Source organism: Cydia splendana, chromosome 3, assembly GCF_910591565.1.
Source record: "Cydia splendana chromosome 3, ilCydSple1.2, whole genome shotgun sequence".
Classification (NCBI taxonomy): Eukaryota; Metazoa; Arthropoda; class Insecta; order Lepidoptera; family Tortricidae; genus Cydia; species Cydia splendana.
The window spans coordinates 18,585,500-18,729,678 of record NC_085962.1 but is presented as its reverse complement, the minus strand read 5'-3'; the positions used below and the strand labels follow the sequence as shown (position 1 = coordinate 18,729,678).

At 39.6% G+C, this 144,179-nt stretch overlaps 1 protein-coding gene, 1 long non-coding RNA gene and 1 other non-coding gene across 3 annotated transcripts; 1 reads left to right on the top strand and 2 right to left on the bottom strand.

Annotated features, from left to right (window-relative positions):
• Nucleotides 1–2,379: 2,379 nt before the first annotated feature.
• Nucleotides 2,380–3,797, bottom strand: LOC134806299 (uncharacterized). The gene is made up of 2 exons (XR_010146502.1): nt 3,585–3,797; nt 2,380–2,705 (listed from the first exon to the last, which is right to left on the bottom strand). It is a non-coding gene; the product is annotated as an uncharacterized LOC134806299 (long non-coding RNA).
• Nucleotides 3,798–52,990: 49,193 nt separating this feature from the next.
• Nucleotides 52,991–132,100, bottom strand: LOC134789376 (probable phospholipid-transporting ATPase IA). The gene is made up of 24 exons (XM_063760008.1): nt 131,851–132,100; nt 103,470–103,599; nt 96,657–96,840; nt 95,576–95,736; nt 94,738–94,935; nt 93,619–93,743; nt 88,432–88,584; nt 87,299–87,408; nt 86,050–86,223; nt 84,946–85,126; nt 84,350–84,523; nt 81,757–81,932; nt 79,615–79,746; nt 77,736–77,894; nt 73,938–74,135; nt 73,350–73,508; nt 71,599–71,735; nt 70,952–71,072; nt 70,158–70,349; nt 69,235–69,353; nt 68,528–68,662; nt 63,522–63,620; nt 54,827–54,915; nt 52,991–53,227 (listed from the first exon to the last, which is right to left on the bottom strand). Exons 1-24 carry the CDS (start codon nt 132,053–132,055, stop codon nt 53,130–53,132), a joined length of 3,609 nt encoding a protein of 1,202 aa, XP_063616078.1. The 5' UTR covers nt 132,056–132,100; the 3' UTR covers nt 52,991–53,129.
• Nucleotides 106,243–106,314, top strand: Trnae-cuc (transfer RNA glutamic acid (anticodon CUC)). The gene has a single exon. It is a non-coding gene; the product is annotated as a tRNA-Glu (tRNA).
• Nucleotides 132,101–144,179: the final 12,079 nt, after the last annotated feature.

Below are 144,179 nucleotides of genomic sequence, written 5' to 3'. Positions count from 1 at the left end.
ATTTTTGTCGATGATATTTTAGTATTTGGCTCAAGTCAAAAAGAACACAATGAAAGGTTAGAAAATGTTCTTAAGAGAGCTCGTGAAGTCAATTTAAAGTTTAACAAGTCTAAATGTATGTTTGACAAGTCTGAAGTCACTTATGTAGGTCATGTTTTCAATAGGAATGGTATTTCTGCAGATAAATCTAAAATAGAAGCAATAGTTGAGATGCCAAGACCAGAGAACATTAAAGACTTACAACGCTTTTTAGGAATGGTAAATTATTTAGGCTCATACATACCGAATTTAGCTAATGAAACTAATTTGCTTAGAAGTTTACTTAAAAAACAAAACATTTGGCAATGGACGGATAACCATGAAAAAGAATTCATCAAATTAAAAAGTCTTATTAGTCAATCTCCAGTCCTAGTGCACTATGATGTAAACAAACCAGTTAGAATGTCTGTAGACTCATCTAAGGATGCAGTAGGTGCAGTTATTTTTCATGGAAAAAATCCAATTGCTTATTCATCAAAATCTCTCACAAGCACACAGCAAAACTATGCTCAAATTGAACGTGAATTGTATGCTATTCTTTTCGGATGTAAAAAGTTTCATCAGTACATATATGGTAAAACCATACAAGTAGAGACAGATCATCAACCATTAGTCACTCTATTTAAGAAACCTCTGTCAGATGTGCCAGCTCGTCTACAGAGAATGATGATTACACTACAAGCTTATGACTTAAGAGTTGCATACACAAAGGGTACAGAAATGTATGTCTCTGACACTTTGTCAAGAGCATCAATTTCATCAGACAAAAATATAGATAAATTTGATGCTAAGGAATTAGAAAGTAACATTGTCTGTCAGGTAAAGTTATTGACATCTAATTTGGCTATTTCTCCAAGTAAATTACAAAAGATTAAAGATCATACAAAGTCGGATTTAATCTTGTTGAAATTACAGGAATATTATGTCAATGGATGGCCAAATAGTAAAACTCAGTGTGACCCAGTAACATTACCTTACTGGAATATTCGTGATGAAATTCATGCTATTGATGACATTTTATTCAAAAATCAGTCTGTAATCATTCCAAAGTCAATGCGTTCAGAAATATTAAATATTTTACATGAAGGTCACATGGGGGTTGAGAAAACAAAAAACTTAAGCCCCTGCTACACGGCAGCCGACAAGCCCCCAAACCACGTGGCCTTGGTCTGTCCCGGACCGTGTAGACAGTTGTTACCAACAAAATTTCGTTTGACCTCCGGACGCCCTTGGCATGCGAGCGCGCGCCAGCGACCGCGGTCTGAGCGGTCGGTCCGGAACCGTGTAGCCGCCCGACGCCGACCGCACTAGGCCATTTCGCTTGGAGGACGCGCCGTGTGCGCTCGTGTGGTTAATAGCCATGCCATGGGTACTCAGTAGCATTTCTAATAATTTATCAAATACTTTCCTCTTCATTCTCAGAAAGTTATGTATGTCCCCGTAGCGTAGTCCAGCGAATTCATTAAGTTGAAATGACTCAACAAATGCCGTTTTTTGAGCCAGTGTTTCATTCATATACCCTTTTCTTTTTTTAACAAACTTTTTATTAACTTGCAATATACCTAATCGTAAGTATATAAATATGTTTGTACGGGTCAAATCTTGCAAGTTAAATTAGACCCACTTTCTAGTTTCCGATGGAGCTGAAATTTGCATACATATATAAGTCGGGTGACAATGCATTATTATGGTACCATAGAGCTGATCTGATGATGGAGACAGGAGGTGGCCATAGGAACCCTGTGATAGAACAACGCGACCTAATTGTGTTTGGGGTTTTTAGAATTGTTTCGACGAGTATTAGTTGCCTCTGGAAAGAAAAGTACAGTCAGCGATAAAAGCTTGTACCAAAAATTATTTTTTTGCCAAAAATTTATTTTTTTGTGCAATGGCACTAGTATGAGTAGGTAGGTTATGAAATTTGGCGCCGCGGCCAATAAGTTTTGCCGCCCCAGAAGTGAAGGAAGAAAAACAAAATGCAATCCGCCAGGGGTGACATACGCCGCCCTTAGGGCCATACGCCACTGAGTAGGTACTAATGCCACGCCAACTTTCCGAAAGGTTAGGGGCCATTTTCTGTGCTTGCAATACGTGTTGTCCGTCCGCGAGTTCTGAACACACTGTGGTTTGCCACCGTCTAGCCAGACAACTCAGACGGACCCACACACCAAGGACAGACCAAGGTCAGACGGTTAGTAGGCTTGTCGGCTGCCGTGTAGCAGGGGCTTTAGCTAGAGGTTTAGTTTTTTGGCCTAACATATATATGTTATATGACATAGAAATGAAAGTTAGACAGTGTGAAACTTGTATGACATTTAGTCCAAATAAAACATAAGAAACTTTATTGTCACATGACCAGCCTTGCCTACCATGGCAAAAGTTGGCAACAGATTTATTTGACTACAATAGTAAAAAATATCTATTGGTAGTAGACTACTATTCAAATTACATAGAAATTGCACAGTTAAACACAGATCATAGAAGTCAAACTGTTATTCAACATTTAAAGTCAATGTTCTCCCGGGATGGTATCCCATTGCAACTGGTCAGCGATGGAGGTCCGCCTTATAATAGTCAGGAATTCCAGAAATTTCTTAGTGATTGGGATATTGAACACATCATGTCTAGTCCGCACTTCCCAAGGTCGAATGGTTTAGCCGAAGTATCTGTAAAAATAGTAAAAAATATATTAAGGAAATGTCAAGACTCAGGTACTGATTTTCACCTAGGTTTGTTACAGTATAGGACAACACCTAGAGGTAATTTAAAGTCGCCGTCAGAATTGCTCATGTCTAGGAAGCTTAGAACTAGGTTACCTACACATGTAGACAGTCTAAAGCCTAAAGTCATTACATTCGCAGACCATTCTAAAAATAAGTCAGAAATAATTTCAAAAAGAGAGGCATATTACAATAGAAATGCAATTCCTTCACAGGAATTTCAGGTAAATGATTCAGTCTTTTTCAAGAAAAATCCTAATGATTTGTCATGGACAAAAGGGATAATTCTGTCAAAAACTAATTTTCCTAGATCTTATTTTAGTCAAAAGTTCAGAAGGAACGGTATATAGGAGAAATACTCAACATATTAAGTTGTTTAAGTCATGTCTGTCAAAGTCAGTGTCTAGATCTAGTGATAATGTCATGTCTAAGTCTAATAATGTCAGTCAGTCGAACAGTCATAGTCTGAATCTGTCAACGCCTCAGTCAAGCAATTACAAATAAAAATTATCAGCCACAGTCAGTCTTTCATGGTCAGGGTTCCAGTCAAAACAAGTCTATGTCAAGATGGTGAAAGGGGAGATAACTGTCTATACTATTACATACCTGATTACCTAATGCAAAGTCAAGAGTCATGTCAGTCTAGTCCAATAAATAATTTAAATGTAAGTCATAGTTCAAATTCAAGTGATAACAATGAAAGTTTTATATCCAGTAACTCGCAGGAAAATGTGTCAAGTCCTAATTCTAGTTTAAGTGTTGACCCTATATGTACAATGTCTAGATATAATAATAATAGTGATAATGTAAACAATGTAGACTTACCATGCATGCAAACATTAAATGTTCAGGAGGAGGAACCTCGCTATAGCTCGAGAGGCAGATTGTTAAAGAAAACAAACAAATTAGATTTATAAGTTTATTGAATAATTCGACAACATAATGTATTAATGATAATTCTTATTCTTGACGAGGTTTCACTGAAATAATGCCTTAATTATGTATGTATTCATTTTCAGTCGTTTAATAATAATTGATGTAATTTTTTTTTCTGGCTTACTCCCTGCAATTTTGCACAGGGTGGATTTGCCAATGTCGGTGTTGACTTTCACACGTGAGGAGAATGTTCGGTATAATAATTTTGCATTTTTGGGAGGATGTAGTTGGGGAAACCTAAAAACAAATAATTGTTATGAACATCACAGACAAACACATGACGAATACAACGATTAGCAAAAAAGCGGGAAGCGGATGACAGAACGTTAGTAGTGCCAACATGAAGGAAGTGGAAGAGAAGAAAACGATATATATAATATAGAAATATAGAGTATAGAATAAAACGAGTATAGATTGACATGATGATGTAAAGTACCCTAATAGCATTTTCTTGTAGGGATTTTGTTGGGCCTTTGTTTACGTATTAGTTGGGCAACCGTTATATTTGGCCGTACGATTTGCTGGAGGGCCCTCGACAAAGGCCCTCCCGAAGATTCCCAACAGAGGGCCATAAGAGTAATTTTTTCGTTGGGCCTATTTAAATAAATCATACAATTATTCAACTTTGGTGGTTTTGGTTGGGCCGTGGTTGGGCCTATACACATTTGTTTGATGGTTGGTTAATTGTTACATTTGGCCGTACGATTTGCTGGAGGGCCCTCGACAAAGGCCCTCCCGAAGATTCCCAACAGAGGGCCATTAGAGTAATTTTTTCGTTGGGCCTATTTAAATAAATCATACAATTATTCAACGGTGGTGGTTTTGGTTGGGCCGTGGTTGGGCCTATACACATTTGTTTGATGGTTGGTTAATTGTTACATTTGGCCGTATGGCTTGCTGTAGGGCCAACTGCAAAAAAATAAAAAAGGGCAATTTTTTCGTTGTGCTTCTGTTTGCAAATTCAACAATTACCCAACGGCAAGTCAGGTAGGTCGGTAGGTAGTCGTGCACCAGGTTGAAGGCCCAACACAGCTTGTCCCACAAAGGGCCAACATTGTAACTTTAACGTTGGGCCTTGTGTAGGATTCTTACAATACTACCGTAGGTAAATAGTTGTGTAATTTATAGTGTGCCTACAGTCTAATTATGTAATGGGCTTTTGTTTACGAGTCCTACAGTTACCCTACGTTAAGTAAGTGGTTGTGTAATACGACGTTGGGCCTTTGCTGATAAATATTACAATTACACTACGGTAGGCATTGGTTGTATCCACATGAAGGCCCTAGGCTAGGCAGCAGTTGTTGTTAATCTTCTCTGTATCGTTCCAATTTTAGTATATGTACTGCCGAAGCAAGTACACTTACTATACACTCTAATTTGTATATATACTAACCGCACTTCGAAACTTCGTAAGCGAGATTTATGTTTTTTGAGATTTAAATTGAGAAAATGTTGGTAAAATACAATTTTTTAAATTTATGTATAAATTTTATAGTTATAGCTATTAGATTTATAAGTTACTTTAAAAAAATATTATGATTATATCCGGAATAATCGAGAAAATAACTATAACTTCGATGTTTGGAGACAGTAACGCCATCTAGTGACGCCACAAGCAAACTCAACTGGTATTGTTGGGCATCAGTACCACAGCCAATGTTGGTAAATGCGATATTTGTGCTCACTGGGCCAACGAATGTTATCGTTGTTTAGCCACCGGTACCAAAATACACAAAGGCCCATTGTTAGGCGTCAGTGCCACAGCCAATGTTGGTAAATACGATATTTGTCATCATTGGGCCATCGGATGATATCTTTGACTAGCCAACGTTACCAAAATACACAAAGGCCCATTGTTGGGCATCCGTGCCACAGCCAATGTTTGTAAATACGGTATTCGTCACCATTGGGCCAACGAATGTCATCGTTGTTTAGCGAACGGTAGCAAAATACACAAAGGCCCATTGTTGGGCATCAATGCTACAGTCAATGTTGGTAAATGCGATATTTGTCGTCATTGGGCCATCGGATGATATCGTTGATTAGCCAACGTTACCAAAATAAACAAAGGCCCATTGTTGGGCATCAGTGCCACAGCCAATGTTGGTAAATGCGATTTTTGTCATCATTGGGCCATCGGATGATATCGTTGATTAGCCAACGTTACCAAAATACACAAAGGCCCATTGTTGGGCATCAATGCTACAGCCAATGTTGGTAAATGCGATATTTGTCGTCATTGGGCCATCGGATGATATCGTCGATTAGCCAACGTTACCAAAATAAACAAAGGCCCATTGTTGGGTATCAGTGCCACAGCCAATGTTGGTAAATGTGATATTTGTCGTCATTGGGCCATCGGATGATATCGTTGATTAGCCAACGTTACCAAAATAAACAAAGGCCCATTGTTGGGCATCAGTGCCACAGCCAATGTTGGTAAATGCGATTTTTGTCATCATTGGGCCATCGGATGATATCGTTGATTAGCCAACGTTACCAAAATACACAAAGGCCCATTGTTGGGCATCAATGCTACAGCCAATGTTGGTAAATGCGATATTTGTCGTCATTGGGCCATCGGATGATATCGTTGATTAGCCAACGTTACCAAAATAAACAAAGGCCCATTGTTGGGCATCAGTGCCACAGCCAATGTTGGTAAATGCGATTTTTGTCATCATTGGGCCATCGGATGATATCGTTGATTAGCCAACGTTACCAAAATACACAAAGGCCCATTGTTGGGCATCAATGCTACAGCCAATGTTGGTAAATGCGATATTTGTCGTCATTGGGCCATCGGATGATATCGTCGATTAGCCAACGTTACCAAAATAAATAAAGGCCCATTGTTGGGTATCAGTGCCACAGCCAATGTTGGTAAATGCGATATTTGTCATCATTGGGCCATCGGATGATATCCTTGACTAGCCAACGTTACCAAAATACACAAAGGCCCATTGTTGGGCATCCGTGCCACAGCCAATGTTGGTAAATGCGGTATTCGTCACCAGTGGGCCAACGAATGTTATCGTTGTTTAGCGAACGGTAGCAAAATACACAAAGGCCCATTGTTGGGCATCACTGCCACTGCCAATGTTGGTAAATGCGATATATGTCATCATTGGGCCAACGAATATTATCGTTGTTTAGCCAACGGTACCAAAATACACAAAGGCCCATTGTTGGGCATCTGTGCCACAGCGAATGTTGGTAAATGCGATGGTGGGCCAATACAAAATTAATGTTGGCTACGGAACGAACCTCATCCCAACGTTTTCCCTACCGTTGGCACCGTAGGCCCCAACGAAAATGCTACTAGGGTAGGTTAGTACCACGGACCTAGAGAGTAAACCGGATAGTGTACATTAGCCAAAAAGTGTGTCCACATGAGAAGTCAAGGTGGGCCGTTGCATCTCTTTCTAATTAGGGTGACCATAAGTCTTATGTATGTGGGATATTAGGATAACATTGAATATATAGTTTGGCCAGGATCTTTTCTTATTCGTGCATAGTTATAAAGAATCATACTGTCTTTTCTCTGTACTAGTATTATGGCCTAAAACGGGGTAGATTTAGTTTTTTTTCTCTCCTGTACAACGCTTCACACTACCTTAGGTACTTAATTTAGTTGTTCTAAAAACTGTTATTAATAGGCGTAGATGCTGGACCACGAACATGGTCGATCCTCAGGAAGGTGGTCTGCCGTAACGTCTGTCAAGAATACAGGTATGAGTGAGAGAGATAGAGAGACAGATATGCTGACAGAACCAGAGGGTCTACCGCGAACCGCGTTCGACGTGTCGCCCCTCTGTCACACTTACGTACGAAAGTGCTACAAAGAGGCAACACGTCGAAAGCGGCTCGGGGTAGGCTCTCAGGACACCCCCACTGTCCTGAGAGCTTTTTACAGTCTTTGCCGCGTTAGGTCCCAGGCCCTTCATAGCAAGCACTAGCCGCCCCTTTCTCAGCATCCATCATATAGACTGCCGCTTAAAATATCTGGCCGCCTTAGGCCCGGGCCTACTCGGCCTTAGGGCAAATCCGCCACTGCCACAGGGTCGCGTGGGACCGCTACGCCCGTTTGCTATAGTTTTTAATTAAGACGACGCTTGTCACTGGAGCATAGATACCGAAGTTTGCATCGTTTGACGAGCATCTTTCTCTGTCTCTGTAATTACTCCTTTATATGAGTAAAAGAGAAAGATGCCCGCAATTTGCGAACCTCGGTGTTCACGGTGGTAGGCCATCTGTGCGAAAAGAGAAGAGTCGTGAAATGTAAAGAAACTAGTGATGTTCCGTTCCCAGTAAATTTTCCAAAGAGGGTAAATTCCCAGTAACGTTTCTGGTATCGTCCCAAAAGTCAGTAAATTACCATAAAGTTCTATTTTTCTTTTATTATCAATGTGTTTTTTATTATTATAACAATGTATAAATGTGTCTGTAATGTTTAAGGACTTTGGATTTCAATTTTGGCAATTATTGATTCTGTATTGGCTCTCATTTCACCAATTTAAACATGCCGAAATAAATACATACCTATTCATATAAACTTACTTTTAAGTACGTAATAAGAATTGTGTAACACTGATTCTCATCGTGCCGACATCATGGTCACCCTAATGAGTTTGACAATGTTGATTTGTATTTTTATCGCAAAATGTAATCATTGTGGCTTCCTTGTGAAACAATATTCCACAATTAGAAATTCTTTCACTCCTACAAGCTTTAACGCAACATTTATTCACCATTTTCAAGAAATTTTTCATTCACGTGTTTTGATAACATGTCATCACACGTTAGGGATACCAATTAATATTCAAAGTTACTACAATGTCTACCATATCAAAATTAATGTTTTTTTTGTTGTGCACATGCTTGGTTAAATCAGTTAATAATGTTGACATCATAATTATTTACAAATTTCTTAAATGATATCAGAACCTTACTCTAAATATAGCACTTAAATAATATAAGAAGGTATTTAATTTCAGTAGTATATTGATATAAATACTACCACAATGGTATATTTTTAACATTGGCAACATGTGCGAGTGAGACACCGCGACCCACCTTTGCTATCTCAAGTGGACCGTTTTCTCTAGTCTGGTAAGAACGTCTTTCTGGCTCGGTGATAAGGTTAAATTTAGTATGGCAAAAAAAGTGACAGTTCACTCCATCTTATAACTTCATGGTTAGTACAGAATAGTACATTCAAGTGACAGATGTCATCCATGTGACAGGTGTCACTCAAGTGACAGGAGTCAAATGTATTTTTGCGTTTACTAAAAAAGGGGCATGTAATGTTATGTTGTCTATGGTCGTCGTGCCATCTATGCATGAAGAAAAAATAAAAAAATTGTCTTTGATCTGAACATGGCGTTGGTCTTATTTCGCTCCTCGATTTAATCCTAAATTAATTATAATAAAACCTGCTGCACTCCCGCCGTCCTGAGCCTCCATCAATACAGACATAACCTACCCCTCCTACATTCCAATATTGGCTTGAGGCTGCATAGCCGGCTGATTCTATCCCTCTCCCATCCCAGAGCGTGTCACTCCTCACAAATTTCGTCCCCTGGTATGCCGGTTAGACCGGAGCGGGCATGTCCCCGGCTGGGTGTGGCGCAGTCTTGTCTTGTCTTGTCTTGTCTTGTGACGTTCATATGGTACTTTGTCACGTTGAATTTCCTCGCCCGCTATGGGCTTGCCCGGAGGAAAACCGCGCAACAATAATATTACTAAATCAACCAGATCTAAACCTAAAAAAACTTCAAACAGGTGCTAACTATGTAATTATTTCCATCAATTATTCAGGGGTTCTACAGGATATGAAATAAAATGTCTAGTACCTATTTGTGACACATAATTTATTGCTATTTGAAATACTGATGGAGTCTCACTGCAGGTAATCACCAAGCAAGCATAAACACCTTAATCTAACAGGGTCGGTCGGTATTCGGTCGGGTTCGTAGGGTATAATCTGGGGGCATTTTTAAGCCATATGTGATATAAGAAGGTTTTATATTTATTTAATTTTAAGGACTTTATGATGCTTTAATACCGACTAGCAAATATAATTTGGACAAGCCTATCGAGCTTAATTTGTCACTATTACACCGACACTTTGGTACGATTTAATGAAACAAAAGGTTAATATGCTGCCAAAACATGTTATCTAAGTGTCCTTTTCATGTTTGCTCAATCGAACATCCGCAGAATAAATGTGGCGAATTTTTATTTTTACATTAAAAACGACTCTTTACACAATATTTTGGATTCCCGTCAATTTCTGACGCAAGTGGAATGAGGGAGACAGCTATAAGAATCTACCGAAATCCTAGCCTAACGGACATTCATGGCGCTGAACCATGGCTAGAGCAGGTCGATAGAAACGCTCCATGATGGTTATATTGTACTTATACCAAAGTCAGAGTTGTCGTAAGTAACATGTCATATTATATTATTCTCTAAAAGGCCACCATGCACAGATCCAAAACTTTTTTTCCAACTAAAAGAAATTATTAGACTATGCCCAGATGTTTCGCTTTACGAATCATCTGTAATCGCTGTTTACATAGTACGATTTTTTTGTGTTATATCCTCTTGTTCGCAAACCGTAAATTTTCTTGTAGTAGGTATTTGTCCACAATCGTTATTGTTACTCGGGAGGATTGGGTAAACATTGTCCAAACCATCATGCTTTACGTCGATCTCCCAGGACGAAATGCGTACCTTATTATTAAAGCACTAATTAAACTATATGTGTAATGTTTTAATAAAAATATAATACTAAAAAAACGGCTAAGTAAAGTTGTTTCCATAATTGACGATACGGTCTTCATGTTACGATTAACAATTAGGTAGTTCATGGTTTTATGTTACATAGTTATGTTATTAGTTTCCTTTACCCTCAAAATAAATGTTTTGTATTATTAAAAACACATCAAAATACCATTTCTGAATCATAAATTAACTGAACGTGACCTTGATGTATCTATAACGTAGATATCGTGCCTATATAATATAAAAAGTAAATTAAAAGTGCATCAAAACTAATTTTATGAAGTACACTGAAATAAAATTTGTTTTTCACTATTTCATCCTCAATATTTGAACTGAGCCACTGACAGGTAAAGCTTTTGTATGCATAAAGTGCCCACATTTAATTATAATAACTCCCTTAAAAAATAGTATTGATTTAACGAAGGTGAATGATATAGATATTTAAGAGTAATGCTCTCGTTGTGTTTTGAAAATAAAAAATATTTCAGTAATTTATTTTGACATTTAAGATACCCTGAATTTAAAATACCTACCTAATTTACTTTGACAGATTTTATAATGCGTCTAATTAAGTAGCTATAGTTATTTAAGCAATAAATCTTTGGTGTATATATAGTAACTGATCGTCGTTGGACCGTATGTCTTCGCAATAAGATAAAGTTTAGGTACGAATTGTCTGGTAACAACTTAACACCGTGGACGATCGAACAATAGATTCCAAATTGTTTTCATATTGTCTTCCTCGATTATCTCCGGCTTGCATAACAGTGTTTCAGACAATTAACTGAACATTGTATTTGAACAGCTGTTTACATAGATGGAAATAACATGATACCTGTGAATTAGGGGTATCATTAAAAAAATGTTTTCTGATTTTATAGGTACAAAATGTCTGTAAAATTATTTCCTGTTATGAATATTTCCGCTCAAATATTATAATTACATTGTATAATTGAGTCGCTTAACTTCAAACTCGGGTAAATCCATCTGTCAGATTATGCGATTTTGGTATTAACAAATGGTAATAGGATAGATATTTGCTGAGAGGGTCGAATGGATTTACCCGAGTTTGAAGTTAAGCGACACAATTTATGTAGGTACTTTTTTAATGATATGCATTTCGGTTTCAAAGAGACTTGAGATTGGGGAGATAACCACATTTTGAAATGTATAAAAATAAAACTATAACAACAATAACCTCCAACTATTATATATAGAAATTAATCATAGGTATAATTAGTATTTATATTATTTGAACAGTAGTTTACATAGAGTCATAGATGGAAATACGTGACAGCAGAGGATTAGTGGTGTCATTGAGGAAATGTTTCCAGATTACATGATCTCATTATGATTAATATTATATATAGGTACCTACTTACAGCTATAATACAATTTTTATGATGACATGTCATTTCCGTTTCAAAGAGATTTGAGATACCTATATTCCAATCTTTTTCGCAATTGTGTGCCGACTGCCGACACAGTGATGATGCCATTGTGTGACGTCACAGGCACGTCACTACCAGAGTCAAGGATAACGGGGCAAGGTCGGGTCTGGATCGATCCATTTTTGCAATACGAGTAGTTGCGAACATGTACCTTTAGGCCAAACTGCTAGGTAGGTGTAAAAATAAGGAGTATCTAATGTAGTAAGAGTAGGGTATTTAGCCCAGTAGAACCACATTGTACCTGTTGAATTTAAGTAAGGGTGCCAGAATTCCTGAGGATACACGTATAATATAACAGATCTTTACTTTTTGCTTAAGCCAGCACTTATTTTCTCTTTTACCGACTTCAATATTTCCTTTAGTGTACCTACTAATTTTATGATACTGACTGATACTGACAACATATGTACCTATTAACAGTATAAGTGCCTTGGCTGGAGCTGTAAACTTATACATAGTGTTTACCTGAATAAAGAATAAAGAATAAAAGGTCCAGGTTTTCAATTCGGTTTTAAGTAGGTATGTCTTTCAATTATTATCAATGAATTGGCATCTCTTATACCTCCTTTCTCTCAAATATGATTGTACCCAAAATCCAATAGTCAAAATAATAGAAAATATATTAGTTGCCAAGAGCGGCACAAAAACATAATCGTTAGCGGAAACCGACAAGTATACCCAATTTGCCATACCGGATGGCCATTGGATGTTATTACCTAAACATGTAGTATGTAATCAATCCAGATGGCCACACAATGAGCGGATCTAATTTCACGCATGGGCGTTAGCGTTATGCGCGGTATCGGCAAATTTCAATGTGACCAGGCGGCGTAGCACGGTCGCGTTTTTATCCCTGGTCACCATGCCTGTCACGTTCTAACAAGTATGTAAGTGCGAAAGGGACGCGCATAGTGATAGACGATAAAAATGGAACCGTCACACATGTCACGTTTCAGTGGTGATTGATATTTATTTTGAGATTCAAATGTGTCAAATAAACCTCGGTACTCTCTAGTGTACAAGTACCATAAACGTCCAAAATCCGGAAATAAATCAGGCACGTGCATCGCGAGCTAAACGGCCCTTATATACAAATAGTGCGTGACTGCAACAAAATGTATGAAAGAAATAAAGTTTTTTCATGATGATCTAAGTTTATTGTTATTTTAGCCGTAAAAAATGCGCTTTAACTTTCAAAAGTATTACGGCGAAAATAAGTTGAAATTTGACGTTTTCAAACTGGAACATCTTTATAAAAATGTTAAAAAGCAATAACGGATATACCGGATATACACATCACATTACACAGGTTACATTAAATTGGTTTTTATTAAAAGTGTTTGTTGAATTTTCTCGATTGTACCTAGGTACTTTTAGATACTTATATAGAAGTTAATAGACTGTTGCAAAATCACACAGTAGGTACCTATAGGTACATAAAATATTGGTAGCTAATATTTATCAATATTTACGAGATACATATATATAACAAGTATAGCAACGAAGTCAGTCTGCATCTTATTTGTCGTTCGTGAAGTAGACAGTATAGTCGTATTATTTTTTTCAAAAGAAAAAGTGCCATCGTTTTGCTACCTGACGTGAACGACGTGAGGGCCTACCGCGAAACACGTTCGACGTGTTGCCTCCCAATAGTGTTGTCACACTTGCGTACGAATTTACAAGTGCGACAGAGAGGCAACACGTCGAACGTGGTTCGCGGTAGGCCCTCTGGAGTCTGGTAGATTCGTATTTAGCAGCTAAAGATGAGTAGCTAAATTTTAGCTACGCAGTTTAAATTTTAAATTTGAAGTGTATATTTCTTATAAAAAAATTCTATACATGCTTGGAGTACTTAGCTTAATCTATATTTATTTTAGATTCTATTAGAAGTATTAGAACAATTTAAATTATTTTCAGAAAATATTACTAAATATTACTGGAGGCCTTGGTCACTTTTTCCTAGTATATGACATTTATTTCAGTTTATTTTAGATTCTTAGCTAAGACGAGAAAAACTTCTTAAACAATGTTTAATTTAGTTTTGTTTTAACAGTAGGGTCATTTATCTTTGCGTTTAACTTTGTGTGTTGCCTTGGTTCGTTTCCGCATTTCAATGTAATGAGCATCTCTGCTTGTCAAACAAAGCAGCTAATATTTCGACACTATTTGTATTCATAAACCTCAGTGTCGTCCTGCAGGCTAAACAGTATATATTATTATATTCTGACCGCGACTTCGTCTGTGTAGAATCCTATGTCTTTCCCCAGGACTCAAAATCTCTATACTAAATTGCATCTGAATCAGATCAGAGGTACAGACAGACAAACAGAATAAGAATTATTTATTAGCGCAAAAAATAACATACTTAAAACTAAATTTCATTTAGACCAACAGAACATAAATATTTGTGATAAAAGGTCCTCCCTCAGCTTCTTGCTTCAGAGTTGCTTTAACATTAATAATACGAGGATTATTAGTAGGGTTTATAACTTATAACTCTAACCTTCTAGAATCTAGGTAATGGATAAGCTATAAGTAGTTTTTTGTACCTATTTAAGAAGAAACTAGAAAGTAGAGAAGAGAGGGTAGAGTATTGAATCTCACTAAAGGGGCCCACTGATTAACTGGGCCCCTTTAAGGTGACATTCCGATAACGAATGCAGCAACATTAATGTTACAATGTTTCTGCTGCCGCAGCCTGCGAGCGATGTCACTGTCAATATTATTGATAAATAAAAAACATACACACACAATTAAGATAGCACTCGATAGCGCAGAAAAGGAGTCGAATAACAAAAACAAATGTTTCGTAATTTTGGCGGTTACATTAATCATTGTTACCTGCATTATTATACCACTAGCGATAATGTGTGTGTGTACGGAATGTTTAGCGATAGCGCAGGCGCGGTAGGAAGCAGTCACGGCTGGCTGCGCGCGCGGCGGGCTTTGCTTCCATACGTAATCATACTTTATTATATTACTCTGGTCTTCTAAGTCTTGACCTCCTCGTAATTGGCACCGTCTCATTCTATGTCATAATGATGGAGGCAAATTCTGTTTCAATAATTTGATATATTTTAATAATTTTGATACGACATTGACCGTGAATACCAACCAGCGCTATAGCCACCCACGCTGATTGGTGCTGATTAAAATCAATCAATAATCGTCTCGTAAGGCATTTTGCTCGCACTTTTTGGTATGTGCGAGATGCCTGATAACACGTTACGACTCAAGGTAGTTATTAAAATGAGATGAAAATCATATCCAACTTTTAAAACTGGATCGGCCTCCAGCGTTGGTTATGATCATATGTAGGGTTTGCAATCCGGATCCGAAATGTATGAAATTATCCGGATCTGGATCCGGATCCGCGGATATTCCCATACATTTCGGATCCGTCGTGCAAACCCTAATCATATGATTGCAGCACAAGATTCTGAAAGTCATTTGATTCGCAATCTTGACACTAAGTACCTACTTACCACCAGGTAATCATCGACGACAACGTTCAGTAATTGACAGGAATGAAATGAAGGAATGACAATAAATGTTTCAATTATATTTAGGGGCGATTTAAGGAAAGCTTGGTACTACGATAATAATTTACGTGCCATTTTTAGTTGTGGCTTGAACGGTATATAATTTTATTACATTTCCAAATGCCAAGGTTGATTTTTTTTAGATAACCTCAATATAAGCCATCGCTATTATACAATACAATATAATCTAATCTTATTGCATAACTAAATGGAAGAAAATAAAATACAGCGACACAAGTACGAATGGGAAGGTAGTTCCGTAATCTCCTTAATGAACCAACTGTATCATACATTTTCCTGAAATATAAATTATTACTCTAACATCATTTTTGTTTTTCAATTATTGTATTTTACCCCTTTGTCTCATTGATATGTAGTTAACTATATTAATAAGAAAATAGGTAGGTAGTTATAGATTTCTAGTATAGTATGAATTATCTCAGGTGATTTTTTCGGGCTCGGACCCTAATCTGTTAAACAAAAGGTATTGTTTCCTTTGTGCAGTGGTTACACTACTTACTGCTAATAGCCCCGACATAAGTAACGGGAACAAGCCCGTTTAAAAAGCAAACTTACTATTCTATTTATATGGTTCAAATTCATGAAACAGCCCATAACGGAGATAACACGTTTTGTTATCTCCAAAAACAAGACCACTCTGATTGTTCTCTGAACGAGCTGTCACATGAATTTGAACCTTAATACTATAACGTTGTTGCTTGTTGTTTTTTAAACGACATGGTTGCTTTGGCGCGTGCTGAAGAGCGCTCTTAAAAGAAACAAAGGCTTTTGTTGAACGGATTAGCACTCAAAAGCCGAAAAAATCATCTGAGATAATATATACTATACCTATTGATAGGTCACTGTCAAGTAGACAAACTTGTACACGGAACCCGGTAACATAACATCACCCGTCCCAACAAATAAGGCTTGTCCCTGCTTAAAATACAGTTGTAGGTACCGTTAGTGATTATTAACATGTCCACACGCATGTTTTATAACAGCATAGTTCACACGTCGAAGAATGCACTAAGAATCGACGGTCGTCCGGCAGATTCGGGCCAAGGTGTGACAGCGCAAGCGCTCGCGCATTCACTTTCGCGCATTGTCGTTCTTGGGAACTAGAAATCTTTTAATAGTCTATTAACTAGGTATATAGTCTATATTAAAGATGATTGCATATTTCACATAAAATATGTAAATAATGGAAATCGTTTTATTACGAAAATGGATACTTGGATAGTAGGTAAGTACTAAACTATTTAAAAGGATTTATTTTATGTACGGTTGTGTAACTATGTACCTAATTTTGTTTTTGTTTTGTTACCGTGCAGTTTTATAATATCTCCAAAATCAGCATTGTGTTTCGTTCCGCCTAAAACAAACTTGTTTAATGACTGTTAAGTCACTGGTAGATCAACTGATCTTTTACCTACATACCTATCTCTTGTACTTTGCCCGACTTCGAGATACAATCGCGAGATGCACTGCAAACTGCAAGTTATTTTAATAAAATATTATATTAATTATTTAATCAAGGCTAGAGTTTTTTGAAGTTCAATTGTGGCTAATCTAGGCTGTAAACGTGAATTGATGCGGCGGGGTGAGCCATAAGTTAAGTAAAAGATAATTGGCAAAATGATTTAACCTTCAGCCGTTTTTGCTGTCTAGTGTCTCGTGAGGCAACTGTTTCAAGGATGACAGTGAACGAATACTATTTTTATAATAAATCTATACCAGGTACCTACAGATTGCAATATATCGAAAAAATAAATAGTCTCTATCACTGACTCTACAATCCTACTTCTATTCTGTTCCACCGCGCAAAACAGCCGTAACAGCCATTGGAAATCTCTTTCAACCGTTTACTGTATTCTCGCGCAATAAAAGTGACACCACTCGATAAAAATAACTTAAGTAAAGGTTTCTGAATTTTTTTTTGCCGAAGTGAAATATTAGGTCATTACCTATGAAATTGGCGTTTTGTTCGGAGAATTTCAACGAAACACGAATTTCCATACAATTAATTTTGCGGATATTTTTTTGATGGCTAATTCAAACCAAACAAAATTTTTCCAGTAATTTTTGACACCTTTAAGGTATGTTTCCAATATCTCCATTTCTTGAAAATTGGTACCATTAGAAAAATATAAGTAATTTTAATACTCGAACCGACAGCACATGAAAAGACCTATTTTCAAGGCTTAATTCTGAACACTTAACAATAAAAAATAACAATTAATTGCTGTCAAGCAGTTTGGCGAAATCATATTGTAGTTTTATTGTAATTGTGTATGTACTTTTGTAAAAAAAAAAAAAAACTAGGATCAGACTTATATCTATGAACAAAAACGCCAATTTCATAGGTAAGGACCTAATACTAAAAAGTTGTTTTGAAATTAATCGATTCGAAAATCCCAACCAAGATACCTACCTTACCTACCAAGATAACTGTTTTGAACAAGATCGCGAAGTTATGAAAATCTCCTTTATGTTAAAAGGACTTAATTAAGTGCTACGAAGCTATGCCCTTTTGCTTGTATCGTATTTATCGCTTGTATTGTTTTTTATAACGTATAAAGGTATATATCTCCATTATGCGTGGCGCGACACGCACTTGGCCAGCCCCGCCGATTAACGCAACACTATCACATATTATTTCTGAATTCAATACAATACAGTCTTCCAATGACACCTGATTTTGGTCACACTTTTGATAGGACAGGTAATCTTGTAGACTTGTACATTGATTTGCGCCTTTGATATGATAGGTAGGTACCTATCATATCAAAACCGCAAATCAATGTACAAGTCTACAAGATTACCGATGGTTGTTACGACTTTATGAGTGGGGTAATAATGACCATGTACCTACCTACCTACGTATTTATTGCGACGCCATAACTGTATAAATAACGATTAATAGACTATTCTACTGTATAAATATTTAACTTGGGAACAAATATTTCCTCTCTAGTGACGTAATATCGTAAATCCAAGTCGATACCATGCATAATTCAAATTAACGATATGCCTGAAATAGAGACAAACGATATTACAAGATAACAATCCAATGGTACGTTGAATAATTGACGACAGGTTCAAAATAATATCGTGTTTGTAAACATGTTGACAATCATTGCATTTTATAAACATGGACATTTAGCCTATCAAAAGACCGGGATTGGGACCCGTGAAATCCAAAAGGGACAAACATAATAATAATGCCTGCTGCGACCGGTTCATGGGTGTCTATTGTTGCGCCTGTGAACGGGTTCCAGCAGGCGTTCTACATGACATTAAAGCTCTCCAAGGGGCCTCTACGTGTTGGATCTATATCTCCACGCAAGCCCATCAAAAGACCGGGATTTATAGGCCCGTGAAACCCGAAATGGAGTACAAATAATAAGCGGGCCTAATTATATTTGTATTAAGGTGCAGGGGGACAATTCGACTGCGGGGTAATTTCAACTAATCGAAATATCTTCCATGTTTTACATTATTAACTAGAGTGCAATATATGTCCAGATAGCGAAAAAGATGTGTTGTGTGTGCTGTGTGTGACTCTAGTTAATAATGTAAAACATGGAAGATATTTCGATTAGTTGAAATTACCCCGCAGTCGAAATTGCCCCTCTGCACCTTACATCATTACTATCACGAGGGGAGTACGTACTGACATATTCATTCACGCAGTAGTAATTAATACGGACAACAAATTAACCGGGAATTGGGTTACTCGGCGAATGTGAAGGTAAACTCATTTGCAGTGTGGGCCGAGCGTTATTGAGGGTGATATTTTGTATGCCTATAACTAGAGTCTCGCTATAACTTAACATGGATAAAAAAAATCATCAGTACCAGCCAAGATTACAATCGAAAATTGAATTAGACAGATTTAAATAAATTTATTTTATATTATCTAGTATAGTCTGACAAGAAATTGTAGAAAATTATTGAGTGCGCCACTTCCTGCGTAACTGTCACATTTTTGACGTAAAGTACTTACACATGTCATCAATTTAGTATGGAATTTTTTTGTTCCATTTTATTGAATTTTTACTATTTTATGTCGAACTATACGGCGTTTACATAAAAGAGTTTTTTTTAAACTTGTATAAATAATGTAATAATTAAAAACGCAAGGTAAAGAATCTATTATACATAGATCAAAAACCAGAATATACCTAAGCTTGTAAAATAAATAACTATAAAATTAAATAATATTTTTTGCAGTTGCTTTCAGTGGTTATTATAAATTTGCCAGAAAGCATCCTCTGTTAATGAGAATCTCTGTAATTGAGACATATTTTACAACCTGAATATTTGGTATGACATGCTTAAATGGAATAACTGGTTACTTGACACAAAATAAAAAATTGTCGGTCTAGAGATTTCGATTATAGGTTTCATTGTAATACTAGTTAATGGCGACGCAGGTGGAGCCGGGCGTTGACTTATTGCGCCCAGTGTTACGGAACCCATAGAACATGGCTGACCTTCACCTTGACGTGCACGTGGACTGGACAAAACAAGGACGTCCATTACCGAACATTAAACTACCTAATTGCTACTACTACTAACTACTAAACAATTAAACACCGAGCATCGAATTCTACAGAATGGAACTAATTCCTGACGATCTTAAGAGGGGTAATAGGGGTATTTTGTACTTCTAGAAGGGGTTTTTACTTCTAAGGGATGTGCAAGATAGGTATGTAGGTATGTTACACGGTGGCCAAAACATAAGTGCATTCCCGTTGGGGAGGTTTTGGGATTATACTGATGAGCAACTTTTACTATGGGTCCAACCCCAAAACGCGAAAAAAAAATTTACCCTCCCATAAAAAATGGACCAGCCAAAATAAATGAAACAGCATTTTTTTTTAAATAAGCAGTCAACATCGTCGCCTCACCAAGTATCTTTCACTCTGAGTCTGACCGGCGGTGGTAACAGTATTTATTATGTTTCAGGTACCTAGTGCCTACGAGTACTATTTACCTACTCTTTTATTTTCCTTCTATAAAAACAGCAGCCTAATATTCAATCTGTAGGGCAGCAACACACAGACGACGGCGTCCCAAATGAAACTCTTAAGTATATCTTAGAAACCAAATTTTTTACCTACTCCCAATTAGTTGAACAGATCAGTCGAATCAGCGAATAAATACGGCCAATTCCATAACAATATTACTGAGAAAGAAATCAAATAATTTTATTAAAGTATTTTGATTTCTGTCAGGTATTTCAAGTCGAAACACTTCTATATAAATGGTACCATCCTGTAAGTAAATAGCTAAAGCTGTCTTTCAAGTGAGATTTGTGGGTGAGTGTGTGAGGCGATCTCGACAGCTTTACATAATTCACGTCAGTAAACTGGCGTAGGTCATCGGCCCGAGCTTTGTTTTCTTAAACCTAGTCTGCCACTAAAGTAGCTTGTATATTACCATGCTATAGTAGGTACACGAACCATTTATATACAACGAGCTGAGGTTGGCGGGCCAGATGTGCGTAATTTACTATGTAGTCAGGTTACTAATGAATTCTTATTAAAGAACATATAGGTAGCTCGAATAGTTTTCACATCTCACATAATCTCGTACCTACTTAGGTACAGTAAGCAGCAGAAGTTGCTAAGCGGGCCAGGTGCTCAAAATTATCTTGACGCGACTTTTTTGTTAAGAGAATAAGAGCGTGTCAAGGTAATTTTGAACTTCTCGCCCGCTTAGCAACTTCTGCTGCTGACTGTACCTAGTTATTATTTTTTCTACATTTCTGTGTTTCTGCTTCTTCCGTTAGGTATTTTTGCTTTGCTGTGTACCTACCTATTTTTAGCGACTCACCTATGTATTCATGTCGATATTATACCCTCCGTTTTCATCTCTGGCTAATAATACTGTGCGTAATTGAATGAAAGGTCAACCGTGGTACTGAAAAACTAAGAGAGCAAGGTATATTTACTCTAATGAAAAATTACCACAAATCCATTTGCGGAATTACTTTTTGATTTATTTATCAATCCATCAAGCCTTTTTAATCCAGCAAAATATTAAATATTCAGTCTGATAAAAACAAAAGGAAACCCTAGAAGCCAGTTTTTACCCGACTACGGGAAAGGTTATAATTTTAGCAGTGTGTATAGGTATTGAGTATCTAAGTTTCTGTTGTGTCTTCCACGATAGCGTAGAAACTACAGCCAATAGAGTTTGTGCGGAAAGAGAAGAGTCGTGGAATGTATGGGACCCAATACATTCCACGACTCTTCTCTTTCCGCACAGACTATACATGGTGCGTAGCGAACATGCCAATCGTTTACGGTCCGCAGCGAATGAAACGCAACTGTCACTGTCGCACTAGGTAAATATTGAAGAGTGATAGAGAGACACAAAGCGTTTCCTTATCGTAGCGTACCTATATCTTTTAAAAAGCTATGTGATGAAAGCTGTAAGTAAAATGTACCCAAACTGTACTTACTACAACTGTCTGTCTGTATTGTCCTTGGAAAAGACGCCCGTTTCCCAACCGTTTCCTAAACTATTTTGACCCAAATTGTCTAATATTTCGTTTAGGACAAGCCCACTTGACACTGACAAACGCTCCTCGTGCCGCCAATTACCACAATTATGTAATATTTCGTAGGTTATAATATCGAGGTGCGTCAGGCCGCGCCCTTGTTGCCCAAGTTATGGACTGTTCCCACGCGAACTGTCATATTCCACGGCTAATTAATGGCTACTTGACATTGAATAATACCTATCAAGTCAATTAGCTTAAGGTTACGAAAATTGTTAATTAGCGAAATGGCGGTCTACGTCAGCAGTCGAAATCTAAAAGTCCTTGTTCTCTGTCGTTTCGCTCTTGATAGAGCGTCTCAAAGTCCTACCACCTTATTTATAAAACTTAGCAACCCTCTTACAAATTTTGCTTACAAACGACGCAAATCACGTAGATATTTGGCAATCCCATTTACATGTCAAAAATTTCAAAAACTTTTGTAAACTCTTCCGCTTTGAATTATATTATAAATATCACATTTATATTTAGTTCAGTCTAACATCTGACATTTAATAAACGGAAACATAAATGCTATAAAGATACGTATAACAACATTAGTCCTGCAAATTGCTCGTTAACATGAAGAACGTAAACATAATCGTCGTAACGTAATTTGTACATATTCAAAAGCAGCAATGCAAACAAGTTTTACGACGTATTAATTGTTTAAACAAAACTTTATGAAAAATGTGTACTTACCTACACGATTATTTATGAAGCAGGTTCATTTTCAGAAACAGTTTTATTAAAATCCACGAGTCCAATCCAGAGTCCACGTAATCTGAAGGTAAGAAAACTGATGGAGCACGTACTATGCTTGCTTATTTCTCTTATGCACCACCTACTACCTACTACCCGGCCCGCAGTTCCCTTAATATTTAATGAATCGAAAACCCAAATAATGTTATAAAATTAGATCGCCCACCTCTCCGCCTCCTTCCACGCTTAATCCTTACCGACTTATACTAAAAATATAGTTTATTAATTGATAAGCTTTCACTTTTGCTGTCTGCGTAGGACACGCAAATCGCTTTTCTAAATATACTCCTATTTCATAATTTATATTCTGGTATAATTAGAATTCTTTTTGTTTTAGGGTTAGAAACTATACGTTTGAATTTCGGGCAAAATTAGAAGGAAAGTTACCGTCCGTCCACTACCGTCGGTGTCCGGTACCGATTTGATTTATTTTGATATATGTTAGATTAGAGAGTACGAGTAGGTAGTCTAAAATAATAGACACGTATCTTTTAGCTGCCAAATCTCAACCAATTGGAAGAAATTATCCTCCACAGAACTGAAAAGTGACTAAACTCTCTAAGTTCTGTAGAGTTTTGTTCAAGGACATTGCTAGTTCACTCTTGGTGCGATTACTTATAAGTCTTATAAGTATGTTAACCTATAAAAGTTTAAGAACATGAAAAAATAAAAAGCACCACAAAAAGGTAACCACATATTATATGTTAGCTCGTGAGGCAACGGTTTTTAGGGTTCCGTACCCAAAGGGTAAAACGGGACCCTATTACTAAGACTCCGCTGTCCGTCCGTCCGTCCGTCCGTCTGTCACCAGGCTGTATCTCACGAACCGTGATAGCTAGACAGTTGAAATTTTCACAGATGATGTATTTCTGTTGCCGCTATAACAAAAAATACTAAAAACAGAATAAAATAAAAAATAAAGATTTAAGTGGGGCTCCCATACAACAAAAGTGACTTTGAAGTTAAGCAACGTCGGGCGAGGTCAGTACTTGGATGGGTGACCGTTTTTTTTTTTGCCGTTTTTTGCATTATGGTACGGAGCCCTTCGTGCGCGAGTCCGACTCGCACTTGCCCGGTTTTTTATTGTCATCTCACAGGACGATGCGGTGTCATCTCAATCGACTCAATCGTCGTAAGGTAAGCGTACTAGTGCTCGATATGCTAATCCCCATTAGATGATACCTTGCTATCACCTCTATTGACAATGACTTAAGCTTCAATATGACATGTACTGGGACCGCGCCGAGAACCAGTACGTTTACCTTATCGTCAATGAACTCTGTTAACGATGGTATAATACAACTTACCAGCGGGCTCAGCACGGTTCCATTTTTATCGACTATCACTATGCGCGTCCCTTTCGCACTTACATACTTGTTAGAACGTGACAGGCATGGTGACAAGGGATAAAAACGCGACCGTGCTAAGCCACCAGGACTTGGCAAGCAAATAGAGTACACAAGGCTTGAGACACGTTTTAGCGCAAATATTTACTTGAAATGGCTCGCTAAATACATCGTTCCGCTGGTCCGTTTAAACCGAGATGTAAATAAAGCGTTTACGAATAGATTTCTAGACGGATAAATCTTTTCAAATGACAGATTTTAGTACACCCGGTCTTTACCGTTGTTTAGTTGAGTGCTGATGGTTGGTAGGTTTCGTTTTCTGCCTGTTTATTAAGTCAGCATCGACATAAAAAGAAGTGTCGGAAGCCTCGTCCTGGACCCGAACCGTTCTAGCGTGAGTCATCCTTAAGGGGGATTCAAAATCTGTTTGCTGATTTTAGTCCGAGTAGATCATTAATATGCATGTTACTAGGTATATTATTTGTGTCATATTATAAACCTATTCTTTATTATTATTTGTAATGCGTCGTAAGATTTCTGTTCGAAGCTTATTAACTTCAAAGGGATCGTGTTTACCCAAGCGGTTGATTGTTAAAGACTCCACCAGACCCCGTTACCAGAAGCGTTTATTTATTTATTTTGCATTTTATCAACAAGCATGAACATTTAAGTACGTTTTGCGTTCCTGTTCTCAGAAACTTGGCGCAGTCTGGGAAATAGGGGAGAAATTTTCTTGCTTTCAAACGACTCTTGTTTATTTATTTATTTATCTTTATTTACTTGTAGGTACATCTTTACTGAGTCCTACCTCGCCCTACAAATAGCATTTCATTTCAGCTGTGCTGGGTTCCTCTGGGTGGTTTCATAATGGCGTTTACAGCAATGACCTTTTATTTATGTAGACGTGTGACGTTCATAGTTGACAAAACTAAAATTTGGTCCAACGATTTTGACAACTTGACATGTTGCCGTCACCCATACGACTAACTAAATATAGGTTCCAGAACCTATATTTGATGGCTCACGATCGTGCGCCTGGTACCATATCTACCTCTTTTTACTTACATCCATGGTTTACAGTCATCTACGTGTAGGAATATTTAATTGAGTGATGTAATGTGTTGTTGTTTTAATAATAATTAGGTAGTCCCATACCAAACCAATTTAAATGAATATTGGGAGTTTCGATAGCCTATCGGACTCCCTAATCTCCCTATGCTCTCTACTTCTTTATGATGAAAGCATAAAATTTGAAGAAGTAGGTAGGTATTACTTACAGCATTAAATTAGTAGTAACTGGAGATGTCATCGCTGTCATTCTGTTTACGAAACAGTCTGCCGATTTTTGCGGGAGAGGGGACGTCAAATGTATTGCTATTTCGATTTGTACGTTAAGTACAAATAGTCATGTCAGTTCATACAAAAGTTTGCATTAAATGTTCTAATAGAATCTCGGAACCTAAACTTTTTCTAGTCTATAGTCTTTTTGGAGCGCTAAGGCTGTATTAATCGAATGCAATAATGCAATCATAATAGCTCCCGTCACCAATTATAATGGTGTTATCACTATTATCTGAATAGTAAGAAGTAGGTAAATGGTCGCATTTTTTAAACCATAAGGATAACTAGAAGCTAATGACATGAAATGTTGCAAATACTATGAGTTTCTATATCTTCAAATATGTATAATTATTTCAGATAATTTACAGATAGACAGTCTCATTTCCCTTTGCAATATTTGAAGAAATAACGCATACAGTCGCGGATAGGGATTGCAATCCGGTCCGGCGGATCCGGTAATCCGGCCGGATCCGGCACTTCTTAGGAGCTACCGGATCCGGTTAAAATCACCGGATCGGGACCGGATCCGGGAAAACAGAAAAAAAGACCGCACACAGCACCGACTGTGCGTTTTAGGTGAGATAAAGGCGACGGATCGAAGAAAGAAGTTAAACAGAATAATGAACGAATGAAAAAGTCAAGATTTAGTAAAATAAGAAGATATTTATTATTTAATATGACGATTATTGAGAACAGAGGAGAATTTCCTCTTCTTTCATGTTGGTGGCACAAATCGGCACGATGCGACAGTTACTATACGATACTTAGAAGTAAAAATTAAAGGAGGGATGTAGATGTTATGGAAGGCATTTGTAACGACCGGTCTGGCCTAGTGGGTAGTGACCATTCAGTGACACTGGTCCCGGGTTTGAATCCCGGTAAGGTCATTTATTTGTGTAATGAACACAGATATTTGTTCCTGAGTCATGGGTGTTTTCTAATTATATAAGCATGTATTTATCATTATACTATACGTATATATATCGTCGCCTAGTAGTACTACTTAGCTAGCTAGTATCCATAGTACAAGCTTTGCTTGGTTTGGGGCTACGAGTAGGTCGATCTGTATAAGATTGTCCCCAAATATTTATTCGTGAATTATTTACTTATTTGTGAAAGCAAGATAATATTGGAGCGCAATTCATATAATTTTGGTTTATTAGAATGGATGTCAGCGTTACAAATAATTCCATCAAAGAACAGTTACGAAAACTCGTCCTTTCAAGGAGTTCTCCAATTCCCATCCCATAGTTATCCCATTAACAGGCTTTGGAATCTAATCAAATTTATAATTTTATTGTAAATGTAAATGTGAGCAGAAATTAATAAATGACTTAGATTTCAAGTTTTATTTTTAAATTGAGATTGACATTGTGACAATTTATAATACATAGTTTTATTTTATTGTTAAAAAGTTGTTTCTTATTAACTTTAAATTGTTGTTTTATGAATACATTTGTAAAAATACCCTTTGCTTCTCATATAACGTATACAACTATTAAAATATGTCATATAATTAATTTTAATATCCTTATACCTAACCGGATCCGGTCCGGCCGGATTGGGGCCAGAATCCGGCCGGATTGAAAATCAATCCGGTTTGCAATCCCTAGTCGCGGATAGCCGGCAATCCCATTACGTGCGGGCGTGCCGGCGGTCAAGGCCGGTCTGATCGAGACAATGCCAAATGACATACGCCACCTTGTTAACTAAGGTCGCCTCCAGAATCTCGCGAACTAAATTGACACGAGTTTGACAAATAAAATGATATTACCAGGAATAGCAAAGAAAAAATAGTCACGAGTATATGTCGATAAAATGATATCGATAAGTAAGTTATTGCACTTACTACCCATGTGATAATTCTTTAGGGGTCACAAACGATTACGATTTATATGAATGTGACGAGAAAAGTGGTGGATTTGATTGTAAGATTATGACGTTACCAATCAAATCAGGATGTGCGAATGCGAAATTGACAAATTTCTATGTTAGTATGCAGGTTTGGTGGCAAGTTGTTTATTTCAAGATCTCGGTTGTCGCCATAAATCTAAAATTGGTGATTTAATTTTGTACATGTGGCCGGTAGATGAGATTGATTCATAATGAGATTGATTGTAAAATTCTGACCTAATTGTCAACTTGAATGTCCATTTTAGGGAATGGTCTTTACAATCGAAGCAATAGGGATCACCGAGACGATTTAATTTTCACCATACAAATAATGAGAAATTAATCACATTGTACGTAATATCTCCCCGTCTGGGCTGGCCTTATTTGTATTTTGAGCCAAAATCACTGTTCCTAATATGTTATCACCTAAATTGTTACTCTAGCTGTAAGTTTTCCTAACAAATAAAACAAAATAAATAAAATAAAATATTAATTTAATTACAAGATGTTTATCCCAATATCCTTGTCTCTATTACTATAAAATTGCACAATTTTCGAAATACCAAATAATATTTGTAAAATAACATAACAAAATTACTTAAAGATACATTTTAACTGACCGCGCAATAGTAGCGCCCCTAGCGGTGAATTTTGGCGATATTCTCAAACTTTTTTGAAAATATCGATATGAACAGCACTGGCCAAACTGTGGTATCATTTGTGCACATTGACCTGTCAATTTAGTTCGCGAGATTCTGGAGGCAACTGTAAGGAATCACTCTGGCTACTCTGGCTCGTACAGCGTTTCATGAGGTTACCTACTTTTCTCTAACACGTAACATTTTTCAGTCCACGTTTCATTTGCCATTTGACCGAAAGCGCTCTTGATAATTAATATATATCGTCGTAGATAGATAAACTAACCTTACCTAATGGGATCTACTAATCCCTTTCAAAAATGTAGGAAAATTTAGAAATGGTTTTGGAAAAAAGGAACGCTTCTGGTCAAATGAAAATTATACCGTTTAGCAACTTCGACCGCATAGAAATAGAAAGTTAATAGTCTTTAGGTTAGAGGATAAATTCCGGCATAAAAAGGGTTCTATGTCTTTTCCGCGATAATAAATAATGAGACATTTTAAGAAATAACCTTTTGCATTAATATATTTCAGTAATTGCTTAAGGGTTTTTAAATAGTAGATGTGTGAAATGGAGTGGCGTAATCACGGCGTAATATTTACACCTGGAGACTGCCGACGACGACGGTCGGCTGTCTGTCTGCACTTCCTTTTAATTTATATCGCAGATAAACACGGTATGTGCCCAAATAGATGAAATTGTTAAAATATTTCTCTATGGAATCGACTCGAGCTTCAACAGGTGAAGACGAGTAAATAAATCAGCGTAAGTATTTACCTATATTGAATATATAATGTGTAATAAATAGAGTCACCAATTGATTACCTAGTTAGTAGGTACTTCAAATATCGAAGTAAGGCACGGTATCGCTTTCAGAGGGCCTAATTATTTTCGATTTTGACGGTAGACCCTTTGTACAGACCAAACAAAGGCCAATGGAAGGTGTAGGCTGATCTGATGTAGATTCCTCGAAATAGGACGGAACATGTCGAACCATAACCAGCCCAAATTAAATTTTACGTAAATATAAGGCTAGATCGTAAATCAAAATATTGAAAGATACATCATCAAACCGACATCTGCTAAATATCTAACACTTATTTATGGCATCGACTCGAAGGTGTGTAATGTGAGTCATCCTGTGAGAGTTACGGAAATTGCGGCGGCCGGTATAGCATGCGATCTTACGGGGAAATATTATGTTCGCGAGTAACTGAATTTACTGATTAAATAATCTATTTCATCATATAGAAGATGAAACGATACTTTCCTGATACCGGGTTTTATAATTTCTCTTTGCGTTTTGAAATTCCATGAGAGAAGAAAATAGGTGGGATGGTTCAGTAGTTCCGTCAATTTCGAAAGGAAAGTGGATCGAATGATGAACAGATCAGTGGCGGCTGAGAAAGTGGGGCGGCTAGTAGTTCCTACTGGACCTGGGGCCGAGAGCGGCCAAGACCGCAGATCCAGAGCAGAGAAGTCACAGTAACTCAGTTGGTAGAGCGGCGGGATCTCGAATTTCACGAGTTCGATCCTCACTCGGTTTTTTCCTCACGTCTCTATTAATACTTAGCATTAGGCTTAGCAACGTTTGCACAGGTTTTTACAAAATTAAATACCTATTAGGTAGTGCCCGACGTACCTGCCTAATAGGTATTGACTAGGAAAAAGTAGTCAGATCCTAACATTCCTAACGTATCTCAAGCCAGCTTTACACTCGTGCGCGAATCCCGTCACGAAGCCGCGAACGCGAGTGTGGAGCGGGTTTCAGCTACCATTAGCACAACACGGGAGTACTACGATGTCTGCGATGTCGCAAGCCCATTGAGTCAAGACAATGTCAGGTTAGCGGGACAGGGCCGGGGCAGTTATTTACACCATTCAGCCGAGTCTTTATCTCCAAACAACCAATATTAGCGTGAACTCAAGATATGTAGGAACTACGAAATATTACAGATCACATTAACTCGAGTTGAATGAAATAAATGTAGGCGTTAGGAATAGGCCAGGACGAGACGCAGCTGGTGACAATGCACAGCCGGGATCATGGATCACAATCTTCTGGAGTGAATAATGTGTTAAATGTGGTCTGTTATTAAATCTCTATCACTACAGACACTGTCTGTCAAATGCACTTTTCAATGATTAGGCAGGGGCCGTATGTAACCACTACGTTTGTATTGTCCCATACTCATCGCTTTCCCTGAAGTTTATTTAATGAAAAGGTGTAAGGTTCCAAGGTGTAATTTATTTGCCTCAGCCGTTATATGTTATATATGATAAAGATAAGGTAGAGCAGATTATTTATGATGATGATGAGCATTATTTTTCGTATCTAAAGCTAAACATATTTATCGTAGGCACCTACTGAATTATCCTAGAAGATAGAGTTTAATTAACCAAACAAATGGTTACTTAATGTTTTCTGTTTAAGTTAACCGCGAAACCTACCTGTTAAATTGTAACCCTATTAATATTAGCTATTGATAAGTACCTAAATGTACCTGTCTACAACACTAATCGTTTCACATATCGAGTCAAATATCTTATTGTAAAGCTATTAGAACATGGGAGATAATTTTGACTTACTAAGGGGAAGGGGTAGAGGCGAGGCGATTCAACGACTAAAATACACGGACGAAATCGCGGGCAGAGCGCTACATGACTGATAAATTTTCCACCCGCTTCAATGGAGCTGCAGAGAGTTTAAACTGCATCATCCACTTGCACCGTCGGCTTACGAATATAAATAAATGTGTATTGTATACAACCACAACACAAAGCGTCATAAACAAACGCGCACGCGCGAATTACGGTTTCCCGATTTAATCGAGCTTGAGCGCACTATTGTTACACCGCTCAAGCTATTATGCAACTTAACTCGAAAACTTAAAGTCGAGATCCCTAAACATCTGGTTACGAGCTGAACGATTATGATTTAGATTGATTTTGTAATCAGAGCGTTCCAGAGTAAATATATGTAGAGTCTGTGCGGAAAGAGAAGACTCGTGGACAGAGCTCGGAAACCGTTTTATTTTTCAAACCGGTTTCGTTCACTCACCCGGGAACGAAAAGGATTTCGTTTCTGTTTGCGGTTACCGGTTAAAGAACTGTTCTATTAAGATACTGATTTATGCCTAATTCGTTCGCCTTCCGTTTTTGTGGAACGAAATGAACCGGTTAAATTGAAAATATCGAAGCGAGATAGAACAAGTAAGTATTGCTATCTCTTTCACGTATTACAACGAGTTTAACCGAAAGTCTCCGAAAGCCAAGAGTAACAGGTATGTCAGGTATTATATCGTTCCCTGCGAACCATAAAGTTCCGTCAGGCGTCCGTCACACGCTCAAGGCCACGCGCTATATGCCTACCGCTCGGCGTATCGTCGACGATACAACCGACAGAGGGCCGCCGAACGCCCGCCTCAGCGCTCGCACCGGACGTTTCCCGCGCTTACGCTTCGAAATGCCGAAACCACGTAATTATTGTGCAGTAAATGGGTGTAAAAGTCAAAAAACAAAGGAAAAAGCCTATAATAAAGATTCATCTTTTTATGGCGGGCTAAAGGTCCCACCTGAAACGTTTAAGAATTATATTGAAGGGTTAGAAAAAGTATTTTTAAATAATTTTGACGACGTAATAATTAATCGGCCTGGTAGCACCGTATTACAACTTTAAAAACCGTTGATTTTCCGTTGCTTTGCTCCTGAGTATTTATTAAAATTATTTACGCAATTTAGGATATTTACAACTATAAAATTTAATAACAGAGAATTCCGAGAAGGGAAAAAAATATAAATCATTATATAAAACTAAAACATATTTGATTGACTAATAAAAAATATGGTTGATCCGCAACATTCGTTTTATTACAATAATCATCATAGGTATAAACCTACAACCCTAGCGCATTCTTACGATGACGCGTTAGCACGTGACTCGCACGGCGGGCAACACAGTCTCGACTCTTTGTGCGCGTACTTATGGTACATTTCTTCTTGTCCTGAGCAGCAGGTATTATTATTAAGGTTTTGTAGGCTATTATAGCGTAGGTATTTTCGCTTTTGTTTGGGAATGAAGTATCTGTTACGTAGTAACTATTTATTAATCTGTGGTTCCGTTCCCTCTTCTTACCGCTTAGGAGAGAGAACGTAGTTTTTTAGTTCGCGTTCCATCAACCGGTTTTTTAATGAACGAAATAATATAACGGTTTTGGAACGATATTAACAGGTATTTCAATACCGGTTCCGAGCCCCGGTCGTGGAATGTATGGGGCCCAATACATTTCACGACTCTTCTCTTTCCGAACAGACTCTATAGAGCAAATAGTTTAGACTGAAGCCAGAGAGTAGATATCTATGGAATTTTCACTGTCTCAAACTCGGAGTAATTAACAATGGAGCCGCCATTAACAGGCGTTCCCCTCTGTCGAAAATAGGCGGCCAATGGTCAACCACATGTCAACCATATGTATGGACTGACGTTTATCTGACATGACGTACCTATACATTTGATGTGCCCCTCCCCCGCAAAAAACGGCAGACTATTTTGTACCGAAAATTTTAGACATGGCGTCTCCGTTGGTTATATCCTCTAAGGTCTCAAATGTAAATTTTAACAGCGAAAGGTCATGCAATGTTGTCCTCTCTAACGCATAACACGTTTTATTTTTCTACAGAATACCTATTCTAATGCAGGTGCCTTAGGCGCATATTAGGCCTAGGAGAATAAGTGCCTTAAGGCATATATATGGCACACTGCGTCCGATCGAGCGGGATGTCGCTATAATCTGCACATAGCGTTGTCTCGCTCAAACTTCGTAGTGACGTGCGAATCGGACGCAGTGTGCCATGCTCCTATATTATTGCTAAGTGGTATACCACTACTGAAGCAGATACGAAGAAACAGAACTAAAAAAATATTTCAAAGAAAAGTAATGATCAAGCTGCGCAAATACAAAAGATTGCTGTCGTATGTTCGATACCGCTTTGTTTAAGACAGCTACACTCAAGTGCAAAGGAAACGGGACACTTCGTATGGAAATTTTCATATCCGTGGCCCGTTTCAGTGGGCGTGAGTATAGAATAAGTCTGGGGAAATATTAAAGTAATGAATCACGCATTGACGGCAGGTGCTGAAAAGCTTAACGCAGTTTTAATCTGACAAAGATGGCCGTGAACCGAGGAGTAGGTTAATAACAGAGCTGGAAGCAAATTCTTAACATTTTATAACGGCTAAAATGTAGGTAATGAAACTTCCACAAGATTACACTGCTGGTGTGGAAACAAGAATATATTCTGCTAAAATAATATGTACGTGCAAAGCTATTTACGTGTGTGGGTAAGACATAGTACCTACACACATTATCTACACCTGCCTCCTTGAAGAAAAATGTTTAAAATATAAAACTAAACCAATTATTGTTTCATCTTTTTATATTGTGGCGGGTGGAGGTTGTGTCGATAAACATCACATACTTAACACACACACATTGCCGATGTCAACCCACATACTGTATGTAAATCATTCAAATCCGAAAGGAAGTTAATAAATAGAATAAGTATAATTTTACCATCCCTGATTAATAAAACTGGATCCGCCCTCGTCTGTGATGTGTGATAAATATAACGAGAAGACCAGATGGTAAATCGGCATGGTACTCATGGCAGGTAATGCTTTTAAAAGTCCAATAAATAATAGTTGGAAGCAGTAATTACAAATTGCACTCGTAAATCAGAACTGATAGGTATGCTACTAATTTTAGACGCGTTTAACCTGTACGTTTTAGTTAAAAGCAAGGAATCGACAAAGTTATAAAAGTCCGTTGCATTATACAAAAGGCCGGAAGGACCACGATGGACCCCGTTCTCTTTTCAAATTGTTCTCAAAATAAGTAATTCTTAATTATTTAGGAAAGAGAAATTAAAGACTGTTTAAAATTGGTCCCGTTCCAGTGGGAATTGAACATATAATACTTATAACATAACTAATGAGCCAAGACTTCTCCCACTGTTAACACTTATGTATTTCTATACTGTTTTTTTTTCTTAATTCAGTATTATTATTTCTCTTTTGTTCTTCTCGTTCACTGTGTAAATCTATTCTCCCTGTCAAGCATGATAAGCAAAATATAATTGTAAGTAATAAGTATTAATTTCTTAAATTTGTAAGTTCGCACGTTATGTACTTTACGCAGTTTCTACCTGTGGAAACTTGTAATTGGCTTACTGTTTCTATGTTATTACCTAACTTGTTACTCTAACTGTAAGTTTTCCTAACAAATAAAATAAAATAATAGGTATAGTCTGGTTTGCGAATAATATTAGTGTATTCAAGTTTTCAAATAGGTACCAATTTAGAAAAGTTCGGTTGACTGCTAACCGATATTCATAGTGGCATGTAAAAGCAATAAAATCAAAAATAACCACAATTAAGCTGTTATTTACGAAGTTAAAACAACGATTGCGTGTTACTTGGTAATGGCCGGCGTGCGTGTGTGGCGTGTATTGTTTTATATGCAATCAATCATTATTGATGGGATTTGTGAAATGGACGTGATTGGTTGGCGATGGTTGGCCGACTGAACTGGCTGAATGAGGTTGAATCAAAGCCTTAGCCCGTTGCGTAATATTTGAACAATGGTATGGGATCGCCTATGATGCTGTAGATATTATACGTTATTAATATTGTCACAGATTAATAAATAGTTACTACGTAACAGATACTTCATTCCCAAACAAAAGCGAAAATACCTACGCTATAATAGCCTACAAAACCTTAATAATAATACCTGCTGCTCAGGACAAGAAGAAATGTACCATAAGTACGCGCACAAAGAGTCGAGACTGTGTTGCCCGCCGTGCGAGTCACGTGCTAACGCGTCATCGTAAGAATGCGCTAGGGTTGTAGGTTTATACCTATGATGATTATTGTAATAAAACGAATGTTGCGGATCAACCATATTTTTTATTAGTCAATCAAATATGTTTTAGTTTTATATAATGATTTATATTTTTTTCCCTTCTCGGAATTCTCTGTTATTAAATTTTATAGTTGTAAATATCCTAAATTGCGTAAATAATTTTAATAAATACTCAGGAGCAAAGCAACGGAAAATCAACGGTTTTTAAAGTTGTAATACGGTGCTACCAGGCCGATTAATTATTACGTCGTCAAAATTATTTAAAAATACTTTTTCTAACCCTTCAATATAATTCTTAAACGTTTCAGGTGGGACCTTTAGCCCGCCATAAAAAGATGAATCTTTATTATAGGCTTTTTCCTTTGTTTTTTGACTTTTACACCCATTTACTGCACAATAATTACGTGGTTTCGGCATTTCGAAGCGTAAGCGCGGGAAACGTCCGGTGCGAGCGCTGAGGCGGGCGTTCGGCGGCCCTCTGTCGGTTGTATCGTCGACGATACGCCGAGCGGTAGGCATATAGCGCGTGGCCTTGAGCGTGTGACGGACGCCTGGTACCTATACGTTAGGTATACCTACTTACATAATATATAAAAAAATACATAAATAAGTACACTACAGAACAGAAGAGAATCGGTGAATTGCCAAAATCATTCTGTGAGTTCCGCGCCAACTCGACGGAGACGAATAAATAAAATTAGACCATTTAGACCCCAGAGAGCCAGTGAGCTAAAAACAGCTTCAAAAAAAATATCGGAACCGGTCACTGTGCCTACTCCAAGGCCACTCGGCCGTCAAATAAGTCTCTCAGTAAATCTTAATGTAAGTAGTGTAGGTAAGGTAAACACGTACTGGTGCTCGACGCGGTCCCAATACATGACATCTTGAAACTTAAGTCATTGTCAATAGAGGTGACAGCACGGTGACAGCAAGGGGTCATCTATTAGGCATTAGCATGTCGAGTACTAGTACGTTTACCTTAGTACATAGGTACAAGGTTGGTGAAACGAGTTACTTACATAAAATTTGGTGGCCCTAACGTTTAGGTACATTTTGAGGTCTATGATTCAGAATGTTAAGAAAAATATCCGGTTATGTCCGATCTTAAAAACCACACAACATATTTTAAAGTAACGTGTAATCACTCATGAGGGCGAAGCATAAACTAACCAAGACCTTTTAATGTATAAGACGGACCAAGAATGTCATCGAGGAGGCGTAAGTAATAACAAGCAAGTTGTCTTTTAAGGCAAGTAGAGATCTAGAGATGCTCATCCTGTGTAACTTTTTTTTCCATAAGTAGTGCATTCAACACATTTGTAAGGTGCTAGTTCATCTTTTTTTGCGATGTATATAATAGGCCTGTTGCAAGTAACAAAGAATCATGGAAATAATGGTTTCAACGAAACATATATGTTAATATGATTCTAAAAAATGGCCCAATCTCAGATTAAACTGAAGGATTATTAATATATTCAATAAAATAAAAGTGCAAAATTCTCCAATCGGCCATTTTTACTGAAACGCCAATCAGAAACGTTCCAAACAGTGACGTCATCAATCCGTAACATATTTCTTAGAGCAACATAGACAACCTCATTGACCGAAATCTATACGTGGGCACCAAAGAGTTCGAAAGGTGCAAAAAAAAATGTTATTTCGCCACTAAACATTGATTACGTCCAAAAAATATTATTACACGATATAAAGTAGATATCTATTTGTTATTATTTAAATAAAATGCTAAATAATACGATATTTCAACAACAAACTTTTTTAATTATTTGGCTGAATGGAACTATCATTGCCATGTTGGCTGTCGTAACTAGAAAAAATGAAAAATTAAAAGTAAAACCGGCGTTCGGTGATTTTCACTCAAAATTTACATGTATCTAAATAATTCATCTTAAACTGCAACCGTGTGAGAGTTTTTGTGTAAAATGAGTTATTGTGATAAATTTTTGTAATGTATTTATTATCCCTAATCGTAATATATGGTGCTGAATTAACAATATCATTCGGATTCAAGGGAAATTCGTAACTGTAAGTATGTAAACAATATCTACCACCCTACCACCAACTAAATGATGACGTCACAAATGGCATGCGAGGCGTTTTCGCGCGAAGTTTAAACTAGCTATAATAAAATGCAATTATCTATGTTAAATCTTATGAGTATAACTGAAATATAGTGTTTTTCGGAACTAATACAAGTGAACCGACGATATTAAAAGGGTTTTCAAAATTTGTCATCAGGCCTATTAGGGTATAAGTACATTAGTAGTTGCTTTATTTTGCAAGATTTATCGGTTAATAAACAAAAAAAGGAAATAAAAGAACCTACGGGGATTGTAAAACACTGAAAACAAAACTGCCCTAGAATGTCTGATACCTGACCTAAACCTAGGTTAGGCATATTACTTAGGTACAGTCTCGCCCATCGACCTAATTAAGTCTAGTTCAGACTAGACTTAATTAAAAATTAATATGTTACGCTAAAGCTAAACGATCTGCTCTATCACTCTTGCATATTTGAGCGATAGAGACACAGATAACGAAATTTAGATTTTCTATGAAAATACGGATCTCTATGTAGAGTTAGACCAAGAAAAGTCTGCAGCGATTTTTATAGCCCCCGCAGTGCATGTGTTATTTATACGTCATAATTTCATAGAAGTTCGACGTTTAAAATAACACTTGCACTGCGTGGGCTCTCAAAATCTCTGCAGATTTTTCTTGGTCTTTACCTACCTACATAGTTCGGTTCTCACTGTTAATTAACTAGTTATGGTAACGACTACATGTATACATTGTATATCTCTCTAATCTCTATAAATTATGTTGTCAAACAAAACAACGCGGCGACACGAGTTTATTTATCTTGATAAGCTAAAAGTAATTGTAAATAAAATTACTTCTGTTCGCAATGTAAAACTGAATTATATAACAGAGAATCGAAATCGAGATGTAATTACATATATGATTAAATGATCAATATTTGAAAGTAACTTGACTGGCACAAACTAGAAAAAAATCTTTGTAATTAAAAGATAGATAATTCAAGTTGTCGTTAAAATTAAATTAGTTACCTAGATACTTAAGGAAATATTTTTGTGAAAAGGACCTACGTTTTAGAGTTCCTTACCCAAAGGGTAAAAACGGGACTCTATTACTAAGACTCCACTGTCCGTCTGTCCGTCCGTCTGTCTGTCACCAGGCTGTATCTCATGAACCGTCATAGCATAGCTAGACAGTTGAAATATTCATAGATGATGTATTTCTGTTGCAGCTATAACAACAAATACTAAAATGTACGGAACCCTTGGTGGGCGAGTCCGACTCGCACTTGTCCGGTTTTTTATTTACCTGTTAGGTACTTTTATATGGTTTCTAACTTAGATAAACAAAAAAGAAGTCTGTGTAAGCAAGAGCCCTAAGCTACTACTACTTACTACTTTAGCTATGTAACAAAATTAGGTGTTATAATTTTTAATGCTCTACATTTTTACGAGACTGAAACTTCGATTACCGTAAAATGGGGTGAGTAGGCGCAAAACTGACATTCAAACCTCGATAACATTTTATTTTTACATATGCAAACTGAATGGTGTATATAATAAGTGTTCCGGACGTTTGTATTTTAGTTTTTATTTTATTTTGGGTAGTTCCATTCGGGGTCATCCATTAATTACGTCACACGTTTAGGGGGAGGGAGGGGGTCAAGAAAATGTGACATGTTGTGACATGGGGGAGGGGGGAGTCCAAACATTGTGATGTCACTTTAACTTCATCAGTAACCGAAAATTAATTTATATTTTTTTATTCGCTGTACAGTTAAATCATGAGATTTTGGATGTAACTTTCGTTGTGTTATAAAATTACTAATATTTATAAATATATCAAAAATATTTTTTTATTAAAAAAATAATGCCGAGTTAATATTGTCGATTTCGTTGAAAACAAAATTGCCTAAAATGTGACGTCACACCAGGGGGGGAGGGGTTTGCAAAATGTGACCAAGTGTGACAAGGAGGGGGGGAGGGGTAAAAAAACCTAGAAATTCGTGTGACGTAATTAATGGATGATCCCTTTCATAACTTTGACGATAACCAGGAAAACCCACCTCACCCCGTAGTCCCTCGTATTTGAGGTGAGTTGGGTTTTCATACAAAGGTGATTTTGGAAGATTGTTGGATCGATTTTTTTTTATTATGAGTATTACTATAGCTCCATTTTAAATTGGAATACATTATTTTTGTAGCAGTAACCCATCTCACCCCCGTTTCAATCCTTCTATCCCCATTCATAACCCAACTCTCCCCGCGAACCCTACTCACCCCAATTTACGGTACTGGGTAGGTACCTACAGGTGTCATACCTAGCTTGGAAGTACAAACCGGGACTCAAAGAGCCAAACATCGTACTTTGAAGTGAAGGTCGAGGACCAGGACTACCTAACTGACTTCTGAGGTAAATTATTTCCGAAAATGCCCCATTTGCACGAATATCAGTCGTCGCGCGAACCATGTCAAGGCGGGGCCAGTGGCCGCGCGGGCCTGCCCTGGCCTTCACCTGCCCATAACTGGGATGGTTCTTGTTGACCGACCTGCCATTTGGTCTGGCGGCTCTGTCCACTGTCCAAATATGGGATTTTGCACTTTCGTCAAGGCTTCAGATTTGTTTGTGTCACGACAAGCGCGAATGTTTAGAAGATGTTTCTAAATTGTATTTTTTTTTTCTGGGAATTTTCTTTAATTCAATTTATAGAGTGCTTTATTTTCTTTGACTAATAATTTTCAATGAAGTTTAAGACGGTTTTGGTTATGACGTGTTTAATATGAAACAGAATTTAAGATAATATTTTTATATTGGGCCAGAAGTTAACTTTAGGTGGCAAAAGTTTTTGCAATTACATAATATTAAATTCTAACCCCCTTATTCATAAAACTTTACGGGCCTGATTTAGTTAAATTATCTTATATCCCTTTCTTACAAATACATTAAATTAAAATGATAGATAAGGACAAACAATTATTAGCTATAAGTTATAAGAGGATAAGTATATAAGGTATGGGTACCAATATAACCATATGATTTAAGGATTCGTCAACATACCATCTAAGCGCTCGAGTTCATTTAAATACTCCTAACTGAAACTTATTAAACATCAGCTGACTTCGAAAAATGTAAGATAAAGCTAATATACCTGCACTACTTAATTATAAAAACATATATTATTAGGAACATATATGTATTATTTGTACCTACAAGTATTTTTAAGGATTCACAGCAGACACATAGGCTAATATCCTGGCATCAATATAATCTACTACCCATAGGTACCTAGAGTTAGGTATGTGAATAGGTATGTCACAAATCTGGAGCATTCATTCATTCATACATTTTCCTGTAACCGGTGTAACTAGCTCAATGAATGCATTTGCATGGAACGTGTAGGATGTTGAACACGAGGCAGCCACAGAGAACGTCTAAGAGTTCATCATGTAAACAACTAAAAACAAGTATTTACTTTTAATTTAATTTATTCTACTTTTTGGCATATCTGCTGATATTCAATATTAACTACATATTAATAAAGTTTGTAGTTTTATCTATTCTATTCTATCATTAAAAACTGTTACAACATATTTATGAATATTCAAAATATTTTTCGTAGAATTAAATATTAACACAAGTTAACTACTTCGTACTACGAGTACAACTACCTCGGGCGTTTATTTCAAGCTGAATAAATATTACTAATAGGTACTAGTATGTATGTAGGTAGGTATACCTAGAGTCGGTCCATAAAAAGTCTGCAGCGGATTTGATAGCCCACGCAGTGCAAGTGTCATTTATACGTCATAATTTCATAGAAGTTTGACGTTTAAAATAACACTTGCACTGCGTGGACTATCAAATCCGCTGCAGACTATTCTTGGTCTGACTCTAGTAAAAGGTAACCTGTTTTCGCGTAGGTACCTCCTTTTTTGCTTTGGAGGATTTCTACTGCTCTTTTCAACGTATTAAATTAACGGCCTCCTAGCCTATACTCGGTAGTGTAGTGATAGTGACCCTGCCTACGAAGCAGGAGGTCCCAGTTTCAAATCCTGGTGAGGGCATTTAATTTCTGTGTTGTCACAGGTATTTCTTCCTGAATTTCTCTCTTTTTGTTCTTCGAATTATAACAGCTCATTACTTAAAAAACTATTTTATTACCTTTAGTATTAAGCTGAGTCCTGATCCTAGTGAGTTCTCTGGAACGGCTGCGGCTGCGGCGATGCGCCGCGATCCTGCGCGGCGACCGCGCCATAGCACACACAATCACATAACATACAGGTCACAACACAACAACAAACTGCTTTTAAATATTCGAATTTGGAACGTAAACTGACACAGGAACGTTGCGAAGGCAGAGCGAGGCACGTCAGCAGCGCTGAATGCACGGCGTGAAACTGTTTAGTTTGTTGTGTTGTGCTCGGCTCACCTGCGGCGGCCGTGAGCGCGTGATAACTGATAACGTGACTGTTACCTTTCGCCGGCTACTTGGGTAATAGTGGGAATCGGGGAACTGGGTCAAGGGAGCTTTGGGACTTTGCTGTATGGGATAATATTTTGTTATATAGCATGTATACCGGGTGTGGCCTGTAACATGAGCAAAAAATTAAACTGTAGGCTGTACTCCTCATACTGACCAACATTTGTTCAGCGACTTTTAAAAATAACTTGTGGTTTGATTTTTATTACACTTTAAAGTTTATTCTAAGACGCAATGTATTGCGAATTTTGTTATGTTAAAGGCGGGACAAGCAACGTCAATCACACTAATATGGCGTGGCGATGGCGTCCATTGAAGATAATATTTATTTTGTATGAAAAATAGGGAGTCTAAATACTTCATAATTTTTAAAAGTTGTTGAACAAAAGTGTCACCGTTTGAGGAGTACAATCTATGTTTTAATTCTTTGCTCGTGTTACAGGCCACACCCTGTATAAGGAACATAACTTTCACCACACCATCTCATAAAGGCTCTTTTTATTCTTTAAAAACTGGTGAGAATTTGTATTTTATCCACGAGAGTGGTAAAGTAAATAGATGTAAATTTTGAGTTGGTTCATAGTGTTGGCTGGTAAAATTGACTATTAAGTGACGATAAATCGTTAGTAGGTACCTATATATATATCTTAATCCTCGTGCCTTGAAACCCTCGCACTTCGCAGCGCTCAAATTCCACTTCTCGAACAACCCGTGGTTAAATTTTGGAATCTTTCGCTTGCACACCTATAAATTTTAGCACGAGGGGTTAAACAACAACTTTGCCCCTTGTAAAACAATATGTAACTATTATAATAGGCTTACCTATGTGAATAGGTATAATAAATTGTACTACTTTAATAAATATTACATAGAATATGAGGCATAATAAACATTGAGGCCAATTCGAACGTGCACTTGACATCAAAACGATGTCATTTAGTTATCTATCATTAGCGTGAGCGAGACGCAAGGCCGATTTAGAACAAAATTACATCATTTAGATATATTGTCAAGTGTAAGTTTGAATTAGCCGCCTTTATTTTTGGTGAAGTCTATATTTATTTAGGTACCTAATGTACCTACTAACAAAGTTTCACGATAATCGGTTGAGAATTCTGTATGGAGTCCTCTCCATGGGGATTTTCTCCTGAACAGCCGTAACAAAAATAGTGGGAATCCGTTTAAGGGCAGATAATCAGAACACGATCCCGAATATGCCCTTAAACGGATCCTCACTATTTTTGTTACATCCTGTATAAAACCTTCTTCGCTTCTCACAATAGTAAAAGCCGTTGCGTGTCGAATAACATTAATGCGTTAAATTCTTAATGACAATATAATTGGCTAATATTACATACCAAAAGTTAGTTTTAGGTACAACATAATGGGCATAAGTTTAAAATAATACTTTTTTAAAGGATTAGCAACACAATCCTTAGGCTAGTTTGTTACATTAGCAGCTACATAGTAGGTAGGTACCTAGCTAATACAAGCTAGGTAGTTAGTAATGCAAATAATGCCAGTAAGGAGCATTATACCTACATAATAAATACCTCTGGAACTTCAAGCGGCCATAGGCCTCGGAGTTCGTTTACCCTCAGGTCCCGCTATGAGGCCGACTGTTTTTGTCTGAATATCATTATATCATACCCATTTATTGTGACACGTGAAGCGCCGCACCCACGTGGCGTAAATGGAATTATGTACCGTGAATTACGTTTAGGTACTGCTTGATTATAGGTATCAGGGATGTTGCGGATGCAGATTTTTTGACTTCCGCGGATGCGGATATTTAAAGCCTCACATCCGCGGATGCGGATGTCAAGATTTGGTACTTAAAAAACGTGAAATATTACATTTTTAGTAATTTTTAATAAAAAAAACGAAACATTTAGTATTTGAGCAAGAACATAAGGTGCGTTTTATTTAATAAACAGTAACTTGGCCGCCTTTTCGGGATCTAGACGATTTCGTTATATATAATGACGAAATTACCTAGCACTTACGCCGCCGCTAAGACGTTCCTGCTACCGACTTGGTCAACATCCGCATCCGCATGAGCTCCGCATCGATTTTATGCGGTTGCGGATGCAGATGCGGATGTTGAAAATAATGCGGATGTTCCGCGAATGCGGATGCGAATATTCGCAACATCCCTGATAGGTATGATACAATATGATGGTAGCGCTCTCATCGCCTATCGAGTTATGCAATCTCGTGACAGTCAGGGTGACTGATAATAACGGAGCGACCATTTTAGCTTCACTGTTAAACAGAATTAAATTATGTCACGCGAAGGCCAGCCATTCGCACATTTTTAGGGTTCCGTACCCAAAAGGTAAAACGGGACCCTATTATTAGGGTTCCGTACCCAAAAGGTAAAACGGGACCCTATTATTACTAAGACTTCGCTGTCCGTCCGTCCGTCCGTCCGTCTGTCTGTTGTAAGCAACGTCGGACGTGGTCAGTACTTGGATGGGTGACCGTTTTTTTTTGCATTTTTTTTCCGTTTTTTTTCATTATGGTACGGATCAAACCATTAACTAGTTGCAAACCACATTTTATTAGACTAGGAGTTTTAACCTTACCTTCAATTTCCATTTTAGAGTCAGCCACATTTGTTCGTAAAAATATCCATCTATTCAATTTTAATACAAACCCTCGCCGTAATTTAGATTTAATTCTGCCGGAACCAAAAATTTATATCTACAAAAAAGGCCCATACTACACGTCGATACAAATTTACAATCATATCCCCAGTTATATCAAATCAGAAGAAAACAACAATACATTTGAAAGAAAATTAAAGCAACTTTTATTAAAAAAAGCATATTATACAATAACCGAATTTATGGAAGAAAAGAAATTTTAGACATAGTACGTCCTACAATAAACCTATTGATTAATATAAAATATTCTAAATATCTATATAATGATAAGTTAGTTATACGTTTGTAAAAGCCACTAGAGTTATGTTAGAAATATATTAAGTACCTGTAACTTAAGTGAATTATGTATGTACTTATGTTTGCTACACCCTTTTCAGGGTCCATGTGATACCATAAGAAATGAAAATACCACCTAAAATGTACCATGGAAGCAAGAAATAAATGAATACTGAACCCTTTTCGTGCGCGAGTCCGACTCGCACTTGCCCGGTTTTTTAGGCAATTTAAAGACCGCGAGCCAGCAGAAGATCTTTATGACCAAGTTAAAATTAAATTAAGAGGCTAAATGAAATGTATCATGGCGATCGGGTAACGCTAGCTGCGGCTCCGTTGGTGTTCACGTTATAAATAGGTAAGCAGCAAGTTTTTAAAGAGTTTTTACCCTGGGATATCTTCTAGTGAATAACCGATTTCACAAGACGGTCTAGGTACGTGAAACTTGTTTTTTTTTACATTCTTGTGCTTTTCCCAAAAAACCGGCCAAGTGTGAGTCGGACTCGCGTTCCAAGGGTTCCGTACATTACACAATTTTTAGCAATGTATTTTTTTTGAAACGTGAGGGAAATGTCTTTAAAAAATTATTAGTTTTTTGATTGTGCATTTACCCCCCCAAAAGTGGCCCCTACGTTTAAAATTCATTTATTTACGTTACATGTCTGTCTTTGGGTCACAGTCACAGACTTAAATATGTGTACCATTCAACTTAATTGGTTCAGTAGTTTCGGAGAAAATCGGCTGTGACAGACGGACAGCCAGACGAGACGATGAGTGATCCTATTATAAGGGTTCCGTTTTTTCCTTTTGAGGTACGGAACCCTAAAAACGGGAAAAGATCGCTAATTTGACGGTAGATAGGTAGGTATACTTACCAAACAGAAGCCGAAGCCAAGATGAAAATCGAAAACGCTAATCGAAAAGTTAAAATGTTGATGACAGATGCGGCGTAAAATCACGTCATCATTTCCATTTATTTAAGTTTCCTGTAAAAGATTATCCCCGGTAGCTTTCACTTCTTGGAGCGGCTGCTCGCCAGTCGCCACCTGGCTCGGTTCCGTGGCAATCCCACCAGTTGCTTTTAAGTCGAGTTGTGTCCGACTTATACTTCATATGATATTAACTAACAATAAGTATATTGGCTATTCTAGTAGGTATCTACATATTTGTAGATACTGTGACTGGTAAAGAGAAGACTGTTAACCCCAACACAACGCCGCGAGTATTGGTCATAGTTATACCTACTTAGATCGCGCTATAATGTTACTTTTATTTGTAGTCAAGTTTTAAATTTCATCGAAATCATAGAGAAATAAGTAAGTATAGAATGCTTAATATTATTAAGTACTTACCTAAGAAAATTCATGTATGGAGTGAGCACTCCATGCTTACCTAATAGGTGTGAATAGAAGGACTCCAATCCTAGGTCTCATTTACCAAAATATTTTTTACCTCAGCAGCTCGAACAAGGGTGCTTTAAAAACAGTTGGTACTTCTAACCTTAGCAAAATTCAATTTTGCTTCGAGCGTGAGACAAAATGATCGCTAAATTAAATTGGCAATTTAAACTCTTATCCCAATTTGAATGGTTGTATTTTAGACATTATAAAGTCGGAACACGTTAACTTTTAATGCCAAGTGGTACGTCAAGCATGGAGCTTATAGGAGTTATAGGGATTGGGATAGGGGGGTTATAGGGAGTATTCATTCTTACTGCCACACACTCTCGCTCTCTACAAGCTCGCTAGCTAAATTATCTCACGGTAAGAAGATTACTAACTAACCTAACCTTCGTTAAATTCTAAATTAACGAGTGCACAATCATTACGTTGTCAGATATATTTTATTACCTAATAACTACATTATATATAGGGCTCAGGAAAATACCTAATAAATAAAAGTCATGTTAAGAACGAGAACAAATAATATATTCCTGTTACATTCACATGTCGCTTAAGTTAAAACCGGCGACGACGGGCCGGGGCGCTCCAAGATCTGAACCTTATCACCTTTACATAAGGTTTAAGTACCTACGTATCACATTATTGCAACAACTATACTCTGTATCTTAAGTTATTTAAATAAAAGTAAACAAACAATTTGTACATTTTCGGGTAGTTATAACATTTATTGGTTAACCAACCAAATACAAAAGCGCCTGGATCTGCCATTGAACGACCTGACTTTAACCTAATTATTTGGTCAAGTACCTAATGTTTTCATCTACCCTCAACTGGCTTAAGGAGCCATTTGAGGGTAGATTTTGTTTACTTTTATTTAAATACCTAAAGATACAGACTATAATAACAATTAATTTATTATTCACATGATTTCAACCAGGAATTGACGTTCACATTGGTCCCAAAACATTAAGTATTCATAAAAGTTACCGCCAGGACCAAAGGAAATACTTAAACGCGCTGTACCTACAGATTTTGTTAAAGCGTAGGTAGGTAGGTATTGGGTACATCAAACCTATTAATTAAGTAACAAGTCAAATGTAGAAGGGCGCATAGGAAAGGGATATAGGTGCTCAATATGTAATTATTTCAATTACCTATAAGTATCTGGGGGCGTAGCAAAGATAACAATCGTATAGGCGTGTCCAACCGGGGACAATTTTTCGCCAATCTGATTAAATTGTCTGATCAAATGAGGCCGTGCGGACGCAAACGCCAATTCGGCTCCCCGAAGCAACCGCCGATTATGACCGATATTACCGATAAAATGGGGTGCGGACGCAAGAATACCAATTTGTGTCGCTAGTATTCGCGTTTGGGGGCATTTCTTTAATTTTGAGCGCTCAAATATCACCGTAATTTAAAATTGGTGAAAGTGGCCAAATTGACGTTTGCGTCCGCACCTCCTGACTTGATCGGACAATTTAATCAGAAAGCGAAAAATTGTTCTCATCTGGACAGGCCTTATAACAACAAACGCCAATCAAAAAGTAAAAATGTTTTGGGATAGCAGATGCAAGGAAAAGTGACATTTCAATACATTATTTACGATTTGTTTCGATTGGTGTTTCCTATCAATGATTGTCACTTGGTCCCCGGGTCAGGAGGACCAGGATAAGGCAACATACCAACATCGGTATTTACTGGGGAAAGATGAACAGTTCTAATATAGGTATTAGTAACCTATAATGTTAATACTTGCTACGTCATTGCAAGGTTTGACTTATACTCATCAGTCACTCGATCATTACTCCTAGACACCTCGCATCTCAGGAAGTAATCGATAGGTACGGGATTAGAACTTTAAATACGAGGCCAGTTTTCGTTTAGAATTATAATCTCTTGAATCAATAACAAGTTAAAATTGATTTTTCTATTTCGAATCGGCCTCTAAGTCTCGAGTTTTGACCTAGAGAAAATGAGAAAGTAGCACCGCGCCCCGTCGCCTCGTTTCTTATCCAAGATAACAGTTAACAATAATAAACTGTTAGAGGTATGTATGTATAATATAGTATAATAATATGATAAATATTAGTATTGTAAGTCGTCCAAAAATCACTAGCAGTCGACTTTGTAAAGACTCTGAAAATTCGCTTCGCCATGTTTACATATCACAATAATTTCAGTAGTGTGATCCGGTCGCATTCTCGCTACGTCTCTCGACGCTACAGTAAAACGCAGTGCTCTAAAGTGCCAAAAAATTGTATCACTCTAATTTTCCATTAAGTACTTTATTTTAGTTATTATTTTAGATTTGAATTTGAAAAGCTAAATGAAATAATTTTATTTTTGGTAGGGAATATCTAATAGGTTAATATTTCAAGGCATCGATAGATTTCTAAAATTAGTGCTCGTAGGATTGAAAAAAGTGAATGATGCAATAGAAATAGACGGCAGAAGACACATGCCAGGCTCCCTATAATGTGTAACATCGTTGCAACTTTAACTTTGTAAGTATACTAAATATACACATATATATACATATATATGTACATTGGCAATTTCATAGAACCATTTTCGTTCGTTAACAGATGCTTGGCCACCGTGAACCGACCACCTTTCTGCCCTGGCTTTAAAATGGCAGTAACATACACCGATATAAGGTGGTCGATGTTATTAAATTGACTTAATAAACACTACGTTCACCTTCTTATACGAGAATAAATACTTTGAATTACATTAATAAAATCTGCGGCTTATAAATAACTACAGTACACCAAAAATATATATACTCATTGCAGATTTGTCGAAGTGAATCATAACAAAATAGGACACGCTCACATTAATTATCTATCTTGTACTAACCTACTCTATACAGTTAAAGCACTTCAATAAATTAGTAAATTAACAATTATTAAAGTAGATCAATCTTAAAACCCCTCCAGTAACATCGGTCCACTTTCCCAATCTGTCTACCAAACGGTCTACTTTCCCGATCTGCCTAATTGCTTTTCTCAATCCGTCTAATTACCTATCGGTCCACTTTCTCGATCCGTCTAATTACCGATCGGTCCACTTTCTTCATTGGTCTACTTGACCAAATGATCCACTTTCCCGATCCGTCTAATTACCGATCGGTCCACTTTCTTCATTGGTCTACTTGACCAAATGGTCCACTTTCCCGATTTGTCTACTTCTGTGTCAGTTTATTTGCCGTTTATCTGGGTCCAGGTGAAAAAGAATATAATTCAATTTACCCCTTAATAAAAAAGGGCATAAGTCGATTTAGTCGACTAAGGTCTATAAGGAAGAAATACTAAGTATAAAAATGTCTATTTTGTAAAAATAAAATAGTCGGAATGTTTTAATTAGGGCATGCTCCCGGGAATTCCCGGGAATATGAGAACCGAAATTTTATAGTGTCAAAAGAACCGGTACTGAAGACCCGGTACCGGTAATTCCCGGTTCTCATCATATGACTATTTATTCCCATTTCAATAGTAGTAATGTTTTAGTACTTTAGCTCGAGATATTATATAACATTTAATAATGGTGCTATGAAACGGGGGACCCAAATAACCCGAGAAACTAATAACCTAGTAAAGTAGGCATTCGTTCAGGCAGGCCGTGCCGTCATAGTGCTGAGTGCATCGACTATGCTACGGCCATGTGGCTCGGCCCAGGCGGAGGCAAAGTGTGCCGGTTAATTTCGTAAAATAGGTTGGAACGCCAATTAAGTGTACTTATGTTTATAATAAAATAAATCATTTATTAATTCTTATGCAATTAGTTATATGAAAAAAAGTATTTCATAAAGAATGTACGCTAACACAAACAATTTCTTAAAAGTAATCAAAAGATGCCTTGAGAACCGGGAAGAACCGGGAATCCCGGTTCCGGCCATGCCCAGAACCGGGAAATGAAATTCTTGGTACCGGGACCGGTACTGCATGCCCTAGTTTTAATGCCGTGATATAAAAATGCCGAGATATAAAAATGCCCATATATAATTTAGACGAAATTGTAATCAATTTTAAAGTATAACACATAATCTAAACATAAAACTAAGGTCAAGACGCGCACAGCGTTTATAAAGAGTTAGCCAAGCGCCTAATAGACGCAACGGGTGACCGGAAGGCTGGAGCTTATCTCGCCCAACGCTTGGCGTTGCCGTTCAGCGCGGTAACGCCGCCAGACTTCTGGGCACCCTACCGGAGGGCACAGACCTGGGGCCAATTTTTTATTTGTAGGTTTTTTACTTTTTAGGTAGTTTAAGTTTAATATGTTTAAAGTAATTAAAAAATAATGAATAGATTTCACCTTCCACCCATGCGACGGTAGCGAAACGGCCAAGCCACATATGTTGACTAAGGTGTAGAGTTTGTCATTTTAGGGCTTGCAGAGTTAGAAGCTTGGCTCTACAAGATATCTGATAACTTTTTGACAGTCCGAGCCTTGTAGTTTCGTCTTGGCAACTTTTTACATGAAATGTTTTTCATGGGATATTGTTTACTGGAATGATCCCAGACATTTTGTTCGTTGTAGTCACAAAACGGTAATTTGCTGCAACGCAATCAGTTATATTTAAATACTGTCAGAACAATGACGGTGTCTCACTCGCACCTGTTACAATACTGATATGTCGGTCCTCTGTGGTTGACACATATTGACTTGGCATTATGCTGGCACTGAGCGTTTTTGGTATTCTGAGAAACTGGTGGTTTTCGTGTTAAAAAAAATACATTTCGCGAATCGCCAAATGAAAGTTCGCGAAGTTGGTACTATGCTACGAAACGAGTGAACCAATGGCGAAAGTAGACAACGTGCTCAAGTAGACAGATCGGGAAAGTGGACCGTTTGGCAAAGTAGACAAATCGGGGAAGTGAACCGTTTGGTAAAATGGACACATCGCGAAAGTGGACCGTTTGATAAAGTACACAGATCGCGAAAGTGGACCCTTTGGTAAAGTATACAGATTGGGAAAGTGGACCGATGGTACTGGAGAGCTTAAAACAGTTATAAAAATAATTGTACAAAGCGATTGTACCTACTTATAACAATAAAACATTTATTATACACGATGAACATGCAAAACAGTAAAAAAATCTAACAGATCTATGAGAGAGAGCAATGCCCTCCAAAATATTGTTATTTTTGGCCTAAGATAAACTTGAAATGTTACTTAAACATATTAGGCAGCGTGAAAATCACTGGTACATATTCTGGGTCATACATAGATATAATATTAACTGGAGCATTTTCTGATGGTTTCTTTAATTGTCCAAAACCTATCCCGAAGTAGTGTTCGATAATATACTCGTAAAAATGTATGACATTGAGGTATATTACTAATGTACCTATTTAACTAAATAGTGAACAATTTTGGGGTATAAAAGACACATTTAGTACATTAAATCTCTGTATGACCCAACGAATCAACTCAAAAAACGATAAACCTAAGCCGACAAAACTGCATCATAGAATAAGCGTCATTATCTATAGACGACGAATTTAATATTATGCGTGCTTTTAATTTATTGTTTGAAAAGCATAGGTATTCATATAAGTGGTATACCTACATTCACTGGCGGGTGGCGCCTAACTCCGGGCGTCTTAAAGCGGCAATCAAACTAGCACTAGAGCCTCAAACAGAGCGATTCCAATGATGGACCATTATTACACTCTGCGAGGAAGATTCTCTTATTGAAAAGTTTCATATTTTCTGGATTATACATGTAAAGCTTCGATTGAAAGTATGTAAGTAATGGAGAAGATACTAAATTGAAATAATTGTATCTACACATTACATTATATATTTTTCATCGGGTTTTCTAGTTTTATAAGATTTGGAGCTAGGTGGTAAATAAGCCGGTTTTCATACTTATTATTCTTTAAGTTCCAATATTGTTAAGTAAAGTTTACAGTTAATTGAAGCAATGTTAGGCAATGCAGAATAATAATAAAAAGAACTTCCAATATGATTGATCTAAACTTATAGTTTTCCCTTCATTTTCATTTTATAATTGACTGCTATTCTATTGCTCACAGCTGTATGTTGGTGCAAGCGAGCAGCACTGAGACTAGTGTTAGGTACCTAAATCAATATCAAATTACATTCAAAATATAATGTTCGAATCCCGCTCCGAGCACACGCGGGCACTTACAACACCACCCTACATAAAATACATCTCTTATACAAATGCACCCTTAAGTACAGTGTAGGTACAGTTCCATAAATACATACATCCATAGTTATTAGTTAGCTACTGTGTAAAAACGATAATAGAGCTTGTGACACGTTTATAAATTTTCTTAATATCAATGAACTATCATTATCATGTCACAAATTAAAAAAAAACTTGTAAGGATTTTCATACGTCAGAAAGTATTTATCAGTCCAACAATGCTATGATGCTTAAAAATAGGGAATAAAATACGATTTTGCTGCGAGAGTGAGACAAAATGACCATGCATTTAGAATGGCAGTTCAGAGCACGGAGTCCAATTATACCAATTTCAACTACTTGGACTCATCCAATAATCGTTTGGTCTCGACTTTGACTGGACTCCGACTGGGACTGACACAGACACTGGGCAAGTTGGACTTTGACTGGGACTCAAGCTGGGTGTGGGAATTGGAGTAGGAATGTAAGGAAGGGAATGGGAGGGAAGGGATGGGATGGGGATGAGAACGGGAATGGTCAATGAGAACAGGAAAGGGAACGGTAAGGAGGATAGGGACGAAAACTGATATGGGAACTGGGCTGTAGTGGTATCGGGAGTTTAAGGAGGACTAAGCCAGGGTTGTTTTCTAATTCTGCGTAAATTATAAAAGTATTGAATTTAGGGGTACTTTAGTGTCATAGGTACTGTATTTTGTTTGAGCCTTGCAGCAAAAACTAACTTTGCTCTCTTGTTGCACAAATAACTGTTTTCTGAAATCGTTATTTTGTTAGGATTACAAAATAATTTCTAATGGGGTCAGGGTCCAGAGTTCGGCTCGGTTTAAAAATTGTAGAGGTGATTGAAAATAAACGATTTCAGAAAAATTCAATCCTTTCTAACCTACAACAACCGTAAAGTAGCTATAGAAAATTAAATTGGAAACATAGATAGGACGTTTGACCTGTGGAACGGAACGCAACAGTTTGTACGAGGTTGTGTCGCGGCGCGTGCCGCTCGGGGCGTCAGCTCTCGGCGTCGCAGTCGGTTGCCTCGCGCCAATGTAGCGGCGGCGCGACGTCTGCGTGGCAGTTTAGGAGCGGCGCGTCTGCCTCGCGGCAGTTTAGCGGCGCGTCGCCTGCCGCGCCGAGCTTCAGGAGCGGCGCGTCCTCGGCCGCCTGGTGTCGTACGCGCGGATGACGTCCGACTGCGACACGCTCCCGCCCTCCTCTTGAGAGAACGCGAACCCATCTGCCGGCCACTAAAGGTTACACTCCGCCCAGATAACCGTGGGAAGAAAAGCAAAGGGGCTAGCCAAGTAACTATCATTAAAGAAAATAAATAAGGTATGGGAAATGGGAATCACGTCACTTTATCGCCTGTCATCCCGATAGGTACACTTAAGTTTTATTGATGTTTGGGGCTATTCATAAATTACGTCATATCAAATTGGGGGGGGGGGGGGGGGTCTGGACATCGGATGATGGTAGCATGACGTAGGAGGAAACGGGGTCATTCGAGGCATGATTTTTGGATGACTTTAGGGGGGGGGGGGGGGGGGGGGGGGTCAAAATCGTCAAAAAACGATGACGTAATTTATGGACAGCCGCTTTGTCGTTATATGATTGTCATCTTGGCTACGGACCCTTATGGGGTAAGACAAATTATGCAGTTTAGTTAGGTCTGAATTTCCTGTAGAGATTTAGGTATCTCCGGAGGCGATAAATGAGCTTTAAATGGGGGCGTATAAAAATTTTAACGAAATTTTACTAAGGACAAAGAGAAATAAAAATTAAATTGGTTGCTTTAGTCTTTGTCTTACCCCACATCATCTGAGGATATTCACCTAAGATAACTATTTAGAGCTGAAAAAAATAGGTGAATTTCCTTACTTTCTTCCCACGGATATCTAAATAAACTCTTTATTCTTAACTAATGCGGCAACGCAAGTCAGACACAACGTTATGTACAATGTAAAGTAAATTATGAGGTTTGCTTTGGTGGTATCTCTTTGTGACGACTTTTCAAGAAAACGTGTTATAAATGTCATAATTTTGGAACCATACCTGATTTAGTCCAAGGTCAATACTATGTAACTTTTTAACAAGTTTTAATGTTAATTAAATTTTTGAACATGTTAAACCGATTGATAAAACATTGGTATATAAATTAAAACGGCTGATGGAATATCAAGCGATCTACTCGTGATCGCAGCTTCCGTGCCGAGCCCAAAGAGGGCGCTGTAAACAATCTATGTATTTTCAAACGTGTACTATGCGAGTGCGCACTATGTCGCGTTGCGTGCAGTGTTCACATATCTCTATAGGCTCTTCCATCTAATACATTAAGGCAATATGTATTATTTATTCGTACAAACGATCAAAACCTCAAGCCGTATTTGGTCGATCAGTAGGTAGGTACCTACCTATGGTTTATGGCTACTAATAGATAACTAGTTGACGACCGATGTCAGTAGTAAATAAAGGTCTAGTTTGCTAGTTTTATAAGTATTAAAATAGTAGCGTTCGTAATTGACATTGGTAAAATGCTTCTGATTACATCCATTTATTTGGAAATAAGGGGCTAGGTTTACAGTAGTGCCATCTAGTTAGATTTCAATCGAGTTCATAAACGGCCGACCAAATCGGCTGGTGTTTTGTGCGCGTACTAGGTACTTATAGAGTCGGAAGCTTACTCCGGCTACACCTTTCAATAACAACAAAACAAAGTGTCGTAGTGTCAGCATAAACGTATTTCTTCTCTTCTCTTTGTGACGTTATAGTCTGTGCAGAGTTAGCTTGGTTCGACTATAGTTGTACTAGGTGGGAGAGCCGTTCGAGCGGTACTCACGGGACAGCTCAAGCTCGAGGTTGACGCGCGTGGTGCGGCGGCTGAAGACACTGCGGACGTTCTGGAGCAGCCGCGCCGTTTCCGTGAGGCTGCCAAGTCGAGCCGAACGTCAGGGGTGCGAGAGCCTTGCGCGTGCGAGTTGAGCCGAGCCGATCGCACGCTCCGATCGTACACGCTCGCACGCATTGGGAGACGAAAGCGTAATACATGACTGCTTCTCCGTACAAACTTCGTCCCTTTTTCCTCTCTGGATATTAACCTTTTGAACGCCACAGACGGCATTGACGTCAACGCAAACTTGTGACAACGACGCCAAAGACGGCATTTGACGTCGATCGTTTTTTGATGAAAATCTACTGAAAAACACCCCACTTTTAGGTTGGCATTATTTATTCACAAAACTAAATTTTACCCCCGTGGCGTCAGTGGCACGGCAAATGGATGCGTCGTTTGGCGTTCAAAAGGTTAATGTTATAAGTAGAAAATATTTTTACGCCATGTGATGTATATCAACACTAGCTATGATCCTAAGTTTGATTTTTATATTTTATTTTATTTATTTATAAGAGATAGGAGCATTTAAAAATTCGTATGGAGTACATTTTGCGCTCCTAACCCTTATATAATCAAAAAATATAAAAAGTCAAACGAAAGGGCATAGCTATGGTAAATATAAAATCAAATGGTTAAAAATATATTCCATTATGTCAATATCCACAAAAGTTTTTCTTAAAGGTTGAGGTCTACGTTTGTATGAAGACGCGGTCGTCCACTATCCTCATAAAACTGCATGGCAGTCGGGGCGTCAGCGTCGAGCGTTCGTGTACGCTCAGAGCGTGCGTTCCGTGCCCCCCGGGTACGCACTTGCGGTGGTAAGTTCGACCGCCAACATACAAAATGGTTGGATCATCAGTAATCACGGGCATATCGAATGTGTAATCTCTTATCTTTAGATATTTTTGATTGTTTAGTAGTAGTAGTCCTCTACCAGACAATCAAAAATATTAAGTGAACTTCGTCAAAAATGTGTCCAAAGAAATTAGGGGCACAAAAACGCTCTGATATCGACCCGGACGGTTGCAACTGCGAGTTCGTACGTGGCCTTAAAAGAACCAGGGTAACTTGTCCTCCGGATCCGTAATCAGTTTTTTCTTTAATTGGTCAACTCGCCGGCGCTAGGCAAGCGCCTAGAATGACCCGGGCAGAGCCACAAAGTGGTTTAGGACGCTACTCGCTTACAGTTCGCGCACGAAATCTGAGGAACTTCGAGTAGGTTTCTCGATTCCTCGGACCTCGTGTGCAGACTGTACAGTTTGTAGATTCATATGTAACACTGATAACCTTTGATGGGACGATCATTAATTTACCGTAAATCGGTTCATTAAATGTGTTCAATCAATATTTTTAAGGTGCGTTAGTTTAGGTAGGTAGGTAATTAACTTCACGAAAATGTACCTACTTAGTAATGTCCAAATACACTAAAACATATAGGTACTTAGTTAATGTTTAATCGCGCTTTTTTACATTAACCATTACTTTTTTTATTAAACCATCACTAACTTGTGTTACATGAGAATCAAAACCAACTTTTCAATCTTATTTGGAGGTGACATTTCCATAAGGGACACGACCCATAACCTCCCAATACATATAAAAAAAAAGCGTGATGCATGGTAAAAAAGCAGCATGCGACAGGCCATGCAAGCAAACTCCCTAGTTGACGCCGACACCAACCAAAATGGACTATAATCGTGGGAGTACTGTCATTGTACTGCACGATGTACCAAAATGGCTCTTAATGGTTAGTTTTAGAGTCTATTTTGGGGTGAACGGCGGGTACTTAAGTACTTACACTGCGCCAGTCTGACCAAGGCGTGCCGCGTATCCGCCACGCTGTAACACCACAGTTAGTCCACTCCATGCCAAGAGAGCCCAGGGGCACTCCATGCCAAGAACAGTGCCCTGTGGCACTCCATGCCAAGAACAGTGCCCTGTGGCACTCCATTACTCACGCATGCCGAGCGTTCGTTAATACCTTTATCTTGCTTCTCACGAATGGAAGGAGGAAGATGACGATTTCAAGTAATTTTTGAGTTTTGATATGATAAGGGATATCTACACATTTTCTAATATTTAAGTAGCCGAATTTTGAAAATGTTGTAGGTATACCCAAGTAGGTAAACCTGCAAAGCAACATAAATTAAAGTAGCTAGGATTTGTATATCATTTTAAAATAAGCCTTTCAAGTTATTGAAAATAAAACTACTTATCTAAATTTTAACTGCACAAATTCTCATCCAATGCGGTTTTGCCCTTAATTCGTCATTTTTCTCCTTTCTAAAAACCAAATCTTTTAAAGATAGCTTCGTGAAAAGCCAGAGTAAATATCAGCATTACTATGAGAAATTATTAACTACCTAGCATTAATACTAACACCAATTATTGAAAAGAAACAGATGAATCATGAGTTTCGAATCAACAATCAGTATAAATGTACTACCAACTGTTGCACAACTTGGAATTTAAAATGAAATCGCATTAAATACATAATTATTGCAGAAAAACAAGTGTACGCCAGCTGGCTATATTTAAAACTTACATCTAAATACACAAGTCTGAATCAAGTTTGAAAACTTTATTTAAGTTAAAATAAATAGTCATCAATACAAACAATAGCAAAAACGCTTTCTTATATTTATTTACAATACTTATAGATGATCGGTATTTAAGACTAGAAACACCGAGATGGAATGTGGGGCGTCGGCCTGGCCTCGCGGACGACAAAAGGCTCTCTGTTCTCTATGTTGTAAAATTATTATTTTTTTCATTTTAATTATTTCCTAGCCTTAGAGGATACAACCAAACGGAGTAGCCATTAACAGGCGTTCCCCTCTGTCCAAACTCTCTGACCAATGGTCATACACATTGTATGGACTGAACTGACGTTTATCTGACATGGCTATTTTTATGTTACGTATACATTTGACGTGCACCTCGCCCGCAAAAAACGGCAGACTAAAAATAGGCGTTTCCATTTGGTTATATCCTCCAAGTTTCTAGCATAGTATCCTATCCTATGTCATTGTTATATCATTATACGTGTAGCTCTAGTTTTTCGTCTGGTTGCCCTGAAAAGTAGCGCCATGACAAGGTGTCAAGACTTAAGCTGGGTGGCATCCATTCTGGTTTGTTTTATATTATACATATTATAGTAATTCTTGGTGTTTACACCAAGTAAATATTTTTCATTTCTATGAAGTCCATGATATAATAGTGTTGATGACACCAAGGCTTTTAACTAGTAACTTGGAAGTGAAACCATCTTTGTAGCTCCTCCTATCGAAGAGAGACTTATGCTTGTATTAAAAACTTACTCCTGTACCTACATTTTTTTAAATAAAGTCTGTAATATGACTGTTGTCAGCTCTTAAGGTATTTCTGCCTATTATCGTTAGTCAGTGATATTACATAATTGCTGTAATTCACGATTTTTCTATTTACATAATTATTAATTAATAACAAATAGGTACCTGTTTAATTAACGGTTGTAGTAAATTTTAGACACGATGGTATATCTAAATTGTAATTAGAGTAGGTACCTACCTATTGGTAATGAATGGTGTAAGTTTTCGGTTTGAATAAATATTGCTTCAAAATTATATCCGTTAAAATGATTTAAACAAAAATATTATAAAAACTAAGATAATAAAATATGTATGAAACTATGGACTCTGACTTGCTAAGTTCATATTAATTTCATTGAATCACATAATTTGAGGGAGGCGGTACACACAACACACTCGATTTTATTAGATACATCACGGAGACACATAGAGTAATTTTATTCTCCACTTTTATCGAATGATCAATAAATCTATCACCTTTCCGTCCGTGAGGCCAGTGCCAAGATTTAAATGCAAATTTTGTACAATAATAGTGATAATCTAAAAGGCACGAACACGTAACACTCGTTCTATTCGAGCTTCAACAAGATTTTGGAGGAACATGAGATGAGCATTACAGGGGAATGTACAATGGATAGTGCCTGGGGTACGCCGATTACGCCTCTGTGTCAATGGTAATAAAGTCGACAACGACGCACCCCGACGGTGAACGTAACATGTGCAGAGTATACAAGCGAGATAGAGGAGACTACATTTACTCGTATTTGGATAAATAACAGTAAGACAAGGAAGAACTTTTAACAAAAGTTATCGCAAAATCCATTAAATTATATCAAATAGAGATTCATGTAAGTATTATTTAGAATTTTGAACTTAATCTAGTAATAATGCACAGTAAAAGCCTTTACTAGCGAACTATTAATAGGTACAGTTTGGCTTGGATTATCAATTCTCACAGCTCGACTTCTCAACTCACATAAAAACTAATTTATTTCTGACGTTATTCTGATAATGGAACCAATTTCACAATTGGTAAAAACTACAAAACCTAAGTGCTAGCATTCGTAAATCTTCATGAAGGAAGTATGTAAGGAAGCCTATCTAGAACTACATTTGAGCTGAAAACGCATATTTAATTTTAAAGGGAAGTTACTAAGACTATCCTATAACATTAGCCACGACCTTAGTGTTTTCAGTTAAAACTTTAAAATAAAATAATATTTTATAATTACGAAAATGTTCAATTAATTAAAATATTATATTTTATACAATACATCTACAAAAAATCATAAGGCTAATTCATAAAACTTCGAAATACCTATTTACATAAGAAAACTATAGACAAGTCGCCAGTGATGCGACAAAAATACTAACGTCAATTAAAATAACAATTTAAGTCAAACAAAAGCTCGATTAAAAGTATTAATTTTTGGATAAACGACGCATATATTATGTGAGATTCTTTAGTAGGCAAACTCCACATACACCATTGTTCGTTTTCGTAACTAAGCAACAATATTTAATTTTAAAGTTATAAAAGAAAAAAAGGTCAACAATTGGCCAAGGCTGCAGTAAAGGTGCCGTAGCCTACACACTCGTGTTCACACAATGTGTTTTCAAACACAATTATTTACCAGTTAATGGCGGCGCTCCCGATTATCATATAGCTCAGGTAACGCCATCTTATGCAATCAAATATATATATAATCACATTCCGAGAAGACTTTTATATCAATATACTTTATAAAAATATCGTTAGGCAAGACATTCTGATACAAAAATAATAGCCCATCGAGGAACTTATTTCCTTTAGGAAGTAAATCGAAGGAATGTCAATGAGGAATCAGTCATACTATACCGTGTTATACCTACACAATAGGCGCATCGAATCGGACAATAACAAAATACTTAGCGTTATATATTTACAACGGTCAATCGAATTACATTCGAAAAGTAGAAGCATTCATCCAATGACCACACGACGCAACATAACTTTGTATGTAAACATGTGTTTGTAGTTTTACTAGCTTTTAGGTATCCTTATTTATTCGCAATTTATAAAAACTAGGCAGGAATTTCAACTTTTATGAAGAAGATGGGGTTTTATGGTAATAAGAGTAGGTATAACCTACCTACTTGGAGTTATCACATTAAGATTGGATTATGTTTCTGTAAACTCATTAAATTATAGCTTGAATTTTTATAACTATATAGTAAGGTTTCTAACTAGTTATAAAAATTCAAGCTATAATTTAATGACTGCTATTGTGAGTTATCGAGTATTTGCGATAGCACATTTTTAACGCCGTTATGAATTTGGAAAAAAATACAATTCAATACAGTCTGCTGCGTTGTCTGGACTATTGGGCAGTGACAAGTCTAAGGCGTTCTTCACATTGAATGCGGATCCGCACGCCGCTCCGGTGTGCGAGCGGGACATCGCTTTACACGTGCATAGGGCTGTTTGTGCGAATCCGCATCAGTGTGATAACCACGTATGATGAACATGTGTCGCGCTCAGAGCAGTCTTAAGCGACAGTGAACTGTCAAATGATGTGCGAGTCTCGTACGCGCGCGGGTCGCGGGGCGCGCGCGATGCGAGCGCGCGCGCCGTCGCCGCCATTTTGCGCGAGGCGGCCATTTAGAACGTCGCGGCCATTCTGCAGCGTCGGCGAGTCCTCGGGCGCGACGGTGCGGCGCCACTTGAGCCCCAGCGGAGCGCCGCGCCGCTTGCTGGCGGCGCACACCAACAGAACGTCAGCGTCAGACCGAGCCCGCCGCGTACACCGTCCGCGCTCACAGATATCATAAGCCGCACACCAGTGACAATCTAACGCAAGCTATATCACGATACAGTATCTTAATAATAAGTTCCGATTAATTGTACTGAATCTCCGCTTTTCAAGTCCAAATTTTGCAAGGTAATATTACCTATTTTTGATTTCAAAATTTTCAGATTATGATATCTATGTCGCACACGCGTCTCGCCTTTAATGTGTAGCTTACATGTAGTCTACATAAGGTTGTGCTACGACGCGCGGCTACCGATATAGGGTGGTTTTGCGCAAGTATACGTTACTGTGTGGTGTACGACTACCACATGGAGCGGTTACTCTAGCTACAGTGGTTACCGAGGGCACTATACGACATGTAGGCCAGACATTGAAGGATTAGTCTGTGTGTGCCGCGGGCGATGCGAAGCGAACCAAACATAACATGAACGTAAAACTAATACTGCGTGCGCACTACACACTCAACAGGTACTAGCCCGACGATAATCCCAACCAGAAATAGCCTTTTAACCACTAAGTACTGTATATTTGGCACGTACCTACTGTCTTATAGTACGCGTTCATGCATTCCCAAAGTTGTGAGGTATTTTAGTTTTGAGCAGTTAAAAGGTTAAATCTGTGAGTGAAAGATGATAAATTGATAATCGTGGAACATTAAATGCAAAAATGACTTTCTAAATGCATTACTTATCACAGATCATTTGACGAAATTTGTGTATTATTTTGGGATAAAAGAAAGTTGGGATATATCGTCGAGCGATGGTGGATATTGTGCTAAGGGAATGGGACAATGATCGTTATGTATACTTAGGTACAGGTACAGATATTACAGATGTGGATATTTTATAATACGTATTTATACACCTGAAAAAATCCTAGTTTTTTATAATATGCTGTAAATGTAGTATTTGGAAGACTTGTATTAAATATATGGGTATTTACATGAAAATATTACATGAAAATATAATATATACAAAATATAGTCATATAAATAACTATTCACAGTCATACCTCTGATTGTAGTATAAAAGTACAAACAATGCATACAAACAGACATTCAAACATTCCGTTAGAGCCACACGTCATGTACGATGCCAACATATCTAAAAACTCTCAAATCGTTATTCAAAAGATTCTATATTAGTCTGCAGCTCGTGTGAGTTTCTCTTCCTTAAACCTAATAGTTACGGAGGAAAGACTAAACCATGTGATGTCGTGGGGTGAAACATCCTTGTCCATTGATTATAGTGCAAATGTGATAGGTATTATTATATAAGTAGGTACATTAAGGAGGAAGAATCTAGAGAACCTGACACGAGCTAAAACTATGAGCTAGAGAGAGTTGAATGTGTTTAAATGTCACCTATAACAATGAAACCAAACCCTGCCTCGGACTGAGTAGCACAGTCTAACCATTTTTTAATCAAAATAATATTTCACATCCAAATAACTTTGATAAGTAAGACTGGAATATCTGTAGACTCTGTAGGCAATGGACTCCAAATTATTTAAACAACCTCTTTTACGATAAAAACGGGTACATTGTAGATTGCTTTATGTATATTTCTGCTGTATATCAGATTATATGATTAAAATGTGGTTAAATTGTACAATGTTTCTCAAAATGCTTTGTAATCCCATAACTCAACATTGGCGAAGCGAAGTCATACGCATATTTGAAATAATTTGACTTGACCAGGTTAAAATCTTTAGAAATTATCTTCGCTAATGCACTGCACTGCAGCCAAACAAATTATGCATGTTGAATTTTTATAATACGTCTATCAACTCAAACATTAATAATACTTGATGTTTGGAACATTTAAACACCACTTAATATTAACACACGTGGTGCCGTGACCAGGATTATGTGATCGTTGTTTCACTCTTCTGCCAATGTTGGATTAAGAATTGAATCCCCTAGGAGAGCTGATTGAAAATTACTCGTCGTTATAATTATACAGACTATTCAAGAGTAAAGAAAAACCTTCCTAAAGTTAACTTTTTACTCTAATTTCGGATATCAGTAAAAATATGTACGCACCTCTTCTCTACAAAGTATGGTGTCCAATAAGCTCTCCCCTCCCCTACCCAAGGAAAGCCCCCTACACGGTTGGCAACCAGGCTCCGGATCACTGCGACCTTGGTAGTCCCCGCCCGTGTAGTGGTAGCTATGGTTTGGCATACATGTTTTGTCAGTAGCAGTAGACTAAAAAAACTATACTCAAAAAGTCATGCCTCTTTTTGAGGTTATATAACTAGCATAAGAAAAGGGCAGTATTCGTGCCTCTGTTCCACTGATAAATCTCTTGCCAAACTATAGCCACCAAATTATTATGCGTGTCACGATCCAAGGTCAGGATGAGCTCGTAAGCTTAGTTGCCAGCCGTGTAGTTCGGCCTTAAGGAGCAAATGGTGTAACACTCTTAAACGACCGTCGGTGAACCTTATATATTTGGTCGGTCAATAAGGTCGGTCAGTGTGGCTGTGTGTACTCACGAGTGTCGCGGCTGGTCGAGCAGGTCGGCGGGGTCGCGCTGCTTGATCTCGCTTTCTCGCACCGCCTCCGTCATAGACTTGAACGCGCTGTTGTGGATGCTGGAACGCACGGTCGATGGCTGGTCAGACTTTAAAATATCGATGCGGACAAAGCGACAGAAATATGTGGACACGACCCTAATGGCGAGACCTTAAGGCAGCGTATAGAAATAAATGGCCCTTTATCCGTATCGATGATATGTGTAGACGACCTTATTGCCGAGACATTAAGGTAGTGTAAATTTATGTAGATAATAAGGCCCTTTATCCGTATCGATAATTTAGATCTTGACTGCACTTTCAGAAAAACTTGTAGCAGAGTTATAAGAAATGTTAGGAAATTCCTATTCAGAATCATGAATAGTGTTGATTCTAGAGATGCACCGGATATTCGGTTACATTCCGGTATCCGGCCTATCCGGCCATGATTTTAATATTCGGCCGGATACCGGATAGTCACCTACTATCCGGCCGGATACCGGATTGTAACATTGCTTGATTTCGGAGTAAACTAATTGGATTTAAGAAACAAGTCTTGATCATAATCGTACTTGTTTATTATTTTAAAACAATTTAAACATTCCACTAACTTGCACGCGCACTCATTTCGAACCTAGAAATGTGTCCGCGCGAACGTTCGCTAGGAAATAGGTCAAACCTGCATAATGCGCACCTGAAAAACCGAAATGTAGGTCTAAGTTCCGCTGGCCGAATATTCGGCGGCCGGATACCGAATATTCGGCCGATGGTCAGGCCGAATATCCGGTATTCGGTATCCGGCCAAACAACTATCCGTTGCATCCCTAGTTGATTCTACTTAGAGGAAAAAGTGACGATTTATACACTATTTACGACCATTCGCTTCGTTATTTCTGAACAATTGTCTATAAGTAAAGTAACGTAAGTAGATTCCGAAAAATAAAAACACTTCCTCCCAGTAGAATAAATCAGTTGACTAATAGTAGTACTTACTAATAACCTAAAAAAAAATCCTACTTAAAAAAACTCGTAGGTAGTGTGAAAAATAGCGCAGGAATAAGGAGTGTCAAGGTTTAGGAGCTAAAAGGGATATTTTTGACTGAAATACAAATTACGATTTCAGTGATCAGAATCGCTGTGAATGTTTAACGGCTAGTTTGCAGAATTGGTAGCGCATTGTCCCGACAATCCAAAGATTTGAGTTCACATTTCCACGTTGAGTTGTTCACTGGTATTATTTTATGATAACTGTATATACATATGATGAAAGCGGACACCTGTATCACTATTAGGTCGCCTCATTTTGCCGTAGGACTCTTGTTCGCTCAACTCCCCGGCCGGCCGATTGTACAGAGGGTGGGTAAACGTCCTGAGCGTCGGTAGCTGGACCAAGAACGCTGGGACCGAGTCACGACGCGTCTCCGGCCGCGAGTAAGTGCTAAAAAGGCGTTGTCTTCTTTTAAAAAACGAGAATAATAGGGAATAATCTAGAATATTTATTACATCCAATGGATTTCTCGTTGTTCGGTCTCGAATTGAGGCGTGAATTGACTTCACACCCAGTTTGCATCTCTTTTTTATTCTCATGAAATTAGTTCAACTGCTGAAAGAGACGGAAACTCCAACATGTCGGGTTATCCCTACTAATATTACACGAAAGGAACTCTGTCTGTCTGTTACCGCTTCACGATTAAACCGCAGAACCGATTTAGATGACATTTGGTATAAAGACAGTTTGAGGCGTGGGGATAGATAAAGAGGGTAGTTTTTATCAATTATTATCAATATTCCACGCAGACAAAGTCGCGGGAAGAAGCCAGCATTTCGTATAATTTCATACAAAATTACAAATTATTCATGTTATATTTCGCGTCTTGACACGAGGCGAGACATCTATTAATTATAATAGATCGTTTAAACATTAAGGTTTGACAATTAATCAAATTACCGGAATAAACACTACGTTCAAAACTATATGCTTGCAATACTTATTACACACACTTATTCACTTTTTGGGTTTTTAATATTCTCTTGCCTATGGACTACTATCAAATCATGATTAAATACAACTACATAAATACTGTAACTTAGTAACTGATTACAGTGATTACAGGTTTAATAGGAAATCTGCGGAATCACAATTTCTAGTTCGTAGCTGTCTACACTATGCAAGTATTCAATCTAAAATAAATTCTACTGCAAAGTAAATAGAGTTGATATTAACTTGTCTGGGCCGGTCGTCTTCTTGTAGTAATAATACGGGTACCTGAAGGGCATCGCTTGTGGACAAACCCTGCCGCGCCCTTTGAGAGAAAGGGACACAATTAGATACTAATGTTCAACTCATTTCAAGATAAATAGGTGAATCAACTTATTTCATGCATCCACGCTTTTAACCCTTAAAGGTCTCTGCCCACTACACCGTATCATACCATGACCGTGCTATGAACGTGTCAGGCAAAAAAATATTCTTTGTATTAAAAAGTATGAGACTATGCCCACTAGCCCGTTCCGTCACCGACCATACCCGTCGCGTGCCATGCACGGACCGTCAAAAATAGTCGGCGAGGATATTTGCCGGTGCCGAAACGCTCCGTGCATGGCACGCAACGTTGCCAGTACGGTGCGTGCAGGCGGCGAAACGGTGGGCATAAGTTATAACCGCGTATGGTGATCGTTCTAAACCCGTTATAAACGCGTTGCTATATTTCTTGCTCACTCTTACCAGGCTGATAACTATTCGCTCGCTCTTTCTGATGAGTCTTGCTCTCGTGAATAAAACGCGGGTACTAAGGGGATGAAACGCGGATGCTACAGGGATTATAGGCGGATGCTATGGGGCTGATGCGCGGTTACTACGGGCACTAAACCCGTTTTGTACGGATATGAAACAATGTGGACACGGTGTAGTGGGCATAGTAGTCCGTATCGCGTTACATCCCGTGCCTGATACGTTCACAGCACGGTCATGGTATATGTTGTAGTGGGCAGACACCTTTAAACGCCACGCCTAACGTGCGCGGCGCGTTATCACCTCGTCGGAATGCACGAAGGTTGATATTGGACTGTAACCGCGCGCGTCATTTGACGTCTTTGACATATTTGGCGGTCAATGGGTCCCCATCTTTATACTTTTATACCTCCGGAAATAAAAGATCCTATTGCCAGGCGGGTCTCACTCCGCGATTTCGTCGCTTTGCTACAGGTCGTTAAAAGTACATCCGACCCACCCCAATTTTGGTGGCTAGCCATAAGCCGCGCGTGGCGCTGTCGCCACCTAGCGGCCATATCTGTCCTGATCGTAACAGACGCGTTTTGTTAGAGAGCGAGTCTTCTGTACCTAGTACTATTATTTATTCTGTGAGTATTTATATACGAGCCCCGATGCACATGTTTTCGTCTAGTGAGACCATTTTTTGAGGTTTTCGTGTTTGTTCAAAAATAATATTTTAGTTTTAAAATTACTAATATTTAATGCTTATACTAATGTAATTTAATTTTATATGGTAATACTCTCCAATAACTAAATCCAAATACAAGAAATACCGTTTGTACTGAAAGAAAAAAAAACGATATTTTATTTTTTTATTGACGGGTAGGATTGCAACATATGTGAAAAGGGCTATTACTAGGGAAAGCAACAGGGCTCTGCCAATGTACTGACAATTTTGTTTCGAGCCCATGCATGCAGCAGTGCTGTAGGAGAGGACAATACGATTTGGACAACGTTTTTGAAAAGTACGTTTTTTCTGCAATAAAAGTCTCATGCAATTTTATTATACGATCAAAATAAACTACATTAAACATTACTATTATGGTTCCCATTACTGGGTCATTTTATGTTCATGTGTAAAATTTATTAGAATAAGCAAAATTGTTGTGTGGAACTAGACGAAATAATTTGCATCGGGGCTCGTATTATATATATCGTTGTCTGAGTACCCACAACACAAGCCTTCTTGAGCTTATATTTCATATTCATATTTCTTTATTTCGTAAATGCACGGATACATACACTGGTGGCTGGTGGTTACTGTGGTACTTGGTCAATCTGTGTAAGAATGTCCTATAATATTTATTTATTTTATTTACATTGGGCTATAGCCGCACGCGTCATTTCATGATTATGATAATTTATGAGGAGTGTGTGATTTTTTGGATTAAAATGGACAAGGGATATAGGGATAAGTAGGGAGCGCTTTTTCACTTTTAGGTACATAATTATTTTTAAGAATACAAATAAGTTACAGTTTAAAAGTATAGATAAAAAAGTTGAGGTCACTTTTGCATGTGTATGAAGTGTTGGGGTAGACTGCATTTTTGAAATTTGTAATTTAAGGTTTGCGAAGTAAACTAAGAAGTTTGATGTATCCTGTCTTATTTTAACACATTCACTGCCAGTGCAAGCTAACCGCTACGAGCGTAGACGATAAAACCCGTATGTAGTCAAATGCGTCTACGAACAGTGAACCCACCTAGCGGGTCGCTAGCAGTAAATGTGTTAATAAAAAAAGATTAAGCAAGTAGGGTAATTCGCCAGTAGCTGGCCGCCCTAAACTAAAAATGAATTCTATTCACCTATAAATTATAGAATTCATTTTAGTATAAGGTGGCCAGTTATTGAAAGCTGGCCAGTTATTGAAACCTTAGATTATTGGTGAGTAGGCTTTAATAAAGGTATTGGTTTTTGGTGCAACACTGATGTGTGTGTGTGTGTGTGGGTGTGTGTGTGTGGGTGTGTGTGTGTGTGTGTGTGTGTGTGTGTGTGTGTGTGCGTGTGTGTGTGTGTGTGTGTGCGTGTGTGTGCGTGTGCGTAACTCAAACAGTGACGAGCAGGTCGGGAATGAGGGTAGCCACGGGTATGAGGACCAGCACCATCCGGTCCATGCCGCGCATCACGCTGCCGATCAGCACCACTGAGGTGTGTGTGTGTGTGTGTGTGTGTGTGTGTGTGTGCGTACGCGCGCGCGCGTGTGTGTGTGACTCACACAGTGACGAGCAGGTCGGGAGCGAGGGTAGCCACGGGGATGAGGACCAGCCCGAGCCAGAACACAGCGGAGGTGAACACCATCCGGTCCATCCCGCGCATCACGCTGCCGATCAGCACCACTGGGTAGATGTTACTGCACACACAAACATGATAATATATTATAACTACAATGAAAAATGGGATATTTATCAACATTTTTTAAGAATATTTTCTGTCCTTTATTAGGGGTCATCAAATGGTGGACCGCGGTTACATACACAATTGCTTAATTTAATAAACTCAAGTAGAAACGGACCGCGATGGTAATTTAATTTTATACACCGGGCCCCTGAAGAAACTAATTGGTGACCCCTGTCCTGTAAATGTACGACAACACGACCTTGGGTTGAACCCACGATTTAAACTATTTCAAGGTGTATTTTTCCATTCCTCCCGACCTGTAGATGAGGATGAACAGGAACCATATGGCCAGCGAGCCCCAGACGCCAACGTGAGTGACCCACGTCCACGAATGATTCAGATACGTTAGCGCGTACTAAACAACGGCTCGTGCCTACATTACCGACCTGTAGATGAGGATGAACAGGAACCACATGGCGAGCGAGCCCCAGATGAAGACGTGAGTGACCCGCGACCACGCGTGCGTAGACGGCCTTCAGATACGTTAGCACGTACTAACCAACGGCTCTTGCCGACATTACCGACCTGTAGATGAGGATGAACAGGAACCACATGGCCAGCGAGCCCCAGATGCCGACGTGAGTGACCCACGTCCACGAGTGCGTGGCCAGCCCGGCCTTTAGGCACACCGTTAGTACCACGTACTGAAACGAACAGCAGCTTGTAAGGCATAATTTAAAAAATAAATACAGGAAAAATTCAAAAGATAAGGGAAATTATCGCTATCATTTTCGGCGCTATAGTTCCTCTTTGGGCATTTTTGTCATCTAGCTAGAATGTGGAGTAAAGAGTAAAATTTATACATTTATTTCATAAGTATGACTCACGCTTGACCATTTTTAAGGGACCATTAGTCAAAATGGCAAAAACGAAACACTTATTATTATTTCATATAATATATATTTTAATATATATTTTTTGTATTATCACACCGAGTTTGAGATTTATACGTATATCCCTTAGTGTGGTATGATACCGGGAAATGGTCGATTAATAAAAGAAAGTAATCATTCCAACACGGAGCAGCAGACCACACCGTACAGTCAGCGCCGGAATATATATAGACGAAGTCCTCGTCCCTTTCCTCCTTATCCCTTCTCCATAAATAAACCGCGAGAGCAGCTTTGAATTTTACCCAATAGACAATTTCCTGTTATTTAAAAAACTAGTGATTGGTCAATAATAGTTTTCATTGGCTAAAATAAAATTTAGACGTCATGCGCGGCTTACAATATTTGGCATTGTCAAACTGCGCGCTGTACAGTTGAGTCGCTCGCGGCACAATACACGGGGTTATTTTTTAGCTCTAGCAAAGACATTAAAATAAGTAACTAAAGGTACCGGCGACATTAGTTTTTAAGTGAGGTTAAAAACTGACTATGAAGAGAGCACTCTATGTCTACTAAATTCTCTTTGGCTCTAGTCAAGTATTCTAGTTGGTTGCGTACCGTGTAGACGATGTTGCCGAGCACCAGGTACCCGCCGTCCTTCCCGTGGGGCCACAGGACGTGCTGTTCGGTCATGAGCACCGGCAGCCAGAACAGCAGAACGGAGTGGATTAGCGAGTTGATCATCCACACCCAGAAGACTCGTACGTTGAACAGCAGGCCTTGCTGCGATGGCAGGTATAGCACGGGATGCTGAGGACATAAATAAATAAATAGGGTATTTGCCTGACTAGTTAAGTCAGTTCATTTTCGAACTGTCAAAACGATTTGCCACTATGGAATTTATATGAAAATCAGAAGTGAAGTCACGGTCAAATTACTAACTCTTTATAGTTACATATATAATAATAAAATTCTTTATTGTGCACTACTAAAGAAAAGTACATAATACAAGAAAAAAGACAGGTAACAACAGGCGGTCTTATCTGTTTTTTTTTTAATAGCCTGTTATAGTGTCCCACTGCTGGGCAAAGCAAATCTGATTTAATAAATATAAATTATGTCATAAAATAACTGCTGTCTACTTTTTTCTAACAATTTTCTGGAGCTTTTCCAACAATTTCGTACATGGTGTGAAATAATTTATTTTAAATACAGGCAACATACCTACTGAACATTAATGCAGAGGCCGCAAAACGGTATTTCGTGGATGAGTGATTTTGTCGGACGAAGCGAAGCTGAGCCCAACAAAATTAGTCGAATCCACGAATTCTTATTCCCACTGAAGCATATACATGATGTAGCGTTAATTATGGAACAAACGAAGGTCAATGATAGAGGGCTGATTAACTCACCCTGATCATGATTTCTGGTGAACACAGCTTGTCGAAGAGGCCGATGGCGAACGGCGGCCACGCCGTGAAGATCACGTTGTAGAAACCTATCGACCACCGCTCGAACAGGATCTGGCCCGACCTGAATATACGACACATGAAGCTTAATGAATTTTAATAATTTCTATGTTATTTAATTTATACTGATTACGTTTTTGGTTATTCGATTTTGGATATTTGGTTCGTGCGATTTAGTTATGTTTCCATTACGTCAAACTACATATATAATCACATCATAAACATACACTATACATAAACTATACACATCTTACTGCACATATGTATAACAGAACTATGGATTAGCGTTTTTTGTAATTCACCAAAAATATTTTTTTTCCCCTTTCTTGTGCATATAATACATCGCTTCTATCAACTTGCAATGCACTAGGAAGCATTCTATACATTTCGTAATCCCCTGTGATGTGAGTGTACACTTGATCACCATACGGCAAAATTCGGTTTCTTACATTTAAAAAAAAAATGAATAAATTAACAACTTATTCTAAGTCCTAAGTGAAACGTCGAAACGGTAGACGTTTTGATGTTCCCACACCCACATAACATAGTATAGTTGCTTTTAGAGTAGTATAAAATGTAGTGCGTCTTACCAGGCCGAGTACATGGCGAACCAGAGCTCGATGACGTAGAGGCAGATGTTCTTGTAGAAGGAGTACAGGATCAGCTTGCTGATGCGCGAGTAGTTCCACGCGCCGTGCACCAGCAGCAGCCGCAGCAGGAAACGGAACTGCACACAAATAGTTATTTGTTTCACTCGGGGGCAAAGTTGTTGTTTAACCGCTCGTGCCAATATTGATACCCGAGCAAGCGAAAATTCCAAAATTGAACCACGAGCGTAGCGAGTGGTTCGAAAAATGGAATCTTAAGCCTTGCGAGGGTTTCAAAGCACGAGGGTTAAACAAAATTTGCCCCCGAGTGAAACACAAAATTTTTCACCATACCAACCCGAAGCAAGTATTAAATGTCAAACAAAATCAAACCAAATCAAATTCAAATGAATGTTATTAAATATTTATCATCCAAAATCATCATTTAACACATTCGACACCGCGTACCCGACTCTCGGGCACTCGTAAACTTTACTCAGATGCCGGACAACCCGCCCAGCGGGTTGTTTTGTTCGCAGATATAGACGACCGGTTTCTGGGGTAGTGCGCCGTTTTTTGCCCGGTTGCGAAAGTGTTAAAAGTCAATTCTACCAGCAAACATAAGAAAACAACTCAAAATTTGCATTTGATTACTTTACCTCACATGTGAATTACTCATAGCAAAGTGCAACTTTGCTATCCGTTTTTGAAGTGCAAAGTAAGCCTTTCCGAGCTGGTGTGGTGAAAAAGTTTTTGGCAATAATGTCATTTTTGGTACAAGCTTTTATCACTGACTGTACTTTTCTTTCCACATGCAACTAATAATCATCGAGACAATTCTAAAAACCCCAAACACAAAATTAGGTAGTGTTATTTTATCACAGAGTTCCCATGGCCATCTCCTGTCTCCATCATCAGATCAGCTTGATGGTACCATAATATTGCATTGTCACCCGACTAACATTATATGTATGCAAATTTTCAGCTTCATTGGAAGTCGGGAAGTGGGTCAAATTTAACATGCAAGATTTCACCCGTACAAACTATGTTGATAAGTACATATGTACTTACTTACATAGGTACATTGCAAGTTAAATAAAAGCTTGTAAAATACATTTAAGGTCAGTCCAAGAGGAAAACGAGAACAGCCCAATTTAGCTCCGAGCATGCACGCTTGAGGCCGATGCAGAAAGCAATACATGCAGCGGTGCAACTGACGTTTCCAGCAATGATACACAAAAAGGTAAACTTGTACAGCGGGAAGTAGTGTCAATTATTTGATGCCGCCGCCGAGCTGGCCGCTGTGTCACGGTGGCGTGCAGTACCTGCGCGATGCTGTAGTCGGAGGCGCAGACGGCCTGCAGCCCCTCGACGCCGGAGATGCCGACGCCGACGCTGGCGCGCTGGATCATGGCCACGTCGTTGGCGCCGTCGCCGAGCTGGCCGCTGTGTCACGGTGGCGGGCAGTACCTGCGCGATGCTGTAGTCGGAGGCGCAGACGGCCGGCAGCCCCTCCACGCCGGAGATGCCGACGCCGACGCTGGCGCGCTGGATCATGGCCACGTCGTTGGCGCCGTCGCCGAGCTGGCCGCTGTGTCACGGTGGCGTGCAGTACCTGCGCGATGCTGTAGTCGGAGGCGCAGACGGCCTGCAGCCCCTCGACGCCGGAGATGCCGACGCTGGCGCGCTGGATCATGGCCACGTCGTTGGCGCCGTCGCCGAGCTGGCCGCTGTGTCACGGTGGCGTGCAGTACCTGCGCGATGCTGTAGTCGGATGCGCAGACGGCCTGCAGCCCCTCGACGCCGGAGATGCCGACGCCGACGCTGGCGCGCTGGATCATGGCCACGTCGTTGGCGCCGTCGCCGATGGCCAGCGTCACCGCGCCTGTCGCCGCCGACACCATCTCCACCACCTTTACCAAACCACGCATGTATCAAGAACTTATTCATTGAATAATTTTACGGTTTAGACTCACTTGTTTTTAGTCACTCGCGCGACATGTTTTAGGAGAGCTTGAATCTCCTTTCTCAAGCACTAACAGTGCGAGCACTTATTCATTGTAATACAGAGGTCAATTCTAAAAGAAAAACATGCCCCCTAATTTGATAACCGAAACGGATGCCGTCGTACCGTGTACAGTCACCATCAAAAGTGTCTACCTTTTCTAATAGCTTAACAACATCTTTATATGTAGATTCTGAGTGATATTTTTGACCTGCGAACTGTAGAGATATATCTCTATTTGGAAAAGTATTCTACTTTTGAAAGATATTCAAGATAATTTTGGAGACTACATTTGGGTGGTTTGCGGTGCCTACACGAATAGATAGTGGTGACTGACCTCGGCTTTCTGTATAGGAGAGACGCGGCAGCAAACGACCACCTTGCAGGAGATGCAGAGGTCCAGGAAGTCCTTTTTGAGGTCGCAGCCCATGGCGTAGGTGAGCGTCTTGCCGTCCACGATGAGGGCTACTTCGTTCTGCTTGCGCAGGTTCTCGCCGAAGTCGGCTGAATGACGAGCGATAATCTCTCGTGTGGCCTGAGAAGTAATAGTACAGAATAAGTAGTATAGCCGGTGAAACAAGTTCTCTAGTAGAAAAAGGCGCGAAATTCAAATTTTCTATAGGACGATAATCCTCAGCGCCTACATTTTTTTAATTTGCCGCTTTTTCCTACTGACGGAAATGGCTTGACAGATTATAGTACTTCATACAGAATGGACAGACTCCATCCTGCCCCAAATGGAATAACCTTGACTTGGTGATAGTAGACTAGAGTCTACTATTTAGGTATTTGAATACCTAAAGGATTTTTTTCGAGCCACTCTCTATTTTACAATGACTAAATGACAATGAATAAATAATTTACAATGACTGTGAATTGACAGTATATTTATATCACATCGGTGGAAAACAAGTATACAGCCCGCCTGATGGTAAGCAGTCACCGTAGCCTATCCATCCATCCAGGGGTAGTAGTTTGGCACGCGCATATGTACGGTGCCTATACTCTGTATCTTTAGGTACTTAAATAAAAGTAAACAAATAATTTGTACATTTTAGGGTAGTTATTACATTTATTGATTAAGAGCGCTCTTACAAGAAAAGTCGAAATAATGCAAAATTGATGATACTAGTCGACGAAATTCAGGACTTTGCGCTCATTATTAGAAACAATGAGTACTTGTTCCAGTAAAAGCGTCTTCTTATCTTTATAAATATCGTTGTAAATATTAGAAAAAGGACTTATTAAATTAGTAATGATTTTTTTTCTGATGGTCGTTTCCGAAAAACCCCGTGAAGCACTGAATGGCGAGCTCTTATTTGGAAATGTTGAGAATTTTACTCTGCTAAACCTGGCTATTTTGTATTACTAATACCCTGTACTTTAGGCATATCAAACTATATTTTTCCTACATACCTTTGAGAAAGAGAAAATCAAAATAAAACGAACTCGATTTTCTCTCCGAAACAAGTGTCAATTCCTACGAAAATCTACTTAATATCGAAGTCATTTTCATACTCAAGCAATCTGCAACGTTTGCTTATACTGTTGGTATACATTAGTGTTTATGAAATTCTACTATAATTTTTTGGCAATTTTTTGAAAACTACTCTATATTACCGATGACGCGCGCTGCGCCAGCTCAGTGCCGCGGCAGAGCCTGTAGAGGCAGGACTTGTGTCGGTCGGCTCCGCACATTTTCAACGGCGACGACGAGGTTTTTTATCATTGTGTGCGGCGGGCGCCGTGTAAAACGCTATACTGTGTGCGTGTAAACCGCAACGAGAGACTTTGATCCTAGCACTGTTTTTATAGTATTATAATTTATAATGGTACAGTTTAATAAACTACCGGACAGGATTAAAAATATTTGAAACGACCTGACATTCTATATGTATTTATTTGACTCAAGATAGTACTCAGGGTCTGATGATGGAGCCGGAAGGTGGTCACCGGTACCAATCAACCATGCAACTAAACCACTTCGTGTTTAGGCTCGTTTTATTCATCTCAACAAGATAGTACTCAGGGTCTGATGATGGAGCCGGAAGGTGGTCACCGGTACCAATCAACCATGCAACTAAACCACTTCGTGTTTGGGCTCGTTTGATTCGGCTCAACAAGATCTTTGACTTAAGATAGTACTCAGGGTCTGATGATGGAGCCGGAAGGTGGTCACCGGTACCAATCAACAATGCAACTAAACCACTTCGTGTTTAGGCTCGTTTTATTCGTCTCAACAAGATCTTTGACTTAAGATAGTACTCAGGGTCTGATGATGGAGCCGGAAGGTGGTCACCGGTACCAATCAACCATGCAACTAAACCACTTCGTGTTTGGGCTCGTTTGATTCGTCTCAACAAGATCTTTGGCACAAGATAATACTCAGGGTCTGATGATGGAGCCGGAAGGTGGTCACCGGTACCAATCAACCATGCAACTAAACCACTTCGTGTTTAGGCTCGTTTGATTCGTCTCAACAAGATCTTTGACACAAGTTAGTACTCAGGGTCTGATGATGGAGCTGGACTGTGGCCACGGGTACCAGTCTACCATGTAACTGAACCACTTCGTGTTTGGGCTCGTTTGATTCCTCGCAATAAGATGTTTGAGACAAGATACTACTCAGGGTCTGATGATGGAGCTGATGATGATTGACAGGTACCCGTCGCCACCTTCGCGCTCCATCATCAGACCCTGAGTACTACCTTGTGTCAAAGATCTTGTTGAGATGAATAAAACGAGCCTAAACACGAAGTGGTTTAGTTGCATGGTTGATTGGTACCGGCGACCACCTTCCAGCTCCATCATCAGACTCTGAGTATCACCTAGTGTCAAAGATCTTGTTGAGACGAATCAAACGATCCTAAACACGATGTGGTTTAGTTGCATGGTTGATTGGTAATGGTACCTTCCAGCTCCATCATCAGACCCTGAGTACTGTCTTGTCTCAAAGATCTTGTTGAGACGAATCAAACGAGCCCAAACACGAAGTTGTTTAGTTACATGATAGACTGGTACCCGTGGCCACCTTCCAGCTCCATCATCAGACCCTGTGTATCTTCAGTGTCAAAGATCTTGTTGAGACGAATCAAACGAGCCTAATCATGTTACTACATGGTTGATTGGTATCCGTGACCACCTTAATCATCATCAGATCCTCAGTACCAGTTCGTTTTTAAACCCTCGTTGATACAAACTTTACAACCTATAGCTACCAAATGCAATGACGAAACATGTAAATAAGCGAGTAGGTACCTATAATTTCTTTCGAGTAATATACCTTCATAAGTACGAGTATGGGGCTATTCATAAATTACGTCGTTTCAAATGGGAGGAGTGGGGGGGGGGGTCTGGACATCGGATGATGGTAACATGACGTAGGAGGAAACAGATTCATCCGAAGCTTGATTTTTGGATGATTTGAGGGGTGGGGGGGGGTCAAAAATCGTCAAAAATAGATGACGTAATTTATGAACAGCCCCTATGTACATTTGCACTGCATTTAGTATTTTCGTACTTACCAAATAACAGTTTTAGAACTTTAAAAGTTAAGTACAGTTAGTGTTGTTATGGTTGATTTCAATATGCTTCGCGAAGGATCAAGAATGTTTAATCCATCATTGTAGTGCGAGTGTGGTAGAAGGGATCGGCGTACTGAGCTCGCACGGCCTGCCGCAGCGCGTAAAATATCTAAACTCGCTCAACGCCGAAATGTAATAGCGCTCTTAACCAACCAAATACAAAACCACCTGGATCTGTCACTGAACGACCTGACTTTAACCTACATTATTTGATCATGTAATGTTTTCATCTACCCTCAACTGGCTTAAGAACCCTTTTGAGGGTAGATTTTGTTTACTCTTTTTTAAATACCTAAAGATACAGAGTATAGGCAGGCGTGGCTCACTCCGCGATTTCGTCGCTTTGCTACAGGTAGCTAAAAGTACATCCGTTCCACACCAATTTTGGGGAAAGCCATAAGCCGCGCGTGGCGCTGTCGCCACCTAGCCGCCATATCTGTGCTGATCGTAACAGACGCATTTTGTTAGAGAGTGAGTCTTCTGTACCTAGTACTATTATTTATTCTGTGGTATAGGAGTGGAATCCGCCTGCCACTTAAAAATAATCTTACATCCAGGCTGTCCTCGTTGAGGATCATGAGCGGCATGTTGGTGTTGATGAGCTGCGCCGAGTGCGCGATGTTGATGGCGGTCTCCTGCTTGTCCCCCGTCAACACCCACACGTTTATATTGGCTTTCAGCAACGCCGCTATCGTCTCTGGCACGCCGTCCTGCCGATTGATATAGAATTTATTAAGGATTAAACTCATATTATAGATAAACTCATGTCTGCGAAACGACAGCGCAATATTCTCAACTGGTTAAATATCTCTTTGCGCGCCTAACGAACAACCGGTACTCAACACTGCACCGATACGAAAAAGTGCCGTATAGAACCTTCGCGATGGGAGCAGCAGGCAGCCATACGAACGGAATGGCGGGCAGCAATAAATGCCAACGTAACTGATTTTGAATTGCGACGGCGCTTAGAGCTGGATGCCAAGCGCGATGAAGTAAAAGCCAGACCACCTGCGGCAATACATTATAATTACTTAAATGGTGTGCTCACATGCCCGCAATGTTCGCGAACTTTTAGTAACAAGATGGCTACGTCAGCCACTTGCGAGCACACCAGAGACAGCAACGGAGTTGATAGCAGTTGCCGTGGCCCCACCGCCGGGGGAGTTATTATTATTATTATGAGCCCGAGCTCATGTGCCGACATTTAAATACCATGATGATGATGATGAGTACGGGAGTTGAAAGTCTTATTCAATCTACTAAATTTTGTCGCTAAGGGCCGGGCCACATGTCAGCGGTGCGACGCCGCCGCCGCCGCAAACCGCTCTGCGGCGTCGCCCGCCGCACCGCAAACGCCGCCAAGCGTTGCGCGGCGCCACCCGCGGTGCCGTCATGCGGCGTGCGGCGCCGCATGCGATGCCGCGCTGCATAGTAATAGTAGATTGTTAACCAAGGGATGAAAGGCACTCTTTCTGCCGAGGTAGTTTCGAACGTAGTGAGAGCGCCAATAGTCCGAGGCTGAAATGATGCCTTTCACCCGAGTTAAACACTCTACTTTTCATTTCGAATACGAGAAATGTAAAATGCATGTGTTTTTTTAAAGACATGACTAAGTATACATTTTTATACTATTTTTTAAGGGTACTTTCAATTAACAATTTAGGCAAAAGTATCGTTATTTATGGAATGGGGAGTCAAATATCAGAATTGAAATTGTATAACAAATACTCTCTCTCTCTCTGGTCGGTCCCTCATTACTGAGGATCGTGGTCACTGGAACCCCTCAAATAAACAATCTGTCTCCATCGGTTGCGGTCCAAAGTAGCCCTCACTACTTGATGTAGCTTGGAAGAGGCGGTGGCTTCCTTTATTTGGTCAGACCAACGTGTTGGCGATCGGCCTCGAACAAATACATTTATACCCAAATTTCAATTGCTTATCGTAAAAGATTTTGCTTTTTGCTTTTTATTTCTGCGCCTTCTTAATAACAGCAAGAGCAGAACACGTGTGAAGGGATCCATGTCTAATCAAACCCTGGTAGTCGAATTTTATTCTTTACTATGCAGCGCGACATCGCACGCGGCGCCACATGCCGCTCAGCGGCACCGCGGGCGGCGCCGCGCACCGCTTGTCGCTAAATTTTGCGGTGAGGCGGGCGACGCCGCAGAGCGGTTTACGGCGCCGCAGATTCCTGCGGTGCCGCGCCGCCCGGCGGCGGCGGCGTCGCACCGCTGACATGTGGCCGGTCCCTAAGCTAAATGGCGGCGTGATCCATTACACGAAAAAAAAAATTACACAATTCGGACCACGGGTCTCGGAGTAATCGGTGAATATATATAATTGCTACAACCGAATACAGAACCTCCTTCTGGGTAAAGAAGTCGGTTAAAAAGTAACAAAGAGCCCAGCTAGATGGCGCTGCAAAAGTACCTGCAGCTTGTCTTCGATGGCGGTGGCGCCGAGCAGGCGCAGGTTGGTCTCGATGAGGTTGGCCGCCTCCTCGATCTTCTCCTCGCGGTTCTGGATGGCCACGCTCGCCTTGTGGTACGTGTTCGCCCATTCCTGTAACACAGTTTCATACTAAACAGGTGAACGAGTATTAACAGTTTATTACTCGAGTGTGTCCGTTGTTAATACTAGAGATGGGCCGTATATGGACTTTGCCGAATACGAATATTCGGTTGGGCTAAAACTGCCTAAAACGCTGAAAACAAGTTCATTCAGGTCCGCGGTCTGTACTCATAACGTGTTTTTGATCCTTCTCCTCCCGACCGACCGGACCGGGAATGTTTATATACTAGAGAATATTATGTATGTTCGGAAAAACATCCACGAATTCAAGGTTAACAGTGATATCCATAACTATAACACTAGAAACAAACATAAGCTTGCTGTGCCCGCCCACCGCCTCCGTAAGGTTAGTACGTCTTTCGTCGGGAACTGTACACGTTTTTATAACAAAGTCCCCACTGATGTAGTGAAATTACCACTTCACAAATTTAAGTCGCACATTAAGCGCTCCTTGTTAAGTTAGGCGTACTACACTGTAAATAATTTTCTAAACGATAGAGATGCCTTTAAGCCGGTAGCTTGATTTCATTAGTATAATAAGAATTAAATAAATATTGTTTTTTTTTTACATTGTGAATTAAATATGCTAGTGTCCAGTAGAATTGACACATGAGACAATGATGTTCTCGCTTGATTAAATTGTTTGATTTAATTTTAGTTTTGGACACTTGGAGACCTTATACATCTCTAAGTATTTATTTATTTTATTTTTGATTGTACATACCTATATTTTTAATGTTTTTGACACTTAGAGACCTTTACATCTCTAAGTCAACTTAGGCTAGTAATTATGTGAAACTATACTGTCTTTTTATGTAACATACGAGCACAAAATGCCGTGTCTTACAGCTACATGTTATTACTATTTTAATATTAATATAGGCCGGTAGCTTGAACATGTTATGCTCGCTTAAAAGTCTTTGCTTACGGTGGCGTCGTTGATCGGGTCGCCACTTTCCCGAATGAAGGTTGAGGGAGGCGATGGCTGAGATACGCGTCATACTCGTGAACGGGTGCTGTTTGTGGAGACTGGTCTGTATAAGCTAACACAAGCTATTATACTTAGTAACTTAATTTTTATTAATTAATTACAGTGAGACGCCTGATTCTGCTCTCGTATGTTTCTTTTCTCTTAATGAATGTATTAATTATACAGGATATTGACTCTTGGAGACCCTATACATCTCTAAGGATAACTTGATAAACTATATAATCTTATAGTTCTGACACCTAGAGACATCTACACCTCTAAATATTATAGATTTTTTTTTGTGTTTTGTATCTGTATTTTGTATGTAATTCGACATTAAGAGACCATATACATCTCTTAGTAATTGTAATACATTAGATTGAATTGTTAGTTTTATTTTATAAAATTGTTGATGTTATTATTTTTGCTTGTATGTAAATTCAATGTTGACGTGTAAAAGTGCCCTTGTGGCCTATTTGCTGAATAAATGTTGATGTTTAATGTTCGATGTTTATGAAAAGAAACGGAAACGTCTCATACTTGCTCGCGAAGTGCATCCGCGTTAACTAGCGGACGTCCTTAAAAAAAATTGTTTATTCGGTAAATATTCGGCAGTTCGAATCGAACTATTCGGCCGAATACGAACATTAAAAATATGGCGAATATGCAAAATACCGAATAATTACCGAATATTCGGCCCATCTCTAGTTAATACTGAAAGGGGCCTTTGGCCGCGACGGCCTCGAGATGGGCCAACGTGGCGGCGCCGAACACGCGCGAACGGCGCGCGAGTAATCCACGGTACCATGGTTTGTACACACAATACGAGTACATTATACATCTCACACACCTCGTACACAGCTGGAGATATGTCGGCCACGGCGAACACGAGGGTCCGCAGCCCCTCGGCCGCGAAGGCCTCGAGGTACGCCAACGTGGCGGCGCCGAACACGGCCTGCTCTGGCCGCGCGACTAATCCACGGTACCATGGTTTGTACACACAATACGACTACATTATACATCTCACATACCTCGTACACAGATGGAGATATGTCGGCCACGGCGAACACGAGTGTCCGCAGCCCCTCGGCCGCGAAGGCCTCGAGATGGGCTAACGTGGCGGCGCCGAACACGGCCTGCTCCGGACCGCGCGCTAAGCGTGTGTAGATCACGGAGTCCGCTCCCTTGCAGTACAGCTTTATATCGCCTGAAAACATTACACAAAGTATTACGGTATTCTCGGGGCTGTGGTGTAGGGTAATTGGTAGTCGTTTTTGACATTCGTCAGTGTATTGTAATATGCCTAAAATTATACTACTCTACCACACCTCGGACACTGGCGATCAAATGTATGAAACAAACTCGTTCCTACGCACACAGTCTAAGCTCAAGTAGGTGAACGCGTACCATGCTTGTGTGAGTGAGATAAGACGTGCTAGGGTTCCCGCCATTTTGTTGCCAAGTTCGATGACCTCAATGACTCAAAACTCATTGCGCGTATTAGGAAGAAATAAGAATCGTATTATGCTGTAAGGTATCTAAGCTCCTATTTTGAATCAGTATAAACGAAGTAACAAATTTTTTGTAAGGAAATTCAGGCCACCAAAATATTACGTAAGTTGAAAACATGTTTTTTTGTTCATATAGATATTGTGTTGTTTTCAGTGTGATCTGATAGGTTTTGTAAATATTTGTTTAATATTTGAATATTTACAACAAATACTAATTTAAAACTGTACCAAGCAAGTCCAAACATGATGGCTATTAAGATATATAACAAGCTCCCAGATAAATTAAAGAACGAAACATCTAAAAATAATTTTATACACGAACTTAAACAATTTCTATTAAATAATAACTACTATAGCCTTCAACAATTTATTGATGATACCGAAGAAAAATGACAAAATATCGTCGGTCTGCCTCTATTCACAGCATTGTAATGCCCCTCCGGCCCTTCGCATAATAATTTCCATTTATTCATTATATTAATATTTTACATTGACATTGAATGTTTATTACAACCTATACAATAAGAAACGACATCAATGAATTAAAATAATTGCTATTAATAATAAATTGACAAATTATATCAAATAACCATTTATCAATATATTGTTGACGTTGTATACTTAGAGTTAGTTTTAAGCTTTGACGTCATTTATTTTTTATTTAAATTATTACTAATAAGTAAATGTTATTATGTTGCCTTATAGATTGGCCTAGAATAGAATAGAATAATAATACTATTGTGTGCCCTAACAGGGTGTCATGATCTGACTATCGGCGCGATTCGGGAAATTAATTAGAGATTAACTAGATACGATATAGTAAAGATATGTGACGTCCCACGGCAAAAGGTACCTTAAGGCGGTTAGCGCTTACGCTATTATTAACGCCGCTCCAATATTATTGCGGCGCTATGCGACGTAAGCGCCAGCCGCCATAAGGTACCTTTTGCCGTGGGACGTCACATATCTTTACTATATCGTATCTAGTTAATCTCTATGTTAAATTGTATATTTAACAGCGCCATCTATCTCACCTCTTACATACTTTTTAATAATGATCTACATAAACGTAAGTACCTACCTACTTAGTTCCCTACAAAGTGCATAGGTGGTGCTGTTATTAGTTTTAATTATTTTAGGCTAGTTAATTTGTGATGTACTCTGACACTTTCCAAATAGACACGATAAGAAGCACACGCTGTTTTCTCTCCGATTCCCTCAAGATCCTCCGACCTCCGCCCACGTGCCATCACTCTAATTAATTTCCCGAATCGCGCCGATAGTCAGATCATGACACCCTGTTAGGGCACACAATAGTATTATTATTCTATTCTATTCTAGGCTAATCTATAAGGCAAGGAACGTCACATATCTTTACTATATCGTATATAGTTAATCTCTAATTCATTTCCCGAAACGAGCCGTATATATAATGTAACATCTAATGTACATGACAATACAATATGAAATAAATGAAATGAAATGAAATTTTACGTGGCCTCCGCTCTGCGCACCGCGTCGTCGCGTCCTTGCCAGCCGGTAAAGATCGGTTTTCCTAGGATAGCGGTGCCGTCATATAGCGGCCGTCTCCATACTAAATAATACGGCTAAATATGGATGTCGTAGTATTTGTATGGAGACGGCCGCTATATGACGGCACCGCTATCCTAGGAAACTAGAGCATAACTGTAAGGTAACCGAGAGCGGGTGGGCGGCACTTTCAACGGGAGGCAGGGAGTGTCCATACTGTACGTTAGTACTCTTTATTATACTGTGACTGTACTGTGTAGCTCTTGCAAACCAGAGCATGCCAAAGAAAACACTAGTTATACGAGAGTTTAGTTCCGTACGATAATGTGCATGAGTGTGTTACCTGCGGGCGTTACAGGAGATGTGCGCAGATAACACCCTCGAACGTGAGTGACTCGAGTATTGGAACGTGAGTGACTCGAGTATGTGTGAGTTACCTGTGGGCGTGCGCACGATGACCGACATTCGTTTCCTCGCTGATGTAAGCTCAATGACGATGAGCACATAAACACGAGTGAGTGACCCGACTCGGGAGTGCGTGAGTGACACGTATATAAGAATGACCCGTGTATGTGTGGGTTACCTGTGGGCGTGCGCACGATGAGCGACATGCGCTTCCTCGCGGACGTGAAGTCGATGACGTTGAGCACCTGGAACGTGAGTGACTCGCCGCCCGCATCGATGGTGACTGTCTTCGGTGTCCGCGTTGTGAACACGTAACCGTACATCGCCGCGCCTAGCACTAGCGCGCGTTCATCTGCCAACAACACAATTAAAATAAATAAAATAAATAAATATTAGGGGACATCTTACACAGATCAAACCTAGCCCCAAACTAAGCAAAGCTTGTACTATGGGTACTAGGCGACGATATACATACTTGTATAGATAAATACATACTTATATACATAGAAAACAACCATGACTCAGGAACAAATATTAGTGTTCATCACACAAATAAATGCCCTTACTGGGATTCGAACCCAGGACCATCGGCTTAGCAGACAGGGTCACTATCCACTAGACCAGACCGGTCGTAAAATAAAGCATTAATAATACTTAGTTTACTTTTTTTATATAATTGTCCATCCCGTAAGTTTGTCTATCTGACCTGACTAGAGTTTTCCACTCATCTACTCGAAGGTTAGCTGGAAGAGATCCCTTATTTATTTACATTACCTGGTGAAGCGGCATGATAGTTGATCTTGCCGCCCTCTTGCTCGGGTATGACGGTGTGGCAGATGGCCAGCATGGTCAGGAACTCGCGGATGACGGGACTGGTGGGGTGGTTCAGCAACAGGTTTTGGTATAGTTGCGTCTGCTCCAGCGGCTCGTTGGGGCCTGGGCGATTGTACATTATCTGTGGACAAATAAAACACATCAACCTTGTGATTTGAAAGTTTGCGCTAAGTGAGTAAGACTAATAAGTGTGGTTCTCAGTTAGACGACAGCTTATTAGTTTAAGCCGAGCAGAGCTCCCCGTTGAGGTTGGTCACTCACCTCAGCGATGGAGCACTTGTGGAACTCCATGATGTTGGCGGTGAGGTGCCGGTCTTGTCGCTGAAGATGTACTTGACCATGCCGAGCTCTTCGTTGAGGTTGGTCACTCACCTCAGCGATGGAACACTTGTGGATCTCCATGATGTTGGCGGTGAGGGTGCCGGTCTTGTCGCTGAAGATGTACTTGACCATGCCGAGCTCCTCGTTGAGGTCGGTCACTCACCTCAGCGATGGAACACTTGTGGAACTCCATGATGTTGGTGGTGAGGGTGCCGGTCTTGTAGCTGAAGATGTACTTGACCATGCCGAGCTCCTCGTTGAGGTCGGTCACTCATCTCGGCGATGGAACACTTGTGGAACTCCATGATGTTGGCGGTGAGGGTGCCGGTCTTGTCGCTGAAGATGTACTTGACCATGCCGAGCTCCCCGTTGAGTTCGGTCACTCACCTCAGCGATGGAACACTTGTGGAACTCCATGATGTTGGCGGTGAGGGTGCCGGTCTTGTCGCTGAAGATGTACTTGACCATGCCGAGCTCCCCGTTGAGTTCGGTCACTCACCTCGGCGATGGAACACTTGTGGAACTCCATGATGTTGGCGGTGAGGGTGCCGGTCTTGTCGCTGAAGATGTACTTGACCATGCCGAGCTCCCCGTTAAGTTCGGTCACTCACCTCAGCGATGGAACACTTGTGGAACTCCATGATGTTGGCGGTGAGGGTGCCGGTCTTGTCGCTGAAGATGTACTTGACCATGCCGAGCTCCCCGTTGAGTTCGGTCACTCACCTCGGCGATGGAACACTTGTGGAACTCCATGATGTTGGCGGTGAGGGTGCCGGTCTTGTCGCTGAAGATGTACTTGACCATGCCGAGCTCCTCATTCAGGTTGGAGGTGCGCGCCTGCGCCGGTGTGTCCGTGGGTGCGTGGTACATCTCGCTGTCCAACGCTATGAACTTCGCCTGGACAATACGTAATTTTTTTTTAATTTTAATTTTTATCATGGTTTGAGAGAATTTGAAAAAACAGTGAGCCACAAAATCTTCAATTTTAGGAACCATTTGTTTTTAATGTCAATAGATTTCATTTCTATCCAGAATCAAAGGTTCTTAGAGACCATGCAACCTAGGACACTAGAAACGCTACAAATATAGCAATGTCTTGATTGTTTGTGGAAGCAATAAAATATACCTAAAGCATTTTTATGCCAAAAAAGTTGTTTAACTAAAATTTACCATTATTTTAAGAAGTTTAAAAGTTTTTTTCTACTAGTCGACTGTAATTCTTGAATTAAGATTTCATATACCAAACTACAATTGGGTATTTTTAATGTATGGGCTCTCAACTCAACTATAATATTCATATTGATACAGTTTAGTCAACTATAATGAAATTGACCAATCACAGCTCGCCGCGATCAAGAGGACGAAACAAAACCATAGCTCAAATTAATTATTTTAGGTTGTATAGTAGAAACAATTGGTTCATAAGTCAGAAACGCGCATGTGACACCCTTAATATAGCAACATCCATAGACTACGAAAACCACTTAGTGTTGCTTGTTAGTCTCCATAGGCTACGGTGGCCAAAATCGTTAAAAATTGAATTTAGCGCGGAGCAAGTACCAGGGCCTCATGAGTTACGAGAAGGTGTCGTTAACCAGCCCGCCGTAGGGCGCGGGGCGCGGCGGCCGGGTCGCGTACCAGTATGAAGGTATCGCGGCAGCTCGCGAATCTTAGCTGTATACTTTTGGTTTGGTTTGTTTGTATGATTCTACTAGTTTAAAGTATTATTTTTGTTGACTAGTAGAAAAAGTATTGTATACAATAGTGATATAATCAAGCTTTTCAATCTCGTACCTTACTTAGGCAACTCAGCAAGCTTCGTTGCCTAAACACGGTACTCGACTGAAAAACTCTCTATTATATCACGATTGTATAAAATACTATTATATAAAATTATAAATGTACAGGTTCCAGTACCTACAAACAATGATTGTATTGAAATTTATTTACTATTTAGTAAAATAATACTCACTTGGAAAAACCTAACTATTTCAGCAGTGACTTGTAACGATATGGGTATAAGATTGTTGTACAATATTAAAAATGTCAAAAAGTTAAAACCGAAGTTTAGGTTCACCGCGTCTGAAACAAAAAAAATGACAAACTTTAATTGTGTAATTGTATCTACTCATAAAATGCACGTAAATTTAAAAAAATGTACTGGTGATGTTTCGAAGTATAAAAGCTAATTGTAGATGGCCCTTTTCTGGATTCCTATTATTCCTTAGGCTTTAATCTACAATTTTTTATAGTCTTATAGCTCTTGCTAACTTATAATTTCCTGAACGATTTCTAGTCTTTTTAAATGAAGTATGCTAGACAGTTATTACTGGTGCACCTTTAAGTAGCTCGCGTACCCGATCTTACTGTTATAGTACATTATTGTCGAGGCTCGGAAGTAGCTACTTGCAGGCTGAGGATTCGTTTTAAACGGACGACCTTGGGAGTCCGTTTAATTGAATCCGAAGCCATCAAGTAGCCTTCCAGCCGAGTCATATATAGTGCTTTTCTCAAAAATGGTGCAAGAAATATAAATATCATAGAAATATTTTACAAAAGCAACGTTCTTACGTATATATTTTCACAGAAAAAAGTAGAAACAATTGAAAAAATTAGCTTTGCCGCCTTTTTATTTTTTAAATAAAAAATAGAAGTGTATTTTTCTGCCGAAAATACGCCAACCTATTTGAGACAGCTAAATAGTCGCGGTACTAATCATCTGTTTGGCTGTTTAATGGGCCTGTGCCTTCATTTGACATGGCCATTTCAACTTTTAAAAAGTTTGGAACTCGACAAATAATGGAATTTGTATGCAACATTGCAGTCCCAAAATCGAGACTGCAATGTATTTAACTTTTTAATTTTTGACTGACCATAAACTACGCGCTTCGCGACCTATTTTTTAAACGGCAAAGTCGACTTTGCCGTCCATTTTTGAGAAAAAGATATTTTCGTTGTAGAAAAGTTATCTTCTACTTCTTCAACCCTTTTTCACTCACTGTTATGTAGGTTTTCTACGGTCTTGGTCTCTTTGTATCCAGCCCCATGTCGTTAACTGCCCTCCAGCATCCCGAAAAGAAGAAAAAAATAGAAACATGGACTTACCCTTGAGCGATATGTACCAGTCCTTGTTCCCGCGGCGGTGCAGCCAGAGCTCGTTGAAGGCCGCGCTCACCACGGACAGCACCAACAGCAAGATGAAAAGCATCAGGATCTGTGTGTTCGTCTGCTTGTCTATCGATGATCGCTTCAAGGGTGCTGTTGAAAACATCATAGACTAGACATAAAAATTCAAAATCGCTCTCCTTCTTGATTCGACTGGCAAATCATATTACTTTTTGGCAACCGGGTTTTTTAACCTAATTAGACCCCGCTGAATCCGAATTTGCCGGTTGCTTAATCGAAATCTTGACCGGAAGTGAGATATTTGACATTAAAGGTCCCTTTTTTTAGTTTTTCGTAAATAACTCTTAAACGGTGGCGCATTACAAAAAACATCTATTACATAAGTAATCTGCATAAAATTGCCTACAAGAAAGATTCAGTACAATTTTTCACTAGGATCAATATTCAAAGAGATATTAACGCGGGAAATTTAATTATAATCACTTCTAAGGTCCCTTTTTTTAGTTTTTCGTTAATAACTCATAAACGGTGGCCAATATCAAAAAATGTTGTTAAACGATAATAATCTACACAAAATTTTGAACAAAAAAGATTCAGTACACTTTTCGCAGGGATCAATATTTAAAAAGATAATAAAGAGGGAAAGTTCTAGTATAATAAATTCTAAGTTTCCTTGTTTTTATTTATTCGTTAATAATTTGAAAAGTTTGACTCATAGCAAAAAATTTCTTATACATAAATAATAAACATAAAATTTCCTACAAGAAACATGTAGAACACTTTTCGCTAGGATCAATATTTAAAAAGACAGAGCAGCGGGTAAGTTATAAATAATCAATTTTAAAGTCCCTTTTTAGTTTTTTTTGTAAATAACTCGTAAACGGTGTCCCATAGCAAAATAGGTTTTTAAGAATAAATTATCTACATAAAATTTCCTCCAAAAATATCTTAAATACTTTTCTCTAGGATCAATATTTAAAGCGATATTAAAGGAAGAAAGTTGATTACAATCAGTTCACAGGTCACTTTTTATTAGTTTTTCGTAAATAACTCGTAAACGGTGGCCCGTTGCAAAACAATATTATATATAAACATTAAACATAAAATTGTCCACAAAATAGGTTCTGACAACTTTTTTCGTTACGATCAATATTTAAAGAGGTATTAAAGGGGGTAAGTTAATTGTAATCAATTTCCAGGTCCCTATTTTTAGGTTTTCGTAAATGACTAATACATTGTTAAAAATTGGGTAATGTACAGTCGCCATCAGATATATCGGAGCGGCCAAGGTGTTCATAATATCTGAACACGCGCTCTAACGCCTTGACAATAGAGGCGTGTTCAGATATTTGTGAGCGCCTTGGCCGTTCTGATATATCTGATGGCGACTGTACATTACCCCATTTTTTAGCAATGTATTTTTTATATGTGATACGCGAGTGAATTGCCTTTAAAAATCCTGTAGCCAAAAAATTACCATTCCCCCCCCCCCCCTTTATCTCCGAAACTACTGGGTCTACAATTTTGAAAAAAAAAAACATACAAAATAGTTCTTTACCTATAGATGATAGGAAAACCTATTAGAAGTATGCAGTCAAGCGTGAGTCAGACCAATTACTTAGTTTTTGAACCGACCCCTACAGGATTTTTAAAGGCAATTCACTCGCGTTTCACATATAAAAGATACATTGTTAAATATTGGGTAATGTACAGTCGCCATCAGATACATCAGAACGGCCAAGGCGCTCACAAATATATGAACACGCCTCTATTGTCAAGGCGTTAGGGCGCGTGTTCAGATATTATGAACACCTTGGCCGCTCCGATATATCTGATGGCGACTGTACATTACCCAATTTTTAACAATGTATTAGTCATTTACCAAAACCTAAAAATAGGGACCTGGAAATTGATTACAATTAACTTACCCCCTTTAATACCTCTTTAAATATTGATCGTAACGAAAAAGTGTACAGAACCTTTTTTGTGGACAATTTTATGTTTAATGTTTATGTATAATATTGTTTTGCAACGGGCCACCGTTTACGAGTTATTTACGAAAAACTAAAAAAAAGTGACCTGTGAACTGATTGTAATTAACTTTCTTCCTTTAATATCGCTTTAAATATTGATTCTAGAGAAAAGTATTCCATATATTTTTTGGAGGAAATTTTATGTAGATAATTTATTCTTAAAAACCTATTTTGCTATGGGACACCGTTTACGAGTTATTTACAAAAAACTAAAAAGGGACTTTAAAATTGATTATTTATAACTTACCCGCTGCTCTGTCTTTTTAAATATTGATCCTTGCGATAAGTGTTCTACATGTTTCTTGTAGGAAATTTTATGTTTATTATTTATGTATAAGATATTTTTTGCTATGAGTCACACTTTTCAAATTATTAACGAATAAATAAAAACAAGGAAACTAAGAATTTATTATACTAGAACTTTCCCCCTTTATTATCTTTTTAAATATTGATCCCTGCGAAAAATGTACTGAATCTTTTTTGTTCAAAATTTTGTGTAGAATATTATCGTTTAACAACATTTTTTGAAATTGGCCACCGTTTATGAGTTATTTACGAAAAACTAAAAAAAGGGACCTTAGAAGTGATTATAATTAAATTTCCCGCGTTAATATCTCTTTGAATATTGATCCTAGCGAAAAATTGTACTGAATCTTTCTTGTAGGCAATTTTATGCAGATTACTTATGTAATAGAACATTTTTTGCTATGCGCCACCTGTTTAAGAGTTATTTACGAAAAACTAAAGAAAGGGACCTTTAATGTCAAATATCTCACTTCCGGTCAAGATTTCGATTAAGCAACCGGCAAATTCGGATTCAGCGGGGTCTAATTAGGTTAAAAAACCCGGTTGCCAAAAAGTAATATGATTTGCCAGTCGAAATCGATTTTATGAAAAATAAAACCAGTCTATCATGAGTAAGAGTCAATATCACAGCGTTTATGTTCCGAATCGTTTTTTGGGCATATTTTTGAATAAGTTTTTCTACATTTTGATGATATTTTTGGTTAGTCTGGTAGAAGTCCATGGCTACTACCAAACAACCAGAAATATCGTCAAAATATAAAGGCACTTCATCATAAATGAGGCTAAAGAAATTACGAACGTGACGCTCGTGATATTGAATTATTGACTCTTGACTGTATGTTATAATGGCTTATAGTTAAATGTATGTCAGGGCATGATGGTGTAACTCAAAGAGATATAGCAATTAGCTGAACATGTGTTATATACTAGTAGACAGTTTTGAGCATGTAGTATAGCCTCCTGACGACCCGCGTCCTACATAATATAGTACATAAGCTCCAATGAATTTTTGACAAAGTTAAAATTAAACTGGTAAAATTTTGAAACCGAGTCGTCCGGAGGAAATCATAAGACTATTCCTGGCAGCAGTTCGTGGTAGTTACGACCAGCCAGTGGCGAGTTAGACTACTGGCTGTCGTTCAGGATGGTGTAATGTGGTATTCCAAAACTACATTTCTGGAATGAAGGATTGGAGGGTCTATACAGGATGGTGTAATGTGGCAGTTCTAACCTAACCTACTTATCTGGAAACCATTCGGATTGGTGGAGGGTCTGTCTGTACTAATATGTCAGTTGAATCATGGCACAGAGGTATACACCCACTTGCCAGAATTTCATTTGCCATAATTTCATTTGCCATAATAGTCAACAGCCATTATATTGTTTCCCATAATATACATATGCAATACTTATTGTTTACTATATTAGTCACGTGCCAGAAACATTGTTTCCCATAAAATCAATTTCAATAATATCATTTGTCATCATCATTGTAAGCCATAATTATCACTAGCCATAATATAATTTGCCATTCAAATTGCTTCCCAGAAAGTAGGTTAGGTTAGGTTAGAACTGTGACCTCCTACAAAATAAAACGGCTACCAGAAAGTAGGTTAGGTTAGGTTAGAACTGCGAACAAGCGAGCGAGCGAAGCGAGCGAGCAAGACTTTCCGGGGCACTCCGACTCGGATAGGTTAGGTTCAGAAGTCTAAGGCGGGAGCGAAGCGAAGCGGAGCTCCCGCCTTAGACTTCGATGTTAGGTCTTTTTTTTTGCGCGCCTTGCTCCGGCTCTTTTTACAAAATAAAACGGCTACCAGAAAGTAGGTTAGGTTAGGTTAGAACTGCGAACAAGCGAGCGAGCGAAGCGAGCGAGCAAGACTTTCCGGGGCACTCCGACTCGGATAGGTTAGGTTCAGAAGTCTAAGGCGGGAGCGAAGCGAAGCGGAGCTCCCGCCTTAGACTTCGATGTTAGGTCTTTTTTTTTGCGCGCCTTGCTCCGGCTCTTTTTACAAAATAAAACGGCTACCAGAAAGTAGGTTAGGTTAGGTTAGAACTGCGAACAAGCGAGCGAGCGAAGCGAGCAAGCAAGACTTTCCGGGGCACACCGACTCGGATAGGTTAGGTTCAGAAGTCTAAGGCGGGAGCGAAGCGAAGCGGAGCGGAGACTCAACAGCGAACTATTGCACCAAGCACATATCAATGTCAATTAATATCGCCTACGAAATGTAATGCATACCCACCACATGTTTAATAATTACAAGTTTATAAATATTTTTAGAGCGCCTACAGGAATATAGTGAGTAAATGCATTGTTTGCATGCATGGATTCGGGGAAAAACCATATTTAGTATGGCGTTTAAATATTCTATTAAATAATATTATTACAATTAATAATATGGACAACAACACGTATGGCACTCGTACGTTCTGGAATCGAATAATCGGGTAAACAAAGAGTATGTCACATAATTTTTATGGTAAACAAACAATTCGGGCAAATGAAATTCGGGCAAGTAAAATTCGGGCATATGAGTATTATTTTATATAATTTTCGGACAAACAATAGACAACCTGGCACAGACTACTGGCTGTCGTTCAGGATGGTATAATGTGGCAGTTCTAACCTAACCTACTTATCTGGAAACCATTCGGATTGGTGGAGGGTCTGTGTCTGTGCTAATAAGTCTGTTGAATCATAAGCACAGACTACTGGCTGTCGTTTTGGATAGTATAATGTGGCAGTTCTAACCTAACCTACTTTTCTGGAAGCCAGGATTGGTGGAGGGTCTGTGTCTGTACTAAATGTCTGTTGAATGATGGCACTGACCTTTGGTGGAGTTCTTCATGAGCTTGGTCTCGTGGCCCGTGTACACCACGACGCCGTACAGCCACGCCGTGTTGCGCTGCATGGAGCCTCGCAGCATCATTTGCTCCAGCCCCAGTGAAATCGTTCTGGAGTAATATCAACAAAGTTTACTCAGGGACTCAATTTTTAGTTAAAACCGCCCTAATACATGAATATCAGAAGGTTAGCAGAAGGTTAGTAGGGGTTGGCAGAGGAACGGACGAGTTGGAGATTGCTCCACCGACAAGACCACAACTCTTAAATAAAACCGGGCAAGTGCGAGTCGGACTCGCGCACGAAGGGTTCCGTACCATAATGCAAAAAAACGGAAAAAAAATGCAAAAAAAAAAAAACGGTCACCCATCCAAGTACTGACCACGCCCGACGTTGCTTAACTTTGGTCAAAAATCACGTTTGTTGTATGGGAGCCCCACTTAAATCTTTATTTTATTCTGTTTTTAGTATTTGTTGTTATAGCGGCAACAGAAATACATCATCTGTGAAAATTTCAACTGTATCACTATAGCTAGTATCACGGTTCGTGAGATACAGCCTGGTGACAGACAGACGGACGGACGGACGGACGGACGGACGGACGGACGGACGGACAGCGAAGTCTTAGTAATAGGGTCCCGTTTTACCCTTTGGGTACGGAACCCTAATAAAGAAGAAGAATACATGAACATCACAGGTTCAATCTTTATTATAATCAGACCAACCATTGCAGCAATGGGTCAAAGTTGGTTCGATACCTTTCTCCTTAATAAATGATCGCTCCCAGTTTTGTTTGCCTTTGGTACCGTAACATACTAACGTCTGTAACGTCAGAGGTCGCACACGCGCCTTGCTGATATTTTAAAAGTTGTTGCTTATTTTTGAAGAACCCTCTGTTCTATTGTAGTTTCTCGAGATATTTTCCGTAGGTGGAAATCCCCCTGAAACCGAACATTTAGGTTCCAGGGTGTGAGGATGAACGCTCCGCAGACGGCGATAGAAAGCGGAAAATCGGATTTAAAAATAATGCAAATACGTAACTGAAAAATGTTGTCAGAATCCTAAACAAGCACAGAAATGTGTGGTTTTTCAAGTCGCATCACCCACTTGGAATTGGCCTCCTTAAGCAGCCCGTTGAACTCGTAGAGATGCCTGTTGGGGGGCTCGCACTGTATGGTGGCCGCAAACGAGGCCAGCAAGTCGGCATCCTCAAGCCGGACTGTCTCCGGCGACGCCTGCCTGATCTTCAGGTTGGTCTCGCCGTCCAGGTTCGATGTCTCGATGAAAACAATCCCTTGAGGTTCGCTGCGGAGCAAACACAATAAATCCTACAGCGTATTCATAAGAGCTGCCGCGTTATATTATATCCACGCCAATAATTGTTTATAAATCAATCAATCAATTTATAAATAGTCCCATGATAGATGTCACTAGGGGGCTGTCCATAAATTACGTCATCGATTTTTGACGATTTTGGACCCCCCCCCCCTATAATCATCCAAAAATCATGCTTCAAATGACCCCATTTCCTCCTACTTCATGCTACCGTCATCCGATGTCCAGACCCCCCCCCCCCTAATTTGAAATGACGTAATTTATGAATAGCCCCTAGGCGGTTGTGGTTCGCTGCGGAACAAATCCAAAACAATAGCAGTGTTTTAACGGTAATGTCTGTCCGCTGCAGACGGATACCTACATCTCGCTAGCTTTGTTGGGAGATCGGCGGGTAGGTATCCTAGAGTTGAGAGTTCGAGTTGAAAGACAGAGAGTTTCTCTATTTTTCTTTTATTTCGAGAATTACAAACCCAGGTATTTCATTTGCGATAAATTGATATAACCATATAGTTATAGTCGATTAAAATCAGCAGTACAAAAGTCGTCCGAGCGAGACATTGCCAAGGTCGCACCAGCATCCAGCGACTCTGGCGGTTGGAGCAGTCCTCACCTGGTGGACAGCAGCACCAGGTCAGCGGGGTAGAACTGGTTGTTGAGCACTTTGACGATGTCTCCGACGAGCAGCTCGGACCAGCGTAGCGACATCCAGCGTCCTTGACGAAGCACGTCGCAGCGCCGGTTGTTCGTCTCGTCATCGGCACGGTGTCGTTTCTAGAAAATACCACAGGACGTTAGAAAAAGATTCCGCCAAAACTCAATCTGAGCGTCACAAGCTTATATTATAATTATATTAGAACGGTTACGGGCAACACTCACAAAGTCCTCGATGATCTCTTTCACGGCAGATAGAAAGACTACAAAGAGGATGAAGAAGAGCGTAGTGAGGGTCGTCCACCGGCCCGTGGGGGATCTGATCAGACACAACACTCACAAAGTCCTCGAGGATCTCCTTGACGGCGGATACAAAGAGAATGAAGAAGAGTAGATTGAGTCGTCCACCGGCCCGTGGGGGACACGTCGGGGATCTGATCAGACACAACACTCAAAAAGTCCTCTGGGATCTCCTTAACGGCGGACCCGAAGGGAATAAAGAAGAGTAGATTAAGGATCGTCCAGCGGCCCGTGGGGGACACGTCGGGGATCTGATCAGACACAACACTCACAAAGTCCTCGAGGATCTCCTTAACGGCGGACACGAAGGGAATAAAGAAGAGTAGATTAAGGATCGTCCAGCGGCCCGTGGGGGACACGTCGGGGATCTGATCAGACACAATACTCACAAAGTCCTCGAGGATCTCCTTAACGGCGGACACGAAGAGAATGAAGAAAAGCGGTGTTAACGTCGTCCACCGGCCCGTGGGGGACACGTCGGAAATCTGATCAGACATAACACTCACAAAGTCCTCGAGGATCTCCTTGACGGCGGCCACGAAGAGAATGAAGAAGAGCTGTGTTAACGTCGTCCACCGGCCCGTGGGGGACACGTCGGGGATCTGATCAGACACAACACTCACAAAGTCCTCGAGGATCTCCTTGACGGCGGACACGAAGAGAATGAAGAAGAGCGGTGTTAACGTCGTCCACCGGCCCGTGCTCCCAAGATCGGGGATCCGATCAGACACAACACTCACAAAGTCCTCGAGGATCTCCTTGACGGCGGACACGAAGAGAATGAAGAAGAGCGGTGTTAATGTGGTCCACCGGCCCGTGGGGGACACGTCGGGGATCTGCTGCAGCAGCGCTATCAGCAGGAAGAAGCAGTTGGAGTAGCGCCGGAACTGCTCAAACAGGAACAGGGGCAAGAACGACGCCACGCTGGAAAAGAAATTACATTGTAAGTGGAATTTTAGACGTGCAAATTTACATAAGTACAAGACCTTAAGAAACTTCACACTTAGCGCAATCTTAATTATACGAAAACTATAATTTAAGTTGAAATGCCGTTAAGTAGGTTGTCAGTTTTGCAAAAGGACTTGTTTCTTTCTGACCAAAAAAAATTACACGGTGACATATAAGGACAAATGAATTTTTAATTAAAAAACTTAATACTTTCATAACGCCCGTGATATAGCGAAGAGTCTCGACCAACACCTTGAGAGACTCTCGCTAGGTGGTTGGATCAAGGGTCAGATGCAGAAGGCGGTGATCTTGGACACGGCGCGGATAGTCCGCCGGTTCCTCTCTCTGCAGCCCTGACCACCGGTAGCTTGGGCCTTGCCCCGCTGCTGGCGGCACCCTAGGTTAGGTTTTTAATAATGTGTTTATATTATTTTTTATTGTTTTGTAAGTGTTTTTATATTTTACTTTTATATTCATATTATAAATAACCTAACTTAAGATGAGAAATGAATAAAGAGAATAATAATAATAATGCACGTGCATCCCTTGCTTTTAGATTAAAGTGTCTTAAAGGGCCTCTGCGCTGTTGGCTTCGGCCCCACGTACGCCTCCCAAAGGTCCGGGACCCCATGGTCCCGAGATATGGAACAGACATACAAATAATAATAATAAAGGCATTTATTCATAACTAACAACTAGCAAGTAATATTTTATATTATTTTAGTTTTGAAATTCTTCTTAGGTATGAATCCCTCTTTGGGTGAAGGCCTCCTCCAGTTCAGTCCAGTTAGTAGAAGAGCCGGCCGCAAATTTTCTAACCGACTTGATACCATGATGAAATGCACAATGGTTTCCCATAAAAGTGATGCCAAGTCCGAATTCGATAGTCTGCCACGGCGGAACTTGCCGAAAGTACGAAAAAGAAGGCCACTTCCGGTGCGAAAAAGGGGGCTGATTTAACCCATCTGATACCGAAATAATAGTTATGGCAGCAGTTAGAGATTTACATGTAGACACAGAAAAGCGAAGTCTGCCAGTATTTTTTGCCGGAAGTGCTTGGCAGACGCTCTCAAAGGTGGCCACGGTGTTTGCCAAGGTGTTTCGGCAGGAAAAACCTTGGGAGACTTATATATTCCTAAAATGAGGGTTCATACCTATCGACTGGAATTGGTTTCATGGTGGTATCAGATGGGTTAGTGTAGTTAAAAAAAAAAAAACTTGACGCCGTCAACGTCAGACGCGTGTTTTTACTAAATTTTCCTTTTATATGTGATCAAATATGTTTTTACTGGCTTTTATTACATTTTTGTTGAATTTTTTTTATGGATATGTTACCTACACATTAATGCGACACTTCGCAAAGGGATTCATGACCGCGAAAATGTAACTATGTACAAAGCTAGCCAACAAAGAATGGTCGAATGACAGAAGGAAATGATCACACGGAGTAAAACGCGCTCACAAGCGTCTATCACAACTAACGCACGCCCACCACCCTCGCCCGTCTCGTCCGTCTCCTCACAAGCGTCATCGGGCGATGAATTTGCCACTGCGCCCGATACCAGCGAGTCGAGCGACGAGTGCGGGCCGCCGCCGCCGCCGCCACGACCACCAGCGCGACGCGGGCGGCCACCGCTGCCGGCACGCTTGGGGCCTGCGGGACATCTTGCTCCGCCCACGGTTCCCGCTGCCGGTGGTGTAGTGCGACGCATGAGATGGACTCGAAACATGAACGAGAATGTCATGCGCGCCTATTATGGGGCTACAGAGGGGGGAACACAGCTATCCGCCTATCGTTCGAGAATACTGCCTCTGTTTCAGGCTCTTGAACCTACCATCAACGTGTCGGAGCAGCGATTATCGGATCAGGTGCGCGTTATTCAGCGGCTAAAACGCTTGGATGACGCGACACTTGATCGGCTTCGCCAGGAGGCTCTCTCTGCTCGCGCGGACTCCACCTCGGTGCGAGATCTGCCCGCCACGTCGCCGGATCCGGTGCCCGCACCCGACCTGGCACCAGAGGCGCCGCGGGTTGATTTCTATACCGACGAGGGGGACTTCGCGAGTCAGAATGTGAGTACAACTGCTAATGAGCAACTGAGGAGGACTTTGGAAGAGGCGATTACCCAGTATCGCATCACAACCAACTCTAGGCCCCGATTACCACGTCTGCCTATGAATAGACGCAATCTAGCGCTAATGGGAGCCCTAAACGCTTTACTAGAACCACATTTGCGGACTAGTAAAGATTTAGATGATACGCACTCGATCATGTACTGCGGAGCCATCGCGGCGTGCCGTGTTGCTCGCGTCAAGTTCCCGGACACTGAACGTGCACCTAGGACCGTCGGAGGTGTCCCTGCATGGCAAGCGCGGATCGAGCGACGTATCGGCTCGTTTAGGACTCTCATCGCAAAACTGATCTGCTTCAGGGGGGGCAACAATCGCCCCCGAGTAATGCGCTTTGTGAACCAGGCGTTCGCGGGGACGTTCAAAGTGACCAAAGGAAGGTGTACCGAAAGTGGGAGGAAGCCAATCTTCGTGCGCCCGACACGCAGCCGCCGGATGCTACTGCCATGACCGACTTCTGGCGTAGCATCTGGTCGGTGCCTGTCGGACACACCGAGGGGGGTTGGATGAGTGTTGTCGAGCGTGAGTGCGAGTCCATCGCACCTATGGGGGCAGTCACCATCAGCCCCGATGACGTCAGTTGTGCCATCCGCACGGCCCAGAACTGGAAAAGTCCTGGGCCGGATGGATTGCACAACTTCTGGCTAAAGTGGTTCCGATGCTCTCACTCGCGCTTGGCAGTACAATTTCAACAAGCCCTCGAGCTTGGTTCTCTCCCACCTTCCTTAACAACTGGTGTCACCTTTGAGAGCGTCTGCCAAGCACTTCCGGCAAAAATAATACTGGCAGACTTCGCTTTTCTGTGTCTACATGTAAATTTCTAACTGCTGCCATAACTATTATTTCTGTATCAGATGGGTTAAATCAGCCCCCTTTTTTCGCACCGGAAGTGGCCTTCTTTTTCGTACTTTCGGCAAGTTCCGCCGTGGCAGACTATCGAATTCGGACTTAGCATCACTTTTATGGGAAACCATTGTGCATTTCATCGTGGTATCAAGTCGGTTAGAAAATTTGCGGCCGGCTCTTCTACTAAGTGCTCTCTACTTTTGGCCACTGTCATCCATTGTTTTCCTGCTACTTTTGCTAGGTCATCAGCCCATCGTATCATCGGTCGGCCAGGCCGTCTCGTTCCAGGTGGTATTGACCCAAAACTTCTTAAAATTGGAACCCAATAGCCAAGTCCATTGACCTATTTTCACGTCTCATAGCGACACCCGATATGGCGCCGCGCCAGGTGCCTGTCCCTCGCGTAAACAAAATATTCCAGGGACGGCATACGAGTAGGTAAACAATGAGTAGGCATTGTTTACCGTTATAAAAACGCTATATTTTACAGCTCACTCATTCTACTTTTTGATACTTGGTCTTTCACAAATCGTTGGATTCAAGAGTTTTTCGGATTCCGAGATATTTTAGATTATCCTTGTACAGCTGCAATAATATGTTACACAACGAAAGCGGCAAATATATCTGAAAATTCTGACAAGATCTTATTTGTAGAGCCATAACAGCGTGTCACATATTTTTGCGGCCTTTGAAGAGTAACATATTATTGCCGGTGACTGTACAAAAGTTAATTAAAAAGTTAGGGAAGGTCTCCTGAAACCATTTTCGTGTAGCATGGTATCTATAAGTTGGCGTCGCTGACTCATTTAAAAAATCCATCCTGTATATGGTTAATTACATGACCACAGTTACGTCAAACGCCATCAAATGCCCCATGAAATGCGTAAATCAACAATGAGCAGTTTGACTGGGTCGTTACTGTCGTTAGGTCGTTACTTAAAGGTTATGTGGGGCAGCGGCCTGTCGCAAGGGCGGCGAGGGTTACCTGGCGTCAGAATTATTCCTAACTTAAGGTTTTCTGACCGAGCGAGCAGAGCGCAAGCAGAGTGTCTTCGTTTGAGCGTGGACAAAAATGCTTTCGCATCGCATGTCTGTCCAGCTATAATGTCTACAGGTCGTATTATATTATTTGTAGAATTAGTTTTAAATTTTTAATTAAATAGATATACATTTATGACGATTGGTGACGATGATTTAGAGTATTTAGACGAAAAAAAAAGAAATCGCCAGCAAAATAAAACATCGGCCCATATCTTTATAAGTTGTCATATATGGTGTGCGAAAAAGAGTTATTGAGGTCGATTTTATTTTAATAATCTAAATGAGGTTTTAATCTTATTTAGATTTTAGTCATGTCATCAGGCATCGCACGCGCACCAATAAGTGCGAGCGATATACACGTTATGAGAAGACATATGAAAACCATATCAAATTAAAACAAAATCATCATATTGTATTGCCGTGAACTTTCACGTTAATATCAGGTAACCCTCGACTTCGGTTTTCAGGCATCTCTGCCAATATGCTAATGCTTTTTGTTGACAGTTTCAATGCCTTTAGAAACGACGCGATGAGACGCTCTCTACTTATTTACATATTTACGTGTGGCATTCGCTTGCGACTTCTTTGAAGCAGTTGTTGTGCCATACAACGATATATTCCACTTAGTGGGTGATGTTCGAGGGGAGAAAGCTTTGAATAGTTCTGCATGCCAATAAGGTTTCATTATTCTCGGACTATTTCCGTTCTCGAAAACCCGATAATTTTTCTTGCGTTCTCGGGAACCCGCAATGGTGGGGGAATGACAAAACGTGCAATAAAATTGACGTATCTTGGTTACATGATCACCAATGACCTTTAAGGATGATCAGGATCTTTGACGGCGCAAATCCCCAGGAATTCCAGGCCCAGGTATCCGGGAACAAACACCATATAATAAAGCAGTTCAATATTGAGGAAGTCAACATCCAAACAGCTAGAAATCCAAACATACAAACATTCACTTTTATTATGTTGTATTTTACTAGGTTATTGTTGTGTACTTATTTTAATAATACATGGTTTACTATTATCTACTGCTAGAAATGAGCTCTCCCACGAGACTTGTTCAAACTTCTACAGTAGGTACTTATGCAAATCAAATAAAATGCCCACGCTACGGTCTCAGATTCGAGACCGCGAATATCTTCATCTTACTGCGAATTTCATAATGTAAAATGGACCAAGGTCGCTGAAACTGTATCTGAAAGTCAGAGGGACGCAAATGAATTAATCGTGCAGGCCATTTTAATGCTAATTGCCATGCTAAGTTAAGGAAAAAGTCGCATGGATTTGATTCACCTTGATAGTCTGCTACGTAAATTTCTGGATGCTCCCATTATACGCTTTTGACAAATGATATTATCCACTTGGCAGGGCAGATGAGACACGTGTGCTACGGCGACGGTATTGTGTTCTGTTACAGTTTATGCGTCGTGAGTTGGACAAGTTAGATTATAACAGTGAGTAATAGGCAATAAACTGTAATAGATACCGTATAGTAAATAAAAAATTGCCACGATAGTTGAAGACGCCGCCGCCGGTTCGAATACGGCCTCCGTCACTGAAGGGCTTTATCAGTTTTTATTTAGTATATAACATATATTTCAGTTTACAATTTTTTATATACATAATTGAAAAATTTAATTGAAAAATTTGTTTTTAGTTATATTTTGCATTGTTTTCTTATTTTATTTGCGTGTAGTATACACAACTATACCTTCGGGTAATTTATAATTAAGTAACCTACTACCTTTATTGTAATAGTCAACCTAGTAATATATGAAACTTTAGGCCTATTTTTAATAATTTTTGTAAGACTTATTTGTAAAAGGCTGTTTGTTTTCTAAATAAATTATAAAATAATAATAATAATAATGTAGTGTGACTACATACTTAAAACGCAAATCAAAATATTTTTAGTTGTTCCCAAAAACTTGTATAGTGTAGGTAGTTTTAATAGCCTAAATTGGAGCAAGGACTTTCGGCCCATTAACATTTTATGGGCACATTGATGTTATCAGCACTTTATAAATAACAAAATTTAGAACTTTGTGTTTGTCAACCAACGAAAGGTAACTCCGATGACTGATACTCCTTGAGTTTACCTAAGTAATAGAACCAACTGTGATACCTTGTTGGACATGAGCTTCTTCGGCTGCGGGCGGTTGACGAAGACCACGCAGTTCTGTAGCCCATCCGGCGCCGTCCAGCAACCGGACACGTCCGTACCTGTATTTGGCGGTGGAGACTTTGTTGGAGAGAAACTTTTGCGGCTGCGAGCGGTTGGTGAAATGACGCGGTTCTGTAGCTCATCCGGCGCCGTCCGGCAACCGGACACGTCCATACCAGTATTTAGCGATGGAGACTTTGTTGGAGAGAAACTTTTGATGCGGCTGCGAGCGGTTGGTGAAGTCACGCGGTTCTGTAGCCCAACCGGCGCCGTCAAGCAGCCGGACAGGACACGTCCGTACCTGTATTTGGCGGTGGAGCCTTTGTTGGAGACAAACTTTTGCGGCTGCGAGCGCTTGGTGAAACCACGCGGTTCTGTAGCACATACGGCGCCGTCCAGCAGCCGGACACGTCCGTACCTGTATTTGGCGGTGGACACTTTGTTGGAGAGAAACTTCTGCGGCTGCGGTCGGTTGACGAAGATGACGCGGTTCTGCACGTCGCCCTGCGCGCCGTCCGTCAGGCCGGATGTCGTCGCTTCGTCCTCATCTGTAAACAAAGAAATATATGTTTAAATAAAAATATTTAATTTGTAGAGCAATATGGGGAGTTTCCCTTTGCGGTTCCATGATATCTTGTTCTATAAGAGGAAAACAAAAAAATCTTCGGAGTAATACCCGATCAAAAACACCACTGTCAATAATATGGATCGTTTCATTGACAGTGGCCTTTTTGACGTGCATGTATGCATTCATGGTGGAAATACGTGTGGGTATTAAACCTTTATACTTCTTTCCTATTTATTAAATAAAAAACAGGCTCTAAAAATAACTGCGGTCTACGTTTTTCCAATAACTTTCTAGTGGTTTATTTCGTGCATGGTCTGAATTAATTTATTTTAAATGCAGCTAACATTCTCACTGAAGCGAGGATGCGAGAGGATTAAGTAAAAGAAAAAAGACAACACAACCTAAAAAACAAGCGTAGTCTCAATGAAGCAGACGAGCGAAAGGATGATAATACAATTACCAACGGAAAACCCTTTTACTTCAATCCGAATGGGTTTTAATCGGGTTTCAGCATTGCATACGACAGAAAGAGACTAAATAGTGTTTTATTTGAAACATGAAGACTGCATTAAGGTCTTTTATACCATGTGCTTCTTTTTGTGTAGAAGATTTTGAATACCTACTTCATCCGCTTAACAACATCTGCCGCTGATAATTTTCTCTTCGCCGGTTCAATCCCCATTATCATGCCAGCTGGATCATATCATATCATATCACGAGTTTTTTTTTTACATTTTGAGAGATAAAATATAAGTCATACTTTGAAACTTTTACAATGGGGCCAACGGCCAACCCCAAATTGGCGAAATAAAAATTTGTGTCTCCGATATCAGAATTGTCTGAACTGGCAATACATTTTTTTTGTTGGTAAGTAGAAAAAAAAATGGCTGAAAAACGGGTTGAAAGAACACCCTGTAAGCATGTAAACACCGAAAAAGGCAAGTAAAAAGTAGGTGCAGTAATCAGGAGCGGGCCATTCATCGAGTGTTGAAAATGGTCACCTGGGGTCCAATAATTATAGAAAACGTCAAACGTTACTTAAATAATGTATGGCAATGATCTCGTAAATAGTTCACTGGCTGGCTACGCCCCGCCCTTGATCTTGGCTAGGCTAGCTAATCCGCTTAGCCATCTTAGCTGCTATAGTGCTGCTACTATTGATCGTAATGAAAGCACGTGATGGACATCGCGGCAGTGGCTTTGATTGGTGTTTCTATTATTCAGCCATGTAAGACCAAACATGACATTACTCGGACTATGCTAAAGAACTTTACAAGGCACAAATGGATGTTATTGCCTTTGCTTATAGCAATATATGGTAATTATTAACCTTTTAGGAACAGTCTTGCTATGTATTTTCCTGTAACTTGATCGAGAAAAAGCCTTTCTTGTTTTGGTCGACTTGGAGGGGTCACGTACGTTGGAAAAATATCTTTTATATTCCTGCTGAATTTTCTTAATCAGTAACTCATATGGTCACTCTGTAGAAGATAAAGATAATTTTATAACATCTTTATAATCATACCTATTGTCGTAACAAGTATAAATATTAGTTTGGCCAATTTCCAACGGTTTACTAGACGTTCAACATTTTTACAGAGAAACGATAATGGCTCAGAAGCATAATAAACCTTATGTGATTATAATAGGATCGATTACGGCATATTATGGTGGTCGTATTGTATATTTACAAAGAACAGAAGTAAAACAAACATGTCTGGTTGTTAAATATAATTAGCATCTTCATTTTAGACAACGCGACAAGCAATTATTCAGATGGCGCGTGATGATTAACTAAAGTAGGGATGGGCGATTTCGGCTTGATTGATCGTTTTTTTGACCAGAAAATGTTAGTTAATTAATCAGACATGATAAAATCGATAATCAATCAACCAAAAATACGGGAAAAGTAGTACAAAACCCGGCCAAGACCATGCTCAGTGTCGGATTCCCCAAGAGTTTCCCGTCCATCACAATAAATTTATCTTAAAAGGGGACTTTTATTTTCTAAGTAACTATGTAAATAAAATAAAATATTAACAAAGTTTAATGACATTCTACTTTTAGTAAATTGAATTGAATTGATTGCTGTAAAAGAATTCATAAATTGTTGTAACATTATTCATTGTCAATTTACCTAATAGTACATATTTCAAAGTCATTTTATTTTAACCATACAACGTTGACCAATCAATAACAATCGTCGATGAAATGACGTCAGTTAAAAGGTCGAACACGTAATAAAACAGTAAGGTAATAACTAGTACAAACACCTACACATCAAATGTAAATAAACATCCATAATTTAAGATTATGGTGACAGAAGGGGCCATAGGGGCATTTGAACTTCACATTAATCTGATATTTGATCATGATCCCATTTCGACATCATTGAGATATAATATTGATGATATTGTACAGTCACATGCAATAATATGTTACACAACGAAGGCAGCAAAAATATCTGACACGATCTTATTTGTAAAGCCATAAGAGCGTGTCACATATTTTTGCAGCCTTCGAAGAGTAACATATTATTGCAGGTGACTGTACACAATCGGTCGTTATTATACTGCGGTAAGTAGGTATATAAAGATTGCTTATTTGAACACCTCACTCAACATCCGATATGGTCTAGTGGCTAGGATACCTGGCTCTCACCCAGGAGGCTCGGGTTCGATTCCCGGTATCGGAATCACTTTTTGCTCTTTGTTTGTAGAATCAGTTTTTGATTTTGCTTGTATTGTAAGATCTTTGCCAATAAAAAACAAGATGAGTAAGTATCCAAAACAACATATTATAATTTATTTTACATTCATGAACAATAAACATTGGTTGTTTTATTTGAAAGAGTCTGTAAAACAATGTAGTCTCTATTTTCGCGAAAATGGGTCAAATGAATGCATCCATAATAAATCCCGTGGAAACAGACGGTTCTAAAATACGTGAATCATGATTAATAAAATTCACGGCGGACTGTGCGAATACTGTTCGTCAGGAAAATGCATCAAAATGAAATCGGGCGATAGCGGGGATTTTTAAAATTCTTTTGATAAATAGAGTTGCTGTAGTTACGCCATTGCTATCGCGACTATAACATTATGTATATAGTCACACAATTTAAGTAAGGAAATTGTCAGCGATATCGCTTATTTCTCGAATTCTCGCTACAGCAAGGATGCAGCAAACGCAGCAGTATCCGTGTTGCAGTTGCCATCCGTGTTTATGACTTTAGGCGTTCTTGGAGTCCAAATTGTTGAGAGATATATGGATATTGGATAGCCTATGTGGTACAGGCAGATCGATTCGGTTCAGTCCAGTTTTCATAATAAACAGGCAGTGGCAAATTTCCAGCGCTACCATATAGTGCCATGTCATGATAATTTAGTGTTATGGTTATTGCCACCGGTTTGCACTATACCTCTGATAGTATAGATGATAGTAGTAGGTAGTATAATGTTTACGTCCAATGCATACATGGACAATTTACTAACAGCAACACTCTTTAATTTTATTATCAGTGGAATTTACGTTTTTGAAATTAGGCTTATCACTCTTAACAGTGTGGACAATGGGACACTTTTAATTTTTATCCAAGAAAATAGGGGTGAAAGCCGATTTCATGATATTGTGCAGTGTGCACGTACTGCACGGCCTGTGCACTGTTTGTGCATTAAGCTGTCAGCCTAAAGTCTAACCCTACGATTCGTTGAACTCAAGGCCGCTGCATAACGACTAGATAGGGATCTTAGGTACGCGGTGTATGTAGCTTGCAAATACCGACCTTGGCCAAACATGGTAATCTTTACTTCTGCTTAGACCGAGCCTTAAAACCTCTTTCACGTAATACTTATATACTTAAGAGTACTTCTCAACAACTTTTCTGTAACATTTTGGAACGTCGTTTATGCCCTAGTTCTTAAGCTACCGAACGACACTTCTTTTATATACACATGTGCGACCGATAATTGGACAGATAATGGTTAATTTACCAAGTGCGCCAGTGTACTTATGGTGTCATAAAACTTTACAGGGTGCAATTTTAACGTAGTTGAGTAAAAAAATAAGTACCTATGGGGTGATTTGTCGACAAAATTCATTGTAAGTTACTATACGTGGTCCGTGGTTACCAGCTCCACCATAGCTGTCCAAACACATTGTATATTAAATATAAGTAGTATACGTTATACTTTCTAATTTCGGGGAGCATTGTATTAACGTCAAATAGTGGAAAAGTAAAGCCGTTGATTGTAATCAAGTAGGTCGTCTAGAATAGAAACCTAGGTCGCGGCCACTAAAGGCGCCTGTCAAGGTTACACAATACTAACCATTGGTGGACTTTATGTCCTCGCCATAAGGTTTACGAATTGTCAACTTGAAAAATCGAATGGTTTTAATTAGGTACGTTGGTAGCTTAAGCTGGGCGCTTGCGACTTTTCGAAAGCCATAGACTAGTCGCGACAGATTATCCGGAGGATTTGACTAGTCATGACTTGGTCAAATTAGAATAGAATAGAATATTTTTTTAATGTATAGGTACCTAACTATAATAAGATCTGGAAGGATCGCGAAAGAGGCAAAAGAGGATTGCTTGTGCGTTCCTTGGTTAGGTATTTTCAATCCCTACTAACAATAATGTCTCATGAGTGTCTTTACTCTATGAGCTGTAGACATCACGAACTCTATGGCTCCACCATTTAAAAAAATAAGTGTTCCGTGAACAAAGTTTTGTACGGTACACTAAAAAACTAAAATAATCATCGATAAAATCTACATCAAATATCAAATATCAAATATCTTTATTTTGCATAAAATATGGTGGTCATTTCGAACCTGCTAGGGAATGCTCCCGGGAATTCCCGGTACCGAAAGTACCGGTAAATCCCGGGAAATTTCAACTTTTCGGGTACCGGTTTTGGTAATGTAAATCCCGTTTCCTCGGTACTTTTCGGTACTGGAAAGTTAGTATAGAAAACCGCATTAAATCAGTTTAAAATTTAGCGCGTAATCTCCGTAGCATCCGTGTAACAGCAACACTCTTAACTGTCCATCAGTGGACCTTATGCCTATTGTAATAAGGTACACGAACTGTCAGTTAACAGTGTAGGCAATGGTACCCTCGGCAGTCACGGCTGCCCGGCGCTACGATTGGGGCGTTGTATTGGCGACCCGACATCGGGAGTGATAACTACCCAAATTCCTGACAGTCAGGCTAAAGTAGTCAGATATTATTATATACTTATTACTTATAAGTATTGTAGCTGTATATGTATTAGGGTGGTTCACGTTTGTATGGGAAAAATTCAAACTCTAGTTAGAAGAAGCGGCACCCCCTCATTTTGTTACACTTGTTATGTTGACAAAATACGCCAAGTTTTGTAATCTTATCTCAACTACAAGGGGGTGCTACAACACTTTGAAATTTTTCAAAGTTGTATGATATCCAAAAAAAAAAGTATTTATTATTCAGAATTTTATTTAAGTATCTGGTTTCACACTATTTGCACATGTGATTTATAAGTTTTTAAGTAGAAAAACATTTTTATTTCTATTTTATATAATTTTTCAAAAGTAAGATTTTTATTTTTTTTTAGATTTTTATGTAAGTAGTGGTTTTCACATTATTTGAAAGTGTGATTTAAAAGTTATTAAGTAAAAAAAAATTTTTATTTCTAGTTTTTATGACTTTTTTAGGCGAAATTCAAAAAATCTTACTTTTGAAAAATTATAAAAAATAGAAATAAAAATGTTTTTCTACTTTAAAAACTTATAAATCACATGTGCAAATAGTGTGAAACCAGATACTTAAATAAAATTCTGAATAATAAAAACTTTTTTTTTTGGATTTCATACAACTTTGAAAAATTTCAAAGTGTTGTAGCACCCCCTTGTAGTTGAGATAAAATTACGAAACTTGGTGTATTTTATCAACATAATAAGTGTAACAAAATAAGGGGGTGCCCCGTAGGAAAATAAAAAAAAATGTTTTTTGAACCACCCTAATATATATATACAGGGTGAAATTTAAATCACTGGCCATATTCATTCCCGGCACTAGGTTACACTTAAGGAATCTATTTAGCGAAAAAAAAGAGTACATTTTTTTTTAATTTTCATTTTTCAATTTTTAAATATTTTCCACGAGTCGTGGTCACCCTATTACCACAAATGTAAACAAACCTAATAGTAGGTTTTAACAACAACATCAGCAAAACCCTTATCTGACCTTCACTAAACCTTATAATCGTTGCAATAGGGTCCACCTAGTTAGTGTTGGCGATGGTAGGCAGGTTTATCAATTTCGAGGGTAGTCTAAACTAAACCATTCCGCGCTAGCGGTAAACATAACGGTAAGCATAAATGATTAGTCACTCGTCACTCGCCAACCTTAAAATAATAATCGCGCGCGTACTAAGGTTAAAAAAAATGTTTTCGAACCGCGAATATTACGAAGTGGTACGGTGTTATTTATTAAGTGGTGAGTGTTTACGTGGTGCACAAAGATTATACGTAATGGAATCCGTTCCACGCCTTCGCAGACAAGGATTGAATCCAAGAGTACCATCTCGTGGGACTTTCGTTAATTGCGTCGATTTTTAATGAAATGTACGTAAGTTGATTCAATTTTTTAAATACGCCTGAATGCAAAGATTCCTGACCAAGTTTTTAAGCCACGGACGTTTTGTTAATAATCATTAGTCAGAAATAACATTTTAGATTAAAAATGGGTTGCCTTTGCATTTTGACGGTTCTAAGCCCGTTAAAGTATGAAAGGAAAAATTAGCAACTTATGTAGGTAATCTCGCTGCAATAGGGTTCATAATTGGTGACGCGATTGCAAACCGCGGGAGGGGCGGGGTGTCAATGACCTTAACTGATAAGAGAGAAGCGGGTGTAGTGGGTAGTTGTCGGTTCACCATAACGTACGAGGTTTTTAGGACAACTTGATGATGAGTTATTTCGAAAAAAATGTACTGAGCGGTATTAAAAGAAAAAACACGTGTTTAATATTTTTTCGAGTTCTTTCGGTTGTTTCAATTTGGCCAGTGAATTAAATTTCACCCTGTATATATATATATATATATATATATATATATATATATATATACGATAAATCTACAACAGCTACAATACTTATAGTGAAAATAAAGAAATAAGGACTAGGGGGCCAATCCGAATCCGAACGTACTTTTTGATATCTAAATGATTTTATTTAGTTCTAAAAAGTAAAAGACAAAAAACACACAGTATGAGTATGGTATAGTTTAAAAACGTCAGATGGATCAACTATTCACCTAGTGGATTACGCAAGCATTTATAAAAAGGTTTATTTAATTGTCCTTGACGTGCAGACTGCAGGACCCACAACCAGTACCCAGTATAAGAAATTATAGTTTGCACATAAATATTGTTATATACTTTGAATCTGATGGTAAACCCAAAAATAACATAAATGCAATTTATCGCATTGCACTCGTCGGAGTTCCTTTTAAACTGTTTATCACATCTCTCGATTTGACACAGCTGTTTGAAGAAGCTGGTCAACCCCTGCCTAAATATCTAAGCACAATCAGGGAAATTTCACTTAACATTAGCTCGACGAGCTTACGAGCTGTGTCCAAGACACGAGACGAGCCTCGAGCCGAGCCATGAGGCGAGAATGTAATCATTAGTTCGACGAGCTTAAGAGCTCGAGCCGAGACCGAGGCGAGCCGCGAATGTAAATCGGCTAAAAAGAGAACGCCTTCGTGAAGATCTACGAAAGTTAAAGAGTGAAGATAGAAAATATACTATTTTTCTTAAGAAAGGTTATAAAACTGTTGTTTCTTCTTATCGGTTATTAATTTACTTTTCCATTGGTTGATATTATAATTATAGTTACGACATGTTTTCATAAAATTACACATTTTAAGAAAATTATTGATTAGAGTAAGAAAACATACAAATTGTGATTTTTGCTAGTGTCAATTTTCATCATTTTGTTCTGTTCTAAGTTGTGTTTATACTGAATTACACACAATTGATTCATAATTTTCAGTTTCATACAAGTATAAAGTATAAATATCATTTAACAAAAAATATAACAGTAAATACTCAGTACCTAAAAGTACCGTAGTACCGGGAAATCCCGGTTCTTTCCCAGTACCGGAAGTGTCAGTCCCGGTTTTGGGAACAGTACCGGTACCGCATTCCCTAGAAGCTGCACACAAAATTTCACGAGAATCGGTTGAGAATTGCGACCTATAGAGAAAAATGCTGAATATACAGAATTATTTTTGCTTAAACAGAAAGAAAGAAGCTTTGCGTCTGCTCGGTCAATCATAAAAGCGAAAGTACATAACTGTGTCTGTTAAATACCTACGTTTTCACGCTTAAAACGCAGAACCGATTCAGATGAATTTTGATATGGAGATAGTTTGAGTTCACTGGATAGCTCGGAGTGAATCATAATCCACTGTTTGCTCCCAACGTGTACTTGGTTTCTTCGGCCATCTGAGCAGGACAGGGCCGGATAGCCTGGAAAAGCTCCTTATTACTGGCCGCATGGCAAGGAAGCGTAGGGGTGGACGTATGGCCACACGTTGGGCGGACAGAATAACGTCAGAGACAAACGCCACATTGCAGGCTAGCATGCACTGGGCCCAAGACAGAGCGGCTTGGAGAGCGCTGGTGAAGTGTCCACATTCGTCACGTCCCTCAGCCATGAGGATACGACAAATAAGAAGAATTACGCTCGTAGCGGATGCCAGCATTTTCCCGCTTTGTAAAGTAAAGCGATTACGAACAAAAAACCCGCCGAGCGGGTTCCTGGCGCTCAATGTGTTAAACTGCAGAATAGCAATACCTACTCTACTCCCGTCTTTTTTATAAATATATTTTCCTTGTCTTGCTGTTACATTAATTTGAGTTTGGACGAATATGCTAGTCTTATTTATTTTCGGACTGGATTAGAACATATAAAGGAAATAAATACAAGGAAAATACATTTACAAGGAAGAACATACTTATTAATTCATGAATGAGTAATGTAATGTAATGAAGAAATATTTAGATGCAAATAAATCAGTTTTTTTTATCTTTAGGTTGATTTGTACCTAGTCCCACAGTAAGCTCAATAAGGCTTGTTTTGTGGATACTAGACAAAAACATATATTTATTGGAAATTTACCCCCTAAAAGAAAATAAAGAAAGGAAATGGAAGAATTAAATAGTTACTTAAATATTTAGTTTAATGTCCTTGAAAAAAAAACCTAATATATAGCTGGAAACTTCCATATTCCTAAACTGAAATAAACTCACTTGTTCACTTTTTCTTAGTAGATGACATTTATTTCAGTTTATAATTTTATAGTAGTGTTTCTACTTGAAATAAAAACAAATTAAAATATTTTAATTTGTTCTAATACTTCTAATAGTATTCCATATTCCTGTTTAACAGTTTCAATTTAAGTTTTGTTTGATATGGAATTCCTTATCACAAGTCTTATCAGGCTTGTGTTTAACGAGAACATAAAAATGAACACTGTAAATACGGAGAAGTCACTGATATGAAGCCAGTGAAACAATTGCAATTTTTAATGAAGTTGCTAGACTAGAGGGTATCACCTTAGAGCATTTAATAACTGGAGTCGCTTTTAAGAGCTTACCCCTCTGCCGATAACCTTGAACAATTGTGCAAACTTTTGTATGGACTGACATGGCTATTTGTATGTTATGTACAAAGCATGTAGAAAGCAATACATTTGACGTCCCCTCCCCTGCCAAAATTGGCACACTGATTTGTACAGAAAATGACAGCCATGACATCTCCAGTTATTAAATGCTCTAAGGCGGCGGTCGGCAACCTGCGGCCCGCGGACCGCATGCGGCTCGTGAAACTGTCACTTGCGGCCTGCGAGCCTCTCTGGCTATGTAATATTGAGAAACGACAATGTCTGATAAAGTCATAAATATTAACAAAGTGCGGCCCGCGTCAACTTACTCATCGTTAACTATGCTACTAAAGCTACGCAAAAAAAGGTTGCCGACCGCTGCTCTAAGGGTATCACACCACCTAGTTTAGCTGAGCTCTCAATATTCAGATTCAGATGTTTTATTAATATAATTTTACAACCTGACCCAACTGAACCTCTTGTGTGCCGGGATTATTTTTTAGGGTTCCGTACCAAAAAGGTACAAAAGGAACCCTAAGGAAGGAAGGTGTAACTACCCAAAGGAAGCTGTGACTCTGTCCATCCGTCTGTCTGTCACATTGCTAAATAGTTTCCTCATATCCACTCACATGCTTTTGGTAACTGTTGCTACCAGCTATCAACCTTATTTTAGTATAAAAATAGAGGTCACTGAAAAATATCAATCATGTGAGTGGATAAGTGGATCTACATTCCATCATTCGAGGGCTTAAGTGAGACTTCTACAACGGCCTAAGAGTAGGTTTCCTAAATTAACCTATGCTGTTTAGATAGAGCTGCTGTCTGTCTGGGCTTCCCCAGATCTGTTTTACTTCTGAAACTGTCCAGACGGTTCGGTTTTGAAAACAAATCTCAACAATTTTATTACAGAATGTGCACAATTTTTATACTTTTTAAGCAACATTGATATCACGTATTTTTTATAGAAGCATAGCTGTGTCCTGTGTCCCCATAGAGTGTATAGTGGCAATCTAATTAAAGCCGTGCAAGAGCAGGAAGAAGACATATGTTGGAACAAATAAACTATGTAGGTATGACCATCTCACCCTAGTAGACAGCAGTGTCCTACTCTAAATTACTGCAAACAGGATTCAGTAATCCCTTCGAAAAATTACCTGCGCCTCGCACCGTCACTCGCGATATCGATATTGGGTCACACTCACAAAGATCAAAAGGCCGGGATGCAGAAAGTCCAGGGGGTTAAGAGATGAGTTTCAGAACACAAGGAGACTTACGCTGGTTCATCTTGAGCACCATGGCCCGGTAGAACCGCGTGAAGGGCGCCATCGTGCGGTCCCGCAACTCCCGGAGATCCATTTATCACTAATTAACAGTTCACTTCACCGCTAAACAGGCTTGTTACACGCGCAGCGCGCTGAGATCACTTCCTCTACGTAAACACTAAATTTGACACACATTATTTACTTCCTAAACGATTTTCTTACTGTGAAAAACGAGCAAAAATAAGCTTTTACAAAAATTACTTAGACCCAACATACTAGTCTTTTAGTTTATTCGAAATACGAGTATCGCGTAGTTTGTACTATTATTAATTATTTCGGTTAGATTGTGGCCGTGGAAATAGTTTTAATTTTAATTTGAGTCGTAATGTTGACATCACAAACAACCGCTATACGAGCGGAGCGAAGACACACACTTGGTATCGATATCGACCGGGGAGCAGCGCCGCCCACATACTTCACAAGCGCTGGGATTCATCGTTATCGATATTTTTTTTTTGCAAAAAGAATGAAAATATCCTATAATAATAATAAACATTTTTAGGGTGACGAAATATAAACATATTTTTGGAGTGGGGAAATTTATTGCCGAAAAGAAATTCAAAACGAAGTCTTGCCGGTGGAGTGATTATTTAGGCGACAAACGAAGCTTAAATTAGTCCGCTTAGCAAAAATCGTAACGTAAGAGCCTATCGAAATGAATTGTTCTCTAAAATTAGATAATTTACATGTACAGTCGACGTAAAAGATATGTACCTATACATTCTTCGCCTTATTACAAAGGAGTAAAGTGCAAAAGTGTAGGTAAACATATCTTTGACGTCGACTGTACATCAACATTGAATCAATAAAATACAGTTACCTACTATAATTTATCAGTTGAAAAGTCTTCAAATACCTACCTACCATTAAAAGGTTTATTCCAAACTTTTTAGACACATAAGTTAAACTTAATGACGCTCCAATGTAAGAGACAACTAAATAAATGGATCAAGATTCAAATATTAAAATATTATGTAGAAAATAAACATCTATTCAGTATCGATATGCGCAAAACCTACATCACTATTAGCCAGCATCACTAGCGCCAAGGTGACGTAATTTTAAACTACTTTGACAGTGACAGTTTGAATCCGGTTGCCATAAATAAACGTGTGTGGCCAGTAGTCTAGATTTTTTTCCCAAGAACCTAATGAAAATTAGGTAAAGATTCCGATCCCGCTCAGAGACGCCCAGTCCGCCAAGTTTTTCGTGAAGAGCATGGTGTAAGGTAAGGACCTAGTCCTAACTTAATGTAGTCGTAGTCTAATTTAAACATACTAGTAAGATAATTTAGCTTTAACAAAACTTCCGTGAGACACAGACGTATTAAATATATCGACTTAAAAATCTTAAAATACGTGAGTAGGTCCCGTTCTTAATATATTTAATACAATTAGTCAAACAACAACCAATCAACCGAACTACTTAATTAATTTACCTAATTTAGTTTTACGCGTAAAGTACCTAAGTGCCACTAAATAATTGCCTTAAAATAATTTTCTCATTTCATTTCAAATGCGTAAAAAGCTTTTGGCTCCAAAATAGCGCAGGCTATTTTGATATTGTTCATTCATTTAACATTCTTAAATCTTTCTTAGTAGGTAGATCTTAATTGATTTCAATCTGAGAATTACTTCGATTAGTTTGTTAGGTAGAATAATAAGAAACCGGGGAATAGCAATATTGTATTACTTAAAGCTGCTTTATATGTTTAATTCAGCGTATTCCATTTCCAATAAAGCGCAAATTAACGAGACAGTGGAGCCTGATGCAAAATTCGATTGCCTACTGGACGTGGGTGAGTTGGTACCTACCCCCTCCCTTCATTTTGCCGCTGCCAAGTAGATTCACAAAATACCTACCCGCGGTTGGACCAGTCTGACTAATTTACCAACCTTGAAGAAAATGAGGAGGTTCTTAAGTCAGTCGAAATATGTTTTTTGGATGTTCACCGATTACTTGGAGATTACCTATATAATATACTAAAGACCGATTTCAAAATTTATATTTTTGAAAGGTAAGTAGGTACATACCTACTCTTTCTAATTGGTCCCATTGTCGTCAAATCAGGCCCAATAGACAACATGCCAATCGCTATCGCTCCGTAGCGAACGAAACGCAACTGTCACTGGCACATCACTAATATGGAAGAGCGATAGAGAGACGAAGCGATTCGATAGCGAAGCGCAAGCGATTGTCACCTTGGCTATGCCGCCTCGACCTTAATAGATATCTATCTAACCTATAGGTACTGCCACGGATGGGTGGGAATAAGCCGGGATAACGGTGTCACGGTGTCAGTATGTGTAATTGTGTAGGCTTACGTTACAGTAAATTTGGAACTGGACTACCTATAACCGCGAGCACCGAAGTTCGCAAATTGCGGGCATCTTTCTCTGTTACTCTAATTACGTCTTAATTGGAGTAAAAGAGAAAGGTGCCCGTAACTAATTACCTACTTACTTACTCGTAGGTTCTCTGATGCCTGTTATTTACTCTAGTTTTTGTTATGTAAATCCAGAAAACTAATGGGTCAAACAGATCACTGTGTTATGTCTTTCCTGTAGACATACACAAAAGTTAAGGGCTATAAAGGTTAATTTTCTTATTTAACCCTTATCCACGTGAAAAGGTCCTCCTTTTATTTAAAGAACTATGATAAAATCATTACTTACATGCCCACAAGCTGTTAACTATTGCCCACAGGAGAGAAAACTAGTGTGTTATCGCGAACAGTACATTTTTCTCTCCTGTGGGCAATAGTTAACAGCTTGTGGGCATGTAAGCAATGATTTTATCATAGTTCTCTAAATAAAAGGAGGATCTTTTCACGTGGATAAGGGTTAAATAAGAAAATTAACCTTTATAGCCCTTAACTCTTGTGTATGTCTACAGGAAAGACATAACACAGTGATCTGTTTGACCCTAAATGTTTTCTGGCTCTAGTTAATTTTTCAACTGATTTTAGATTTTTAACTTGATTTTTTGATCCTTAATTAGTATAATATTCGCTATGTGCACGACTGTCACGCAACCTAGCGTCCGCAAATCTAGGGGAAAACGTCAATTCTCATCTTAGAAAACTACTCCAAACTCCAAAACTACTGAACGGATTTTCACACGATTTTCATCTATCAATAGCAGGGATGTTGCGGATGCAGATTTTTTGACATCCACGGATGCGGATGCGGATGCGGATATTTAAAGCCTCACATCCGCGGATGCAGATGCGGATGCGGATGTCAAGATTTGGTACTTAAAAAACGTCATATATTAAATTTTTAGCATTTTTTATTTAAAAAAAACGAAATGTTTAGTATTTGAGCAAGAATATAGGTGCGTTTTATTTAATAAACAGTAACTTGGCCGACTTTTCGGGATCTAGACGATTTCGTTATATATACCTAATGACGAAATTACCTAGCACTTTTACGCCGGCGGTAATACGTTCCTGTTACCGACTTGGTCGACATCCGCATCGATTTTATGCGGTAGCGGATGTTGAAAATAATGCGGATGTTCCGCGGATGCGGATGCGGATGCGGATATTCGGAACATCCCTGATCAATAGAGGGATTCGTGAGGAAGGTTTAGGTATATAACTTGTTAAGGTTTTGTTTAAATTGGTTGATATACTTATGACGATGTTGTCGGAAAAAATCAAGCTGTCTAGGAGTTATAACAACACAATGTATGGTGGGGACGTCTCTCTTTTATCGGTCTACAAAAAATTCCGCGACGGTGTATGTCTATCTTTTAAGGATTACTTACTATACCCATTCTTATCTTCTACAATAAGATTTCATAATATGTGGTTTTTGTAAAGCTATTTATTTACATCATCATCATCATCAGCCTACTCTCGTCCACTGCTGGACATAGGCCTCTCCTATTGCACGCCATTGAGCACGATTTGCGGCAACTCTGATCCAGCTCTTGCCAGCCGCCTTGCGAAGGTCATCGCTCCATCTAGTCTGAGGGCGTCCTACGCTACGTTTGCCGATGCGCGGTCTCCACTCCAGAACTCGCCTACCCCAACGGTTATCGGTTCTACGGCTAATATGACCGGCCCACTGCCACTTCAGCTTGCTAATCCGGTGGGCTATGTCGACGACTTTAGTTCTCTGACGGATGACTTCATTTCGAATACGATCCCTCAGAGAGACTCCGAGCATAGCCCTTTCCATAGCTCGCTGAGCGACTTTGAATTTATGGACCAGTCCTACCGTGAGTGTCCACGTTTCGGCTCCGTATGTCATCACGGGTAGGACGCACTGATTGAAGACTTTTGTCTTCAGACTTTGTGGGATTGATGACGTGAAGACTCGACGCAGCTTCCCATATGCTGCCCAGCCCAGCCATTTATTTACACGGATACAGTATTAATAATTATCAAATTAAATATCTTAAATGAATATCTCAGGAGTAATCGTAAATTAAAGTTCCATTTCGAGCCATATAACTTGTATGCAATGTTAAAGACGCTATACTTTGTTAGTTCCAATTTTCACCACCTCATGCGCTGCGATCGCTTTACTTACCCCCACCATTGTACCTACTTCGCACATATAGCGAATAAACTTCATCAATAAAATGCGACCAGCTGGCCCATAGTTATTATTTTGGGAACCAGCACATTCACATTGTAGGTAACAATAATAATTATTTGATATTATTTTAGATAGGTAGGTAGGTACGTGGATGTTTTGATTATATTTGCGTATTTATTTTTGTGGTGGGAGCGTGGGCTAGCACTGATTGACTTGCGGCTCAGCCAAGCAATATTTTGTTTTAATCAAAATGATTTTCCGCAAAGTAACTTCTGGTTTTATTAATAATTTGCCAGATTCCTTAATAGGAGAAGTGGAGTGGGACAGTGGAACTGAACGTTCTAACACTTCAAGACAGCAATGCGGCAACGACATTGACGCAATTTCTTAAGAAAATTTACAGTGAACTGGCCATCGTCAACGCTGTAGGCAGCAGTAAAGTTGCAATGCAATAATTTGTAGTTGCAGTCGCCAGCCGACTTACCTAAAACCTTACAAGGGTTCGTGTTTCGGTTTCGGATGGCAAACGGCCGAATCCGACACAAGAGCACCCGATTTAACCACGCCACGCCGTTTTGTCGCCTACATAGTGTTTAGTATTAAGTTTATTAAAATGTAGGTACCTACATAGATATACCTATATGATTGTTAGTCTATCTAGATATGGTATTTGTAGTATCTTGCCTGAATCAAATTTTAAATAAAATTAAATAAATAAATTAAAGGTCACATTACACAGATTGCAATTGAGTGCGGCTGCAAATCCCTTTGTGAACAGTTGGAAGCCCGGAGGCACCGTGCCAGCATCAAGTTAGTGCTTAACACAAATTAACCACGAGACACATTGCACGTTGTGTTGTGTTGTGCTCCCGGCGTCGCCAGTATTTAAAGTTTGTTGGAACTTTATTGCCCACTTGGGCATTTTGCTTGTACCATCAATCGATAGTTGCATTTAAACTGTGCTCAAAACCGCTTAGTTTATTTTTAAACGTACACATTCGTACGTCCGTGTTTGTTGCGGCCGGCTGTATTTTTAATGCCCTCGTGAGAACCCGCACCTGTCCGTGTATGTGTGTAATATCATAGTCATAAATATCTAGACACGTTTATACCTTACTTCAATTAGGATAAAGTTGAGAGTTTACAATAGAAGTATTATTATTGTCTTTAGTAACCGCGATAAAAAAAAAAAAAGATTAAAGTTGGCTCGATACACTTTTTCAGTAGTTGTAGGTAGAGTTAGACCAAGATAAGCCTGCAACAATTTTGATAACTTACGCAGTGCAAGTGTTATTCAAATACCTATGTCATAATTTCATAGAAGTTTGACGTTTAAAATAACACTTGCACTATCAAAATCGTCGCAGACTTTTCTTGGTCTACGAGTAACTCTACCTATATCGTTACTCTGTATACCACAGCAGCATAATTTTAGAATAAAATAGCTACCTAGTTATATAGCTCAGGGGTCTTTCAAAGTGACTGAGATAAAATGTAAATTAAAAAAAAACCGTGATAGCTATAGTTCTTCCGTCACAAGTTACGCGCGCGCGGCGTGACATACCTTTTGCCCCCTTCTAATAAGCAAGCTCTAGCACAGTACAAGAACAGTAGTGAATCTTCATAGAAATGTGCCGCTGCCGGCTTGAATGTGTGCGTGCGCGCCGGGCGCCGTGTACGCACGCGCTGCCACGCACACATTAGCATAATATACGGGGGAATACGGTGGCGGCAGTGTGGGCCGTACCGCGACTGTGATCGCGTGCATTCGAGTACGCTGCCCGCCCGCTCGCATTTGTCTGCTCTGACGGTAGGCCTTAATTTTTTTGACCATGACTTCGAACAGAGACAATAGTATTTTTTCTACTCGTCAACTGTAATTCTTGAATTAAGATTTCTTATACCATACTGCAATTGGGTATTTTTAATGTATGGGCTCCCAACTCAACTATAATATTCATTTCGATACAGTTTACTCAACTATAATGAAATTGGCCAATTACAGCTCGCCGCGAGCAAGAGGACGAAACAAAACCATAGCTCAAAATAGTAGAAACAATTGGTTCATAAGTCAGAAACGCGCATGTGACACCCTTAATATAGCAACATCCATAGACTACGAAAACCACTTAGTGTTGCTTGTTAGTCCCCATAGGCTACGGTGGCCAATATCGAGAAGACAACTGTCTAAAAATTGAATTTAGCGCGGAGCAAGTACCAGGGCCTCATGAGTTACGAGAAGGTGTCGTTGACCAACGCGCCGGGACGCGTACCAGTATGAAAGTATCGCGGCTGCTCGCGCTTTTAGCTGTAGGTATACTTTTGGTTTGGGTTGTTTGTAATATGATTCTACTAGTTTAAAGTATTGTATTTGTTGACTCGTAGAAAAGTATTGTATACAATAGTGATATAATGAAGCGTATCGATCTCGTACCTGACTTAGGCAACATTATAATAAATAGAAACGTAGTGCTACTCATAATACGCAAATAATATTTAACTAAAAATAAAAGTGACAACCCTAAGCGCCAACGCAAGTGTAGGCAAATAACTTGCCGAGCGGCCTTAGATTCACTACTGTTCTTAGTGTACTGTGGCTCTAGTTACCTATAGTTCTATATGTAATTTATTTTATTAAGTACACATGCGACTCTCGGAATACACAGCAGCTGTAATAAACATCTGAAAATGATGTAAAGGCCAATGATGAGGTACATTATGATTAAACTCATTATTTTCAGAAAGTTTCGTAACTATATGCGATGTTAACTTTTACGATACCTACTATACAAAATTTTTCGTTAATGAAAACCTCAATAATGTAGGAAGCACAAATATTGGAACATTGGCTAATAATGGAGTTGCACGAGGTAACCGCTGACCGCGACCCGCCGTTAACTGGGCAATTTCCCCTGAAATAGTTCGTTTGCTTACTAAACAGCTTGATGAAACATTAGCTCGATTCTGTTTTAACAATTTGATTGGTTTTGATCAGCTTGAGCCTAGTGGTGCTAAGTGATCGCACAACCGAATTAAATGCACCTACACGAGAGTCGCTCTTCTAAAAAAAAATATTTGGTGACACGAAACCCGATTTTTACTCGCGCTTGGCCGTTTTTTTCGTTTAAACACATTAAAAAATATAACAAAGGCAAGCCAAACGTCCACGCGCGGATCGATGAAGGGCTTCGCAAGGCCAAGACGCTACATTTATTATCTCATTATGGCGCTGATCGAAAGACTCGCCGGCTGATCCACACGCAGTTTCATGATACTGTCACGTTCTGCAGACTGCGCCGCGACAGTAGCTTTTTAATATTACGTATTCTGTTATAAGCAGATCATAAGGGAACCATCTATATCTCGACGTAGGTATCCAAAACATCTCATTAAAATGTCAAAGGGGCCTCACCTGTTGGCTTAAACTCCGCGCACGCCTTACAAAAGTCCGGAGCACCAATTACTATTGTAATTGACTTGTAAAAGAGGCCTTGATGCCTTGCAGAAATATTTTTATTTTATTTTGAGGTTTTGCCCGTCTTTTTCTGTGTTGAAAAAAATGAGGCGAGCTAGACACATGTGTTGAAATGGAGTCTGGAAATATGAAGATAATCGTATGAGGAATTTAATGTAAGATACCTATTGATAAAATAAATTTCTGAAAATTGATTCGGCGTATTATTATTTACAGAAGCCATTATCATATCATAATATTTTTTTTAAAGATCAATCTCTTGTTAAATACTGTCTTAGTAATTATAACTATATAGGTAGAAAAATTCCGCGGGCCCTTACAAAGCTCTGCTTTTTGCTAGTAATATTTTAGTACTTATAATAATACTACACAATCAACCACGCATATATAATACAGAATGCATGCTTTCAAATACCTACTCTTTCTCTTTCTTCTACTCATTTATCTAATGTTCTTTATTACTTAATACTTAATGTTTCTTTTTCTTTTCATTACTTAATACATAATATTTTTTTTTCGTTTTATAGGGCGCTGAAAACCAGCGTTGCAATATTTGCAATAAATGTTAAATGGTTTCTCTCTCTCTCTCATAATATAATAAATAAGCACGCGTCTATAATATCTAGGGCTAATGAGCCTAAAAGTGGTTCAATTAGTTCCACGTTTTGAGCTAGGTACCTATTAGTGTGTTGAAAACTACTATATAATATATTTCCCGCTCGTGTGTAAATCCTGTTTTACAGGCTGCAGCTGCATCTTGTTTCCGAGTCCCAGATTACCTCCTGCTAGATTATGCATGATCCTCAAGAAACAAGTGTCTGGGTGTCTAACAATGTTCTATTTGTTGGCTCATACAAAAACGTAAGGCATGCTTCCGAGAAATCCCGGTTCTGAAATTCCCGGGAAAAAACCGGTACTGAAGACTCCTTCCTGGTTCCCCCAGAATTATGTTTAAATTATCACTGTGAGTATTTTTCTTCCAATTTTAGTAGTTGTATTTTAGTTTGGGACATTAATAGGTATGTTATTTATAATAATGTTGCTGTGAAACGGTGGACCCAAATAACTCGACAAACTTAAACCTAGCACAGTAGGGAAGTTTTCTAGTTGAGATTACCTACGGATGATGGTAAATTGTCAAAGTAGATCCAACTTTCTATTTTATAATTTTGTTTTCAGTACTTTACCGCACTAGTGCGATAATTAGCACATTACGTAATGATGTCGAAAATTTAAAGCGCCATATGTACTGTACACGTTGTAGGATAGACGTGCGAATAGGAACACAATGAATCGATTTCGTTCAGTACTTTTATGCCGGTTAGGAGCACACTTTCGATAATGGCGAAAACATTATATACGTATATATATTTTTATGGCATAGTTAGCAAACGAGCAGACGAGCCGCCTGATGGGAAGCGGTCATCGTCGCCCATGGACATAAGCAAATTCACAGGAGCCACTTAAGCGTTGATTAATTCGATGAAAGCCATTAAAAAAGAAACTGAATCTATCGTAACGTGATCTATGTTCTGAATAAATATCTGGTGCGATCAAATCAAAGTACATTTCCGTTTCGCACCGCAAATAGTAACCGACTGTCGGCGGCTGCAAGCTTCACGGTAAATAGAGTTAGCGGTTAGCGGAGACAGCGGAGATGAAGGTTTAGATTAATTATATTACCTACTGCCAGGATTATCTTGGTCCATTTCTACTTGCATCGGATTTATCTAGTTTTAACTAGATAGTCTTTATTCATTGAAACAAAAAATGACACGTTTAATTAATTTTAAAATAAAAACTAAACTCTAACTAAAACATAAATTAATAACCCAAAATATTATGAATAGTGTGTATACATCGATGCGTTATAATTGAACTAACATACAGGAGGTTTCGAGAAAACAAACATAGTGTTACAGTTTTTATTATTAAAAAAACTATTGATACCTAAAATTAAATCTTTTGTCATATTATAGAAAATGAAGAGCTACAGTAATTGGGGCTATTAGTAGGTAGTTTATCGTAAATTATATTCGTATAGTTAAGCATTTATGTCCCCCAACTTGCATTTTACATTTTTTTATTATTTCCACTCAGAATCACAAGCTCTTTCGATCCACATAAATATAAGCACATAAATATAATACATATACACATACACATATATAAATACATAATGTTAATGATAATAAATATTAGAATTTAAGACTAGGGATTAAGTCCCCCACACTACCTAGTAAATAAAATCTTAAATATTAAAGATTGTAACTAGGTTTAAGAAATTGTAATGCTATTAATATTTTTTTTTGGAATAAACAGATTTAATTCTTAAATAATTCTTCTTCTTCTTAATCCATTTCGAATTTCATAAATTTGTGTGTTTGTTTTATTACATAGCAGGATGTAGGTATTGTAAACAAAACCAAATAGACCGGAAAAAATTGGGGATATTTATTTTCGAATGGAGCTCGTAACTCTGAGTAACAATAATATGAATATTCCCAATTTAAACACATAAGTTGGGAGTACAACATTAAAGAGAAATGCCCAGTTCACAAAATGCTCATTCGCCTTTTTCGGGTTTCGTAGTCACCTAGAAACCCTTATAGTTTCGCCATGTCTATCTGTCTGTCCGAGGCTTTGCTCCGTGATCGTTAGTGCTAGAAAGCTGCAATTTGGCATGGATACATGAGTCATGCATTGTGATAAAACGGTAAAATGAAAACTATTTTTTTTTATAGAGTACCTCCCATACAAAATGGTTTTTTATTTATTTTTTGCTTTGTCCCAATAGTGTGGCCTGTGGGGTATCGTTGGATAGGTCTTTCAGAAGGAATACGGATCTCCAAAAAGCATTTTTTTGATATATTTAATATTTTCGGAAATAATCGCTCCGATAGAAAAAAATAATGTATCCCCCCCACCCCCCTTCTAATTCTTGAACCTTGGGTACAAAAAATATGAAACAAAATCGTAGCTAAAAACTATAGCGGACATGATCAGTCCAGTCGTTTAGGAGTGATTATTGCAAAAAATCTTGTTTTCTTATTAGTAAAAAGACGTAAGTAGGTAGGTAAGGTACTCCCTTATGATACTTACTAATAGCCCCCCGTTCATTACTGTCATTTATTTTGCCAGAATGGTAACTACGAAACCCTACACTGAGCATGGCTTATGACTTGAGTGATATAATATAAACAAAATGAATTAAACATATAATACGTTCAAAGAATAACCGCAATATCTATGTGTCACTATAACAAGATCACAAGTCCAATGCCTATTAGCGCCGTAGCACTTCCGTAGCAGCGTGTAGACGCAGCCCCAACCGTCTCAGTAGAATAACGCACTAAGTCAGTAGTAAACTGAGACATTTTATGACGTTTTGTCTTGGAGCGGTACTTACCGTGGGAAGTGAACGGCGTAAGCCCAGGTGCAGGGTTTCCGCTTACATAAAAAGTATGGCAAATTCGATCGCAGGTAATACCTACTTGTAGTGCAGACGACGCATAACAACCGCAAGTGACTTTCGACAGTTTGTTTACCATGTTATTCCTAGTTCACATGGTTTGATTTTTAAATAACGGTTTAGACAGTCCAATTTTACACATGATAGATTTTTGACGGGTGCTCATATTTACCAGTTAGGACTACATAGTTAATGGTACAGTAAAAAAAAATTGCAAAAGCAATATACTATCGGATATCAAGTATAAAACATTTATTTACATACAATATATATACAGTGGTACTACTAAACGAAATTAATAACTAGCTTAAATCTAAAATAGGCCCTTGAGGCATTGTACCAAGGATGCTGGCGGCATTTCCTCGCTGTATCGCAATGCTGATACGTTGTGCGAGGTAGCCGCCAGCTCTTCGGTCACCAGTTACGTCAACCAGACGCTTCGCGATTTCTGCGAACAACTTATGCGCGCTGGGACCCCATGGACCTAGAGTTTCAACACCAAATGGTACAAAATGGTACTCTCTACCGAGGCTCTTATATTTGTTACGTTTTAGAATTTCGGCGCTTTCCGCCGCTCCGCCCGCTTTTACAGTAGTCCGTTGGAGGTGGGACGGTGCCAGTGTGTCTACGCAGGTAGCATCCCACACCAACATCCGTCCCAAGCTCCAAGGAACTAAGGACACTCCATCGGGCCTCTTGCCATCATCTCTGATAATGCCAGTCGGCTCAAGAAGAGCAGGCACATTGATGGTGGCAAGAGACCGACGGACTATGTCATTAAGCGACGCATGTCTCGAAAAACGGCCTGCACTTTTTTGACAAGATAATCCGTGGTGTCCCAGTCGGTCCACGTCCGTGCCACAAGAGCATATGTGTGGCGTACACACCGAAACCCCGAGTCGCAAACCAGTCGCCAGTCTAAGGGAGGCCGGATCCAAGAAAGTACCAGTATTGGGCGAAGGATGGGCATGTAGCCAGTAACCGGCTTCCCGGGCTCCGACCGCCAAAAGCCTCGCGCGGTCTGGACCTGTACAGTTGTTTAGGAGAGTATTGTAAGTTAAATCACAGTAAACATTATCCCAACTCCTTTGTGAATTTGGGTTGTCTGGAAATTGTTTGCCTGGGCAAGCAATTTTAAAAGCATTTTTGGCATCCTCAAAGCCCGCAATCTCACAGTTTGTGGGCAAAGCCCTTAAGATATTTCCTATGAGACCAGACGTGCTATGAGTGGACGCCAAAAAGGCTGGGGAAGCCACACTGGAAATTTTGCGAATTCCTAAACCTCCAAACCGAATGGGGAGGGACGCTTGAGACCAGGAAGGCTCACTTAGCTGAATGTTTAGAATCGTCTCTAAACTAATTTTGATCAAATCATCTATGGGCGACAATAAATTTTGATGTTTCCAGAAAGGACAACAGCGGAGCACATACGTAAATTTAGGGACAAAAAGGCAGAATTTAAGAATCACAAGAGCATAATGAGGGCTAATTTCGAGTAAGCGATCCGTGTGACTTTTGAATTTAGTTATGGAGTTAGAAATATAATCGGGAAAAGATTCTTCGAATATAGGAGAACCCAGGAGGCAAAGAGAATACTTGTCTACTGATTTGATATTGGGAGTCAGATCGTCAAATTTGGGTTGTAAGTTGGTCAAAGTACAAGAAGATTTTTGAATAAAGAGTTCGCATTTACTGAAATTCAGTTCTAAACCAATATTTTCGAAACTACTCTTAATAAAAGACAAATCAGAGAGTACAGTATTCACGTCACCTCCTAGGGTTCCGTCATCTAAGTACCACACATTGAATTTTGATTTTAAATTTTTGATAATTGGATTTATAGCCAAACTAAAAATTGCTGGCCCGAGAGGGTCACCCTGCTGACAGCCAACCTCGGAAGATAATTCATGTGACTTGTACATTAATTTAGATGAGTCTGAATAGCAAAAGAAAAGGTAATTGTATAGTTCCGGAATTTTGTCCTTAACTTCTGTCAGCAAGGTGTCTCTACTAACCGAATTAAAAGCATTTTTAACGTCAATTTTGACAACAATTTCGCAATCATCGAGTGAAAGGTAGGTCCTTAGGGCATGGACGGCTGCCTCGCACCCACCTTTCGTGCCGAAACCTAGCTGTATTGGTTCAAAAAGGGATTGTAATTTTGATCTAATGTGTCTAACCGCAATTTTTGAAGCCAGACGTCGTAAAGTTGACCCCACCGCAATGGGTCTCACCCCTCCGTCCTTTTTGGTTAGGGCGATCAGGTTTGCCCCGTATAGAATCGGGACGATATTAGTGTTAATTTTGCCTGAAAACATAAAATTTAATATTAAGTTAATCCTTAAAACAATTCGAATTTACCTCTTTTCACACACCTATAGGAAAAAGGAAAATAGCATAAACTGCCATAAACTGCTGTTGAAATGAATAATCGTTAGCCAGGTGCATCCAATGTGCTCCTATTCGGATAATATCACGGATGTACAAAGAACCGGATAGTACTGTCATTTATTTGCTAATCAAAATTGACCCTTATCACCGAGTAAGAGAAAACAGTCCGAAAGAGAGGAATAAACAGAGTACTATGTCTTACTTCCACTATAGTTCGTCTTTTTTAGCATTAGAAATAAGGTAAACAATGTGTATTTTTATTGAAAATCACTTTTTTAAAATAAGTCACGGCAAATATGTAACAATTATGAATCTAATACGATCAGGCGGCGTAGCACGGTCGCGTTTTTATCCACGCCTTGCCTGTCACGTTCTAACAAGTATGTAAGTGCGAAAGGGACGCGCATAGTGATAGACGATAAAAATGGAACCGTGCTGCGCCCACAGGAAGACAAAGACATGTCAAGATCGTTTACCTTCTTTCAAGTTCTTTCTAATGCTAAAAAAAACGAACTATAGTTACAGTATCGACATAAATTGACTTATTATAATGCCGGAATCCAACTACTGCGCACGCTACGCACGCACATGATATTGTATACGTCACCTACGTGTCCATTGGTCTAGCTGCCTGTGTCAATATTCCCCACTGCGGCGCACGCGACCCACGCTACGCACGAAAAGGGCGCTGAAAACAAACAACGCGCACCACGATTCTCGTCTCCCTGCCATAGATACGGCATTCACCCATAGCGTGGGTCGCAGTGGAGCTTCGTATGCCACACGCTCTAGCGTGTGCATGGGGGGGCACTTCGGAACAAGCCACGCGTGTATCAGTGCATATAGCATGCTCGTGCACTGCTTTGAAAGTAGGTATATACCTACGTTTTTGTACTTAAGTGACAGTTGTGACATCGCGTCAGTAAATGCGACAATATTGAATAAAACAAAGTAGTGATACATTACGTGATGAATTATTTTATAAGGAAAAATGACTGTCCGATTCTAACTTTAAGATACGTCAATGAATAGATCTAGAAACGATATGCATTAGATGTGTCAGTGTCAAAAGTGACGTTTTTGTTTGAAGAAACGTCACATTTGACACTGACATATCTAATCCATATCGTTTCTAGATCTATTAACTGACGTATCTTAAAGTTCGAATGAGGCCGTGTCATAAAATTATAATAAAACATGAAAGTTCGTTCATTCATGCCTGTAAACTAATACCCTTTGAATATGCGGCCGCATCCAAAATAGCTAGAGATCGAGGTATTATATCCTCGAGGTAGGGAAGCGTAAATGTTATCTAGCATTGGTAGTCGAAAGGTATTAGCAGATTCGAATATGTTTCTTGGAAACGTGTACTCGTATAGGAAATATCGTTTGAATTTATTTTAATACCACGTCGAACTCTCAGAACTTATTTCTCGCTTTTAAACGAGAGATTGGCAAAAAAGTAAAAACATATCGACATAACTTTTATTCTTTGAAACTGATAACTCACTTAGAAAATAATAATGAATCGCTTCGGAAAATAGAGGCTGTCACTGCATTTGACTTGATCGGGAATTGGAACATTTGTCGATTTCCTGCGCTTAGCTTTCGTTGAAACGGCCCTGAGATAACAAGTTCAATTCTACACCGCCCGAATTATAACCGCCATTGGAATACTCATTCAATTGTCTACCGTAAAATGGGGTGAGTAGGGTCAAAATTGAAATTCAAACCTCGATAACATTTTATTTTTACATATGAAAACTGAATGGTGTATAAGTGTTCCGGACGTTTGTATTTTAGTTTTTATTTTATTTTGGGTAGTTCCATTTGATAACTTTGACGATAAAGAGGAAAACCCACCTCACCCCGTAGTGCCTCGTATTTGGGGTGAGAGGGGTTTTCATACAAAGGTGATTTTGTAAGATTATTGGATCGATTTTTTTTATTATGCGTATTACTATAGCTCCATTTTAAATTGGAATACATTATTTTTCACCACACCAGCTCGGAAAGGCTTACTTTGCACTTCAAAAACGGATAGCTAAGTTGCACTTTGCTATTAGTAATTCACATGTGAAGCAAAGTAATCAAATGCAAATTTTGAGTTGTTTTCTTATGTTTGCTGGTAGAATTGACTATTAAATGATGATTTTGGATGATAAATATTTTTATAACATTCATTTGAATTTGATTTGGTTTGAATTTGTTTGATATGTTACATTTCATATTTGCTTCGGGTTGGTGTGGTGAAAAATTTTGTGTTTCACTCGGGGGCAAATTTTGTTTAACCCTCATGCTTTGAAACCCTCGCAACGCTCAAGATTCCATTTTTCGAACCACTCGCGACGCTCGTGGTTCAATTTTGGAATCTTTCGCTTGCTCGGGTATCAATATTAGCACGAGCGGTTAAACAACAACTTTGCCCCCTTGTAAAACAAATAACTATTTGTAGCAGTAGCCTTAAAATCCCTTCTCACCCCCCTCTCAAACCTTCTCTCCCCATTCATAACCCACCTCTCCCCGCGAAACCTACTCACCCAACATACAACCCACTCACTACCCCGTTTTACGGTACCATATTCTCACACACCAATGTTCAATTTAAAACTAGGATATTATTCGAGTTCGAATTTACATCCCTATTATACATGGCATTTAAAAAGTCCGTTAAAGCACCGTTAAATAACATTCTGTTAAGTAGATGAGCTTCATAAAACACGAGGCAGGTGGCGAGGTACACTCTATGAGGAGCTGTCAAAGCGCCTGATAGAGGCTTCTGGTGACCAGAGGGCTGGCCAATATTCAGCATGGATGAATGGCAATCCAGCGGGGCAATGCGGCCAGGCATCTGGACACCCTACCGAGCGACTACGACTTAGGTAAAATTTTTGATTTATAAGTGTTATTATTATGTTTAAAAATGTTATAAAATAAATAAACATAAACTTTGACACAACAAAATCAAGTCTTCGCAAATTTTGATTAGTGGATGGCTAGAGAATAATTGAGTTCTGGTGAAGAGTTGGGGCCCGATTCGGATTTTGAAATAGACATCTATTAGATATCTTTTAGACATTCATCACCAAGTTACGATAACGATATGTTTAAGATCTAACCTGTCAAATTTGACATTTGCGCGATGCTGGAGATACTCTTGAACGATTTCCACAGGAGATGACTTAGAGATCCGTATCTAATAGATATCTTACTCTATCTAACGTAAAAGTGACATTGGTTGCCCGAATTGCGTTGCAAAAGAGAACTAGTTGATATCTAAACTATAACGTATCTAGAATGGATCTAGTACGTGTCGTCTCTTGTGAATATCTTGAAGTTCGAATACGGCAGTTGAAGTCAAAACTCACCAAGCCGCTTGAACCTCCAAACTGTCACCAGCCACATGACACTTAAAAAGTCAATTAAAGCACGGTTATATAATAGTCTATAACGTGAGCTACATAAAAGACGAGGCAGGTAGCGAGGTACATCATGATGAGAATCTGAACCAACATGGTGGAGTGTCGCGAGTCGACTGTGGGAAGCCGTGCAGTGGCGACTGTTTCGAGACATCGCGTAAATTGTGTTGGGGGCTAATTAGTGTAAAGCGGCTGTTTAGCGGTTTTGGCTTATGCTTAGTGATGTAACGTCTGGTAATTTATATGGTCTTAACTGTAACTTAAAATTTTGCATTAGTCACCCCTATATTTCAGCACTAAATCTCATTTAGAGAAGACGTAACAGACAGAGTTACTTTAGCACTTAACTCGTATATGATTTTAGTGTCTCTGTGAACTGAAGTGACCTGAACCTGAACTGAACTGAATTGGGTCAAACACAAAACTGTCGCGTCTTTACACAAAAGTTAAGAGCTATAAAGGTTAATTTTCTTATTTAACCTTTATCCACATGAAAAGGTAGGTAGGTACAGTCAACTGTAAAAATATGGGTGTAGCCAACTTATTCAAAAAGATGTCCCATAGTTCTTAATTCGCTAACATAAGAGCTATGGGACATATTTTTCAGATTATTTGTGCACCCATATTTGACTGTACCTACTCCTTTCATTTGGATAAATATGAAAAATCATTACCTACATGCCCACAAGCTGTTAAGGTGGCCACTGACGAGCCTTCCAACAGTCCAAATAGCGTGGCTGCAATCCAAAATCGGTCCGTGAATGTCAAAAACGTACAATGTTTAATATTAGGATGCCGTCCATTTGGATGAATCCATTGTAACGGCATCCATTTGGAAGGCTCGTCAGTGGCCTGCTTTAACTATTGCTCACAGGAGAGAAAACTTGTGTGTTCGCGCGAACTGTACCTACAGTTTTCTTTAACCACGCATAAAATCCGTCACAGTAGGTAGGTATTACAATAGGAAAACTTCAATTGTTTATGTAAGTATTTAACTAGCGCGGAGCATTTGTTAATCTTTATCGACCGCTGGGTGGAAATCCCCTTGTATCACCTACTGTAATATTTAACAACGGTATTCCCCGAGTTTGTCGGAAATTAAACGTACGATAGAACGGAAGTGATGATACACATCAGGATATTTTTGTTCAATTCCGCTAACTTTGGCATACGGCTACGTAGAGCGAGTAAAATTGAATATCATTCATAAATTTGTCATGAAATTTCGTAGCTTGTATATTTCCGGAAACAAACGAAAATTTTATGACCTAAATTTAAACTATAGAATGTTCCCTTGAAGTTAACGTCTAGTATACCTGTTCTGAGAATTATGGCACTCAATAGCGCAAACTAGTAGAGTTAAACCGAGGCGAGACTGCAGCACCGATTTTGATAGCACAAGCGGTGCAAGTGTTATTTATACGTCATAATTTCATAGAACTTTGACGTTTATAATAACACTCGCACTGCGTGTGCTATCAAAATCATTACAGACTTATCATGGCCTTACCTTACCTGTTACCTGAAATACTTTTTACCATAAAATATCATTTGAACGCACAGCCAGTTGTAAAATTGCATGAACATAAGGAAGCCATGCCATGCCAACTTTTGCGACTTGGTGACATCCTGACGTCGCTATGAGTGGAACTCGTACTTAGAGCGTTTCGTAACTAACCACACATGTTTAAAAAACTTTAAATATGTTCTTTAGCTGGTAGTTAGTTACTAGTTAGCTGGGTATTTTGATAACGAGGGCAATTGCTCTCTAATAGATGTCGCATGGTCTGAGGTGTGATGTCATCACATGGACATTCATCAGAGTCGATGATGTGGTGCCTTTTAAGATAAGTTTTATTATACCCATGACCTGTTATGATTTGCGTCATTTGAAACGTGAGCTCAAAATATTTTCTAAATGTATTTATATTTTCCAGTGTGGGCAGCCACTGTTTAAAGAGTGCACCTGTTGTGCACGTTTGATATTATGTAGTGTCCTGGGCTTTAATTGTACCCGCACGTAAGTTCCTTTTGTGGTACGATAGTGGAAATCTAGTCTGGTGCTTTAGTGGTTAGCCGCCATGTCAGTCCGTATATTATAATGTGTTTGTTTTCTTGGCGCGGTTTTTATTTTTGCAACGTAAGTGACTAAAGACATCTAACGAACCGCCGTGGGAGGGAGAGACATTCATTGCAAGCAAAAGTACCATCGCCCACACTGTTAACTGTACATCGGTGACCTTATGCCTTTTGTAATAAGGTCCACCGATGTACAGTTAGGAGTGTTGCTGTTTGTACAAAAGCACTCGTATAAAGGGTCGGCACTGGTTAATTGACTGGCATGTTTTTACCTTGGAACTATAAAGCGGTCGTACAGTTTCTGCTTCAAATGGCTTTGTTAGAAACGGGGCGCAAAACCGAAAGGCCAGAAGTGCCCCATACTCTGGAGCGGAAGGTCCTGGGTTCGAATTCCAGCAAGTATACGTGTCTTTACCACCAATATTTGTTTTTGAATTACATATGAATGTAATTAAGTATTTACTAGCGATCAGCCCCGGCTTCGAACGGGTTACACAAAACCTTAACAAATTACACACCTAAACCTTCCTTAAGAATAACTCTATTGATAGTTGAAAAGCGTATGAAAATCCGTTCAGGAGTTTTTGAGTTTATCGCAAAGATACCTACATACATACATACATACAGACAGACGCGGCGGGGGGATCTAACTTATATATCCACCTACTTCAGCGTTTATTGAGTCTCAGACAAGTATTATTATGTTATTAATATTTTTTATTTCTCATGCTCTGAATCTGAAAGAGGGTCATTGTTGTTCTAAAATGTGTGCAGAAAATGATACGTTTCTGCACTAGAGCATTTTAGGTTCCAAGTACGATTTGATTATTTTTTTACGATAAGCAATTCATAATTTGGGTATAAATGGATTTGCTATATAATTTGGAGTCGAAACTCTAGGGTCCATGGGGTCCCAGCGCGCCTAAGTTGTTCGCAGAAATCGCGAAGCGTCTGGTTGACGTAACTGGTGACCGAAGAGCTAGCGGGTACCTCGCACAACGTATCAGCTTTGCGATACAGCGAGTAAATGCCGCCAGCATCCTTGGTAAAATGCCTCAGGGGCCTATTTTAGATTTAAGCTAGTTATTAATTTCGTTTAGTAGCACTGTATATATTATTGTATTTAAATACATAAATGATTTCCATTCTGATACATATTTGACTCTCCATTTTACTTATTATACTATATTACTTTTGCCTAAATTGTTAATTGAAAGTACCCTCAAAAAATACCATAAAAATGTATACTTAGTCATGTTGTTAAAAAAAACACATGCATTTTACTTTCCTCGTATTCGAAATGAAAAGTAGAGTATTTTACTCGGGTGAAAGACATCATTTCATCCCTTTAGTGTAGTAAATAAAGGTAGTGGACCCCGCAGTAATTCCTCAGCCAGAAAAAACTTTACAGTATGATAAAGTATCAATAAATAAAAAGTATTGTATAAATTTCCAAAGAATAATAATAATAGAATTAAAGTAAATACCTAAAGTCTTATATCGTTAATATCTTTTTACGGAAAAATGCTCCGTTCAAACTTTCTTCACCAGACATATTCATGTAACGTATTACAACAATATATGAAATATCAAAAAAATATCCCAGCAGAAATACCAGTATTAATAAAATAAAATTTTTTGGCGTGTCTTGGACCGGAAAATTGCTCAGTCTATTTTTTTCACTGGAATGCCATTTTATTGCCGTTTTATACCTACAAAATGAAAATCTAAAAATTTTCCACTCTCAGTTTTTAATAGTTCTATAATACATACATTTGGATACGCATTTTTTTTGGATTTTTTTACCCACTGCGCCAAATTATATTCTAAGAACATATAAGAAGAAAAAAATGACAGAGCAATTTTCCGATGAAAATGAGCGTCAAAAAAAGGAAGTATTATAAAAAAATATTCTCATGTTTGACAAAACTTTTAGATTTTTTTCTAGTATCACATACTGATACAAATAACTTATTTTGTAAAATAATTTTGGACTGAGGAATTACTCGGTTCAATATATAATCAGATTTGTGTTTTTACCTAACTTAGGAGTGTTTTTTTTTTGGATATTTATAATGTTAGTCTCGGCTCATACTATACAATAACCAAGCTAAATTTCATCGACTGAGAAATTAATGCATGGGTCTCCATACAACAACTTGCTTTCTTTACTACACTACTTGGTTAACAATCTACTATTTGTTATTTGATATTGTCGGTGTCGTTTTGTCACATTACGTTGTCGCGTTTATGTCGTTTTAATTAAAATAAGGCCTAAAGTGCCTAGTGATAGGTATCCTATTTCAGTTAAGTACTTATCCTAAGTAGTTAAGCGTCCACCTCTAATACTTGAGTGTTTCATTTTATAGAGTCCATCTAAACTAACTCTGCGCCGACTAGAAAGGTCATAGGTACTGCCCGATTCGAACTTTAAGATACGTCAATTAATAGATCTAGAAACGATATGGATTAGATGTGTCAGTGTCAAAAGAGACATTTTTGTTTGAAGAAACGTCACATTTGACACTGACATATCTAATCCATATCGTTTCTAGATCTATTGATTGACGTATCTTAAAGTTCGAATCGGGCCGATATTTAAGTTTCTTTCCAAATCGGTGCACAGTTACCTTCGCAGGATTCTTATTAGTTTTATTTATTAATTCACTTAATAGCACAAACTTCCTTTCCCAACACAGTTTTATTCATATAGAACGTTGCAACTTTGCAAAATGTTTCACATCCTGTCCAACTCCGTTCTACAGATACAAAGCTTGTAAGTATATTGTACATGTTGGGACGAAACTTTCATCTAAGTAAGCCAGTTAATAGGATTGCTCCTGCACTGCAAAGGTGGGTAAGTCCTTGTAAGAAAGTTAGGTATCGTACTAGTAGTATCGTATTATATTTACTAGAATTCGATATTGCAATGGACATTCCAGGAATTGGACATTCGAGGCCAGAATGTGCATGTTTAAATTTTTGCATTTGAGAGTATTCTTTTTAACGACGGATGACGTCCAAGACGGTTTTATTTTTCCTTTTCTTGAAATATTATACCGTATTTTAAATATATAGTACTGTATGCAATTCTGAATAGAAATCTCAAACCAAAACAAATTGATACTTTCAGAAAAAATACTGGTATGTATATTTTTTTCTGAAAATACCCAATATTCGCCAGTTCCATTCAGAAAAAAATATACATACCAGAAAGTATCCCCTTCCTATCCTTTTTGTAGGGAGGAACCCTAAAAAATTTTTTTTATATTTTTATTTTACCGTTCTGTCGCAATGCATGATTTATGTATCCATGTCAAATTGCAGCAGCTTTCTAGCACTAACGATCATGGAGCAAAGCCTCGGACAGACAGACAGACAGACAGACATCGCGAAACTAAGTATAAGGGTTTCTAGGTGACTACGAATACCTAAAAACGTGACATCGCCTGTGGGTAACTATCAGGGATACGCTGTATGCCGTCACGCCAAGGCATGCCTACTTCAAATCGACCAGATGGCAATCGTTTGGCAGTTGCTTCCAAAATGTCAACTGCGCGCTGATCTTGTTTGCTATGCAACGTTTCAGTTTTAGTCATTCCTATAGAGTCGAGTTTATACTGTTCTTTGATTAAATACTCTAAGTTCTCATCATTAATTATGTCAGGGTGTGTGTAATTAATAAATTCAACTAACTTCGTTTTGCGGGCGGAGGCGGGTCCATATGCAAGGAATAATTTGCGGCCGGTCGCTGCTTGCGATGGGTCTGTCTCTATGGTAGCTACCTGTCCGGTAGTTGGCATGGTGAATGGTCTCGGGGGGAGCACAAGTTGCGGAGATCCTCGAGGCAAAACTGGTTGTGCTCCTTCCCGAGGTTACTGCCTGTTAACTGCCTGGTTCTACCGTAGAAACAGGCAGAACGGAAACAACCAGTTGAACTATCTCAGGGTGAGTTTTGCAACGGATCGAACGCCGGGCTCGGAAGTCGATGATGTCATCCGTATGACTTCATCTATAACGGGGCCAGGTAAGTGAACCAGTGCAAAGAGCACCCTTCACGCAATCCCAACCCATCCCTATCCCTCAGATGGATCTGTATTGGTGTGCCAACATCGAAAAGCCACTGTAGGTTCGTCTTCTTTGACGGAGGCGAGCATGCAGGGGCGGGAAGATTGGTGGCCGCAAATAACGATCCATATCCCACGTAATCAGCCGTAAGCGATGATGTGGCATGTCGCAGCGGGCTTTTCATCCACAAAGAAGGATGATTAGCGGTAGAATGCCACCCGCGTGTTTGTGCCGTGCGCGGGGACCCGTACGGGTGGAGAAGGAGATCCTGGGAGCGGGCGCGAAGCGGGGGTCTGTTGTCGTTATCCCCGTTAGAAGAAGTTCCTTTGGCTCTAGATTCATCTCACACGGGAGGTCTAGACCTAGCCAGTCAAGATCAATCGGCTGTTGTGTCCACTCAGATGGCCGCATGGCGAGTGTCCTGGGGTGTAGGGGTCTGTAATCGGCGGAGCACGACTCCCATGTCGGCTGTGGAGCTGACTAGGGTTTTGGCACCGTGCGGATTCATGGGCAACGCACTTTGGGACGCTATATCAGCTTGGTATCCCTGATGCGTCAAAGCATCCCAAATGTGAGGCTCCGAGGAGGGTGGGGAGCCAAGCTGCTGAAAATTTCACTGGTGGTTTATGGACAACATAATACCAAAAACGACGGAAGGAGGAAAAGCCGGACCCGTACGGGATGAGGCAAAGGCGCATAGCGCAAAGGTTGCTGTACCAGCACTTAGTGGGCCTGTCCCTGACAGGAACGCGAGAGTAGGTAGCGGTAAGGTTTGGCGGTCCGCGAGGACGGAGGACGCGCACGGCGCGAAAGGCAGAGGCCATGGTGGAGCAGGCCACTCCAAAGGTACCACTCGCGCCGAGCAAGTTCCCCCAGGGGGACCGACTAGCGCAGGTGCCGGAGGAGTAGGCAGCGGAACGATGGCCTACTGCAAGAGGCAAACGGGAGCACCGCTTCCAAATCCTGCTGGCGTTGCTCCGGGCGCCCTCGACAGCGCGGCCATGCCTAAGGGCGTGGACGTGCAGTCGGGTGGAGGAGCCGCTAAATCCAGGAGGCAGAAGAGGCGTGCGAAGGCGCGACTTAGAACGGACGCGGAATCGGTGGCCGGACCCTCCACAAGTGGAGCGGGAAGGCCACAGAATAAGAGGCCACTGGGGGCCAGTGGCGACTCATCTCTGCTCGCTGGTGACTCCAAGAGAGCGAAGGTAGGGGGATCGTTCGCGGAAGTCACGGCGAGCGAGAAGATGGCCATCGTCCCAGTGGCCTTTCCTGCCGAGAAAGTGGTGCAGGAGCATATGCCGGCCATCGTAGGAGCTCTGCTACGATCTCTTGACGAGGCCGAAGAACCAATGCCCGACATCACACTCGGCAATCTCGTGGGGGGCGCGCTCAACGTCACCTGCAAGGGGAGGGAATCCGCGGCATGGCTCAGCACGGTAATCGGAGGTGGAGAGATTGCCGGGCTGCGCCTGAAGGTCGTGAGTGCCAAAGATCTGCCGAAACCGGTCAAGATGGCCTGGAGAACGGTGGTCGATGGCACTCAGGACATGGCGAGAGCCCTCAGGGTGCTGCAGAGGAGGAACCCTAGGCTGCGCACGAGCGAGTGGAAGGTACTCGACACCGTGGGGTCGGGGCCGAGCACCAGGCGAATCGTACTGATGGACCGGGTGTCGGCCGCCGTCATCAAGGAGGCCGACTACGTTCTGCACACAGGGCTCGACACCAGCCACTTCAAGCTTCTGGAGGAAGCGCGGGAGCAGGGGCCTGGGGGGGCTGAGGTCGAGCCGTGTAGGGAGGGGGGAGAGGGGGGGGAGGTAGCCCAGAAGGCTACGGTCGCTGTGGCGACAGGGGGGGCCCCGGAACGGGAGGCGCCACCAGCCGGTGACGCACCTGTGGAGGTGGCGGAGGATCTGTCGGAGGAGGCCGGGGGCATGGTGCAGCTAGGAGAGGACCATGCTGGACCGCGCATGTCTCGAGCATCGTCACCGATTTCATCGATGGCGGGCTCAGAGGATCTGCGTGGTCTGGCGGAACTCTACCTGGAGGGTACCATGTCACCCATGTCCTTCGACGACACGGTCCAGGAGGTGGCTGCTGATCTCAGCACCACCAAACAATAAACGCCGCAATGGAGGGCTTAAGGTGCGTACAGATTAATCTCCAGCACAATAAAGCAGCCACTGCCCTTCTGGCTAAGCTGTTAAAAAGCGATAAATTCGATATTGCTCTTATTCAAGAACCATACATTTACAAAGGCGAGATAAGAGGCTTAAACGGTACTGGCGGGACATTGTTATATGTTTGTCCTGAGAGTACTATGAGGACATGTATCTATGTTAAAAATGGCATTGACGCTCTGCTTCTACATGCTTTCTGTTCCAGGGATCTGACTACGGTCAAGATCCAAAACAAGGGGGGGGGGGGTAAGGCACTAATCATCTCATCAGCCTACCTTCCCTACGAGGCAGCGGATCCAATCACTGGGCAACTGAGGGATCTCGCTGCTTACGGCAGCCAGGCGAACACCGACCTGATCATCGGCTGCGATGCAAATGCTCACCACGTCATCTGGGGGAGCTCGGATGTCAACAGAAGAGGAGAGAAGGTACTGGATTTTCTGGTAAGCTCTACTTTACAACTATTAAATAAAGGCAATGAACCGACATTCGTCAATGCAAGGCGGGGGGAGGTTATTGATATAACGCTAGCGTCCAACAACGCGAGTAATAAGATTAGCTCATGGCATGTCTCTGGGGAGATTTCTTTATCGGACCACAGATATATATGCTTCAGGTATAAGACTAAAATCCAATTAGAAATTATACGCAAACGGAATCCCAGGAACACCGACTGGTTAGCGTTCAAAAGCGACCTGGAGGTGGAACTGGGAGACCCTAAAGGCAAGTTAAACTCTATTATTGACATAGAACTTGAAACAGACAGAATAGCACAAGCTGTCTATACAGCTTGGACAAACAACTGCCCGGAAAAGAAAATCCTGGCGAAGAAGGTGCCCTGGTGGAACCCGGAGATTGCAAAACTCCGGAAGGAAACCAGGGCTGTCTTCAATGATGCTAAAAGGACCAACGACTTCGAGCATTACGCGCGAAAACTCACGGAATACAGCAAAGCTGTGAGGAAAGCAAAAAGGAAAGCATGGATGAACCATTGCGATCAAATCAGGTCCATACCGGAAGGCATGAGACTTACAAAGGCACTAGCTGCAACGAAGTCAGTTCCACTCACTTCCATTAGAAGAAGTGACGGAAGAATGACTGAAACGGGGCTAGAAACCCTCAAAGTTATGTGTGACACACACTTCCCAGGCTCGATAATACATCAGAGCGTAACGGACGATGGAACCGGTGCAATGGAACAATCCATCAGCACGACCAGATACAACTGGGACACGTCTAAAAAGGTAGTAGATCACGATAAGATACAATGGGCACTATCCACATTTCAACCATACAAAGCCCCGGGGCCAGATGGAATCTACCCCATACTACTACAAGAGGGCGCCAATGTACTAATACCGCACTTAGGTAGACTGTACAGAGCGTGCATAGCCTTCGGACACGTACCGCGTGTGTGGAGGATGGTAAAGGTAACGTACTTGCCTAAACCGGGCAAAGCAGATTACACAGAAGCCAAATCATACAGGCCGATAAGTCTGTCATCGTTTTTCCTCAAAACACTGGAGAAACTGGTAGACAGACACATAAGGGATGGTCCTCTTAAGAGGCATCCGCTGCACCAATTGCAGTGTGCGTATCAGCCGGGTAAATCGACTGAAACGGCACTACACCTGGTGACAACCAGAGCGGAACAGGCGATAGAGAACAAAGAACTATGTCTGGCCACTTTTATAGACGTGGAGGGGGCATTTGACCGCACCACGCATCAGGCAATCAATATTGCAGCATCTAAACACGGCATAGAACCAACAATCTGTAGATGGATTGGTACTATGCTAAATAGCCGACTAATAAAATCCTCCCTTATGGGAGATGAAATATTAGCTACGGCCACGAAGGGTTGTCCACAGGGTGGGGTTCTCTCACCAACTCTCTGGAGTCTGGTAGTTAACTCACTGTTGGAAGAACTAAACAAAGGCCCAATACATACGGTAGGGTACGCAGATGATTTAGTGATTCTTGTAAACGGGAAATTCCCGGGAACAGTATCGGAAATCATGAATAAAGCACTGAAGCAAGTGGAGAGATGGTGCAACTGTCATCAACTCTCCATAAACCCAGGCAAAACAGTGGTAATACCGTTTACCAGGAAAAAGACCCTTAATGGCATGAAGCAGCTGAAGCTTTATGGAAGGGTACTGGAAATGTCCAATGAAGTGAAATATCTAGGCGTTACACTAGATAAAGAGCTGAACTGGAGAAAGCATGTCGAACTAACAACCACCAAGGCACTTAGAGTGTTTGGAATGTGTAGATCGGCTTATGGCAAAACGTGGGGTCTAAACCCAAAGGTACTAAGATGGATCTATACCATGATGGTAAGACCAATCATCTTGTACGGATGCCTGGCATGGTGGCCAAGGACACTAAAGAGCACATGCAGGGATGCCCTTATGAAAATACAAAGAACGGCATGCATGGCTATTACTGGCGCGTTTAGGACGACGCCAACAGCGGCGATGGAGGTACTGCTAGACCTCTCGCCGCTACACCTAGTGATACAATCTGAGGCCCGGAAATCGCTACACAGGTTGACCCTAACAGGCCTCTGGAGCGATAGCAAGCCAAAGACCAAACACACAAACATGGAATGTGACAATTTCATGAAAAGGATTACGAACATGGGCTGCGATAAGATGCAACCCAAGTTTGTGTTCCATAAGAATTTTAACGTTAAAATTCCAACAAGGGCTGAGTGCACCGAAGGTCTTGAAGCACCAATCTCTGATGAAAACGACATCATATGGTACACAGATGGGTCTAAGACAGAATCTGGTACGGGGGCAGGCATTTATGCAAATGACTTTAGTAGTAGTATAAGCATGGGCAATTACGCCACTGTCTTCCAAGCCGAGACATTCGCTATAATTGCCTGTGTGCATGAGAATATAGTTAGGCGAACCCAAGGGAAGAATATCTATATACTCAGCGACAGTCAGGCCGCTCTCAAAGCGCTCGAAGCTCCCAGAGTGGACTCTAGACTGGTATATAATGGCGTCCAAGCCCTGAACCAGCTTGGAAGGCAAAACAGAGTGCAACTGGTATGGATCCCAGGGCACGAGGGATTCATAGGCAATGAAAATGCAGATGAACTCGCCAGAGCCGGATCTGTAAGTAACCTTATAGGTCCGGAACCATTCGTGGGGCTCTCACAGGGAACCATCACAACGGCTATTAAAGACCATACCAAGACCAAACACCAGGAAGAATGGGATAGTCTGACGGGTCTAAAGCATGCAAAGCTCTTTATGCAAGGAATAGACTCCGGCTGGAGCAAAAAGCTTTGGAAACTTAGCAAAAGACAGCTCCAAATCATAACGGGGGTGTTTACTGGCCATTACGGGGTCAAAGGATTTCTGGCCAAGATGGGACACTCTGACAACACCGATTGTCGTATGTGTGGCGAAGAGGAAGAGACAGTAAGACACTTAATGTGTGAATGTCACGCCCTCGCCAGACAAAGAATGAAGGACTTTGGAGCAGGATACCTGGAACCAAAGGACTTCAAAACGCTACCCATGAGCTCCATCATCCGACACATGGATATGGTGGGAAAAGCTCTTGAGTAGTTGACGGATCTCTTCTGGGGGGTAACTGCACAAAAGATCCCTATGGGTCGAAGTGTATCCGCAAGGGCCCCCGAAAACAATAAGATAAGATAAGATAAGAACTTCGTTTTGCTAGAAACAACGCCGTACAAAACCCAGCCTATTAGTGCTTGCAGCCGGCTAACTAGTGCGGTAGTAAAAGAAAACTAGACTCTTATAGTAAAATAATATAATAATAAAAATATGTATTTTACTTTTATATTGATTTGATTTCATATATTCATAATTATTATAAATAACCTAACCCAAGATATCAAATGAATAAAGAAAATATGTACAATAAAATAAACGAATGATATCCGTCAGTACGCGGGTTTAAGTCTAA

What these genes read in the sequence shown, in the direction of transcription:
- LOC134789376 (XM_063760008.1), bottom strand. Translation starts at nt 132,055, where the DNA reads ATGTCTCGAAACAGTCGCCACTGCACGGCTTCCCACAGTCGACTCGCG. An exon ending in ACAAGTGTTCCATCGCCGAG is followed by an intron (nt 85,127 to 86,049) that starts GTGAGTGACCGA and finishes ATTTGTCCACAG; the next exon opens with ATAATGTACAATCGCCCAGG. An exon ending in CTCGACCAGCCGCGACACTC is followed by an intron (nt 54,916 to 63,521) that starts GTGAGTACACAC and finishes TCGACTTGGCAG; the next exon opens with CCTCACGGAAACGGCGCGGC.